The sequence below is a fragment of the Callithrix jacchus genome, chromosome 18 (assembly GCF_049354715.1).
Source record: "Callithrix jacchus isolate 240 chromosome 18, calJac240_pri, whole genome shotgun sequence".
NCBI classification, from domain to species: Eukaryota; Metazoa; Chordata; class Mammalia; order Primates; family Cebidae; genus Callithrix; species Callithrix jacchus.
The window spans coordinates 12,219,688-12,362,897 of record NC_133519.1 but is presented as its reverse complement, the minus strand read 5'-3'; the positions used below and the strand labels follow the sequence as shown (position 1 = coordinate 12,362,897).

General features: G+C 45.3%; 2 protein-coding genes, 3 non-coding genes and 3 pseudogenes across 27 annotated transcripts; 3 read left to right on the top strand and 5 right to left on the bottom strand.

Annotated features, from left to right (window-relative positions):
* Positions 1-19,623: 19,623 nt before the first annotated feature.
* LOC100412840 (uncharacterized) lies at positions 19,624-21,235 on the bottom strand (annotated as a pseudogene).
* A 28,940-nt stretch (positions 21,236-50,175) lies between these two features.
* On the top strand, positions 50,176-119,891 carry LOC103790920 (uncharacterized). Of its 20 annotated transcripts, none has more exons than XM_078355725.1 (38): positions 51,149-51,175; positions 70,597-70,678; positions 76,158-76,239; positions 78,771-78,876; positions 81,539-81,648; positions 83,864-83,933; positions 86,189-86,397; positions 87,576-87,680; positions 88,224-88,433; positions 89,606-89,707; positions 90,266-90,472; positions 91,660-91,761; positions 92,328-92,537; positions 93,732-93,836; positions 94,404-94,613; positions 95,809-95,913; positions 96,481-96,690; positions 97,886-97,990; positions 98,558-98,767; positions 99,963-100,067; positions 100,635-100,844; positions 102,040-102,144; positions 102,712-102,921; positions 104,117-104,221; positions 104,789-104,998; positions 106,194-106,295; positions 106,844-107,053; positions 108,226-108,330; positions 108,889-109,098; positions 110,286-110,387; positions 110,941-111,147; positions 112,321-112,425; positions 112,983-113,192; positions 113,615-113,719; positions 115,592-115,643; positions 116,425-116,588; positions 117,255-117,306; positions 117,817-119,891. In XM_078355725.1, the coding sequence occupies exons 7-38, from the start codon at positions 86,223-86,225 to the stop codon at positions 118,010-118,012; spliced, it is 4,821 nt and encodes a 1,606-aa protein (XP_078211851.1). In that variant the 5' UTR covers positions 51,149-51,175; positions 70,597-70,678; positions 76,158-76,239; positions 78,771-78,876; positions 81,539-81,648; positions 83,864-83,933; positions 86,189-86,222; the 3' UTR covers positions 118,013-119,891. The 20 variants fall into 20 exon arrangements, with proteins under 20 accessions (XP_078211850.1, XP_078211839.1, XP_078211854.1 ...); XM_078355717.1 differs by lacking the exons at positions 51,149-51,175; positions 76,158-76,239; positions 81,539-81,648 and adding exons at positions 51,806-51,854; positions 53,361-53,394; positions 57,260-57,353; XM_078355724.1 differs by lacking the exons at positions 51,149-51,175; positions 76,158-76,239 and adding an exon at positions 50,176-50,460.
* Positions 61,607-64,048, top strand: LOC100391340 (putative RNA-binding protein 15B; annotated as a pseudogene).
* On the bottom strand, positions 115,022-115,161 carry LOC118149398 (U4 spliceosomal RNA). Its single transcript, XR_004736768.1, has one exon. It is a non-coding gene; the product is annotated as a U4 spliceosomal RNA (small nuclear RNA).
* Positions 119,892-129,031: 9,140 nt separating the features above from the next.
* On the bottom strand, positions 129,032-129,105 carry TRNAN-GUU (transfer RNA asparagine (anticodon GUU)). The gene has a single exon. It is a non-coding gene; the product is annotated as a tRNA-Asn (tRNA).
* Positions 129,106-130,508: 1,403 nt separating this feature from the next.
* Positions 130,509-136,237, top strand: LOC144580220 (uncharacterized). Of its 4 annotated transcripts, XM_078355709.1 has the most exons (3): positions 130,509-133,165; positions 134,535-134,589; positions 134,919-136,237. In XM_078355709.1, the coding sequence occupies exon 1, from the start codon at positions 131,775-131,777 to the stop codon at positions 132,669-132,671; it is 897 nt and encodes a 298-aa protein (XP_078211835.1). In that variant the 5' UTR covers positions 130,509-131,774; the 3' UTR covers positions 132,672-133,165; positions 134,535-134,589; positions 134,919-136,237. The 4 variants fall into 4 exon arrangements, with proteins under 4 accessions (XP_078211835.1, XP_078211836.1, XP_078211837.1 ...); XM_078355710.1 differs by lacking the exon at positions 134,535-134,589; XM_078355711.1 differs by having other exon boundaries at positions 134,535-136,237.
* TRNAN-GUU (transfer RNA asparagine (anticodon GUU)) lies at positions 134,780-134,853 on the bottom strand. Its single transcript has one exon. It is a non-coding gene; the product is annotated as a tRNA-Asn (tRNA).
* A 1,754-nt stretch (positions 136,238-137,991) lies between the features above and the next one.
* Positions 137,992-139,458, bottom strand: LOC144580219 (splicing factor 3A subunit 2 pseudogene; annotated as a pseudogene).
* Positions 139,459-143,210: the final 3,752 nt, after the last annotated feature.

Below are 143,210 nucleotides of genomic sequence, written 5' to 3'. Positions count from 1 at the left end.
AAATTTCTAAAATGGAGAATGACAGAACCTGAGTCACACCTCTGGTGAAGCCACAGACTTTGGGGGAGAAATCTAATCTGCCAGGGTCTGAAGTTAAACACATGAATTTTTTGTGCCTCCATTTCTATGTCAAATGCACTAAACCAGAATACTCAGGTTGTCCAATGTTTAAATGAGCTGTGCAGGAAAAGCGTGGAGCCCAATGCCTCTCACATAGTAATTGTTCAATACACATGAGCTCCTATCAGTGCCATTGCCTCCAGCATTTCCATCAGGCTTTGATCTTTTAAACATCCTTCTTGATACAAGTGGATCATTCTTCAAACCTTCTCTAACTGATGGCTGTGAAATTGCTCCAATGTGTATTATTACAAACACAGCTGCAGGGATCAGACTGACACATACATGTGTCGTGCATCCCCTGTCTACTTCTGCGCAGACACCTGGAAATGGAATGGCCAGATCAAGGTATTGATACATTTAGGATTTTGCTAATTTCTGCCCAAATTACTGTGGAAAGACGATATAACAAGTCACATTGTTAACATTTTGTGAGAATACTTTCTATCTCCTTCTTCTGGCCAAAACTCGGTAGTATTGCCTACCATTTCCTCTGAGCCTCCTTTGCCAACATTTCTGTAGTCGTTCGGTGGGGACACGTGCTATGCATGACATCAAACTCAAATCCTTAAAGAAAAAGAGGGATTAACATGACTGTACAAATTTATATTCAAAATACGATGAATAGAAATATATATGTGGATGTAAATATAAACACAAAATATATGGCAAAATGTTTTTTATTTAGGATACATCATCAAAGTTACGTATACTTCAAAATTTGTTTAGTAAAACAGCAGGCCCCATGTGTACATAATTATTTAGCTCCTTATCTCTAAATAGCTATTATTAGTCTTTGCTTTCTGAGGTTAGGCCCTATCTCTCCTTCACATACTCGCTCATCACCACCACCCCCAAACATGCCTCTCAACACCTCACCCTCTAACATGTTCGTGTCCTGGTTTGCTGAGTCAATTACTACATTATTATAACTTGTACATTTTATTCAGAGCTCAGTCACATTGGATATACACAGCAGGAATGAAGGACCAGTATCTTCCGGGTCTCTTTCTCAAGTGGATGAGCTTCAGAGATTCATGTAGTCTTTGGCCACCCTGCCTGTCTTCTATTCCAGGTAAGTACTGGATAGGATGGCCCAGCTCAGATCAGGCACTCTCTCCATGAGCAGGGGAGGGCGGGACATCTTCATGTGCAGTAGCAAAAAGACACTGTCCACAGAGGGACAGGCAGTTCTACAAAAGAAAGGTCAGTCTGGGGCATGGGCAGGCAAACCGAGGATGTGAAGAAAACAGTATCTGCTCTGTGAGGGGAACATGCAGTAGAGGATGGATTCAGAGTGGGAGGAAGAGAGGTTTTGGAAATATGGGCCGTGGATATTCCTGTGTGAGCTGGAGCCACACGAGACTGTTAGGTACTTACAGGGAGCTTTGGAGAATCTGCACTCCTTAACCTGGGAGACAGGTGAGGGGACTGTCCTGGTCACCAGACAGAGATAGGGTCTGGTCCAAGCAGTTCTGATGGGAAAGAAATGACAGGACGTCTTCTCCTTAAGGTAAGGTCCTGAGTTCAGGTCTTTGTAGGAAGGGAGGCTGCCTTGGGCATTGGCAGCTGCAGATAGTTGGCCAGATGAGGGCACTGAAATCTAGGCGCTATCACCTTGTGGTTCTAGTAAAAGAATCGCTGGTCGCGGTGGCTCACACCTGTAATCCCAGCACTTTGGGAGGCCGAGGCGGGTGGATCATGAGGTCAAGAGATCAAGACCCTCCTGGTCAACATGGTGAAACCCCGTCTCTACTAAAAATACAAAAAATTAGCTGAGCATTGTGGCGTGTGCCTGTAGTCCCAGCTACTCGGGTGGCTGAGGCAGGAGAATTGCCTGAACCCAGAAGGCGGACGTTGCGGTGAGCCGAGATCGCGCCATGGCACTCCAGCCTGGGTAACAGGAGTTAAACTCCATCTCAAAAAAAAAAAAGAATCGCTGTATGAAGGGTTCTTAGGAAGAGGAGGTGGATGGCCTGACTTGGGGTGGGGGCTCCAAGTAGAGTGTCTGCAGTGCTGTACAGAAGCCTGCTGCACAACCTCCCTGGTTCTCTTGCTCAGTCTTCTAGCCAGACCCCAGGAGTCTCTGCCCTGTGTGCCCTGGAAGCTCAGTCAGATGAGCCAAGGCATCTCCAGCTGGGACTCATCCCTGGGCATTTTTGTGGCTTTGGGCGCCCTGGGCTTCTCCAGGCCTTGTCCTGCAAGCAACTGTCTTGCAGGGGGAGTCAGGAGAAGGAGGCTACTTGTCACTTAACTGTGGGGGACCACAAGGTCCTGACTTGGGTCCTAGTCACTTGCTAACCTATGCATCCCCATCCTATCCCCCAAATGATGAAAAGAAACTTTGCCAGGAGTCACACCAGACAAATAGGATGGGGCCTTTCTATAGAGTCTAGTTCTTAGGCCACCAATAAGAGATGGAAACCACCTGCAGGAAGGTGCCACGGTGGGAACCTGGGTGGCAGGTAGCAGTCACTCAACTGTCAGGGTGAATCCTGGTCCTCACACACCCTTTCTCCTCCCCCGCTCATTGTCTTTTTTCTCCTGTCTGCTCTTTCCCCTCCTTTCCCAAACTCAAAACACTTCGTAAGCTTGGACAGTTTCAGAACTGGAGAGATTTGGCCACAACATTTGTCAGGCTAGGAAGGTCCCCCAGAACTATTGCCTAAATTTTTGTGTTGATTAGAAGAGAACAAAAGAGTTTCCATCTGATCTGGTCCTAAGTCTCTTTGAGTCTGGGCAGGAAGCAGAGCAGAGTCTGGGCAGCAAGGAGGAGGATGCCCAGGGTCCTGGACTTTCCCCTCCCAGCTGCTCAGCTCCTCTCCATTCACTGTGAGAGAGCTGGCCTGGAATGGGGGAACCCATGGTCTCCACAGAGGCTTGGATCCCAGGCTCAAATCTAAATACTGGCTGATACAGGAGGCTAAGGAAGGCAATTCCCTGGAGAGAGGTGTCAGGATTTGGGACAAAAGCAGCATCTAGTCGCTGTCCACAGAGACCTCAAGGACAGGAATCCACTGGTTCCCAATTGGAGGGGATCCCATGAAAATGAAATGAAACCCGCACATTAGTACTAGACTGAAGACAGGAGATTAAAAACTGCAGCATCTGAAGGGATGAAGGAATTAGGAAATCTGGAAGTGAAGTTTCTTATATAGGTTGTTTCTTCCAAAGAGACACAGGGCAACAGTTCAATGACATGAGTAAAAGGAATCTCAGGGCTTGGGATTGAGGGGTGGCAGCCTCTTTAGCAGAGGAGACCTCTCACCTGAAGGCCCAGGGTTGCCCTGAGAGGGGAGGGGTCTTCAGTAGCATGTGGCTGGCAGCCTGGAGAGTCTGTGAAATTGCAGCAATTTTCCTGTAGCCCAGACCACTGTAAGAACCCAGTTTGTGTGACCCTCAACACCAAGGAGGGTATTGGAGACCTGCGGCGCTGAGCCTCTGAATTTCAGTGGAATCCACATTCCATTTAGGGAGCAATAGAGAGCAACATCATCGTAATTATACAGAAAGGTCCCCTGAGACTTAGAAGTCTGATTGCTGTGTTCAGAGTCCAAAGAGCTCACCATTACACCATGGAGGCTCACATTAGTGCGGAACCTCACACTAGCTCATTACTGGAGGTCACATTTAGCAGCCATAGTTCCCACGCACCTATGTTAAGGCGTTTCTTCTGATCCCTCAAGCAACACTCAAGGAAGGTGGACCTGCGAGGGAGGAGTCGTCCCTCTTCTTTATCTCTGCCCTCTCCTTCGTTCAACTTTTATCATTTCATTTGCACGTCAGAAAATGAGGCAAAATCCACTCTATTCTTAGGGCCAGAGAAGAGCCATTGAGGCCTCCCTCACGGCACACACACTCTCTCAGTTTACCCGAGTTTCTTGTACCGAGAGGACATTTCTGCAAACAGCTAGGACTTGTCAAATGAATGCGTCGTCGCCTTTTGCTTTTAGTCCTTTGAAGAACCCTGAAAATAGAAATCACGAACTGTTTTCCCATCAGGAAGTTTTTTTTTTTTTTTTTTTTTTTTTTTAACAGTTTAGCCCACATCTGTTTAATCTTCCAGTTTAGCATATTTAAAAAATTAGTCTGTACTCAACAGCATAGTTTAAAAAATGAAGCGAGATGGCAGAGTTCGTGCAGTACTATCTGCCCTTCAAAGTTCATGCAACCAACTAATGCAACTTTTCCTTTCACTCGTAAATCTGAATGCAGTTCAGTCATTTGAAACCATCTGCAAAATGCACAAAATTGAGAAGTTTGCCAAGATTAATATCTAACAGTTGAGCACTGAAGAAAGTGAGGGGAAGGAGTAAAAACGACGAAAAAGACCAAGTTAGCTAGATATTTCAATTACATAAGGGAGGTGAATGTCAAGGCTGCAAAACGAAAGAAAAACGGGAAAAAAGTGGCAGCAATTTTTTTAAACCAATTTGTACAAGTTTATAGTTGACTTTATTTCCAAGTTTTCAAACCTTTCAAGGTCTGAAAAGTGAGATACTGTGTCTGAGGGAATGTTTCTTTTAATTCACACCAAAGAAGTTGGGGGTTTGATTGCTTTCGCCGGGGTTTCCATGAGTCAACAGCTCACTCTGCCGGGCTGCTGTTTGCACACGAAGTCCTTCATAAAATCAAAGTCATTTTGCCCGAACCAGAGTTCGGGCAGCTCCTTAATGCGGTCCAAACCCATTTTTTTTTTTTTTTTTTTTTTTGAGACAGAGTTTAGCTCTTGTTACCCAGGCTGGAGTGCAATGGCCCGATCTCGGCTCACTGCAACCTCCGCCTCCTGGGTTCAGGCAATTCTCCTGCCTCAGCCTCCCGAGTAGCTGGGATTACAGGCGCGCGCCACCATGCCCAGCTAATTTTTTGTATTTTTAGTAGAGACGGGGTTTCACCATGTTGACCAGGATGGTCTCGATCTCTTGACCTTGTGATCCACCCGCCTCGGCCTCCCAAAGTGCTGGGATTCCAAACCCATTTCTATCACCAAGGACATAAGAACTCCCTCGTCGATGAAATCAGTGTCTATGACATTGGGTTGCAGCATTGCAGCAGGGACGTGGGCCACCGAGGCGGGCATGTTGCTGCTGCAGCTGCTGCACGTGCCCCAGACGCTGTTGCTGCTGCCCAAGCCGCTGGGGCGCTGCTGCCGCCACTGTTGCTGCTGCCTGAGCCGCCGCCCGATCCGCGGGGTGCTGCTGCAGCCTAAGCCACTGCCCAAGCCGCCGCCCGAGCCGCTGCCTGAGCCACCAAGGGTGCTGCTGCCAGCCGAGCCGCCGCCTGAGTCGCGGGTGCGCTGCTGCCGCTGCTGTTGCTTTTGCCCGCGCTGCCGCCGGGGCACTGCTGCGGCCACTGTTGCTGCTGCCCGCACCACTGCCCGCGCCGCCTCCTGAGCCACCGGGGGTGTGATGCTGCCAGAGCCGCCGCGGGAGCCGCCGCCCAAGCCGCCAGGAGCTGCTGCCGACTGAGCCGCCGCCCGATTTGCCGGGATGCTGCTGCCGCCCAAGCCGCCGCCCAAGCCGCCGGGGGTGCTGCTGCCGCCGGAGACACCGCCTGAGCCGCCGAGGGTGCTGCTGCCGCCCAAGCCGCCGCCAGAGCCGCCGCCTGAGTCGCCGGGGCGCTGCTGCTGCCTGAGCCGCTGCCTGAGCCACTGCCCGAGCCGCCCGGGATGCTGCTGCCGTCCAAGCCGCCGCCTGAGCCACCGAGGGTGCTGCTGTCTAGGGTGGGATCGTCGGGTCCAGGATCGGCTCAGCAGCACATAGAGGGGGCCTTCCTGGCGTGCAGGGCGCTTCGGTGTCCCGATGTCCACACCGAGGTCTGGCAGTGGCTGCTGGGGCAGATTCGGAGCTATTCCCTTTTATTTCCCCTCCGCTGCTCTCACAGCCCGGCAGAATTTTTGTTGTTTTGTTTTGTTGACAGAGTCTCACTCCGTGGCCCAGGCTGGAGTGCAGTGGTGCAAACTCGGCTCACCGCAGCCTCCATCAGCCTCCACCTCCCGGGGCCAAGTGATCTTCTTGCCTCAGTCCCCGGATAGCTGGGACAACAGGAGCGCCACCATGCCCGGCTAATTTTGTATTTTTTGTACTGGACAGGATTTCGCCATGTCGCCCAGACTGGTCGCGAAGGGGAAGAAAATTCTTTTTAAAAAGCATTGAGGGCCGGGCGCGGTGGCTCAAGCCTGTAATCCTAGCACATTGGGAGGCCGAGGCGGGTGGATCAGGAGGTCAAGAGATTGAGACTGTCCTGCTCAACATGGTGAAACCCCGTCTCTACTAAAAATACAAAAAATGAGTTGGGCATGGTGGCCTGTGCCTGTAATCCCAGCTACTCAGGAGGCTGAGGCAGGAGAATTGCCTGAACCCAGGAGGTGGAGGTTGTGGTGAGCCGAGATCGCGCCATTGTACTCCAGCCTGGGTAACGACAGCGAAACTCCATCTCAAATAACAAACAAAAAACAACAACAAAAAACAAAACTAGTCATCAGAAAGATTTAACTAGCATTATAATTTAAGTTTGAAAACATAAATATTTCCAGCTTGGTCTTCTGTTGACAGTGATTGCCAGAGCACTCTCACACCGTTACAACGTTTCAAGTGGGCTAGGGATGGCCTTTGGCTGCTTTCAGAGGGTGAAATGCAACCAACCTACCTAGACTCCCTGTCCATCCACAAATTTATTTCCCAAGGTTTTACAACAGAGGTTCTAAGTTAACACACTTGTGGATAATTAACATGGTTAAAAGTATGGTTTTACAACTGGTAAAACCTTTAGGTTCTGGGCCCAGAGTAAACACTATTAACAGGTAATTACCCTGTGATCTCCCCTGAGAGGGCTCTCCAGCACAAAGGTAACATGAGTAAACAGTTAAAGCAGAGACAAAGGGATGTGGGGTCAACAGACTTCATTGGGAAAAGCCTCTTCCCTATCTTCTCCCTACCTTAATGAACTGGCCAGCTGCCTTCGGCCTCCCCCAGTAAAAACTTTTGGCCTTCCAAAAGGTTTGAGATTAATCTAAAACTTTTCCTAAAAGTCGTATCTATATTTTCTGTAATATTTTGCCAACCACCTGGAGTGAATCTCAACCATACAAGCATCAGCAAGGGAGAAAACAATTCTCCCTTACCTTTTCCATACCTTTCAGTAAGGAAACCAAAGGATTGTGGTATAGTGGAGAGAAAACTAAACTAGAAATAAGTTTTTACGTTTTGGCCTGACTTTACAGGTTACATGCTGTACAACAAGTTCCTCACCTGTTTGGGGATAATTCTTTTTTATATGTTGTGTGACAGCTGGGTTCTGCCAGATACACTGTCTATTCCTTTTGCTGTTTATTCTTCTGTGGTCCCTGGATGCCTTGCCTGTTCTATAAGGAAGTTCTTTGTGAAAATATTCATCTGTAGTAGCTGTTCTGCAATGAGAATTATTATTAAAAATAGATTATTCTTTTCCTCTTAGTGTGTAAACAGATACTGGTTTTCATCCTTTGAAGTAGGAGGTGTGAAACTTTAACCCGTCTTTCCATTAGTTTCAGGAGATAGTTGGCCTTTTATTTTAGGAAGCAACCTCATTACTTCACTGCCAGCTGTGGAGGCTTTTCTGTTCTCCAGCCTTACATTTTGTTTGACATGTATCAGCTTGGTTTTCTAAGACATATGATAGAGAGTAATTATTTCTTCTTTTGTAATTGAAATGCCTCCCCATTCATTTCATCAGACAATTTACCTAATATATAATGGGTCTCTACTGAGGCTAGGGACAATGTCAGTTAATTAAAATGAAACCATCAGGCAATAACAGATAAACAGATGTCAACTAACAAACGTGTGTAAGACTCCAAATCACCACCTTGCACAGGGTATCACCAACATGCCGTTGGCTCACTATTTGTTTACTATGAAATTCCCCAGATCTCATTTTCAGTAGTGTAACTTAAGTAGGATTTCCCTGGGGTAAGAAAAGAAGGGAAAAAAAATGCCCAGGTATATGCCACTGGTCAGTTCAACAACACGCAGAAATGGTCGAGTTCTGCGTCACCTCACCACCGCCTCCTCCCTTGCCATACCCAGAAACAGCTGAGAGGAAGATGTGAAAAACAGCTGTTTCTTAGAAAGGATAGCAATGGGAGCAGGAGGCTAAGACGTAATCTTTCTAACAAACGTCTCTTATGCTTATGTGATTGACAAACGGAAGATTGTTAGAAAAAAACTGTCTAATCTATTTTTGTGTTTTTCAGAGTAATCTCTCTTTAGAGATGTAAAACCTGTAGAAACGGAATCTCGGGCAAGGTGAAGTGAGTTGCTCAATGTACACACTACAAAAGTGACAGAGTTACGGTTTATAACTCAAACTTCCTGATTCTACTCCAGGGTTTCTCAGTAGACATCGCTCAGGTATTGATAATGTTTTGTTTTCTACGTGCTAAAGCCCAGGAAGCATTACTCTGTAACTCTCAGCTGCTATCATCTGCCTACAAGCCACCGTAACTTGCCTAAAGCCCAGGTAGACAGAGCTGCTAAACAATATATTTTAAGCATGTTTAAGAACCTACTCCCAAAATATATAGTTTGCCTATGAAAAGAAAAAAGTATCTGGTCCCCATCTTCAGTGAAGCAGGAAAATTATTTAAACAAACCTTAGCATATGTATAAAAATTTGACTCCACTGTTAAAAAGATCAAGATCATGGGTGAATCATGAGGTCAAGAGATCAAGATCATCCTGGTCAACAAGGTGAAACCCCGTTTCTACCAAAAATACAAAAATTAGCTGGGCATGGTGGTGCGTGCCTGTAGTCCCAGCTACTTGGGAGGCTCAGGCAGGAGAATTGCTTGAACCCAGGAGGCGGATGTTGCAGTGAGCCGAGATCGTGCATTGCACTCCACTCTGGGTAACGAGAGCGAAACTCCGTATCAAAAGAATAGATCAAGATCGGAAGCCTAACTCTGCCACTTGCTGTCAAATTTTCAGCAGATCACTTTGCCTCTATAAACATCTGTTTACTCATCTGTAAAATAGGAATGACTAACATGGCCTTCAGATAGTTATTATCAGGACTGAAAAAATAATGGATATTAAGCATCATTTAGCAAGTATATGGCATATAGTGTTTAAGACATGCTAACCACTATTTTATCAACACCCTTCACTCCTCATTCAAGTCTCTTTAAACATATGTATGTGAACATATACACACATACACAAACACACTTGCATGTGCACAAATACATGTTTGTGTGTATAAATGTGTCTGTTTATATATGTGCACGTATGCATATACACATGCATACACATGTTTCTTTTGTGTCTCCATTGCTATAAGGTAGGCTTCATAAGAACAGGATTGTGGCTATATTGTTCATTGTTGTATTTCCGGCTTGTTCTTCAGTGTATTCTCACAGGGTAAGCATAGAGCACATGTTTATTCAATGAAGGAGTCAAGTGGTCCTTAAATGTGGAGAGCCTTTGTGCCAGAAGAAGCAGAAGCTTAAGAAAGCTAATTATACCGAGATTCACCTCTGGACTGTGGATGTCTCATGATACTGCTGCTCTGCTCCAGTGTTTGACATCCCTATTCCATAAAAACCATCTTCGGTAACAGAAGGCAATTTATCCTGCTCCGCAGTGCTTTCAAAAATTCCGCTCTCCTTAATGCATTCCCTTCATGACATTTTTTTTTGCCATATGTTAAAATGTTTTTAAATTAAACTGAATGATGCTATCCAGCTTCAGTATGATGAGTTGTTATTTGCCTTTTCAATCATACTGTTATTAATAGTGATGATGGTAATGACGACGACGATGAAACTGATAGTAATGTGGGGTAATAACTCGTGTGTTTCAAGGATTGTAAGCAAAGAATTAATATGGACAGTATGAGAGGCTCATGTCAAATGTCTGTATTTTCAATGTCAGTCTAGGTGAAGAATGTTTGTTTGCCTGATGCTTAGCAGCCTAGCCACCTTCCTTCATCAGCCTGGCCGCCTCTGCCACACATAAGCACACACACATAGAAACACGTGATACATCCTGCCTCCACAGAACGTCCTGCCGTGCGAGGTTCCAGGCCTCTGGAAAGACAGTAAACAAGAGATGCAGAAAGAGCACAAAATCTAGGGAAAACTTCACTACATCGTAGAGTTAAGCAACTACTGACACACTATACAAGACAAGCCTGCTATTAAAATCACTTTTCCGCATTTGTACATATAGGAGTTGTTTCCTTGATCGTCCGATCTCTTTATGGCTGTCCTTACTTTATTCGAATAGCTCTGTTTCACAGTGGTCACACATCGGGGACTTTAGAGAAATCTTATTTACAAATAGTGTTTTTGGGTTTAGGGGTGGGTAGAAAGCTGAGCCTAAGTCAGAAATCCAGCGGTCTCTACTCCACTGCAGGAAGTTTGCATAAACTAAAACATATTAAAAAGTTAAAGCTACTACTTACCCACAAATGAAGTAAGAAATTCCCAAAACGATGTTATAGTATAAGGTTTAGCTCTCATTTTTTAAATATTGCAAGTGCTGTTAAACACATCAATTGATCCACTCTTTAAAGATTTACTGTACACTAGTATCAACGTTCACCTCTCCCAGCTCAACAACTTAAAAGAGCAATTCTCTAATTGTGAGTCAGCTTGTAGCTCAGACTACCATACAATGAGAAGCTGCATGATAGACTAACGTAAGCTGATAGCTGGATCTCAAGCAGCCTAGGTGTTAGCCCTATTTCCACTGCTGGCTTCTGCCACATTAGACCACGTGGTTCTTCCTATGTGGAGGTTGCAGAATCTGTGGATGTTGGCAATAGCCTTCAGTACCTCATTTATCATCAATGTTCTGATTCTCTGAGAGTAGCTGGCGACTTAGAAAAGAGCGCTAGTCTGTTTTGCTTTGCCTAATTCTATTCCACAACAACCTCATTACAAGGCTCATAAATTCGTTTGATTTGAACCTTGTGACACCGTACCTAGCAAGGAAGTACTTGCATCCAAGTTTGAAACGTCAAGGCTTTAAAGCAATGCTTTAGTAATTTGACAATCATTCAATATCTTAGATTTTTTGGCAAATGTGTACAGAATTATTACTTAAGTTAATCTTATCAACTAAATTAAATAGGGGCACATACACACACCGAAGCTTCAAACGTTTATGCCATTGATTATTTCAAAAGATAATTGCGAACTAACATATTTACAATTTATCTCAAATAACATTTTCCATTCAATACTTTAAAAAAGAGAAGGTTTAAAATCACGATATTTTGCCTATCCAGGAATAAGTGGTCTCAGATGCTTGGTATTAAAGACATGCATGTTTTTAGTCCAATTCTCTTCTTAAAAGGACATAGAAGACCCTTGACATTTTCATTTACATACACCCACCTGAATTTAAAGAATGACCAAGAAACTGCCAGGAAGACCTCTGCGTGACAATATACTTTCCTTCTGCTTGTCTAGTACACAAGATTGTTCCATAGCATATTAAGACGTTTCCTCCAAACTAGCAATTAGGATCTAGAGCTAATCTTCGCCTATTCGATACATACGCTACACAAGCATAGAGGTAAACAGAGTCCTGGGACCTGCAATGTCATTTCTTCCACCTATTACCTTAATGAAGGTAGCCAGTTTGCTTCCTTCACTTCTGCTCTTGGATACTGACAACTGGCTGTCTTCTTCATCAGGTAGTCAGCTGCTAGTTGTTACCCAGTGAACCCCCAGTTCTCTAGGGTTCTCTGAGAGATAGCCGAGACTTGTTTTCAGTCACCAATGCCTCCAATCAAACTCCCTTAAATAGCAACCCAGTTTTTACCACCTGCTAACATCTATCCCTGACAGAAATCTTAATGTTTCATCTGACCCACATTCCCTCAAAACTGTGCTAAATGCCGTTTTCCTGTGATTACTTCCAATTAATTTTTCTCCAGAGCTTTCGTCGCCTTATGACCTATACTAAAGTGTACAAATTATGTTTGTTTTCTCTTTTCCTACACAAGTACATGAGCTCTAGGAGGGTAGAGGGTTTTGCCTGCATGCTTCACTGATATATTCCCAGAACAAAGACCACCAGGTATAGAGAAAGTGTCCATAAAAATGTGTTGAATTAATTAATCTAGCCCAATTGATCTTATATCACACCGTTTACAAGCTGACAGTTATCTGAATTAAATAAATATTTATACCTCCTTGTATTTCTGATGTCGAGTTTTAGTGACCAGTCCTGCGTCTCACAGATGAGGCCATGTCCCTTCATGTTCGTGGTCTTCACGCTTTAGTAGCAGAGGTTTATCTTGGTTCTCCTAGTCTTTCCCCAGAATTCCTCACATATCACTCTAGTGGAGAAGAATCCAGGAACGGGCACGTTAGCAATACACATATTTTATGTCTCACAAAACCTGTCAATAAACTCACTATTTTTATAAAGCTCCGTGAAATTTGTTTCACTCAACTTTTGACTTTTCTCTGTATCATATTTTTTCTCTCTTTATTTGCACACACACACACTCGTACCCACAGGTGCATGAGGCCTCTTTTTTTTTGTTTGTTTATAAATACACTTTCTCATCTTGAGAGCAGATGGCAAGTTTTCTTAAGGAGATTACTAACTTATTAGACAGGACTCTCCCACTTCTATCTTACATTCTCAAATGGATTTAGTTCTTCTCGAGCTATACAAAGTCACCTAATTAAATGAAAGCCATTGTATTTCTAAAGAAATATTATAGACCATGTGTTTCTGAAAGAAAAATGATCTGGAAGGCTATAAAATTTGGCATTCAAAGATTAGGGTCAGAAGATGGATTCTTCAGGATGTTGGAGGAATGTGAACACGAGTCTCATTTCTCCTCGTGCTTTTGTTGGAAGCTGGATGGGGATTTTGGCTACATCTGTGCTGACTGTGTAAGCACATGCAAGAACAATGTGGACTTTCTCAGCTGAGCGGCTTTTTAATGTGCAGTTTCCCGCAGCAATTCTGCTTAAGCAAGGCCTTAGAAAAGATGAGGAAGAGCCATAAAACAAAACACATCCCAGGTTACTCTGCGACCTCATCAAAGGTGTCTCAGTTTAGAAGATAAATTACAAGCAAAAAAATCCGTGATTTGTACTCTTTCAAAGAATGTAACAGAAAATTCAAGCAACTTTTTATGTATGTATGTATATATATATATATATATATATATATATATTTTTTTTTTTTTTTTTTTCCAATACACTCAATGCAAAAACCAAGACATTCTGGAAAAGGGCCCATTTACTGCTGCAAGCCTTCCTCCCTTCAGTGGTTTATCAAAGAATGAAGGGGTCTGTGCCTCCTCACCTCCATGGTGTTCTTTAGACATTGGTACACCAGATAAATTTGTGTTAGCCTCTAGGTGTTAGTTTAATAAATATTACCTAAAATTTCTATATAGAAAAAATCTAGGCCAGGCGCGGTGGCTCACGCTTATAATCCCAGCACTTTGGGAGGCCGAGGCGGGTGGATCACGAGGTCAAGAGATCGAGACCATCCTGGTCAACATGGTGAAACCCCGTCTCTACTAAAAATACAAAAATTAACTGGTTATGGTGGCGCACACCTGTAGTCCCAGCTACTCGGGAGGCTGAGGCAGGAGAATTGCTTGAACCCAAGAGGTGGAGGTGGCGGTGAGCTGAGATTGCATAATTGCACTCCAGCCTGGGTAACAAGAGCAAAATTTCATCTCAAAAAAAAAAGAAATCTATTTTTCTTAAAACTTTCCCAGTTTTTCAGAATTCCTGATACCAGATCAATACATACTGTGCACAGAATCAGTATATCATGTACTACTCCAATGGTGCAGCCCTGGTGCGGAATCTCATGAATTTGACTGTATTACCCCCACTTTTCTGTCTTCTTTGGGGCTAATTCAAACATCGAAGCATTGGTAGCTTTGAGTCTCTAAAAAGAGTGGCTACAATACTATCGCTTTTCCTTCAGAGACTCCACGCTTCTATCTAAATCATGCTGGCACTTTTCCTACGTCTTCCATGGTCTGGGGTGAATGCATTCAAAATGTCTGATAACATGCTCTCCTGAAAGCCATGTGTGCCTAGGTGTCAGTGTATCACTAGCAAATAAAGTGTAGGTAGATAGATAGATGACAAGTAAGAAATATTCCTTTCTCTTTTCCTTGTGTATATGTGTATGTGTCTGCATTTGACAATAGATTTATATCATTATATAAAGAACTCCTATAAATGAAAAAAATTCAAATAAAAACTGAGCAAATACTTGGACAGACACTTGAAAAATGTAGAAGTAGAAGTGGCCAATAAAAATAAGAAAGATGTAAAATTATCATTGATAATTATAAAAATTTAAGTTAAATACACAATGATATAGCACTACATAAACTAGAATGGCTAAAATTTAAAAGAATAGCAACATTAAATTTTAGAGAGATAGAGAGTTGGTAGATTTCTTGTCCATTTTTGGTGGAAGTGCAAAATGGCACAACTTTGTGACTAAACATATAATTACTATGGGATACAGCAATTTCTCTATCTTCTCAATAAATATGAAAACATGTGCCTATACAAACATTTCTACAAAGATGTTTATAGCCATTCAGTCATAACAGAAATATGTTGAAAATTACCCACTTATCCATCAGCAAAAGAATAAATAAGAAGCTTTACAATCTCCATACATAAACTCTTATTCAACATCCAAAAAAGAGACTACTGAGAACCGCAGGGACATGAATGAATGTAACAAATATTACAGGCAGTTAAAGAAGCCAACTTGAAACAGTCACCACCATATGATTCCATCTTTTGAAATTCTATCTATGAAAATATAATCAGTAAAGTGACTGCCTCTGTGAGGCACAGGGGACACGAGGAAACTGACTACAATGACTGCAATGTCCTACATCTTGATTGGGGTGTTCGGTGTCAGGTGTAGTTGTCAAAACTAATCAAAGGGTGCATTTAAGATCTGTGCCTTTTGCTGAATATAATCATGACTTAAATAAAAAATTTTTAAAAATGTTATTCTGGATGATAAAAGTGACAATGGGTAAATGAGTAAAGAGTAAATTTAAAAAGAGGAATAAAGACAAAAACTGGACAGAAGTTTTCCATTATTTTGGCTTATTTCTCTCTTCTCTCTTCTTGTTATTTCCATCTCAAGTTTCTGAGACAGAGTTTCACTCTTGTTGCCTAGGCTAGAGTATAATGGCATGATCTCAGCTCACCGCAACCTCAGCCTCCCAGGTTCAAGTAATTCTCCTGCCTTAGCATCCCCAGTAGCTGGGATTACAGGCGCCTGCCACCACACCCATCTAATTTTTGTATTTTCAGTAGAGATGAGGTTTCACTATGCTGGCCAGGCTTGTCTTGAACTCCTGACCTCAGGTGATCTACCAGCCTTGGCCTCTCAAAGTGCTGAGATTACCAGCATGAGACAGGGAGCCCAGCCAATCTTACTTTTAATATTATTAACTGAATGCACATTTGTAAAAATCTTGGCTATTAGTTTCTGGGAAGCTATAAATTGAGTCCTTTCACATTCTCGTATCAAAATATGTAGGCAGCTGTATCATGTAACCAGGTAAAAGGTTGGTCTTCATGGAAACTAGAAAACAAAAAAATATTTCCAAAAAATAATTTGGAAAATGCTGAGATTCCTCAAAGTGAGTTTTTCTGAAGCATAATGACCCTGTAGCTAAAGTAACAATCATGCACTCAGCAAACCTGACTTAAACATACTCTAACATAATGGATACTGTCCTAGGAACTATGTACACTGTAGACTGTACGGTGCCTCTGAAGAGCTCACGATTTTCATAGAGGATACATAGAAATGTGTCTAAGTAATGAGAAGAGAACACATTCAAATCAACTTGGGGAACAGGTGGAGGCTTTTTGGGGAAGCTGGCATTCGAGCTGTTCCTAGAAGAATGAATAATACAGTTCAACAGACAAAGAAAAACAAGGTTATTGCAAATTTATGGGGGTCGGGAGATTGAGGTAGTATCTCTTTTTAAGTCTTTATTGTAGCTCAAAGCAACATATATAATCTTTTTTTTTTTTTTTTAGATGGAGTTTCACTTTTGTTACCCAGGCTGGAGTGCAATGGCGCGATCTCGGCTCACCGCAACCTCCGCCTTCTGGGTTCAGGAAATTCTCCTGCCTCAGCTTCCCGAGTAGCTGGGATTACAGGCACGTGCCGCCATGCCCAGCTAATTTTTTTATTTTTAGTAGAGACTGGATTTCACCAGGATGGTCTCGATCTCTTGACCTTGTGATCCACCCGCCTCAGCCTCCCAAAGTGCAGGGATTACAGGCGTGAGCCACCACGCCCAGCCCACAACATATAATCTTTTAAGTTATTCAACATCAAGATGGCATAAGCAATAGTGATTGTTTCTTTTGAATATGCATGTAGACCTATCTGGCTGTGAGTGGATTTCTTCCATGACATTTGACATAATTTTCCAGGCAACTATTAGGTATTGCACATTATCCATGCTTTTTAGGGGAGGATTTTCCAACTTCTTTAAATCCTCTTTTGTAAATCATCACAGCTGGAATGTGAGGACGTGTTAACCCTAATGGAGGGCCCCAGTGTGAATGTGATACTAAATTTCTGGTGAAATATTAAACAAAATAAGTTGCAGAATATTATTTCCTAGAAAGCTGGTCCATCCTGGTAGTGAATTGATGAATTCATAAGAACAGAATGTCAGGTGAGTGATGACAGTATCTGGTTTTAACTTCATATTGCTGAAAGGGGCACCCATGCTGGATATAGAGAGAGTTTGTGTGTTTAGGGAGGAAGAGCACAGCAACTGTGGAAGTTCGCATTGGAACACTGTGATGCCAACACTAGGCAGAACTCAATGATGTCTGTGGGGGAGCAATGAACAAACCCTAGTCAGAGGGCAAAGATCCATGGCCATGATCACAACTTGAGTTTTAACAAACCACATGAGTGTGGGCTAAAGTGCTCTGGGATCCTAAAGAACAGTCAGGGCCGGGAGCGGTGGCTCAAGCCTGTGGTCCCAGCACTTTGGGAGGCCGAGGCGGGTGGATCATGAGGTCAAGAGATCGAGACCATATCCTGGTCAACATGGTGAAACCTCTTCTCTACTAAAAATACAAAAAATTAGCCGGGCATGGTGGCGCGTGCCTGTAATCCCAGCTACTCGGGAGGCTGAGGCAGGAGAACTGCCTGAACCCAGGAGGCGGAGGTTGCGGTGAGCCGAGATGGCGCCATTGCACTCCAGCCTGGGTAACAAGAGCGAAACTCCGTCCCAAAAAAAATGTAACAGTCAGACCTGAAGCCAGCACAGCCTGTCTCACTGATATGTGGTCTGACTGATATCAATCCAAGTGGTGATGACAACAGGGGTGCTTTTGTCAACCCTCCCCCAACTACAGTTAGCTCAGCACAAAGAGAGACTTCATCTGCTTCAGAGAAAGTAAAAGAAGAGAAAAAGGGTCTCTGCTTGGTAATCCAAATAATTCTCTGAGTTTTACCCAAGACAACCAAGGTTGTAATTCTATGAGTCTACAAATGCATGGCATTCCTAGGCATGGAGTATCCCCCAGTGCAGACATGGCTGTAGTGACCAGAAACTTAGATAACCACACTCAAGTCACTTACAGTACATGAAAAGCTTTTCCAAGACAGCTGGGTAAAAATAAGCCCAAACTGTAAAGACTGCAATAAACGTCTAATTCTTGAATGTCCATATACCAATGGACATACCCAAGCATCAGGACCATCCAGGAAAACATAACCTCACCAAAGGAACTAAATAAAGCACAAGGGATCAATCCAGAAGAGACAGAGACATAAAAATTTCAGACAGAAAATTTTAAAAAGCTGTTGTCAGGAAACTTAATAAAATTCAAGATAACACAGAGAATGTGGGAGGGGCCAGTCATAGAATAATATGATTTTGCTGTGTCTCCACCCACATCCAAAAACTAGAAGAAACTGGGGTCATATAGTCAGCCTCATTAAAAAATAACACAATTATCAGCCAATAATTTTCTATCCAGCAAAACTAAGCTTCATAAATGAAGAGGCGATATGGTCTATTTTCATACAAAAAAATGCTGAGAGACTTCGGTGCTACCATGCGGAACAACAAGAACTACTAAAAAGAGCTCTCAATCTTGAATCAAAGCCTCAAAATACACCAAGATAGAACGTCCCTAAAGCACAAATTTCCTAGGACATGTAAAACTATAACACAATAAAAAGTAGTCTTCAGGTAACAGTTAGAAGAATAAATAGGATAGTACCCCACGTCTCAATGCTATCGTTGAATGTAAATGACCTAAATGCTTTACTTAGAAATACAGAATTTCAGAACGGATAAGAATTCACCAACCAAATATCTGCTGTCTTCAATAGACTCACCTAACGCATAAGGATTCATATAAACTTAAGGTAAAGGGGTGGAAAAAGTATTTCATGCAAATGGACATCAAAAGCAAGCACAAGTAGCTATGTTTATATCAGTCAAAACAAAATTGAAAGTAACAAAAGTTTAAAAATGCAAAGGGGGACATTACATAATAACAGGAGGCTCCCTTGTGTGCGATTTGTTTCTTTTCCTTAATTCTTCTAGGATCCTTTTTGTATCTTTGACCATCGGAGTATGATTATTAAATACCTTGAGGTAGTGTTATTTGGGTTAAATCTGCTTGGTGTGCTCTAACCTTCTTGTACTTAGATATTGACACATTTCTATAGGTTTGGAAAATTCTCTGTTATTATTTATTTAAATGAAGTTTCTACTCTTCTCTCTACCTCCTCTTTAATTTCAATAACTCTTAGATTTTCTTCACTTTTGAGACTATTTCATAGGTCTTACAGGACTGCTTCATGTTTTTATTGTTTTTTCGTTTGTCTCCTCTGACTGTATTTTCACCTATCTGGTCTTCAATATCATTAATTCTTTCTTTTCCTTGATCAATTCTATTTTTTTTTTTTTCTTGTCAAGCAAAAATAGCCTTCATTCAAATTTAGGGAAACAGGGGTCACTATACTTTGCAAGATGGGGAAAAATAAAATTAAAAAAATTCTTTTCTTTTCTTTCTTAATATAAGACAACATAATCACAATACCAGAATACGGAACTCTACAGTTTATTTCCTGTGGGTTACTGCAGGTATCAATTTTCCTCGACTGTGCTACTCACAACTTTGTTAAGTCCAAAAATATGAAACCAAAGTGGTAGGAAACTTAAGACTTAGCACTTTCACTAAATGGCACACATCGAAGGGCATCAATTCAAGAGCAAAAATGGTTGAACTCACCATACTTACCTATGTGGTCATTCCAGCCTTAGAGCCGTCCAGGCTACTGAGCTCCCTGTAGGAGAGGCCAGGCCTGAAAGCCAAGGCGTTTTGGATATTCTACTTGGGCCATGAGTAAAAGGGAATTGCAAAAGAGACATTGTTTTTTTTTTTCAGTCGAGCAGGAAGACTTGGCGCCAGGAGGCTTTACTGAGAGGAAGCACTTAGATTGAACAATTATAGACACACCATTAGGGGAGTTAAAAATGTACAGCAGCGATATGTTCTACTCCAATCACTTGTGCTACGGCTACCAAACATGTACAAAAGACTCCTCGTGTAGTTCCAGCTGTGGTCGTAGCCAGTTAGGACCTTGAGTGGCGCCTAGATCTAGACCGGGAGGGTGAGCTGGAAGCAGACCTGGATCAGACTTGGACCGAGATCGGGTTTTTGAAGCTGACTTTGATCTGGAGCGTGATTCGGATGGAAGGTTTGGCTTCCAGTTGGAATTGGATCTCGACCTAGACCGGGTCTCCTGATTGGTGTCAGCATTCTCACTCTCCCCTCGGCCTTCCCTCTGGCTGGATTCAGACTTGACATGGTCCCGTTCCTTTGAAACAGAGCGGGACGGCGATCTGGACTGCGAGCGCTCAGTCTTCCTTCTCCTTCTTGCTGCTGCCCGGCTTGCTGTCTCGCTTGCTGCCTCGCTTTCTGCTCCTCCCATCTTGCTGCGGCTGCGGCTGCGGCTCTCCTCCCTGCTTCTCTTCCTGCCCTTCCTCTTGTCCTTGCTCTTGCTGTGGCTCCTCCTCCGGCTCCTGCTACCCGCTTTGCTCCGGCTCCGGCTCCGACTCTGGCAGAGGCTATTCTCCTGGCCCCTGCCCGCCTCCTGGCTCCTGCCCCTGCTCATACTCCCTCGCTTCTCCTCCTCCTGACTCCTGCTCTTACTTTTATGCCTGCTAGGACTCCAGCTCTTAGGTTTCCCAGCATTGTCATTGTTTTGGATCTTCTCTTCTGCTTGGTCTTTGCTTTTGCTTCGGCTCTTGCCTTCGCTGCGACTGCGGCTGCGGTTCTTGTCCTTGCTGCGGCTCCTGCTTTTCTCCTTCTTGCTCCGGCGCCGACTCTGGCTTCGGCTCCGGCTCTTGCTCCGGGAGTGGGGCCCGACCTGGACCGGGATCTACTCTTGGAATGACTGATTTTGCTGCTTCCACTTCGGCTTCTGCGCTTACGGAAATGTCTGCTTCGAGAGCGAGACCTTGAATGGCTCCGGCTCCTGGAATAGGACCGGCGTCGTCTAGAACCTGGCTTGTCTTCAACTAATCGGATTTTTCTGCCATTGAGTTCAGTTCCATCCAACTTTTCCAAAGCTCTTTTCATATCAGAATAAGATACAAATTCAGTCACTCCTTCACTTTTGCGTCCCTTGTGAGCGTCTGCATAAGTCACTTCTCCTGCCTGACGCATATAATCCTTTAGGTCTTGCCAGCTGCACCGACTTGACAAATTCCCCACAATAAGCCTGTACTCTGTGCGAGTAGGAGGGCCATATTTATCTCGGCCACTTCTTCTTTAACCATATCCACTGCGTCCAGAACCGTAACTGCCATCTCGCCGTGGGCCGCGGGCATGCTCAACAACCGCTCGCTCACCACAAAGGTCTTTGCCATTCAGTTCATAAACAGCATCATCTGCATCACGCAGATCATGGAACTCCACAAAACCATATCCGTTCTTCAGATCCATCTCCAGGATCTTCCCGTAGCCTTTAAAGAAGTGCTCCACATCGCGCTCCCGGGTCTGGTAGCTCAGGCGGCCGATATACACCCGCGGCATCCCGGCAAGGGCGGTGGTGGCTGGTCCCGGCCCCAGCCCCACTTAGGTGGCTGTGGGCAAAGCGAGAGGGCTGCGGCAGCGACGGAGGCGGCGGCAATGGGCGGGCGGCCGGCCGGACGCAGCCGAATCCCAGCCGATCAATTCTATTAAAAGACTGATGGATTTTTCAGTATGTCAACTGCAGTATCAAACCCCAGATTCCTCGCTGATTTATCTTAATTTCAATCTCTTTGTTCAATATATCTGGTAGACTTCTGAATTTCTTATTTTATTCTTACTTTTTTATTCTTTTCTAATTTTCTCTTTCTTTGAATTCCAGTGGACCATACCGTTTTACTCACTATTTTTTTATTTGATTTTTATTCCAATAGGTTTTTTGGGAAACTAATATTTGGTTATATTAGTAAGTGCTTTATTGGTGATTTGTGACATTTTGAGAATTAAAGAGCTATACATCCTTTCAATTAAATTTCTACCAACATGAAATTCTGTAATTTTGACAATGAATGTGTAAACACGCTCAACAGGGAGACCTTGTCTGACAAGGTCTATATGAAGCTACTTTCAGTGGCAATGAGTATTATTACTATGATAAAGAGCTACAATTCACTCGAAATGCACTATTACTTTTTACTGAGAACAAAACCTTTTCAGGGTACCTTAACTTTTTCTTAATGTGAGTTACAGGGTTAATAGACTCTTGTTCATCACATTGGACTTTGAGCCTACCATTCTGAAAATATTGGAAATTTTTCCATCTTTCTTTTCAAGCAATAACCCCCTCGCCACACACATACACACAAATAAAGTACTACTAATGTGATTCCACATGCTTCACAGTATTACCCTAGGAATAATAAAGATATGATACATAAATTTATTTTCTTAATTTTCTTTGAAACCCCGATTTGTGCTGGGAGAAGTCTGTGTTATACAAATAATATATCTGTGTAATGTATAAAAATGAGGCGCACTCACACTAAGGCTTTGGTCAAGCCACCTGCAGGGGAACAAATCAAGCCTAATGTTCTGCCTGTTTTGGACATATCTTCCTGCTTTAGAACCTCAGAGGATCAGGGCTATTTCTTGTATTTTTCATCAGTGTGAGATAAAAGTTATAGTTACACTCAGACACACAAATAAGGTCTTTCCAGGGTTGAACAATGTATAATAAAAGTATCACAGATCTTTTTAATTAATCAGTGACTAAACATTTAGCTGGACTTACTTAATTGACCCCTTTCATTCTCCTGCACAGGCATTGTCTCTATAAAACATAACCATACTACAAAGATCAAAAGACACAAAGAAGGGCATTACATAATGGTAAAAGGATCAATGCAACATGAAGCGCTAACTATCCTAAATATATATGCACCCAACACAGGCGCACCTAGATATATAAAGCAAGTTCTTAATGCCCTACAGAGAGACTTAGACTCCCATCTAATAACACCCCACTGTGGGGAAATTTTAACACCCCACTGTCGATATTAGACAGATCAACAAGACAGAAAATTAATAACGATATCGAAGACTCGAACTCAGATCTGGACCAAGCAGACCTAATAGATAGACACCTACAGAACTCTCCACCCCAAATCCACAGAATATACAGTCTTCTCATCACCACATCACACTTATTCTAAAATTGACCACATAATTGGAAGTAAAACACTCCTCAGCAAATGCAAAAGAATGGAAATCATAACAAACAGTCTCTAAAACCACAATTCAATCAAAGTAGAGCTCAGGATTAAGAAAAACACTCAAAACCGTACAACTGCTCCTGAATGACTGCTGGATAAATAATGAAATAAAGGCAGAAATAAAGACCTTCTTCAAAACCAATGAGAATGAAGATGCAAGGTACCAGAATCTCCGGGACACATTTAAAGCAGTGTCTAGAGGGAAATTTAAGCACTAAATGCCCACCTGAGAGGTGAGGAAAGATATAAAATCAACAACTTAATATCACATTTAAAAGAACTAGAGGAGCAAGATCAAACAAATTTAAAAGTCAGCATGAGGCAAGAAACAACTAAGACTAAACCAGAACTGAAGAAAACAGAGACACACACACAAAAAAAACCTTCAAAAAAAAAAAAAATCAATGAATTGAGGAGCCGGTTTTTTGAAAAGATCAACCAAATAGACCACTAGCCAGACTAATAAAAAAGAAAAGAGAGAAGAATCGAATAGATGCAAGAAAAATGATAAAGGAGATATCACCACTGATTCCACAGAAATAAAAACTACCATCCGAGATTACTACAAACACCTCTATGCACGTAAACCAGTAAACCTAGAAATATATGCATTCCTGGACATATACACCCTCCCAAGACTAAACCAGGACGAAGCTGAATCCCTGAATAGACAAATAACAAGGTCTGAAGTTGACGCTGCAATTAATAGCCTACCAACCAAAAAAGGTCCAGGACCAGACAGGTTCACAGCCAAATTCTACCAGACATAAAATGGGGAGCTGGTACCATTCCTTCTGAAACTATTGCAAACAATACAAAAAGAGGGAATCCTCCCTAACTCATTTTATGAGACCAACATTATCCTGATACCAAAACCTGGCAGAGATACAACTAAAAAGAAAAAAATTTCAGGCCAATATCCATGATGAACATTGATGCCAAAATCTTCAATAAAATACTAGCAAACCAAATTCAACAGCACATCGAAAAGCTTATCCATCACGATCAAGTTGGCTTAATCCCTGGGATGCAAGGCTGGTTCAACATATGCAAACCTAAAAATGTAATCTGTCACATAAACTGAGCCAAAGACAAAAACCACATGATCATCTCAACAGATGCAGAGAAGGCCTTTGACAAAATTCAGATGTGCTTTATGCTAAAAACTCTCAATGAACTATGTATTGATGGAATATATCTCAAAATAATAAGAGCTATTTATGACAAACCCACAGCCAGTATCATACTAAATAAAGAAAAACTGGAAGCATTCCCTTAAAAAACTGGCAGAAGGAAAGGATGCCCTCTATTACCGCTCATATTCAACGCAGTATTGGAAGTTCTGCCCAGAGCGATCAGCCAAGAAAAAGAAATAAAGGGTATTCAGTTAGGAAAAGTAGAAGTCAAATTGTCTCTATTTGCAGATGACATGAGTGTATATTTAGAAGACCTCATCGTCTCAGCCCAAAATCTCCTTAAATGGATAAGCAACTTCAGCAAAGACTCAGGATACAATATCAATGTGCAAAAATCAGAAGCATTCCTATACAGCAATAACAGACAAAGAGAGCCAAATCATGAACAAACTGCCATTCACAATTGCTACAAACAGAATAAAATATCTAGAAATACAACTAACAAGGGATATGAAGGACCTCTTCAAGGAGAACTACAAACCACTGCTCAAGGAAATAAGAGATGACACAAACAGATGGAAAAATATTCTATGCTCATGGTTAGGAAGAATCTATATTGTGAAAATGGCCATACTGCCCAAACTAATTTACAGATTTAATGCTATCCCCATCAAGCTACCACTGATGTTCTTCATGGAACTGGAAAAAAACCATCTTAAACTTCATATGAAACCAAAAAAGGAGCCCACACAGTCAAGACAATCCTAAGCAAAAAAACAAACAAACAAACAAAAAAACCAAAGCTGGAGGAATCATGCTTTCTGAATTCAAACTATACTACAAGGCTACAGTAATCAAAACAGCATAGTATTGGTACCAAAAGAGAGATATAGACCAATGGAACAGAACAGAGGCCTTGGAAGTAACACCACACATCTACAAGCATCTGATCTTTGACAAATCTGACAAATCAAGCAATGAGGAAAGGACTCCCTGTCTAATAAACGGTGTTTGGAAAACTGGTTAGCCACATGCAGAAAGCTGAAACTGGACCCCTTCCTTACACCTTATAAAAAAATTAACTCCAGATGGAGTAAAGATTTAAACATAGGACATAACACCATAAAAATCCCAGCAGAAAACCTAGGCAATAGCATTAAGAACATAGGCATAGGCAAGGAAGGACTTCATGGCCAAAACACCAAAAGCAATGGCAACAAAAGCCAAAATGAACAAATAGGATGTAATTAAACTCGAGAGCTTCTTCACAGCAAAAGAAACAATCATTAGAGTGAACCAGCAACCAATAGAATGGGAAAAAGAATTTTGCAAGCTACCCATGTGACAAAAGGGCTAATATCCAGGATCTATAAAGAACTAAAACAAATTTACAAGAAAAAAAACAACCCCATCAAAAAGAGGGCAAAGGATGTGAACAGACACTTTTCAAAAGAAGGCATTTATGCAGCCAACAAACATGAACAAAAGCTCATCATCGCTGGTCATTAGAGATGCAAACCAAAGCCACATTGAGACACAATCTCACGCCAGTTACAATGGTGGTCATTAAAAAATATGGAGACAACAGATGTTGGAGAGGACGTGGAGAAATAGGAACACTTTTATACTGTTAGTGGGAGTGTAAATTAGTTCAACCATTGTGGAAGACCGCGTGGTGAGTCCTCAAGGATCTAGAAATAGAAATACCATTTGACCCAGCAATCCCATTACTGGGTATATGCCCAAAGGATTATAAATTGTTCTATTATAAAGACACATGCACACGTATGTTCACTGTGGCAGTGTTTATGATAGAAAAGACTTGGAACCAACTGAAATGCCCATAAATGATAGACTGGCTAAAGAAAATGTGGCACATACACACCATGGGATACATGCAGCCATAAAAAAGGAAGAGTTCATGTCCTTTGCAGGAACATGGATGAAGCTGGAAACCATCATTCTCAGAAAACTGACACAAGAACAGAAAACCAAACACCACATGTTCTGACTCATAAGTGAGTGTTGAACAATGAGAACACACGGGCACATGGAGGAGAACATCACACACCGGTGCCTGTTGGGGGGTGTTGGAGCTAGGGGAGGGATAGCTGGAGGACAGGGGATTGGGGAAGGGTAACACTAGGAGAAACACCTAATGTAGATGAAAGTGGGGATGGACGCAGTAAACCACAATGGCATGTGTATACCTATGTAACAATCTTGCATGATCTGTACATGTACCCTAGAACTCAAAGTATAATAAAAAGAAATAGCCATATCAAGCGTCACACTAATAATAATGCAGAGTGTTTTCAGAATACTAGTGTTGTTGTATGCATTTTAAAAACATATAATTGTTCTGGACATAGTCTCAGAGTTAACATTTGACCATCTAACTTATACTTAAAAGGAGGAGAATGACCCAGGAAGCAGTGAGAATGCATGCATTTAGTCTATGTATAAAGGGAACTTTCTCATTTCTATGCTTGTTACATACTAAAACACAGATGCCTTTTTCACATCTAGTGTCTCTCTAGCTCCAATTCAAGAAGAGTCCATGCCAGTGGGCAGAACATGTGAACTAACTCACTTAATGTTAGACACAGAAAAATAATGATCTTATTGTGAAAACAAGACCTTATCTTAAAAATTCTCTAATGTATTTTATCAGAATCTATTATTGACAAAATCCATTGTTTTTACCTATGTTGATATAATGTATTATTTCTACTAGTATTATAAACATTAATAATCATTCCATTTGATATGTATTTATATCAATATCATAAGCAATATAAATATAACTGCATAATATACAAAGATATCCAATACTCTTGTATATTCTTTTATATCCATAGTATACAAGAGTATACAGATAAATATAAATAGCAATGGCAATATACATAATATATTTATTTAAATTGTTGTTATTTATATTTATTTTGTAAATCCATCGAGTACTTTGTTTTTTATCTTAGTTTTTAATTGACATAATAATTTTACATATTTATGGGTTATATAATGATGATTTCATACAATGTATAGTGATAACATCAGTGCACTACTTAGCATATTCATTATCTCAAATATTCATTATTTATTTGTGTTCGGAATACTCAATATGCTCCTTCAGGTTATTTGAAAGAATTTATTATTACTAACTACAGTTATTTTATAGGGTTATAGAGCACTAGAAATTATTCTTCTTATCTAGCTGTGATGTCATCTCCTTCTATGGCCTCTTTCACTTACCCTTTTCAGTTTCTTATATCCTTCGTTCTACAGTTTTTCTTTAATGAGAGCAACATGTTTTTACCTTCTGTATATTCATAAGAACACGCAGTGCTTAAGTTTCTGTTTCTGACTCATTTCACTTAACATCCTCCATTTCCGTTCATGTTGCTGTTAATGGCAGGATTTCACTCATTTTTATGGTGGAATAGTATTCTTTTGGGTATATATACCATACTGTCCTTATCCATCTACCCGTTGATGAGAAAGACTAAGTTGATTCTATATCTTGACTATTGTTAATAGTGCTGAAATAAACAGAAGATCTTTAGTGAAGTGATGTCTCTTCAATGTACTGATTTCCTTTCTTTTGGATAATGCTTGGCAGTGAGATTGCTGGATTAATGGCAGGTTTATTGGCGTTGTTTTGAGGAGCCTTCATCCTGTTTACCATAGTGGCCATGTTAGTTTACATGCCCAACCACAGTATGTACGGGCTTTCTTTCCTCTGCATCCTTAACAGCGCGTTATTTTTTGTCTTTTTTATCCTCGCCATCCTAACTGGGGTGAGATATATCTCACTGTGGCTTTAATTTGCATGCCCCTGGTGATTAATGGTGGTAAGCAGTTTTTCATCTATTTGTTGGCCATTTGTTTGTCTTCCTTTGAGAAATGTCTGTTCAGATCATTTTCCCATTTTTAAATCAGATTATGTCTTCTGCTCTTCAGATGTTTGAATTCCTTGTATATTTTGGATACGAATCCCCTGTATGATTAATAGTTTTTGATCATCTGTTGTGACATGGCAGATGAAGGATATAAGAGTCAGAGGTCAGCATTCTTTACTTTCCCTGAGGACATTTTCTAGACACAAGTATAAAACTCCCTCACAGAAACTAGGAAGCAAGAAATAGATAATAAATAACTGAATAGGGTGTATTATACAATATAGCAATTTGCCAGCAAGACACTATATTTCACTGCCCACTGTGGGACTGTCTGGCTATTCAACAGGAATTCAGAGAAGGTGAAATAAGTAAGAGCCTAGAGGTTGCAGAGGGAGATTTAATTTAGCAATTAGCTGTGGCTCTTTAATAAATGGTAAGCTTTTTTCAGACGTATAAGAGAAGGAATTTTGTGGTGGAAGTTTGGAAGTTGTGCTATAATCACCTTAGATAAACCCTATCCATGTTCTAAAGTTATTAAAATCAACAAATACTTGTTGAATAGCTACTACATTCCAAGTACTACTCAAATCAAGTGAAAATGAAATTACACCAATGCAAGCAGAAATCATGGATAAAGGAAAATAACATATGTGTACATGTCGCTTGTATGGATATTGATTTAAAGAGCCTTTAGGATTTATTTTTGGATGGCAAGAACCAGTATGCTATGTTTAAAGGAAAATGTAAGTTAATAATGTCCCACCCAATCTCATTCGTAATTTTCTGTCTATGGAAGCAGCCACTTTTAGCTCCTTAATTCCTTTTTTTTTTTTTTTTTTTTGAGACGGAGTTTCGCTCTTGTTACCCAGGCTGGAGTGCAATGGCGCGATCTCGGCTCACCGCCACCTCCGCCTCCTGGGTTCAGGCAATTCTCCTGCCTCAGCCTCCCGAGTAGCTGGGACTACAGGCACGCGCCATCATGCCCAGCTAATTTTTTGTATTTTCAGTAGAGACGGGGTTTCACCTTGTTGACCAGGATGGTCTCGATCTCTTGACCTCGTGATCCACCCGCCTCGGCCTCCCAAAGTGCCGGGACTACAGGCGTGAGCCACCGCGCCCGGCCCGCTCCTTAATTCTGGTAATACATTTTTCTCAAAAACTTGATAACACTGCTATTTTTTGATTTATAATTTTAAACGTTAGCTGATGATTTCTATCTTACCCCAGTCTCATCACCCACTTCGAGAAAAAAAAAAAAAAGCTGCACATGAAGATTTACAGTGAAAGCTGTGTCAGTCAACAGGAGCAGAGAACCGAGGAGACTCAGACACGAAAGTGCTGAAAACCGGTCCAAGCACATCTTCCCATCCTGGTCGCTGAGGACAACAAAGACTCGGTTTCACTGAAACTCTCTGGGAAGATAGTAGAATACACCTTAGAGCTTTCTGCCTAGGGCAAAGAAAGGGGAGCAAGTATTCATTATCCTCTATTCCCCATTAGTTAAGAGGTACCCCGGCCGGGCGCAGGTGGCTCAAGCCTGTAATCCCGGCACTTTGGGAGGCGGAGGCGGGTGGATCACGAGGCCAAGAAATCGAGACCATACCCTGGTCAACATGGTGAAACCCCGTCTCTACTGAAGATACAAAAAATTAGCTGGGCATGATGGTGCGTGCCTGTAATCCCAGCTACTCAGGAGGCTGAGGCAGGAGAATTGCCTGAACCCAGGAGGCGGAGGTTGCGGTGAGCCGAGATCGCGCCATTGCACTCCAGCCTGGGTAACAGGAGCGAAACTCCGTCTCAAAAAAAAAAAAAGAGGTACTCCATGACAAGTTAAGTCTTGGCATTTCTTGATTTGTACACGCACCTGTGAAACTGAGTCCCAGGGAAGAAAGAGACACACTGTACAGTTGTGCCTGAGGCAAGTCTCTGTCAAGCGACACAACATTAGCTTGATTGCCACATGACTGGCTAACATAACAATTGTGTCAAGACTGAGACAAGACAAAAGAGGGATCTGATACAGTCCATCCTTTACAGTCCTCAGATCTGCTCATGCCCTCAATTAAATCCAATCCATCGTAAAGCTTCCATGAAGGTGAACGGCTAAGATAGCTTCAAAAGACTTATAATAGGGAGTTACTAGAACAATATAAAATTCTCACTGTTCTAAATTTCCCAAGGCCATAACTGATACATATCTTCCTCCTCAAACACCCAATATATATTTCCATCATCTTATGCCAGAACTGCAAGAGCTCTAGATTGACTGTTAAGTGTGTTAACCCAGACCTTCATCCCCCAGTTCTTAGTAAAGAGTTGCTTAATCCTGTTAGGCATGGTTGCTACAATTTCCACTTGGTGTTATCACCAGGTGTACAAGCACTGAAGATATTTCCATAACTGTCCTTTGTTGCTAACATATTTCTTCTTGCCCATTTTTTTTGCAACAAAACGAGTATATTAATACAGTATGTTTCATGCATAAATCTGATCACATTTGCTCTAGCAATCATCTTGTGTGCCTCAAGATACCTGCAGCAGAAGAAATCATGTTTCTATTCATTCTCAAAACTTCCATTTTTTGTGGCATAATTTGATGTGAATTTCCAATACAAAATTAATTCACACCTCATTATCAGTGCCACAACATTTTTACATGCAAGTGTTCAATATCTAGCTCTTTCTTTACTCATTTACAAAATTATCTTTGGATTGTTTTTGTTTGATACATTGTAGGCAAGTAAATGCTGTTATTCTTTTATATTAAAAAGTTTATTATTGAAGTGTTGGCTTGAATTGCCTCTGAGAAAATTAATCAGAAACATTATTTGTAGTTTCATTTTCTATATTTTATACCATATAAACTCATACATAAATAACCTGTGACATGCTATTTATCTTTGTTTAATAATATTTCTAAATGTCACAAAGGGGCTCAACATAGCCATAATAATAGAACATTTAATAAAATAGAAAATAAAACTATGGAAACATCAAAGTAAATCTCACAAGTTGGAAATATATTGATTGCCCATTCTCAGATATTAAATATAGTGTTCTTTTAGCAAAGCATTACAAAGCATTCCAATGTCATGGGGTTATCAGAAATTATATATGACATACTAGAGTCATTTTAATTTCTCTATTATTTATAGATAGGCCCACATTGTTTGGTGGAAAGTAAGCCAGGAAAAAATAATGTCCCACAAAAATAGTTTTAGTCATTTAAATTTAGTTGATCACAAAGGATGCCAGCAACACTCTTAAGTTTATCTTGATTAGACACAAATGTGCATAAATTAAACTAAATGTATAACTGGTAGAATTTTACTTTTTATAATAACATGAAATATCCATTCAACCACATGACTGATGCTAATCAGCCAGCTCATACATCTTTCATATATAACTGTTTCCATCACATCAAAGACAAAAGAGAAAGAAAACAACATGCTCAGTACTTTTCAGTAGAATCTTCTTCAATGGCAGAAATGTTCAATGGATGCAAATATTCTATGCATGTGCTGTCCAATGTACTAGCTTTTAGCCACATGTGGCTATTGGTCATTTTAAAAGTGCCTAGTCTCACTAAGGACTGCATTTTACAAGTTAATTAGAATAAACATAAATTTAAACAGCTACATGTGACTAGAGGCTGCTGCATTGGACAGAAGATGGCCTGAATAATTGTCGCTAGACCTATTCCTTTAATTTTTTACACTAACATTTGCATTGAGAAACAAGACAATTGTATCAAACATATTCATGATAATCTGCTTCAAGCTGCAGAATACAACTCTTCTGAGTCTCTTTAGTTATACTCATAAGGGACTAAAGATCACAGGGGATAGACTTGCTATTATGAGCGCCAACGCCTGACTCACCCAAACTTTATACTTTGTTTTATGTATTTTTTCATTTATCCTCATTCGTAGTGTAGTGATTTAACTAAGACATTATATATTTAAAAAAATCTTACTTTGCAATACTGCCTCACGTTTTTGTGAATAACTTTTAAAATGGCTTAAAAATTATTTCCATAGGTTTTTAGGAAAACAGCTGGTATTTGGTTACATAAGTTCCTTAGTGCTGATGTGAGATTTTGGTGCACCCAATCACTGGAGCAGTACGCACTGAACCCAGTTTATAGTCTTTTATTTCTCACTCCCCTCCCACACTCTCCCTGAGCCTCTAAAGTCCATTGTATCATTCTTATGCCTCTGCATCCTCGTAGCTTAACTCCCACTTATGAATGAGAACATACGATGTTTGGTTTCCCATTGCTGAGTTACTTCACTTAGAATAACAGTCTCCAGTTTCATCCAGATTGCTGCTCTTTTTCATGGCTGAATAATATTCCTTACACACACATATATATATACACACACACACACACACACACACACACCACAGTTTCTTTATCAACTTGATTGATGGGCATTTGGGCTGGTTACATATCTTTTGCAATTACAGATTGTGTTGCTATAAACATGCATGTGCAAGTATCTTTTTCATATAATGACTTCTTTTCCTCTGGGTAGGTACCCAGTAGTAGGATTGCTGGATCAAATGGTAGTTCTACATTTAGGTAGTTAAGAAATCTCCACATTGTTTTCCATAGAGGTTGCACTAGTTAACATTCTCACTAGCAGTACAGAAGTGTTCCCTTCTCACTGCATCCATGTCAACATTGTTTTTTATTTCTGATTATGGCCATTCTTGCAGGAGTAAGGTGATATCTTATTGCGGTTTTCATTTGCATTTTCCTGATCATTAGTGATGTTGAATTGAGCTCCTTTTCACATGTTTGTTGGCCATTTGTACTTCTTTTCAGAACTGTCTATTTATGTTCCTAGCCAAGTTTCTGATGGGATTTCTTTTTGAATTCCTTGTAGATTCTGAATATTAGTCCTTTGCTGGATGTACAGATTGCAAAGATTTTTCTCCCACTCTGTGGGTTGTCTGTTTACTCTGCTGACTGTTCCTTTTGTCGTACAGAAGCTCTTTAGTTTAATTAAGTCCCACCTGCTCATCTTCGTTATTGTTGTAATTGCTTTTGGGTTTTTGCTCCTGAAGTCTTCACCTAAGCTAATGTCTAGTAGGATTTCTCCAATGCTGTGTTCCGGAACATTTCTAGTTTCAGGTCTTATATTTAAGCCTTTGATTCATCTTGAGTTGGTTTTTGTATAAGGTGAGAGATGAGGATCCAGTCTCATTCCCCTGCATGTGGCTTACCAATTGTCATAGCACTATTTGTCAGATAGGGTGTCCTTTCCCCACTTGATGCTTTTGTTTGCTTTGCCAAAGATCACTTGGCTGTAAGTATTTGGGTTTATTTCCGGGGCATCTATTCTGTTCCATTGGTCTATGTGCCTACGTTTACACCAGTAACAAGCTGTTTCATTTACTATGGCCTTCTATGATAGTTTGAAGTCAAGTAATGCGATGCCTCCAGAATTGTTCTTTTTGCTCAGTATTGCTTTGGCTATGCAGGCTCTTTATAGGAATTTTGGGATGGATTTTTCTAGTTCTGTCAAGAATGATGGTGGTATTTTGACGGGAATTGCACTGAATTTGTAGATTGCTTTTGGCAGTATGTTGATTTTCACAATATTGATTCCACCCATCCAGGAGCATGAGATATGTTTACATTTGTTTGTGTCATCTGTGGTTTCTTTCAGCAGTGTATTGTAGCTTTTCCTTCAGAGGTTTTACCTCATTTATCAAATATATTTTTTAGTGGTTTTTTGTTTGTTTTTGCAGCTATTGTAAATGGGGTTGAGTTCTTGATTTCTCAATTTGGTTGCTGCTGGTGTACAGCAGAGGTACCAGTTTGTGTGCATTAATTGTGTATCCTTAGAATTGATGAATTCATGTATCAGTTCTAGGAGATTTTCGGATGAGTCTTTATGGTTTTCCAGGTATACAATCATATTCTCAGCAAACAGTGACAGCTTTCCTTCTTCTTTATGGATTTGGATGCCCTTTGTGTATTTCTCTTGTTTGATTGCTCTGAGACTTCCACTATTATGTTGAGTAGAAGTGGTGAGAGTGGGCATCCTTGTTTTAGGTCTCAGAGGGAAAGCTTTCAGCTTTTCCCTTTACAGTATTATGTTGGCTGTGAGTTTGTCACAGGTGGCTTTTTTACATTGAGATATGTCCCTGGTATGCTGTTTTTGCTGAGAGTTTTAATCATAAAGGGATGCTGGATTTTATCAAATGCTTTCTCTGCATCTAAGATGATCATGTGATTTTTGTTTTTAATTCTGTTTATGTGGTGTCTCACATTTATTGACTTCCATAAGTTAAACCATCCCTCCATCCCTGGGATGATACCAATTTGATTGTGGTGGATTATCTTTTTGATATGCTTTTGCATTCAATTAGCTAGTATTTTGTTAAGGATTTCTCTATCTGTGTTCATTAGGGATATTGGTCAGTCATTTCCATTTTTTTGTTATGCCCTTTCCTGGTTTTAGTATTAGGGTGATACTGGCTCAATAATTTAGAGAGGATTCCCTCTTTCTCTGTCTTGTACAATAGTGCCAATAGGATTTCAACGTCTTACAGAATTCAGCTGTGAACCCGTCTTGTCCTGGACATTTTTCTGTTGGTAATTTATTATCATCTCAATCTCACTGCTTGTTATTGGACTGCTCAGGGTTTCTACTTCCTCCTGATTTGAGCTAGGAGGGTGGGGTATATCCAAAAATGTATCCATCTCCTCTAGGTTTTCTAGTTCATGCACATAAAGGTGTTCACAGTAGCCTTGAATGATCTTTGTGGTTCTGTGGGGTCAGTTGTAATATCCCCGATTTCATTTCTAGTTCACCATATTTGGATCTTTTTTTCTTAGTTAACTTTCTAATGATCTATTAATTTTATTTACCCTTTTGGAAAAAAAACAGCTTTATGTTTCATTTATCTTTCGTATTTTCTGTTTTACATTCACGTTATTCTCCTCTGATCTTGGTTCTTTCTTTTCTCCTGCTGGGTTTGGATTTGGCTTGTTCTTGTCTCTCTAATTCCTTGTGGTATGAACCTAAATTGTTCATTTGTGCTCTTCCAGACTCTTCGATGTAGGCATTTAAGCCTATGAACTTTCCTCTTAGCACTGTCATTGCTGTATCTCAGACGTTTTGAAAGGTTGTGTCACTATTACCAATTAGAATTTCTTAATTTCCATCTTGATTTCATTGTTTACTCAATAATTATTCAGGAGCAGTTTATTTAATTTCCATGTATTTTCACAGCTTTTATGGTTTCTTTTAGACTTCATTTCCAATTTTATTCCACCACGGTCTGAGAGAGTATTTGATATAATTTCAATTTTCTTAGATTTACTGAGTCTCGTTTTGTGGCCTATCATATGGTATACCTTGGAGAAAGTGCATGTGTTGTTGAATGGAATGTATATTATGCGGTTTAGTTTTGTGAATATCTGCTAAGTTCACCTGCTCTAGGGCATAGTTTAAATCCACTGTTTCTTTGTTGACTTTGTCTTGATAACCTGTCTAGTGCTGGCGGGCGAGTCCTGGAGTCCCCACTATTACTGTGTTGCTGTCTATCTCATTTCTTTAATCTAGTAGTAATTGTTTTATAAATTTAGGAGCGCCAGTGTTAGGTGCATATATGTTTAGGATTCTGATATTTTCCTGTTGAATCAGGAAATCCTATTTATCATTATAAAATATCCCTCTTGGTGTTTTTAAATTGCTGTTGCTTTAAAGTCTACTTTGTCTGATATAAGAATAGCTGCCCCTGCTGTCTTTTGGGGTCCATTGACATGAAATGTCTTTTTCTCCCACTTTGCCTTTAGTTTATGTGAGTCCTTACATATGAGATGAGTCTCTTGATGGCAGCAGATACTTGATTTGTAAATTTTTATCCATTCTGCAAGTTTTGTCTTTTAAGTGTACCATTTAGGTTACATGCATTTAATGTCACTATCGAGATGTGGGGTCCCATTCCATTCATCATGCTATGCGTTGCCTGAATATCTTGTTTAAAACATTTACTTACTGTATTTTGGTTTTAGAGGTCCTGTGAGATTCATGATTTAAAGAGGTTGTATTTTAATGTGTTACTAGGATTTGTTTCAAATTTAGAGCTCCTTTTAGCAGTTCCTGTAGGGCTGGCTTGGTGGTGGCAAATTCTGTCAGCATTTGTTTTTCTGAAAAAGACTGTAGCTTTTCTTTATTTATGAAGCTTAGTTTCACTGAATACCAAATTCTTTGATGATAACTGTTTCCTTTAAGAAGGCTAGAGACAGGGTCCCAAATCCCTTCTAGCTTGTAGTATTACTGCTGAGAAATCTGCTTTAATCTGACAGGTTTTCCTTGACAGGTTTTCCGGTGCATTTGCCTCGCAGCTCTGAAGGTTCTCCTTCAACTTGGTTTGAATAACCTGGTGACTACGTGCCTAGGTGATGATCTTTTGGCAATGATTTTCCCAGGTGATCTTTGAGCTGCTTGTATTTGGATGTCTAGGTCTCTAGCAAAGCCAGAAAAGTTTTCTTTGATTACCCTCCTATTTTTTAAACATTTAAATTTATCTTCTTCTTCAGAAATGCCAGTTATTCTTATGTTAAATCAGGACATTTAACATAATTCCAAACTTCTTGGAGACTTCGTTAATATTTTAAAAATTCTTTTCTCTTTGTCTTTGTTGCTTTGAGTTGTTTCAAAAACCTTGTCTGAAGTTCTTCCTTCTGCTTGTTCAATTCTATTGCTGAGACTTTCCAGGACATTTTGCATTTTTTTAAGTGAGTCCTTTATTTCCTGAAGTTGTGATTTTGTATTTGTGCTGTCTATTTCACTGAAGATTCATCTCATTTCTTGTGTCCTATTTTTGGTTTCCTTAAGTTGGACTTCACCTTTCTCTGGTGCCTCCTTGATCTGATTAATAATCAACCTTCTGAATTTTTGTGGCAATTCAGCAATTTCTTCTTTGTTTGGATCCGTCGCTGGTGAGCTACTGTGAACTTTGGGTGTGGTAAAGAACTGTTTTGTCATATTACCTGGATTGTTTTTCTGGTTTCTTCTCATTTGGGAAGCCGATGTCAGAGGGAAGATCTGGGGCTCAGGTTCTGATTCTTTTGTCACACGGGTTGCTCCCTTTATATAGTTAGTATTCTCTTCTTTTTCCCTAGGCATGTGCTGTTCTGATTCTTTTGTCACACGGGTTGCTCCCTTGATATAGTTAGTATTCTCCTCTTTTTCCCTAGGCATGTGGCTTCCTTACAGCCAACATCTGGTGATTGTTATTTCTCTTCTGGATCTAGTCACCCAGCAGGGCTATCAGGCTCTGTGCCGGTACTGAGTGCCGTCTGCACAGAGTCCTGTGATGTGAACCATCTGTGGGTCTCTTAGCTATGAGTCCCAGCATCTGCTCCACTGGAGCTGGCAGGGGAGTACAGTGGACTAGGTGAGAGGCCTTAGATGTAGTTGTTTAATGCACTGGTTTTTTGCTCATTAGCCTCTTGCCAGCAGATGGTTCTTTCAGGAGAGCTTCCACTGTGGTAGTAGATGGGCGAATCAGATGGTGGGTGGGGCCCTAGAACTCCCGACAGAATATTACCTTTGTCTTCAGCTACCAGGGTAGGTAAGGAAGGACCATCAGGTGGGGGAAGGGTTAGACATGTCCAAGCTCAGACTTTCCTTTAGCAGGGCTTGCTGCTGCTGCTGTGGGAAATGGGGGTGTGGTTCGCAGGTTAATGGAGTTATGTTCCCAGGAGCATTAGGGCTACCTCTTCTGTTTTATGCAGGTTATCAGGGAAGTGGGGCAGTTACAGGCTTCACCCAGCTCCCTTGCAACCCAAAAGGCCAGTCTCCCCAAAAAACCCATTGAGTTTGTTTTCAGGCAATGGGCAAGCAGGCTGAGAACTTGTCCCAGGCTACCAGCCTCCTGGATGAGAAAGTAAACAGGACTTTTGTGTCATCCTACCTGTTGAGTCTGAACACCAGATTGACATCCTCCCCTGAGTTTTGGCCAAGAAACTTTGCATTCAGTTGCAATTGTGACAAAGTGCAGCTGGAGGTTTCCTTCTCCCTGTGATCCTTTCCCTGTTCCTCTAGCAGCCATTCCCAAGGACCCCTGTGAGATGAGTCAGAAATGGCTTCCCTGGGGACCCAGAGATCCCACAGGGCTTTTCTCACTGCTTCCTCTTCCCCTGCATTTTGCTTGGCTCTCAAAATTGTCTCAGCTCCAAGTAAGGTCTAATCCTCCTGTGATCTGGACCTGCAGGTTCCCTAATGAGGGTATGTGTTTGGGGATGGGTGATCCCCCTTTCCCACTTTCACAGTTTGGGCACTCACAGTATTTGTGCTATCTCCCAGGTCCTGCAAAAGCAATCTGCTCCCTTCAAAGGATCTGTGGATGTTCTTGGCTTTCCAAGTAGATTTCTGCAGCAGTTCTTGGAGAAACAGTTTATGATGCAAGTCTCCACACGTCGCTCTGTCTGTCTGAGTGAGAGCTGCACTTTAGTCCTGCCTCCGACCTGCTTTTCGTCTTGATCCCTGACACCTTCTTCTTGCCTCTGTTGCATAGCAAGATCTTTAAGTCTTTTTGTAATCAGATCCAACAAACGATGCCAATATAGTATATATATTGTTCTCTTCCTAATTGTCTGCATGTACGATGAGACCAAAATATCTAGAAGCTATGGCTTCATGGTTAGTTAAAACCTGACTGCATTCCCTGCTTATAAAATTCTTCCTAAGTCTGACATGGACAGAAATCAGAAAGTTCCTCACTGAATCATTGGGTTTGCTAGTGAGAAAATCCAGTCCTACTTTCACTCTTTGTTGCCCTGTGTTTCTGCTACCGGGGATGCATAAGCATGTATTCCCTATTGCTTCAGTAGAAACACTGGATTCTGGAGGAGAATGCCCAACACTGTAAAACATTCTCTCAGAGACGTACCTTTAGAATGTCCCTTTTTGTTCAGTGAGTCCAGCTGCTTCCATGTGGTAAGGTCTATGGTAATTTCCACAGATTCTGCAGTGAGACAACCCTTGCCATAACTCTGTCACTGTAATATGGATCCCTTGGTCTAATATACTATTGTGAAGCGTATTACACTGGTAAATGGGGCATTCTATAAACCTTTAAACATTAGGCCTTGCAAAGGTATTCAGGCAGAGAAGGTAAAGCCACATAGAGAATGAATGCAAAATTCAAGAAGAATTATAGCTCTCTCTCTGCTACACCAAAAAGTGATGTAACAGACATGCCAGCATTTGGCAGGCCAGTCTCCTTAATAGATAATAACACATTAAGATTTCAGTGTTGCCCTTTAATGCTTGCATACTGGAATAGCACTAGCTAGGTTATCCTTGGTAAGACAGATAGCCTTCATGCCTACCACCCTAACTACCCCATTCATGGGTCTATCAAGCAAGCACCAAGGTGTCTGAGGAGAGGACCTGGCTGACTTATAAAGAGAAATTTTGTATACATGGTTGTTATGTGACTCTTCTATTTGATTTGATAACACTAGAGTGGATTAATTTGACAATCTATATATAAATATATATGTTTTATTAACTGTTTACCAAGTGTTTCTTTTTTCCCTCCATTCTAGATAACACTAGAGTGGATTAATTTGAAAATGTATATAAAAGTATGTATGTTTTATTAACTATTTGCCAAGTGTTTCTTTTTCCCTCCATTCTAAATCTGATTTTCCCTCTGGCCTTTATTTTTCTCCTGTATCTAATAGATTTATCTCCACTCAAGACATTTTATTCAACAAAGACATTCTCCACAGTTGGCTACATAAGCAGTATGAGCTTGGCATATGTAGTATAGACTTACTGAGTTCCTCTGTTTTCAAAGTGGCATCCTTGCCTCCATTAATTTCTAATATCCCTGAGTCCAGATAAAATATTCTTGAGTTCAGAGTTCCTCTGAAACAAGGTCTTCAATATGTAACTTCTAGTCTCCGGGCTGTGTTTGTTGGAGAAAAGAATCTGTAGGACTAACTGTTAAATATATTCACTTTCACCTGACCTTCTTTTTTACCAGCCTTTACACGCACTGCCAGTTTCCAGATATCATGTCTCTCAAACTCCTGAAACTTTTGAAGGCTCTATAGATCTATAGATCGGACGGCTTTATTTATTGTTGCTATCTCTCTCTCTCTCTCTCTCTCTCTCTCCTGTTTTTAAGTTAATGTCTAAATGCCTTGTTTCTTTATTGCCATTTTAGTCAGGTTTCAGGAGACAGTGAGCAGAGATAAATATTTGTATTATAGTAACACATTTATCTAGAAGAATTCAAACACATTGTATCTATCTATCAGGTAAGTTTCATTTTAGTTTAGAGTTAGACCTGCATATAATTTTGTAATCTCACCAGTGACTCACTGGGCTAAATGAATATAAAGACGATCTGTGACATCTATCACCTCATTCATATTTAGGGTTGATTAATAAATATAATGAGCTATGTTGTTATCCACATTTTTCATAACAGCAACAAGTGAGTCCATTTATGCTCTAAACAAAAAATATTCGCAGACAGAGGAGGGTCCTTCTTCAGGCGAGTGTTCACAAACACACGTTTGCTTAAGCTTTCAACCACCTCAGTGTCTCACACGCAAATTGTTTTTTCTTGGCCAGTACACTTTCAATCTTGATCTGTACTTACAATTAAATTTTAAAGTAACCACTCAAAAAAAATCTAGGGGCTTACATTTAAATACTGTATCTATAGCTATCAATTTTCTTTACAAAAATCTACCCTGTGGGATTTTACAAAATTTTCAAACCGTTTATGTCACTAGTCAAAAGTATAACAGTCAGAGGAACGTAGATCAGATAGAAACCGTCAAACTCTCCTGAATGTTTTCACAAGACTGACGATTCTGTTTTTAGAGGAAATGTTCTGAACTTCTTTCTTCACCCTTTGACATCATCCTTACTTTCAAATCTTATCTCCTCACTGTTGCTTCTCGAGAATGCTGCACTCCAGCGAATATTATCGATATATTTTTTCTTTCTGTATTTTCCCATCCTGATTTCATATTTTCCTCCCATTATTGTGAGGATATTCATCTACCAACATCTTCACAAAATTAAAACCTTTTTCTTCTCTAAGGTCCAATTAAATTGCCACCAAATGGCCTCATGTCATTCATCCATCCTGAAATGATCCCAACTCATTCTGAAATCCCAAGATACCGTTTCTATATTATTTGCACTGCTCCTACCTTGTATTACATCTATTTATAGGATTCTTAAAATATTTTTAGTGTAAATAACTCAAGCAGGTTGTCAAAAACTTGGACTTTGCAGTCAGATAAATCCAGGTTTCAATTAAAGCTCTGCCACTCACTAACTGTATGGCTTTGGGTAAATCAATGATTTCATTAGGAGCACCAAATTCAAGATTTGTAAAAAAGAAATAATAATAACTGGCTTGTAGAATTCCTTTAATGGTTAAGTTCGATTGTATAATTTTCCTAATAAATACTACAACGTTATGAATAATAAATGGTGGTTGTAAATTTGTTATTGTTTCTTCTAGATTCTAAAAGGCTACATGTGGAACCATGTCTGTTTTAATTTCTCCACATCTCCTAGGAAAAAAAGGTATACATATAGTTTGCCTAAGGACTGAATCAATCCCCTTAGAAGTATTTTTATTCTGTATATCTGATTGAGAACTTTTAGGATATGCTTAGGATATTTTAAACATGATAGCCACTGGCCCATAAATAACAATCATAAATGAAGAACTCCATGACTTAACATTTACTTCCAGGATTTTTTTCCATCTTACAATATTATGGCAGATATTTCTAGGGCAACTCAAAAGATATACTTTCATGTGCTCAAGTTATTTGTGAGAGACAGATACACACACACACACACACACACACACACACACACACAAAATCAAGTGAACGGGGCCCTACCAAAATGAGGGGAGAAATAAAAACTTGTACTTTCCCTTTAAAAAGTAAATTTGTTCTATACTTTAGCCATAGATACAAAAAATAATTTTCACTGAAGGAAAAGGGAGATATGGAGCATATTAATACTCTCAGACACTATCAGCAGGTGGCCAGAACATGTGCTCTGATTCCGTAGGTTGGAAGTTTGCACTTTATAGCCCTGAGGAGAACAACCACGCACTGATTAATATTCAACCATAGAAGGTATTTCGCCATTTCTGTTCATGAAACCCAGCAACTGCCAAAACTCCTTATTTAATGCCTCTGACTCATTTCCATCTTTCCTAATATCTGACCACACCTGGGCATTTAAGCCTACTTGGCATGAAATGAGTGTTACCAACTTGACAAACTTTTATTCTGGTCTTGATACTGAGACCCTTAGGTTAGGAAACTCTTGAAAGCAGAGACTTGTTTGTCACAGATGGAAATACTTGACTTGTTAATAAGAAGGTATTTGTGTAAGCTTGCCAAGGAGCACATTCGACTGTCTCTGAATAAATGAGCAGTGTCGTCACTGTCCTTCAGGGAGAGCACCTCCTATGGTGCCGTCACCAATTAGCTCTTCCCTTCCTTCCCTTCTCCATCTCCGGTAGACATACGCTTCAGTTGTTTGTGTTCTAAAGCTTCACAGGGTTGGTTTCTGTGGGGAGTTAGGAGAATTATAACACTATATGACCTTTTTATAATGTGGCTCCTTAGTTACAGAGAGTACACATTTTATGGTCCTCTGTGCCACACTCTTTGCAAGCAAAAGCATGTATGTTTCCCCCAAGGTTTACTGACCCATATTTGATAAGAAGAAAATGTTCATATTTACGATTCATAACTTGATATTTTGATATTTTATTAATCACCACAATCATAATTAATATATTCATCACCATTTTCCTTCTTTTTCAATGGTGAGAACATTAAAGAGCTACCCTTTTAGCAAATTTCAAGGATGCAACATTATTGTTAACTGTAGTGATCATGGTGTACATTAGATCTCCAGAACTTATTCAGCTTGTGTAACTGAAACTGTACCTTTATACCACTATCTCCTCATTTATTCATTCCCCTATCCCAGCCACTGACAACCAACATTCTACTCTCTACTTTTACAAGTATAACCATTTTAAACTCCACATAGATGTGCAATCATGTAGTATTTGTTTTTCTGTGTCTGGCTTATTTCGCATAGCACGATGTCCTAAAGCTTCACCCATATTCACAATGGCCAAAATATGGAAGCAGCCTAAATGTCTACTGACAGATTAATGGAAAAGAAAATGTGAAACACACACATGATCACACAGACAATGAAATAGTATGCAACCTAATAAAAGAAGGAAATCAAACATGGTTTTAAAAAGAGGTTTACCCAAGGAGATTACAAGTTAATTGTTAAAATAGTAAAACTCTGGGACAGACTAGATCATTTTTGTAACTGGACATTGAAATTCATCTCCCACTCCTTACCCTACTGAAAAAAAATGGACAAATCGACTTGAAAGTGGCTTCTAAGTAATTAGTAAAAGCAGACCTTGGCTGAGCATTGTGATGCTTTCCTGATACAGAGACTGCAAGGGAGCCACAGCATAAGCAAAGCGAGCAGCTGGTTGTGAATGTGATTTGCTTGATCCACACTGTGATGAGCTCTACAATGTTTCAATTTTTATTTAGTTACATATTTAAAATTAGGGAATTTCACATCATCGACATAATTGGCTTCTTTTAAACAAAGAAGCTGTAGCACATGGCATCATTGGAACTATATTCCTACATGACAACATTGGCTAGGACTGGGTAATTGCCTTCAAGAGAGGCACACACTCTATCTACTCTTTCAGTCTTCATTATTTCCCATACTTTTCCTATCTCTTATGCTTAGTATTGATTGCTATGTATAAGATGAAATACGGCCTTTAAGTGTGCAAGCCTTGGTAAACTGTCTATGAGGTGCTTTTGTTCTGTCTTATAATTAAGTTTCAACCAATAAATTTCTAGAGTATGAGTCATCGTATGGGAAAATAAAAGTCATCAGTGTAGCCACATGTATTAGTTTTCTATTGCTACTATAACAAATTTGTATAAACTTAGTAATTTTAAAAAGCACACATTTATTCTCTTATAGTTCTGAAAGTCAGATGTCTGGAATTTGAGTCTTACAGGCCAAAATCATGGTATGGACAGGAATAGTTCTTTTTAGAGTCTCTGAAGGGAGAATCCATCTCCTTGCCGTTTGCATCTTCTAAAGGGTGCTAATGGCTAGTGCTTTGTTCATTTTATAACTTCAACCCCCAGTCTAGTTACATCTATTCTGACTTTGAATCTCTTACCTCTCTTTAGTAAAGACCAGTGTGATGACATTAAACCCATCAGGATAATCACCTCCTCTCAAGAATTTCAATTTAGGCTGGGAGTGGTGGCTCATGCCTATAATCCCAACACTTTGGGAGGCTGGGTTGGGAGGTAGGGGAATCGTCGGATGTCAGGAGTTCCAGGCCAGCCTGGCCAACATAGCAAAAACCCATCTCTACTGAAAATACAAAAATCAGCCAGGCATGGTGGCAGGAGCCTGTAATCCCAGCTACTTGGGAGGCGGTGGCAGGAGAATTGCTTGAACCAGGAGGCAGAGGTTGCAGTGAGCCAAGATGGTACCGCTGCATACCAGCCTGGGGGATAAGGTGAGACACTATGTCCAAAAAAAAAAAGTGATGGTATGTGTAAAGTATCTTTTCTGTAAGATATTTGTGTAAGACAAATTATTCAGAGATTCTGGGAATGAGGATGTAGACACACTTGGGGAACCATTATCCAGCCTACCACATCATGTCACTGCTCAGACCAACAATTCATGAAGACAAATTCATTGGTGTAAAAGGTTTATTTTAATAAAGCCCTTTAAGCTTATAAACAAAGATCTCATGATGAAGTAGCACAGAAATAGGAAGAGACAGGAAGCCATCTTTGGACTTTCAACCAAAAAGTGCTTTTAATTGTATAAAAGATTTTTGTAATTTAAAAATGACTCGAAATGATACGTTTATGAAAAGCTGTACTTTATACATCACCAGAAAAGTGTAGCTTTTGTCAGAATTTTAATTACCAACATATTTCCATTTAGAAACTTTCATTCAATAAAACATTCTCAGTTTACTCCTCAACTTCTTTTTTCATTTGTAAATGCTTACAAACAATCTAACCATTGCTATGGATCAGAAATTGAAAAAAAGCAAAATGTTAAGCTAAGGTTGACATTATACTGGACTGAGCTTAAGGGCTGGAAGGAGGGAGAAGCGGCCTAGAGTTAGATTACTGTAGAGGCCAGAAACACTTCTTGGGAGACTAAAGAAAAGTTCACTGAGTGGAATCAGGGGCTCAATGTGGTGTTCTCCCCACCATGAACATCTTCTGTTACTGTTGTCCTGGAAATTTGTTTTATATAATTTATTAACTGGAATGGTGGGTAGAAGCAGAGAAAGTTATTGAAAAAAAAAATGACCTGTGGTAGCCAAACTGAAAGCTTAGTGACTACGTCTTAGTCTGGATCTTCCAGGAAATAGAGCCCGAGGCAAAATGTTATTTTTCTTTATTACTACACGGTGTGAGTTTAGGAATGAGAGTAAAAGAAAAAGACCTAGGCATACAGAAAGATTCAGTATCAGGGGGAGATGCCAGACTTGTCACCACTTGGTACTAAATACAACTAGTTTCCTCTAGAATCTTTCTGCAGAAAGCAAAATAATTACTTCAGAGAAAAGTTCACCTTGGGGACACAGAGAAATATTTATATGCCATCTTCTATCTCTCATTGGTAAAAGTGTTCCCCCTGAGATATTAATTCTAACACTTTGATAGTACATACACTCATCCATGTGTTCGTTTCAAGAAGGCTTAGAAAAGGAAATGAAAGGTGTAGTGCATAAATGCTATGAAGTACATTCAGATAGTTCTTGTTTGAAGTTAGTTACGGCAGATAACTGGGTTAAGGCCAGTTACTTAGGCAGGTGAGGCTAAAAGAATCTGAAATGGCATAAAAATGCTCTTGGACACATCTTGGAATTATTCTATCTTGTATGCTACCATGAAATCATGATCCCCAACTCATTAATAGATGTCACTCTGATGGAGAAATAAAAAAGAATTCCATTCAGGATGAGCGAGTTAAACAAACTATCAAAACAGAGAAGGAAAGATAACACTGACAAGGAAATCCAAGGAGACGTCATCAGTGTATCTGACTAAAGGTCCCCAGTATTCTCCTCCTTCACAAAGAAGGATGGAAATAACAAGTAGATAACTTCACATTGAATGGAGTGTCTAGCAGAGAACACTTGAAGTAAGCAAGGAAGTGACAAATGCCCTCTGAGACATGGAAATTCTGGATAGCAGCATAAAGAGGAAAGCAAAGCACCCAGCCAAGATTGCCTCAGAGGCAACAGGAACTTTTCATTGCAGGAAAAAGGTAAGCGCAAATATATAATGCCAATACTGTTAGAGCTGAATATGATTATCAAACTGAAAAGCTTCTGCACATTAAAGAAAACAATTAGGAGAGGGAAAAGACAACCTGCAGGATGGGAGAAAGTATTTGCCAACAATTAATATGACAAAAGGATAATGCCTACAATGTATGAGAACTCAAAGTATGCAACAACAAGAAACCCAATTTAAAAATGAGCAAATGGTCTGAATAGATGCTGTTCCAAAGAAGACATACAAATCCCAATAGCTGTCTGAATAAATGCTCAACATCACTAATTATAATGGAAGTGCAAACCAAAACCACAATGAAATATCTCAGCTCTGCTGGAATGGCCATGATAACGATAAAAGTAACATACGCTGGTGTGAATGGAGAGAAGATGGAACTCTTATAAACTAATAGTGAGAATGCGTATTGGTACAACTATTTTAAAAGACAGCATGGGGGTTCCTTAGAAAACTAAAAATAGAACTGCCATATAATCCATCAATCCTACCATTAGGTATTCCCTCCCTAAAAAAATTAGTATATTAGAGAAATATCTGTACCCCTTATTCATTATGGCAGTATTCACAATAGCTGAGGTATGGTATGTAATCAACCTAAATGCCCATCAGCAGATTAATGGATTTTAAAATGTGGTATATATGTGCAGTGGAATACTTCTGAGACACACAAAATAATTCAATCCTGTCATTCTTGACAACGCAGATGAGACTGGATGGCATTATAGTAAGTGAAAGATGTCATGCCCAGAAAGATAAATACCATCTGTTCTCACTTATATGTGGGAGCTAAAATATTAAGCTGTTAGAAGTGGAGACTAGACAGACATAAAAAATGAAATCATGTATTTTGCAGCAACTTGGATGGATCTGGAGGCCAGCGTTCTAAGTGAAATACTTCGAGAATGGGAACAAAATACTCCATGTTCTCATGTGCAAGTGGGAGCTAAGCTATGGGTACGGAAAGACCTATAGAGTGGTATAATGTACATAAGAGACTCGGAAATGGAGAAGTAGGGAGGAAGGTAAGGAATAAAAAACTACATATTGGGTAGAATGTATAGTACTCAGGTGATAGGTGCACTAAAACCTCAGACTTCACCACTATAAAATTAATCCATGTAACCAAAAACCACTTGCGCCCCCAAAAAAACTGAAGTAAAGAAACATACATATCTTAAATAAAAATAAATAGCAGAATCGTAGTGAGTAGAGGCTGGAAAGTGCAGGCGGCAGGGTGGATCGGGAGGGAAAATTGGTAGAGGCTGCTCAACGAATACAGAATTACAGCCAGAAGTGAGTCCTTATTTCCGGGGTTCTATCGCACTGGGAGGTGACCACAGTCAACAAGGATGAACTGTGTATTTTGAAGTAGCTGGAAGAGAGAATTCTGATGTGCCCAACACACACACAAAAGGTGTTTTTCAGGTGATAGATCTGCTAATTACACTGACTTGATTATTACACATTGAATGCATGTCAAAATATCACTCTGTACCACATACACACACTTTTTATGTATCGATTAAAAAAACAAAAATTCAACTCAAAAGAAATAAATTTACCCAGAACAAAGTATAAATAATGAAGCAATTTTAAATTTGTACAAATTATATGTTTCGTATTATCTAAGATTTCTCGAACTTGAACTCCCCACCTCAGGTGATCCGCCCGCCTTGGCCTCCAAAGTGCTTGGATTACAGGCGTGAGCAACCGTGCCTGGCTATGTTAGCTAAGATTTCTTAAGCTGCAACGTGCCACATGCTTTTGTATAGCCAGGAAGCTAAAAATGATTTATATATTTTTAAATTAAAATCATAGTAATATTTTGTAACAATAAACATTTTATGAAATTCAAATATCCGATATCCATGTCTGTTAATAAAATTTTATAGAGGCACAGTCATGATGTCTTACATAGTATATGTGATTTCATCCCTATTACAAAGGTGGAGTTGAATAGTTGCAACAGAGACCACACAGTGTGCAAAGCCTAGTATATTTATTATCTGTCCCTTTACCTAAAATAAAAATGTTGACCTCTGATCTAAGACATAAAATAGGGAATTCATAAACAAACACAATTAAGTAAAACATATATCTATGAATCAAACACGTATACATAATAACTGGAAACTCAAGAAAGAAAATATATAGTAAATTGATTTTAAAACACCCAAAAAATGAGATCAACTCTATACTTGACACAGGTAGAAAATAATTAATGTATTGGAAGATAGTACTGAAGAATTATTCAGAACACATGGCAGAGTAAAAGCAGAAAATGTGAAAAAGAAAATAATCGTGAAAAATCAAAAAATAAGTGACAGAAGCAACACAAAATAGAAGCCATAAATATATACAAAGCAAGTCACTAAGATTTAATTTGAATGAAATGCTCAGAATACGCAAAAGTAAAGAGACAGAAATTAGATTAATGGTTGCCAGAGACTGTGAGGAGAGAACAGAGAGTAACTGCTAATGGCTCAGGAGTTTCCTTCTGTGGTGATGAAAATATTCCAAAATGAAACAGTGGTGTTGATTAAACAACTCTGAAAATACTAAGAACACTGAATTGGGTACTTTAATTGGCCGAATTAGGTAATATGTGAATTTATGTTTCAATGAAGCTGTTATTTAGAAAATGATCAAAATGATAGACTGAAAGTGAGCGACATCAGCAAGAGAGGCCACGTGGGAAACAGCAAGGGCTCTTTCTTTCAGACATAAACACCTGAAAATCTAGCCCCAAATGTCCAGGACTAACTCGATTAGAACTCCAAAAAATAGTCAAAGCTTTACCACAACAAAATCCCTTCCTTAGCTTGGTGGCAATCTTGAAGAGGGTAGCCCATGCTCCTAATGTGGGTTCCTTGTTCCAGAGAAAGAAGAGCAAATCTTCTTCTCAAATAACTATGTTTGTGTGTTCTGACCTATCTGAGGGCTCCCCAAAGAACTAATGCAAAGGTTTTGTCTTTATTTTGCCTAGCAGTGAAGTCTCTCACGGCAGAGAAGTGGCTGCAAAGAGGGCATTGATAGAAAATAATGGGGCCGGGCGCGGTGGCTCACGCCTGTAATCCCAGCACTTTGGGAGGCCGAGGCGGGTGGATCACGAGGTCAAGAGATCGAGACCATCCTCGTCAACGTGGTGAAACCCCGTCTCTACTAAAAAGACAAAAAATGAGCTGGGCACGGTGGCGTGTGCCTGTAATCCCAGCTACTCAGGAGGCTGAGGCAGGAGAATTGCCTGAACCCAGGAGGCGGAGGTTGCGGTGAGCCGAGATCGCTCCATTGCACTCCAGCCTGGGTAAAAGTTCTTTACTTAAATAAGGCCACAGCCACAAGGCTACTTTGCCGAGCTCTCGTGAGGAAGAGTGAGTGCCATTTCATTCTTTGTTCCAGTGAGTCATTGGTGCCACTGGGCCTCACCACCTGGCCTGTGTCATGAAGTCCCCCTCTTGACTGGGTCTAAGCCTTGAGTGGCAAGTGGGGAGCCTCCCAACACTTCCCTGGAAAGTGTAGGCAAGTAAATTGGAGATTATTTTCTTGGAGAGTCTCATTTTTCTCACCAAAAGTGAGGTAGAGCTTCTGAAGCGAATGGTTCTTTTTTAATTATAAAAAATGTTTTTATTTATTTATTTGCAGGCCCAGCCAAACTTGACTAGAAAAGAAGCCCGGGCAGGGGTTTGGACGAGCCCGTGTCCTGTAGCGCGCTCCAACCAACTGGGAGGCCGTGAAAGGGGGAGGGCGGAAGTGACCAGCCGTATCCCTCCGCGGGGCGAGAGGGTCCGTGGGGAGAGTCGGCGTCTCTCTTCTCCGCGCCAGCTCCCGAACGCGGAGCCGCATTCCTTGGCCCCCCACGCCCGCCTGGGGGGGATCCACCCCAATCACTCGAACCCGTGGAAGGCTTCCTTTCACCCTTGGGGAGACGAGCTTTCAACGGTCCCCTCCCTTGCTCCCAGCGCCTTCTCCCGGCGCCGGGTGCAAGGTCCCTTTAAGGCGACTGGGTCTTCCTCGGGTCAGACCGCTGCGGCGACGACCACGGGAGGTGAGTGAGCAAGCGCGCCTTCTCTCTCCGCACCCCCTGCTCCCGGGGTTCCGTTATGTTTTCTCTGGGCGAAGCTTTCCGAGGCCAGACAACGAGAGGGGGATGGGCCGGTACGAGCGCGGTGGTGGTGGCGGCGGGGTCCCGGTGATGCGCTCCCCCGAACACCGCCAGCGCCGCAGGCAGCAGGACCGGCCGTGGGGTGCGACGCGCGAGCGTGTGCGCGTGCGACCGGGGCCGCGGGAGCCACGCGAAGGGCCGGCGGCGGAGGTCCCACGCCCACGGCGCCCGCTGTGGTGCACACCCGGGCGCACTCGCGCCCCACGGCCCCTCACGGCCCGACGTTCACACGCACGCCCGGCGCGAGGCGTCTCGGGGGAGTGGGTGGTGCGAGCGCAGCTAGCTGGCCCGCGGCCAGCTGGGAAGGGGCTGGGGGGGGAGTGCTGCGCGGGCGCGGGTGGCGGGGAGAAGGCGTCTCTTCTCTGCGCCAGCTCCCGAACACGAAGTCGCATTCCTTGGCCCCCCGAGCCCGCCTCGGGGAAAGAAATCCACCCCAATCACTCGAACCCGTGGAAGGCTTCCTTTCACCCTTGGGGAGACGAGCTTTCAACGGTCCCCTCCCTTGCTCCCAGCACTTTCTCCCGGCGCCGGGTGCAAGGTCCCTTTAAGGCGACCGGGTCTTCCTCGGGTCAGACCGCTGCGGCGACGACCACGGGAGGTGAGTGAGCAAGCGAGCCTTCTCTCTCCGCACCCCCTGCTCCCGGGGGTTCCGTTATGTTTTCGCTCGGGGAAGCATTCCGAGGCCAGAAAACGAGAGGGGGATGGGCCGGTTCGCGTGGGGGTAGCGGCGGCGGGGGGGGCCGGCGATGCGCGCCCCCGACAACCCCCAGCGGCGGCGCGGCCCGTGGCAGGAGAGGCCGTGGGGTGCGACGCGCGAGCGCGAGTGTGAGTGCGTGCGACCTAGGCCGCGGGAGCCACGCGAAGGGCCTGCGGCGGAGGTCCCTGCCTGCCGGCTGGCAGGCCACCCGCCCCGCCCCCGGCGCACGCTGTGATGCGCACCCAGGCGCACTCGCGCCCCACGGCCCCTCACAGCCCGACGTTCACACGCACGCCCGGCGCGAGGCATTTCGGTGGAGTGGGCCGCGCGGGCGCAGCTAGCGGCCCACGGCCCGCTAGGGAAGGGGCGGGGGCGCGGGTGTTGGCGAGACGGCGGGGCGCTGCGGGAGGGTCTGGCGAGGGGACTCGGCGGCACGGCAGAGGGGGCGGGCGGCGGAGCGGCCCCTGGCTATGGGGGTGCGCGCCCCGTCCCGCCCAGGCCCAGCTTCAAGAGGGGTGGGAAGTTCATTTTGAGCCGGAGGAGGAAAATGAGTGATTGCTGAGCGGATCCCTTGTGTTAGGTAATCTCTGCTTGGTCTAATAGTACATCCTAAGCCTTAGTGCACTGTACCTAGTTTATGAAGTCTCCTCCCCGGGCCCCCAAATTTCTTTAGGGGATGGCGCGGTGATTTATAAAATGGGATGGGGCGGGGAATCTTTATTTTCTGGTGATTATGTCCTGCCGCGGTGGGCGCCGTGTTTATCCCGGGGACTGTTTTCTCTAGATTCTTGGCACCTTTTGCAGAGGAGTACTGTCATTGATCCACTTACTTTTTCTGCGTGTTGTTCTGATTTCCTTCCTCTCCAGAGGTGGGATTCCCTCAAACTGCTAGTAGTCCTGAACGTTTCTCGGCTTACTTTCTTAGACGTTCTTAGCTCAGAAAAAGGTAGTGCTGAACAGTCCTCAGAGTCATTTGGTGGCCAGTCTCATTTTCCAAATGGAGATTAAGACACAGTTGTATCATCTCAGAGCAGCTGCTGTTTTGGTGCAGGGGGTAGCCGGTCCCTCCATGCTCGTAGACAGATATCACCAGAGCTCAAAGCTCCACAAAAATGGGGTTTTGCCTTTTTTTTTTTTCTTTAAACAGGGTTTCACTCTTGTCGCCCAGGCTGGAGTGCAGTAGCTGGATCTCTGCCCACTGCAATCTCCGTCTCCCGGGTTCAAGTGATTCTCCTGCCTGAGCCTCCCAAGTATCTGGAATTACAGGCATGTGCCACCACGCCCGGCTAGTTTTTAGTAGAGACAGGTTTCACCAGGTAGGCCGGGCTGGTCTCGAACTTCTGACCTCAGGTCAGAAGTAAAACCCACTGCGCCTGGCTGGGGTTTTAATTCTATAGTAGTTTACCCTACTAGATAAAAGGGAAACAGCGGGGGAGGGATGAATTTCGAGACCTCATTGCTCATGGTCTGAGAGCTTGAACTCTGAATTCGAACTGTGAGCACAATTGTTTTCAAGTTCGGGGTGCATAAAAAGTACCTTGAAGAGGCCGGGTGTGGTGGCTCAAGCCTGTAATCCCAGCACTTTGGGAGGCGGAGGCGGGTGGATCACGAGGTCCAGAGATCGAGACCATTCTGGTTAACATGGCGAAACCCCGTCTCTACTAAAAAGACAAAAAATTAGCTGGGCATGGTGGCGCGTGCCTGGAATCCCAGCTACTCAGGAGGCTGAGGCGGGAGAATTGCCTGAACCCAGGAGGCGGAGGTTGTGGTGAGCCGAGATCGCGCCATTGCACTCCAGCCTGGGTAACAAGAGCGAAACTCCGTCTCAAAAAAAAAAAAAAAAAAAAAAAAGCAAGTACCTTGAAGATTGTTAAATGTACAGTTTGGAGGGGCCTCATCCCCCAAGTTTATTTGATATTTGAATGGGGCAGAGGGGGGAATGTCATTTCTGTATTTTAAAATGAGTAGTCGTACAGTGGAGGCTGATTAACCGCTACTTTGAGAATTACTGGTCTAACATAAAAGTGTTCAAAATGTTGAAACAATTAAAAGACACCTGTGCCCTTGATTTCCTTTCCTTTTCCAGAGCTACGTTGGTGGAGTATGTCAAACTAAAGGAGGTAACAGAATAGACTCGGGACGAATGTGATTTCGTTAGCGTTTCCACTCCCATCTTGAACTAGTGGTATAATCTAGGAAAGCAGTTCCCAAAATGTGGACAGACGACCCGTGGTGATCTCCTCGTACGCTTTCAGGGGAGCCTCAAGGTCATAACTATTTTTAAAATGATAGTAAGATGATTTTTTTTCAGACACACTGATGGTTCAAAAGCAATGCTGGATAAAACTCTTGGTAGTACCTTAGCACAAAGCAAGTCAGTGGCACCAAACTACGTAGTTGAGAATGCCCTTGAAGCAGTAAAGATTATTTTTATTTTATTTTATTCTGTTTTTGAGTTTTTGAGACGGAGTTTTGCTCTATCGCCCGGTGTGGAATACAGTGGCACAATCTCCACTCACTGCAACCTCTGCCTACCAGGTTGTATTTTTTGTTTTTGTTTTTTTATTTAAGAGGGGGTTTCACCATATTGGTCAGGCTGGTCTCAAACTCCTGACCTCGTGATCCGCTGGCCTCGGCCTCCCAATGTGCTGGGATTACAGGCGTGAGCCACCGCACCCGGCCCGGGTTGTGTTTTTAGTAGAGATGGCGTTTCCTCATGTTGGCCAGGCTGGTCTCTAACTCTTGGCTTCAGGTGATCTACCCACCTCGGCCTCCCAAAGTGCTGGGATTACAAGTATGAGCTACCGTGCCTGGCCTACTATTATTAAATCTTAGTTTGTGACTGCATGTCTTTTCAATCTTTAAGAATTTGTGATGAAATAAGAAACATGGATAAAGCATTTGTGCTGCCTATGAAGGTGTGATTGTTGTCACGAGAGAGGCATTTGTGAGATTGGGTTGTGAGTGGCTTATTTCATGGAGTAGCATTTTTAGTTGAAAGAATGGCACACTGGTTTTTCACACTTGGCATTTGGCAGATATTTCTTGAAAATGAAGTGAGCTTGTCACTTTTAAGAAAGCAATTGACAGTATTTGTTACCAGTGATCAAATTTGGGTGAAAATTAGAATGTTTAAAAAGTTCACAGCTGGAGTTTGACAGCTTTCTAGTACTTAAAAGACTTTTCTTATGCTTTCAGTGGTTAAGGACTGTAATTTTTTAAAATCTTGTATAATGAAATGTGTCATTTGGAAGATGGGCATAACTCTGTAACCCTGTATTTTGCAAATGATTAATGCATGATGTTGCAAAATTATGCGAAGGTAAAAGATCCTTTAAAATTACCAGATACAGCAATGGATTTTAACAGTAAACAAGTAGATTGATATGGTTTCCGATTACGAAATGCTACTATCCTTTAAGAAACTACTATTTGACCCAGCGTGGGTGGCTCCCTACTGTAATCCCAGCACTCTGGAAGGCGGAGGTAGAAGGATCATTTGAGCCCAGGAGTTTGAGTCAAACCTGGTAAACATAGTGAGACCCTGTCTGTATTTATTAAAATAAAAAAAAAAAGAAAGAGACTACCATTTATTGAGTTTTAGTATTTACTACTATCCACAGTTATCTGAAAAGGTTATTAAAATGCCTCTCCCTTTTTTGACTAGATTTTCATTATATTCTTTAGGAAAACAACATATAGTAACAGACTGAATGCGGAAGTAGCAGTGAGAATCTAACCATCTTCTATTAAGTTAGACATAAAAGAGATCTGCAAAGATTCAAAACAATGTTACTTTTCTCACTTTTTGGAGGGGAAGTATTTTTTGTTGAAAATGTTTATATTAACTTGTAGTGGGGCTTGTATTAAAATACATTGATAAGTATTAAAATTTAAAAATTTTGAATGGTGAATGTGGAAAGATAAAATTCACGTAAACAAAAGATCTTTGGCGTCTTCAATAACTTTTAAGAGTCCAAAAAATGAGAATCATTCTGTCAGCCCTATGTTTCTACTCTTTAGATCATTCAAATCTAACTCTTTTTGGAAATTTTGCGGAAATTTATAAGTAGTCAAAGTTGATGGAAGAGGCAGTGACTTGGGGAAGAGTTCTAGAGCAAAAAAAGCTTACTTTCAGGCCGGGCGCTGTGGCTCACGCCTGTAATCCTAGCACTTTGGGAGGCCAAGGTGGGTGGATCACCTGAGGTCAGGAGTTTAAGACCAGCCTGGCCATCATGGTGAAACTCCATCCTAAAACGAAACAATACAAAACAAAAAAGCTTAATTTCAATCCTAACTGGTATATTTACTAACTGTAGCCTTGAGGAAGTTCTCTCTAAACCGGTGTTTTGACCGTATCTGTAAATCACAAATTTTAGAGCTGGTTGTTTACAAACCCTAGAGCTGGTGGATGCCTTTGTCGTGATATAAATATGGTAACACTTTGATAGATTCTTTGGTATTCTTTATATAATATTAAGCTATATCCATACATATATATATATATATATATATTTTTTTTTTTTTTGGGTGGAGTCTCACTGTCATCCAGGCTGGAGTACAGTGATGTGATCTCAGCTCACTGCAACCTCTGCCTCTCAGGTTCAAGCAATTCTCCTGCCTCAGCCTCTCAGTTAGCTGAGATTACAGGCGTGTGCCACCATGCCTGGCTAATTTTTGTATTTTTAATAGAGACGGGGTTTTACCATGTTGGTCGGTCTCATCTTGAACTCCAGACCTCAGGTAATCCACGTGCCTTGGCCCCCCAAAGTGCTGGGATTACAGGTGTCAGCCACTGCTCTTGGCTGAAAACATATGTATATTAATATATATATATACACACACATATATATTTATACACATACACACACACATATATTTTGTGTGTGTGTGTGTGTGTGTGTGTGTGTGATATAGTCTTGCTCTGTTGCCCAGGCTGGAGTACAGTGGTGGCAATCTTGGCTCACTGCACCCTCCGCCTCCCAGGTTCAAGGGATTCTCCTGCTTCAGCCTCCTGAGTAGCTGAGATTATGCCACCACACCTAGATAATTTTTGTATTTTTTTAGAGACAGGGTTTCACCATGTTGGTCAGGCTGGTCTTGAACTTCTAACCTCTTGATCCACCCACCTCGGCCTCCCAAAGTGTTGGGATTGCAGGCGTGAGACACTGTGTCTGGCTGAAAAACATTTTTATATGTAACCAAGGAAAGGAGAGCAGAAGGGAGACACTAACCTATTGCTAGGTTTTAGCAGAGTTAAAAGAAATTGAGAGCATAGAATTGGAATTTAGACAACACACAACTGTCATTGAAGAAAAGCTTTCCATCACAGTAGATACTTTTGTTGGGAAAGGGCCACCTGAATATTGAACCCTTTTAAAAGAGAGAACTTTTGGGAGGCCGAGGCGGGTGGATCACGAGGTCAAGAGATCGAGACCATCCTGGTCAACAAGGTGAAACCTCGTCTCTACTAAACATACAAAAATTAGCTGGGCATGGTGGTGCGCGCCTGTAGTTCCAGCTACTCGGGAGGCTGAGGCAGGAGAATTGCTTGAACCCAGAAGACGGAGGTTGCAGTGAGCTGAGATCGTGCCATTGCACTCCAGTCTGGGTAACAACAGTGAAACTCCATCACAAAAAAAAAAAAGAGAGAGAACTTTTTGCTGCTTGTTTTAGTAAAGAGCACGCAACTAATATTTGGGTGCTTCCTGATAACAGGGTTTGCTGCCAAACAAGAGGAAAAAATTTTGAGTTTGGAAATGGTAGGTTATTAAGAATATTTAAAATCCATATATATACATATATATATATTTTTTTTTTTTGAGACAGAGTCTCGCTCCGTCGCCAGGCTGGAGTGCAGTGGCGCGACCTCGGCTCACTGCAACCTCTGCCTCCTGGGTTTAAGCAATTCTTTTGCCTCAACCTCCCTGGTAGCTGGGACTACAGGCATGCGCCACCATGCCCAGATAATTTTTGTATTTTTAGGAGAGACAGCGTTTCCCTATGTTGGCCAGGATGGTCTCGATCTCTTGACCTCATGATCTGCCTGCCTCGTCCTCCCAAAGTGCTGGGATTACAGGTGAGAGCCATTGTGCCTGGCCCATATGATTCTAATATATGTGTTACTACAACCGTTAAATGCTATGAGGGACAAAATGGGCTGTGTAAAAATTGAATAACTAAAGCTTATTACATGTTTAACTGTAATTAGTTTTATACACAGACGAAGTATTCAGCCCTGTAGGTTTTCTGGTATTCCTTTTTTGGAGCCAAAAATTGAGGTAACTTGAAAACATAATTACCAGTTATTTTGAGGATTATCATTGTTTATTTTTTACCCTGGAACAAGAAAGTGGTATTCTTAAAATGTTTGTTTTTCTATAATACATTTTTCCTGTTCCAAATGTTCTTTTTATGTTGATTTTTGGGTAGGTATGTACCCACAGTAAATTGAAAACATGAGATACTAAATTCTTCATTTCTGGAGTTTACAGCTGTGAAAGAACAAGCCAGAGGAATTCAGAGCTTCAAGAACCAAGTATGTCAGGAGAGTTGTAGAAAACAGATCTTTTTGTAATTTTCTTTGAGATGAAGATAGGCAACATTTGCTTGTCCCCTAAATAAAATACCTTAAAAGTAGACAGGTGTATCTGCAGGATTCTTTTTGCTGCTTTTAAATAGTACATTGTTTTAAAAGGTCTGTGTCTTGCTTTTACAAGATTTTTATTGACTAGTTGATCATATAGGGCCTTAGTATAAAGTACACTACCGTATTTGCTAGCATTTAAGAAATAATCTCCTTCCCCCCAGATAGGTATTTATCTGGTACTCCCATATTATGGATGGCAGGACGAGACAAGAGACCGGGTATTGCTAATAGTTCTGTATGAGCCTGCAGTGTTAAGTAAAACCTATTGAGTGTACAAAAATCATGTTACCAACACAATTACTACGAAGTAGAGAAACCACCTGTTACCAGGATGTCAAATAATGCATTAATGGAAGAAGGTGATGTGCCTCCTTGGTAGCCTAGATAATCCACCTTAGAGGAAGTTGTTATTTAACTGCTGTGCAACATCTTAAGTGAAAATGGCTGCATAAAAATGAAAATAAAAAAAGCAATGTGTATGTCCAAGCTACGTGAAAATTGCTCCTGGGAACACATCAGTAAGAAACTCAGCCAACAAGGTTACCAGTTATTTAGTAAATGCCAAAGAGATATGGCAGAATGTAGCAGTCCTAATATCAGAGCTAAGATATGAGTAGGTAGTTCCACCCCTCACCGCCCTCAGTGTTGTGTTGTTGTGTTTTGTTTTGTTTGAGATGGAGTGTTGCTCTGTTGCCCAGGCTGGAGTGAAGTGGTGCGGTCTTGGCTCACTGCACCCTCTGCCTCTCAGGTTCAAGAGATTCTCCTGCCTCAGCCTCCTGAGTAGCTGGGACTATAGGTGTGCACCACCACGCCTGGCTAATTTTTGTATTTATAGTAGAAATGGGGTTTCATCATATTGGCCAGGCTGGTCTCTTAACTTTGACCTCATGATCGGCCCACCTCAGCCTCCCAAAGTGCTGGGATTACAGAGGTGAGCCACTGCACTTGGCCTCAGTTTTTATTAAGAAAAGTTCATGCATGTGAAAAGGGGGAAAGAGGCCGGGTGTGGTGGCTCATACTGGTAATCCTAGCAGTTTGGGAGGCTGAGACGGGCAGATCATGAGGTCAGGAATTCGAGACCAGCCCGACTAGAATGGCTTGAACCTGGGAGGCAGCAGTTGCAGTGAGGCTCTACTGCACTCCAGCCTGGGTAACAGTGAGACTCTATCTCAAAAGAGAAAAGAAAAGGGGGAAAGAATTTTACAAAGAACACTTGCAATGAACCCACCACCTAGACAGAATGATTTTTAATGTTTTGGCACTTGCCACATATTTTTAGTTTTATATTTATTTTTTTGAGATTGAGTCTTGCTCTGTCGCCCAGGCTGGAGTGCAGTGGTGCAATCTCAGCTCACCGCAACCTTCGCCTCCTGGGTGCAAACAATTCTCTGCCTCCCCCTTTTGAGTTGCTGGGATTCTAGGTGCCTGCCACCATACCCTGCAAATTTTTTTGTATTTTTAGTAGAGACGGGCTTTTCACCATCTTGGTCAGGCTGGTCGTGAACTCCTGACCTCATGCACCTTGGCCTCTCAAAGTGCTGGGATTACAGGCGTGAGCCACTGCACCTGGCCAACACATGCCAAATTATTTTTTAAAAGTTGGCACACTGGTATCTATAAGAAACAAAAATAGCCTGCCTGTAGTCGCAATTACTTGGGAGCCTGAGGCAGGACAATCGCCTGAGCTCAGGAGGTTGAGAATGCAGTAAGCTGTGATTGTGCCACTGCACTCCATCCTGGGGCATACAGTGAGACCCTGGCTCAAAATAAAAACAGAAAAGAAGCAAGTATCTGTGTATTTGCCTAACACCTTGAAAGTCACACTCAGGAAATTTCTAGTAAATCTTTTGTGTATTTCCTAAGAATAAATACATCTTCCTACATGAATATAATACGATTACTATTTCTTTTCTATTATTAAAAAAATTTTTTTAGAGAGATTAGTTCTTACTGTTTCCCAGACTGTTCTCGAACTCCTGACCTTTTAAGCAGTTTTATCACGTTGGTCTGCCAAAGAGCTGGGATTACAGGTGTGAGCCACCACACCTGGCCAACATTGACATTTTAAAATCGACTGTATTTGTTGTTTTCTAGAACGTTCCATATTCTACATTTGATTATTACCTTCTAGACAGTCTCATTTTCTCATTATTTATTTGTGGTGATACTTAATTTGTTGATTTATTGCTGTATTTCTTGTAAACACAGAGTTAACTTTAAATAATGGATTTTGGCCAGGCGCAGTGGCTCACACCCGTAATCCCAGCACTTTGGGAGGCCAAAGCGGCTGGATCATCTGAGGTCAGGAGTTCGAGAGCAGCCTGACCACCATAATGAAAACCGGTTTCTACTAAAAATATAAAATTAGCTGGGTATGTTGATGCGTGCCTGTAATCCCAGGTCCTCAGGTGGCTGAAGCAAGACAATCGCTTGAAACCAGGAGGTGGAGGTTGCAGTGAGCCGAGATCGTGTTATGTCACTCTGGCCTGGTCTACAAGAGTGAAACTCCGTCTGAAAAAATAAGTAATTAAAATAAAAATTAAAAAAATTGATTTGATTCAGGTTAAATATTATTGTCAGTAGTACCTCATATATAGTTTTTGGCTTTTCTTGTTTACAAAAAAACAAGCCATAGACAAAACAGCTGATAAATAAATAATGTGAATTGTTAGTAGTTTAGGTTTTTTTGTTTGTTTTTGGTGTTTTATTTGAGACAGAGTCTCGCTCTGTCGCCCAGGCGATCTTGGCTCCTTCCACCTCCAGGGTTCAAGCGATTCTTTCGCCTCAGCCTCCTGAGTAGCGGGGATGACAGAGGTGTTCCCCCCCAACCTGGTTAATTTTTATGTATTTTTTAGTAGAGACGGGGTTTCACCCTCTTAGGCAGACTGGTCTCAAACTTCTAACCTCAAGTGATGCACCCACCTCGGCCTTTTAAAGTGCTGAGGTTACAGGCATGAGCTGTTGCACCCAGCCTGGCTAATGTTTTTTGTTTAAAAGTATTACAATCATAACCTTTGGCTTTTGAGATATAGAGGTACTACTGTAAGTTTTAAGTTCAAGCATAAATAAGATTTTGAGGAAGAATATAGAAATAGGTTTGCATTTTGTCATTATGATTCACTGCCCTCTGCAAAAATGATTTTGAAGTTGAAGAAGGAAGAAGAGTTTATGTAGCAAAGGTAACCTGTAGGGGAATTGTAAAGGGGCCACAACTAGAAAAAATTTAGAACTGGGGAGGCTGGGCACAGTTGCCCACTCCTGTAAAACCCAGCACTTTGGGAGGCGAAGGCAAGCAGATCGCTTGAGTCTGGGAGTTTAAGACCAGCCCGGGAAGTATGGCAAAACTTTATTATCTCTGTAGAAAATACAAAAATTAACCAGGTGTGGTCGCATATGCCTGCGACCCACCTACTACTTGGGAGACTGTGGCAGGAGGATTGCTTGAGCCCAGGAGGTTGAGGCTGCAGTGAGCTGAGATCATGCCACTGCACTCCAGCCCAGGTGACAGAGAAAGACCCTGTTAGGGGGGGAAAAAAATTTTTTTTTTTTTAGAACTGGGGATTAGACAATTATTTTCACAAAAATTATTCACCAGCCAATACAGATACTGGTAAACAACCATAAAACCATAATTTTATGGAGTAAACATCATGATGCTCTTGTTTTATGTACTTGGGTAAGAACAAGAGCCCACAGGTCCCAGCTCTTTTTCGGCTGGGCCTGAGTACAAGACGCTCCTCAGCAGCCTGAGCCCAGCGCTGCCCGCCAAGCACCTCGAGGACCGGCTCTTCCACCAGTTCACGCGCTTTGGCGAGATCAGTTTTTGCCTGTGGCACACGCCTGAGCTGGGCTGTGTGGCCTACGTGGACTTTCAGCATCCACAGGACCCACGCGGCCCGCCAGCATGCCCTGGCCCGCCAGCTGCTGCTCTAGGATCGCCCGCTTAAGTTAGAGCCCGTGTACTTGCGTGGCGGCGGCGGCGGCGGGGGCAGCCGGCCAAGCAGCAGCAGCAGCGCTGCCGCTTGCACGCCTCCCCCAGGACCGCCCGCACCCGCCGACCGGCTCGGCTACCTGCCGCTGCACGGAGGCTACCGGTACACGCAGCGCTGGCTGTCCTGTGTGGCTGCCCCGCCCCTGCGAGAGCCTCGTGCCCACTGCGCCGCCGCCGCTGCCGCCGCCGCCGCCGTGGGACTGTCTCGCGAGCGGGCTCTGGACTACGGGCTGTACGGCGATCGTGGGCACCCCGTGGCTACCCGGGTGTGTGCGAGGAGGACCTGATGCCCCAGGACGACCAGCGGGCCACGCGAAACCTCTTCATCGGGAACCTGGACCACAGCATATCTGAGGTGGAGCTGCGACGGGCCTTGGAGAAATACGGCATCATCGAGTTGGTGGTTATCAAGAGGCCTGCCCGTGGCTAGGTCGGTGCCTATGCCTTTCTCAAGTTCCAGAACCTGGACGCGGCCCACAGGGCTAAGGTGACCATGTCAGGCTGAGTGATTGGTCGCAACCCCATTAAGATAGGCTATAGGCCAACCCTACCACTCGTCTCTGGGTGGACGGCCTGGGACCTAACATCTCACTGGCGGCTCTGACCCGGGAGTTTGACCGCTTTGGGGGCACTCGGACCATTGATCACGTCAAAGGAGATAGCTTTGCCCATATCCAGTACGAGAGCTTGGACGCAGCCCAGGCCGCCTGTGCTAAAATGAGGGGCTTTCCCTTGGGTGGACCAGACCGCAGGCTCCATGTGGATTTTGCCAAAGCAGAGGAGACACGGTACCCCTAGCAGTACCAGCCCTCACCACTCCCTGTGCATTATGAGCTGCTAACAGATGGATATACCCGGCATCGAAACCTGGACGCCAACCTGGTGCGGGACAGGACCCCCCCCCCCCCCCCACACACACACCTCTTGTACTCAGACCGAGACCGGACCTTTTTGGAAGGGGACTGGACCAGCCCCAGTAAAAGCTCCGACCACTGAAACAGCCTTGAGGGCTACAGTGGCTCAGTGCGCAGCCGGAGTGGTGAGCGTTGTGGCGGGAGATGGGGACCGTGGTTTGCCCAAGCCGTGGGAAGAGAGGCTGAAACGGAGGAGCCTTTCCAGTGACCGTGGGAGGACAACTTACTCCCCGTATGAGGAACGGAGCAGGACCAAGGGCAGTAGGCAGCAGTCAGAGCGGGGCTCCCACGGCACCCCTGAGCGCAGCCGCAAGGAGAACTACTCCAGTGAAAGGACCAAGGAGTCCAGCAGCAACTCCCTCAGCAACAGCAGACATGGGGCTGAGGAATGGGGCCACCATCACCACCACCACGAGGCTTTAGACTCTTCCCACGGGAAGAAGGCAAGAGAGCGAGCCCAATCACCGGACCACGGAGGCCGAGCGCAGGCCTCTCCAAGAGCCAAATCATGTGACCAACAAGCTGAAGAATCTTTCAGATTACACTCAGATGCTGCAGCTGTGTCGGAATGGGCTTTTGGTGTTGAAAAACAGCTGCTTCCCCACATCTATGCACATCCTAGAGGGGATCAGAGGGTGATCAGCAGTCTCCTCAAAGACCACACTTCCGGCAGCAAGCTGGGACCCGGCTGAAGATCACCCAGCACCTTCGACTGGACCAGCCCAAGCTCGATGAGGTCAGGTGACGCATCAAGCCGGGGAGCCCCCACGGCTATGCAGTCCTTTTAGCCACCCAGGCAACCCCCAGTGGGCTTGGCACTGAGGAGATGCCCAGAGTGGAGCCAGGTCTGCAGAGGTGGCTTCTCAGGAACCTGGTCTCCTACTTGAAACAGAAGCAGGCTGCAGGGGTGATCAGCCTGCCGGTGGGGGGTCCAAGGGCAGAGATGGCACAGGCATGCTCTATGCCTTTCCGCCCTGCGAGTTTTCCCAGCAGTACCTCCAGTCAGCACTAAGGACATTGGGAAGCTAGAAGAACACATGGTGAGAGTCGTTGTCAGAGACACTGCCTAGCCCAAGCCTGTTTTTCCCAGTGTCATGTTTGTGTCACAAAAGCAGTTATTTAAAATCTGATCCCCTCTCTACCCTACCAGTTTGGTTTGAATTCTCTCCTGGGTTATTTTGGTTCATTTGGGTAGGGCTCAAAGTCCTTTCCACCACCAAAACTAAGTTCTTAGGTTTTGGGGTTTTTCTTTTTTTTTTTTTTTTTAAACAATGAGAAGGGACTCTGGTTATGTTGATTTGTAGTGTACAAGATACTGTCTGCTGTGGTTCTGTATTTATTTTTTGACCAACTGTATGGAAAGTTGTCAGTAAAGCCTTTGTCAGAGAATAGATTTAAAACAAAAGTGGCCTAAAAGTTGTCGGATGAATAAGAAGATAAAACCAAGTTTCTGTCTGGGTGAGATGGCTCACACGTATAATCCTAGCACTTTGGGAGGCCGAGGGAGATGGATTACCTGAGGTCAGGAGTTCAAGATCAGCCTGACCAATATGGTGAAACCCCTTCTCAACTAAAAATGCAAAAATTAGCTGAGTGTGGTAGCATGTGCCTGTAATCCCAGCTACTTGGAAGCCTGAGGCAGGAGAATGGATTGAACTCGGGAGGCTGAGATTGCAGTGAGCTGAGATAGTGCCATTGCACTCTAGCCGGGGTGACAGAGCGGAGAGCAAGACTCTGTCTCAAAAAAAAAAAAAAAAAAAAAAGGCTGGGCATGGTGGCTCATGCCTGTAATCCAAGCACTTTGGAGGCCAAGGTGGGCAGATCACCTGAGGTCGGGAGTTCAAGACCAGCCTGACCAACATGATGAAACCCCGTTTAAAAAACATATACAAAATTAGCTGGTTGTAGTGCGCATGTCTGTTATCCCAGCTATTTGGGAAGCTGAGGCAGGAGAATTACTTGAACCGAAGAGGCAGAGGTTTCAGTGAGCCGAGGTTGTCTCATTGCACTCCAGCCCGGGCAACAAGAGCAAAACTCTGTCTCAAAAAAAAAAAAACAACAACAATATAACCATTTGAGTAATTCATAAGAGCCTTGTTCTGTTCTGTTGCAGAGAAGACAAATTTTTAAAAAAGAAATTATAGTTTTTTTTCTTCTTTTTTTTTTTTTTTTGAGTTGGAGTTTTGCTCTTGTTGCCCAGCCAGGCTGGAGTGCAGTGGCGCGATCTCGGTTCACCGTAGCCTCCACCTCCTGGGTTCAAGCAATTCTCCTGCCTCAGCCTCCTGAGTAGCTGGGATTACAGGCACGCGCCACCATGCCCCGCTAATTTTTTGTATTTTTAGTAAAGGCAACGTCCACAGCTAGGGGCAGCGCCATTCCTTCGGCCAAAGTGAGGTGGTGAACCAAGTACCAACGGCAAGTCTGTCTGTCTCACTGCACCAGGCCAAAGGAATCTAGGATTGGAAGATCCTTCATCATAGCCTGCTCTTCCTCCGTCTCTTTCTGGTTCTACTTAATGAGGTTAGCTAGGGAATCTTTCAGTAGAGAAACCGCTTCACACGGCTCCCCGCCCCAGTTTCTCGAGCCAAACTGCTTTAGAAAGAAAACAAGTGGACCTCCCTCCGTCAGCAGGAAGACCCCCGTCGAGCTGACAACAGGAAGCCCTAACATGAAAAGTCCCTTTGGCCGAGGGACTTAGGGGTACTCTTTTAGGGAGGGACGCCCCCAGCTCCCTACTCGTCCTACCCGCGCCTGCTCGGACTGTCCAGCCAGGTGGAGGCTACGAATATGTAAACCAAGCTTGGCCGGCGGGCGGAACCCACCAAGAAACACGCCAGCCAGGGCAGGGGCGAGCAGGAGGGATTCGGTAACCCGAGAGACGAGTGGGAAAGCAGGAAAGGTGGGAATAAAGCAAGGGAAACGAAGTAGGGAAGAGGTCCAGGGGCACCAACACCACAGTCCCCAGGTAAAGGACAAGTGTTCCCTCCTCTGGTCCGCCTGGGTCTAGGGGCGGTCGCGCTCGGGCCCGGGAGGGGCCCTGCTGGCCTCGTCTGGGTGCTGCCCGGAGCACCGAGCAGCGGATTCCCCACCGGCTGCTCCCTGTTCAGGCCTTGCGGTGCCCGGGACGTTCTGCGAAGCCAAGTGCGAGGGTTACCCCGGCCAGCAGATCGGGGGCTGGGGACTATCCGGGAAGGGCACGTGGGCTGGGCGGAGCTCACCTTGGCCGAGGCGCGGCGGACGCTGGGCTAGCTAGACTCAGGGCGGCGAAGTGAGCGCAGAGGGCTGTGAGCCTTCCCTAGTACGTGCGGTGGGTGGGGAGAGGGAGGCGGTGCGGGAGCCGGAGGAGCCTGGCTGGCGCTCGGCCGGGCGCTCCCCAGCCCTGTCTCCTCCCTCTCTTCCTGCCCCCGACTCCCCGACCCGGGCGCGCGGCCCCTGCCCTGCTCTGGCTCCCGGACCCGCCTCGCTGAGGCCTTGCCCGCCCCAGACAGAGCGTTCTTGTAAACTTCTTTTCAGTAGGAACGGTCCCGCTCTCGACTATTTCAGGGCATCCCCACCCTGGGCCTGCCCTTCCTCTTGGGTTTCGTTTGGTTTTAGAAAGCGGGTGACTGTAGAAATCAAAGTACCTGGCCGTCCCGCGGGTGGGGCACGCTGTCGCAGAACCAGAGGTACCTGCTCTGTGGGCACCTACGGGTCTAGGTATTATTTTCTAGTTGACCTTGCAGGGAGTGGCACGTGGAGTCCTATCGACGTCAGAGGCACTAGGACTTGGTTGTTCTCAGATGAGCCCTAGGAGGTCCATCCGGGGTCTCGGCCGCCTGTGCCCGGCCGGGGCTTGGGGGGGGGTCGCACCTAGCACCTCCCCAACAGCCAGGCTCCCCGCCCTGCCGGGCCCTCGAGGTGCCAGAGAGAGGGGGTGTGGTTTGTCTTGTCAGCACCCAGGGGCATCACAAACCCTCCGTTGAACAGGGGATTTACTGCTCTTTGTGTGGCTTCACTTGACCAATAGTTGAGTTTCAGTGTGGCTAATGTTAAAAACTGGCTGGGCGTGGTGGCTCACACCTGTAATCCCAACACTTTGGGAGGCCAAGGGCGGGCAGATCACTTGAGGTCAGGAGTTCAAGACCAGCCCGGCCAAAATAGTGAAACCTCCTCTCTACTGATAGAAAAAGGAGTCGGGAAAGGTGGTGTGCTCCTGATGTCCCAGGAGACTGAGACATGAGAATCCCTTGAACCTGGGAGACGGCGGAGGCGAGATCATGCCACTTAACTCCAGCCTGGGTGTCAGAATGAGACTCTGTCTCGAAAAAAAAAAAAAAAAGTTTAAAACTAAGTTTCCAAGGCATTATGCTGTGTGGTCCTTAAAAGTCCTTTAGAAGAATTTTCTGGAATAAATTCAAAGAAAATCTAAGTGTTTCCTAGGGGATGCTGACCTACTCCTCGGCCCTCCCCCATCTCCTTTTATTTGAATTGAGATTTGGGGTTAAATACAAACTACTCGAAGCTGTTGGTGGAAAAGAGCCCAGTCCCAAACTCTGGGGTTTTCCTTTGTTCCCAGGGGAGGCCTTGGAAGGAATGAGCGATCCCAAAGGAATGAGCAGACTTGGGGAATCCTCCAAGTGCTACTTCTGACTAATCTTGGCTGTCGCCAGGAAAACCTAACTTGGATTTCAGCTATTGCTTTTCCTGCAGCCTGGTGCTGACTATTCAAGTGGACAGCTTGTCTTCTAGGATCTTGCTGTATACAGTACTTCCCAGTCCCCAGGTCACAGGCATCAGTGGAGGAAATCTCGGATCCCTTTTGTCCCAGGGATTGGAATGCTACTGGGTTTGGAATAGGAATGCCTGGGTTTGCCATACCCCTACTCATCTGATTTCTTCATCTAGTCCACAGACCTTAAAAGTGCTTTAGTGTGTGTGCATACGCCTGGGAATTCAGGGATTAAGGAAGCAGTCTCTTCCCTCCAAGGGCTTGGGAGTTAGATAAGCAAACAATGTAAATCCAGTGTGTTTAGTGAATGGTAGAGGATACTATCAGATAGTAGGAGAACACTGAGGAGGGGCTTTCAAGTTTCCTTGGAGTGGTCAGAATAATTCTTACAGGATGCAACATTGGTAGAAATTAAAAAATAATAACACTTATTAGAACTTTTAAATCTGTACCAAGATTCTATCCTTAGAAGGCTTGGAAAAATCTGAATGTATAAAATGTGATTTATAAATACATGAACCAAAGGTCAATATTTTCCTATTTCTTTCTAGTCTTTTTATGTATATATGACAAATATTTACATAATTCTGATCATGCTGGTTATAAAATTGAGTACAGTCATTCACTGCATAACAATGTTTGAGCCAAGAGTGGATCGTGTGTACAGCAGTGGTCCCTCAGATTATAATAGAGCCAAAAAATTCCTTTTGCCTAGTGAGCTCGTAGCCGTGTAACGCGGTGCTCATGTGCTTGTGGTGATGCTGGTGTGAACAGACTGCGCGCCGGTTGTGTAAAAACACAGCACATACCGCTACGTGTAGTAAACAGTCCTTGAGAAAGGTAATAAGTGACTTACTGCTTTATGGATTTGCTATACTTGTCATCATTATTTTAGAGTGTACTCCTTCTTATTAAAAAAGACAGTAAAATTTTTAAAAAAGTTTTTGAAACAGCCTCAGGCAGCTCTTTGAGGAGGTTTTCCAGAAGAAGGCACTGTTACCATAGGAGCTGTGCGTCATTGCCCTGAAGGGCCTTCCAGTGGGGCGAGATGTAGAAGTGAAAGCAGACCTAGGCTGCTATGTGCGTCGGTGTCTTAGTTTTTTGTGTTTGTGTCTTAGTTTTAAACAGAAAAGTTAAAAAGTAGAATGAATAAGTAAATAATTTGAAAAATAGAAAATATAAAGAAAATACTTTCTACAGCTGTACACTGCGTGCTTTAGGCTAGGTGTCATTACAAAAGAGTCAAACATTTAAAGAATTTACAAGTTTGTAACATACATTTACAGTAATCTAAGGTTAATTTATTATTATTATTCTGGTTTTCTTTGAGACAGGGTCTCTCTGTGTCACCCAGGCTAGGGCATAGTGGTGTGATCTCGGGCTCACTGTAACCTCTACCTCCCTGGTTCAAGCGCTTCCTGTCCCTCAGTCACTCGAGTAGCTGGGATTACAAGCACGTGCCACAATGCCTGGATAATTTTGTATGTTTAGTAGAGATGGGGTTTCACCATTTTGGTCTGGCTGGTGTTGAACTCTTGGCCTCAGGTGATCCACCCATCCTGGCTTCCCAAAGTGCTGGGATTGCAGGCATGAGCCACTGTATCCGACCAGCTTAATTTATTATTGATAAAGAAAAACTGTTTTAAATATAGTATAGTCTTAAGTGTACAGTGTTTCTAAATTCCACAGTAGTGTCCTAGGCCCTGACATTCCCTCCTGACTCACTCACTGACTGACCCAGAACAACTTCCAGCCCTGCAAGCTCCATTGATGGTAAGTGTCCTGTGTAGGTGTAGCATTTTTAATCTTTTATGCCATATTTTTACCACTTTTTTTATGTTTAGGTACACGAATACTTAGCATTGTGTTACATTTGTCTACAGTATGCTATTCAGGGTTGTAGTCCCCACGTGCTCGACTATACCATACAGCCTAGTTGTGTAGTAGGCTCCACCACCTAGGTTTTCACAAGTACGTTCTATGATGATTGCAGGATCGCCTAAGGACACATTTCTCAGAATGTAACGTCATCATTAAGTGACACATGACTGTTTGTATTTGTGTCCCAGATTATTTCCTTTTGTTCTTACTCTTTTCTATGTTATTAAACATTTATCAAGAACACGAGTATTTATTCATTTACTCATTCTTTTCAACTTTTTATTTAACAAGTAGCTATTCAACTGTAGCGTACTGTGGCTTCTCTTTTCTCTCTTCTCCAGTGTACCTGCGGCACTCGGAGGCCCTAGTGGGTGCATCTCCAGGAGGATGCTGCAGGGTTTCTAAAACACTGTGCGAAGCACTGAGGATACAGTGGTGAAAATGGTCAACACATCTTATGATTCCTGTCCTCATGTGGCTTCTTAATGATTCTATGTACTGGCAGGTCCATAACGCCTCAAGTATCAGCCATGCTTACAGTCTCTCTCTTGGAAAAGGGGTCCCATACACTTGTTTTTCCTGGAAGTAGTTATACCTTCTCAACCACATGCATACAATGAAGCCCGCTCGGCTTCCCTAGTGAGAACTGACTGCACCAGGGACCAGTGCCTGAGCCTGAGCTGCCCAGCAAGGACACTGTCCTAGCAGGAGAGTAGCCAACTGAAAGGCCATTGGAGGAATGAGAGCAGAGGCTCCGTCCATGTGGTCTCTGAAATGATGAGAAGGCATTGTTCAACTCCTCCACCAGGCCTGAGATACGTTCCAATGTACAAAATGCTGGGAGCTGGAGAGAGCGATCCACTATTGAGGCAGTATTGGGTATTTTACCACTTCTCCATGTGGCACAGCCACAAAATCCTGTTATTCTGTGGTTCTCAACTTTTTTGGGTTTGTGGCCATGACACAGAAGTTGGGCTATATACTAAAAATGTGCTCCTTTTTTCACACTGTAGAGTTTTGGGTGCTCAGCTAGGGACTGCATTCCTACCACTTCATGCCCCTAGGTAGGAATATGTGACTAGTCACCAACAGAATGGGACTGGAAGTGATATGTTTCACTTGCAGGACAAAGCAGTAAAGAGGTGTGACTTTTCCATATTCTTTCTCTCCACCTGCCAGGACTTCAAGACTCTAAGGATGGAAGAATTACAGTTGGAAAGAGCCTGGAGAACTGAATCCCTGTGTGGAGGAAAATCACTTGGTGAGCAGGAACATCCTCATCGGGCTAGTTATGTGGTTGAGGAAGAACCCTGGAATTGGGTGTTTATGTGTTACGGCACAGCCTTAACAAAGTGCTAGTATTTTTAGCAGCACATTTGAAAGGATTGATTTGCATGTATAGTAATTACACTGTGATACTGTTGACACCTCAGCATGGTGTCATTGTTTGAATAGAACTATTTACTGCCCTGTGCTCTCTTAGATACTCATGAAGCAAAGTTCTCACAGGTCTTAGCAAATGCATAGTCTTGTTTCTTGGTGTGTATTAAGCTATGGCCTGTATCACATGGAAACCTGTGAAAACCCAGCTCAGCATTCCTGTCTCAGCAAAAAGTTTTTGCTGGCAATCTAAAAAGGAAAACAAACCAACCCATGTATGGCTGTGTTAGTAGCCCCTGAATAGGGAAGTACTATAATTTGTTAAACATTTCCCATGTTTTTCAAGCATTTAAGTTGTTTCTAATTTTGTACTGTCTAACTGTATATCAAAGACTATTTTTGAAAAAATATTTCTGCCCACACGTTTGTTTGCTTAGGCTCTATTTCTATCAGGAGCTATGTTTTTTCATGTATTTATGTGGATTTTAAGGGACTAGTAGGAATAAGCCCCATTCTGTGGGGGCAGACAGGAGGGGAAGGCATGTGTCGGATGGAACTGTGAGATAGTGTGTCTGTGCCAGGAACTGCCTGCAGTTCTGCATGAGGAGAGTGCAGCGTCTTTCAGAACCTTGAATGGGGATGAGTCTGAAAGGAGGTGCCTTAGATATTCTGCTAAGGAATTTCCTATTTCCTCTGGTACTAGGAGCCACTGAAGAATGTGAAAAAGGGCATTATTAACTACATGGCTCTGGGCAATTCATTTCACCAGTATGAACCTGGGTCTCCACCTATCTTCTGGGGTAAGGGAAGAGACTGAATGAATCATCTAGTGAACATGAAGGCAGATCCCCACCTCCTCTGTGTGATTTCCCACTCTGTGAAGGGGCCATTTTAAGCAAGCCAAGCGGTGCTCTTCTGTGGCCCAGGGTTTCTAGTGTGTGTGATTTGTGAAGGCCTTTGAGCAGACTTCTCTTTAGGGGACTGGGAGGACTCCACCGGGGCTGTGCTTGCTGTGCTGACATACCTCTTAGGGCTGCAAAAGCTGAAGGACTGCACGTTTTTTATTTTTATTTTTAGACATAGGAGAGCTCTTAGACTAGAGTTGAAAACAACCTGTCTTCTATAGGTGAGCTGCAAATTCTAACACTTAGAATCTATCAAATATTTACTGAGTACCTACTCATTCCCTGCATGTTATAGGTCCAGGAGATATGTGAATGACTGAGACAGACAAATATATGCACTCACAGACCTTACATTATAGGGAAAAATGATGCAGGGAAGCCCCAAAATGGAGCTTAGCCACTGGGTTCTTGGCTTTTCCCAGGAAATTCAAGGGCAAGCCGAAGGTAGAAGGAAACAGCTTTAGCGAAGAGGCGGTGTTACGGCTCCATGACTGTTCCTGCAGAGCAGCGCTACCCCGTAGGCAGAGAGCAGGAGCTCAGGGGAGTTTTGCAGTCATATTTCTATAACCCACTTTTAATTGCATACAGATTAAGGGGTGGTTTATGCAGAAATTTCTAGGGGAAGCAGTAGTAACTTTCAGGTCATTGGGTCATTGCCGTGGAAAGGAGTGATAACTGCCTGGGTGTTGCCATGGCAATGGTAAATTGACATTCCACACTAATGGGCATGTCTGATTGAAAGTCGCTTTTGCCCAAGCCTTGTTTTAGCTAGTCCTCAATTTGGTCTGGTGTCTGAGCTCCGCCTTTAGTGTCAGGTTCCACCCCCTACCTCAGGAAGGGAAATAAAATAGAAATAGGGGGGAAATGAAACTAACAGAAAAAATCGGTACGTTTGTGATGAGTGCCATCATGGGAAATGAGGAATCTGAGTAAGAGAAGTGAAGGACCCGTTCTAGGAAGGAAACCAGGAAAGGCTGTTCTGAGAAGGGAATAGTTAAACCCAGACTTAGAGGAAGAAGAGAAACTATGGTTGCAAATAAAGGAGGCGTGGGCGGAAATATTCCAAGGGGAGGGAAGAGCCCATGTAAAGACCCAGAGATGGGGAGAAGCTGGGTTTGATAGAGGAATTGAAAAACGGCCAGTGTGTCTGTAGCAAGGCGGGTGTGGCGTGGGATGAGGGTGAGAGGAAGTACAACTTAGCTTCAGGGATCTGGGCAACACTTTTTGTTAGCAATGGAAAAAATAAAACAACTATGGAGTTTCAGACAGGCTTGGGAGCAAATTACATTTTGTCTGCCACTCATTGGCTGTGTGATCTTGGACATGTCCTTTCCCAAGGAGGAAGCAACTTACTCTGCACCTTCAGTGAAGTCAGCAGGCAGAATGGAACAGCAGCATGTCTGAATCCCAGTGTTTGGCACCAGGGCAGAATTCTGCAAGACATGACCTGCCCATCATGGGCTGTGGTCTGCCAGTCTGATAAGCTGCATTTCCCCTTTCTGTGTTGAAACTTGAGAGCAAGTGGTGTTCCAGGCAAAAATTCAGATGCTGTGTCAAAGGGAAACAGTTACTGAAGCCACAGATACTCTTTGTTCATTGATGATACTAGAATCTGGCTGGGGAGGGCTCAGACCCACAGAAATTGGACTCTGGGACCCCAGTGACTCAAACCCCTTGTGAAATGCTGGCTGCTTGGTAGGAACTGATGGCTCAACAGTATTAGCAGCAGCTAGCTGTGGAGTTTCTGGGCAGTTCTGTTGGCTGGAAGCTGGGGAGGCTGCTGTAAGGCTGTCTGGATAATATTTAAAATGGTCAATTTACTGGGAAAGGGTGTGTCCTTGCTTTGTAGCTAATGCTGTGGGGACCCTCTGGTGGCCACAGTGGGAGTAGCTCAGCAGTGGGGTTTGCTTTCTCTTGAGTGCCCCAGGCAGGAAGCCTTGGCTGGAAAGCAGAGGACCGAATGTGGGGCCTGAAAGATGACCCCGTTGGCTTGAGATGGAGGCTGTGATTTAGGTTGACACCCCACCCCATTTTCTCTTGCTTTCGATAGCATTTGTCTGGGCTTGAGCAGTGAGAAAAGTAATGCTCTGTGTGCAAGATGTCAAAAATAAAAAAGATGAAAACAGATTTTAAGTTGAATTAGTGTCTGGTACCATATGGAGCAAAACCTCCGTTTGGGCATAGGATTCCACCAGTCTTATTGGCTGATTTTAAGTAAATTCATTCTAACAGTTCTGAGCACAGATATTCTGAAAGCCAAAGTGGTTAGCTGTTGGAGGATGTACTGGCTGGTGATTAGTGGGGCATCTGCGAGGTCTATGTTGGTCATATGATATAGAACACAAATGTACTCCAAGTCTTCTTATTAAAAATTAACACAATAATGTTATATTCTACAAAGTTCTGTCTCATGTTATCTGTTTCTTGTGATGACCCCAAGAAATATTTTAGGTTGATTGGTGCTATGATGATAGTAATAATTTATGGTGGTTGACATATATTTTCTGTAATTCTGACAAAAGCTTTGTAAAATAGATACCCAGACTGTTTTCAGATGTGGAAAGGAAGCTCCGAGAGGCTACATAACTTCTCTAAGGGCACTGAGCTAGCCCTATTGGAACCCAGATGAGCTTAGTCTCAAAGCCTCCTTTCTTGCCACCAGTTTAATTAGTTGACTTTTAAGTAAATTCATTCTACTCTCCCTTACCCTTGGTAGAGCCACAGCGATGACAGCTGCTTGGGAACATAACCGCAATCTGGGAAGGGACATGAGAAGTGTTCACAACTAGCGCTGCGGCGAGGTAGCGTGTATGGCCCGTGCTGCACAGGAGACTTCAGAGCAGCAGGCTTCCTCTTCGCTGGATCCTTAAGAATAACTTCATAGGTGACATGGGATTTGAAGTGAACTTTGCAGGTTGGGTCAGTTTTGATAGGCATTGACTGAGCGTGTGGGACAGGGCTGAGAGAAGAGCAGCGCAGTGGGGAGGAGTGACATGAGGGCAGATGCTGAGGGGAGCGTGCACAGGACACATTGGAGGAACAGCAAGAGTGGCTAGAAAGAGGTACTGGGTGAGGGATGAGGGCTAGATTATAGATGCTCTTGCATTCTAGGCTAAAATCTTCAATGGTAGCCACAGTGAGATCACAGAGGGAGGAAACACGGCCAGCTGTGGAGTAGGGAGCAGCTGTGATGAGAGAATGGGGTGGAGCTGGGAGCAAATAGGGGCAGGAGATGAGGGAGGTCCACACTGGAATGATGTTGGTGAGGGTGGGTGGGAAGGTATGCATTTGAGAAAGAACAGGAAGAATCTGCGGGCTGCTGCTGCTGAGCTCTCGGCCATAGGGAGAGGAAGGAGCAGAATTGCCTAGAAGTTTCCAGACCTGCACACCTTGTACTCTGGTGCCTGCCAAATGCAGGGAGGAGCACTGTTTTCGGAGGGAAGGTGCTGACTGAGCTGCTGAGCTGCTGTTGGGGTTTCTTAGGTGAAAAACAACCTGCTTTGCCATTATTCTTGAATCATTTGTCTCACCTCTGACATGGTGACCTGCAAGGAAGGGTGTGTAGACCCCGGTTCTCTCAGTTGTGAGTTCATAGATAACTCTTTCCTGGGGAGCACACTATGGCTCCCTGCACAGCTCACAGTCAGGCTGAACTCTGGCGGGATACCTGGCAACAGCACAGTCTTCCCCAGCCAGGCTCAGCCATCTAGTGGTGAGGGCGTTAGACTGGGAGTCTTGTCATTTGGCTGTAGCTGCTTGGCTTGTGAAAGTACAGGGAATTCCCCTATTCTCCCTTGTCCCGTAGCACACAATTTCCTCTATCATGAGTATCTTGTATTAGTGTGATACATATTTACAATTGATTAATCAATATTGAAACATTGTTATCAACTCAACTCCATAGTTTACATTGCGGTTCATTGTTTTGAGTTTTATAGTTATAAGTTTTGACAATTACCTAATGTCCTGCATCCCCAGTACAGTATCACACAGAAGAGATTTACTGCTGAAAACCACAGTGAAAACCAGAGATCATTTCACTGTCTCTACCATTTTGACTTTCCTGGAATGTCCTAGTGTTGGAATCATACAGTGTGTAGAGTCTTTAGACTAGTTTCTTCCTAGCATTGTGCATTTAAAGTTCCTCCATGTCTTCTCATGGCCTGATAGCTCATTTCATGTATCACTGAATCACATTCTCTTGTACAGATATACCACAGTTTGTTTAGCCATTCACTCAGTGAAGGACATTTTGGTTACTTCCAGTGTTTGACAAGTATGAGTAAAACTGTCGTAAATACTTGGATGCAAGTTTCTGAGTGAACGTAGTTTAACTTGACTTTGGTAAATATCTAAAACTGCTATTTGTTGGATTATATGGGAAGACTGTTTAGCTTTGTAAGAAAGCCTGCCGAACTGTTTTCCAAAGTAACTAGCATTTTGCATTTCCACTAGGAACAAATGAGAGTTCATGTTGCTCTGCATCTTTGCCAGCCTGTGGTATTGTCACTTCTTTGGATTTGAGCCTTCCTATTAGGTATATATTATCGTATAGTGGTATTTCATTGTTTTAATATGCAATTTCCTAGTGACACATGACTTTGAGCATCTGTTTCATATGCTTAGTTGCCATCCATATGTCTTTTCTGGTGAAGTATCCAGATCTTCTGCCCATTTTTAAATTGGGTTGTTTGCTTTTTTATTATTGTGTTTTAGTAGTCCTTTATAGCCGGGCGCGGTGGCACATGCCTGTAGTCCCAGCTACTTGGGAGGCTGAGGTGGGAGGATCGCTTGAGCCCAGGAGTTCTGGGCTGTAGTGCGCTGTGCTGATCGGGTGTCTGCACTAAGTTCGGCATCAATATGGTGACCTCCTGGGAGTGGGGGACCACCAGGTTGTCTAAGGAGGGGTGAACCAGCCCAGGTCAGAAATGGAGCAGGTCCAAACTCCCCTGCTGATCAGTAGTGGAATCGCACCTGTCAATAGCCCCTGCACTCCAGCCTGGGCAACATAGCGAGACCCCGTTTCTTTAAAAAGAAAAAGGAAAGAAAAACGGTAAAATAAGAGTTCTTTATATATTTTGGACACCAGTCTTTCATGAGATCTGTATTTTGCCAATATTTTTCCCCCAGTCTGTCACTTGTTTATTCATTTCCTTAACAATGTCTTTCACAGAGAAGACGTTTTTATTTTAATAAAGTTGAAGCTTTCAATTTTTTCTTTCCTGGATTGTGCTTTTGGCATCGTATCTGAGAAGTCATCACCAAACCCAACGTCGCCCAGATTTTCCCCTGTGTGATCATCCAGGAGTCTTAGAGTTTTGCACCTCACATTCAGGTGTAAGATCTGTTTTGTGGAAGGTGTAAAATCTGTGCCTAGATTTATTTATTTTTCACATGTGGATGTCTAGTCATTCTAGTGTCATTTGTGGAAAAGTCTGTCCTTTCCCTGTTAAATTGCCTTTGTGCCTTCCTCAAAGATCAGTTGAGTGTTTGTGTAGGTCTATTCCTGAGCTCTGTATTGTTTCCTAGTGACCTGTTTGTGTTTTCTTTCTTCACCATTTCCACAGTTTGGTTACTGTAGCTTTATAATTAGTACTGAAGTTGGCAGTGTCAGTTCTCTGGGGATTTTTCTGATCTTTACTATGAGAACCTGGTTGGGCTCTGTGGTAACACTTAGAAAAGTGTGAGATCCCCACTAAATCTGAGCCCCAAGGAGTTTTTAATGCTCAAGCCAGGCCTCCGTCAGCTTCTAGGAATCTGTGAGTACCATTGAAGAGCTCCTTCCAGTTGCTGGCTTCAGCAGCTTCTGTTCCCTGTGTTTGCCTGTCTGTCTGGTTTTCAGCATGGCAATTTGCCCTGTGATTTCTCCTCTAGTCCCTCTAATAAGGGTTGAAATTTTTCAGTTTTTTCAGCTTTTTTCTAGTTGTAAGGACACAAGTGGTGACCTCCTGGCTCCTTACAAGTTGGAGTAGAAACCAGAAATATCATTTAAGAAGTTACTCACAATAAAAGTCACTAATCGTAAATGTAGAATTTAATAATTTAAGTAGACATAGAATTTTGCAGCCGTCACCTCATTCCCCTCTTTAGAATCCATTTCTTCCCTCCCCAGGTTCCCCAGAGCCTCTTTGCAGTCATTTTCCAATTTCTGTTCACGATGGCGGAGCCTGAACAAAATTAAAATTTGGAAGACAGACAGACAACATTACATTTAAGGTTTTATTATATTGGAATTTCATATAATGGACCATCGTCTTACTCTTATGGCAACTAGAGGATTTTTTTATTCTAAGGACTTTATTCGGGGAAACTTAGTGGTATCCTGTTCATTGCTCTCCTTGAATTGCTTCATCTTTGCTGGTGTCAGACAGTTGCTATCAAACCTTGTCTGGTGAGCATGAGTGAAAGATCTAAAAGAAAATCTTCGATTAGAAATGTAGATGATGAATTTGCAGATAATATTATGCCGAGTTAAGTTTTGTTTTTTGATTTTTTTTTTTGAGCCAGAGTTTCGCTCTTGTTGCTCAGGCTGGAGTGCAATGGTGCGACCTTGGCTCGCTGCAACCTCTGCCTCCCAGATTTAAGCAATTCTCCTGCTTCAGCCTCCCGAGTAGCTGGGATTACAGGCATGCACCCACCACCACGCCAAGCTAATTTTGTATTTTTAGTAGAGACGGGGTTTCTCCATCTTGGTCAGGCTCTTCTTGAACTCCCGACCTCAGGGGATCTGCTCGCTTTGGCCTCCCAAAGCGGTGGGATTACAGGCATGAGCCACCATGCTGGAGTGCTATGTGCAATCTCAGCTCACTGCAACTTCTACCTCTAGGGTTCAATTGATTCTTGTGCCTCAGCCTTTCAGTTGCTAAGGATTTCTGGCATGCACCACCATGCCCAGCTAATTTTGTATTTTGAGTAGAGACAGAGTTTGTCCATGTTGGTCAGACTGGTCTTGAACTCCCAACCTCAGGTGATCTACCCACCTTAGCGTCCCGAAGTACTGGGATTACGTGTGTGAGCCACCACACCAGGCTGTCAGTTAAGTATTTTACCATCTTTTTTCTTTCAGAGATTGGGTTGGTAACATTGAAGAGACGCTTCTCACCTGCCTGAAATGGCCTACGTTATCTTCAAGTTGCAAGGGCTCCGGTACAGCCCTTGCAGTGCTCCCGTAAAGGTAAGCATCACATTTTACTGTAGTTTTTTGCTTCTTTTTCTTTTTTGTGCCTATAGGGATTTGCATACATGTATGTGAAAATATAAAAAGAGTACAGTTAGGCACCTGTAACTAGTTTTTGTTGCTACCTATTAACACAGTATAACAAGTTAGTTGTTTGAAACCACAGTAATCAGGAATGACTGGGTTCTCTGATGGGGGTCTTAGGCTGAAATCCAGTTATGTGCTGCCTGTGTTTTTCATCTAGAGCTCAGGCTACTCTTCCAAGTTCACTAGAGATGTATTGGCAGAATCCTCTTCTTGTGGGTGGAGGACTGACATCCTTTTGCAGTCCTCCTGCTGGCTCTCAGCCTGAAGACATTCTGATTCCAGAGGCCACCTGCATTCTTTCTCGCTTTCCTTATCTTCCAACCAACAACAGCTCATGGAATTCTCCAGCTCCCATCGTCTCTCTGACTTTGTCTTCTACCCACTAGAGAAATCTGTGACTCTTAGGGAGGGGTGTGATTAGATCCGGCCCACTCAGGAAAGCTCAGGCTTGGTATTAGTCTGTTCTTGTAATGCTATAATGACCTGAGGCTGAGATTTATAAAGAGATTTAATTAGGTCATGGTTCTGTGGGCTGGCAGGAGAGAGAGAGAGAGAGAGAGACAGAGAGAGAGAGAGAAAGGGGAAGTGCTACATAGTTTTGAAGAGCCAGATCTCATGGAAACTTATCATGCACCAGCACTTGGGGGATGGTGCTACGCCATTAGAAACCATCCCCAGGATCCAGTAACCTCCTGCCAGGCCCCACTCTAACACTCAGGATTATAATTCAACATGAGATTTGGGTGGGGACAGAGAGCCAAACCATATCACTCTTTAAAGTCATATGACTGCCATGTAACAAAGTAATCACAGGAATATCTCATCACTTTAACAGGTTCCACAGATAAGGGTACAACATGTTTGGAGACCATTTTAGAAATTCCACCTATCACAGTTCAACTTCAGGTCCCCAGACATTCACATTCTCACAGATGCAAAATACACTGACCCTCTCACCTGAGGTTTCCAAGTTTCATGTCATTAATTCATTAGGGGAAAGTGAACAATGTCATGTAGCTTTAATGTGATCAGAAGTTTAAAATCTCATTTAAATCATCTGCACCAAGTGTGAATGAGGCTTCTGAGGGTGTCCATTAAGTACAGATTCCTTTTATTTGAGAGCGAGTCCTGGTCTGTCACCCATGCTGGAGTGCAGTGGTGCGATCTTGGCTTACTGCGACTTCTGCCCCCTGGGTTCAAGCGATTCTCCTGACTCAGCCTCTGGGGTAGCTGGGGATACAGACATGCAGCACTGCATTCAGCTAATTTTTTTGTATTTTTAGTAGAGATGGGGTTTTTCCCTGTTGTCCAGGCTAGTCTGAAACTCCTGACCTTAGGGGCCATCCCCACTCAGCCTCCCAAGGTGCTAGGATTTCAGGTAGCCACCATGCCCAGCCCAAGTACAGATCCTTGATATAATTCCCTTACCCCTGTTGACCTGTGAAACGGATCAAACAGCTTATCTGTCCTCAGTGTGCAATGGTGGGACAGTCACAGAATAACACTGCTAGTGATTCTTGTTTAAAAAGAGGGAAAGTGGAGGGAACAAAGTCACTGATCCAAAACCATTTTGACCTGGAGCTGAGCAAAGTCCAGCCAGAAATTCTTCATTAGGCTCCACAGCCTGGAACTAACCGTCTGTGACAGGGGGCTTTGCCTCCGGGCTCTGCATGTTTTACTATCATTATGGAAAACATTTTATTTTCCTTCTCCCCCTGCTCTTTTGGTTCTTCCTTTTTCTCCTCATAGCAGCATTTTCCACTTAATTATTGTTGCATCTTCCCCCTCAGAATTGGTCAGACATTTCCTGTGTCACGGTCCCGACCATCTTCACGAGAGGATGTCCTTGTGAGCCCGTGCTCCTCTTCACTCACCTGACCGCTCTCAGTCATGATTGCTTTCAGCTGCCCTGGCTGACTTAGGAGAAAACCTAAGACTATGGAGTCCCAGAACCAATCTCTGCCCTTTCTATCTTTAAGAGAGGAAGAAAATAACAGGGATCTTCATGGAGAAATGACCCACAGGAGGGCCTGGACTCTCCAGCAGATACAGCAGCAGAAAGTTTCTGAAGAAGAGTGGAGCCCAGGCCGGGAAAGCAGGGTTGTGTGAAACACTATTTAATCCTATGTGCTCCCTGCCCCAGTCTAGCAGCCAGTGAATGACAACTGACCAAGTATAAAGGCCAGGATTGTAGAACTGTGATAGAGGGTTTGTCCAAGGAAAGGGGCTTTTTCCGTTTTTTTTTTTTTTTGACAGTGGAAATTCCTCTTTTTGATCTAAAGTTTTTCGAATGGCAGCAGTGAGCTTCTGGAGGGTGAGTTACCTGCTCTGCACAGGGAGGCTGAGGCCAAGACTTGTGTGGTGGATCTGCTGCCAAGTGGTGAGGGAGGGAGCCTGGGAGAGTCTCCGTGTTTCCGGGCTTCAGTGTGTCCTCATCAGTAAGGTAGAGGCTTATTGTACCTCTCTGAGGTCCCTTCCTGCTCTGTTTTCTCTGAGCTTCTGAGGAATTGAGATGCTTTTCAATACTGCCTGGGAGCTTCAGCTGAGACCTGACTCTGTGTGTCTCCTGCAGGAGCCTGAGCTGAGCCTACACGCTGGAATCCCAGAGCTGGGGGAACAGGTGGAAGAAAGAAAGTCAGCAGGTTTAGGGGATGAGAATAATCCACAAAGGAGAAGCCATTGGTAAATAAAAACGAAAGAAGGGGAGAATAAGGACAGAGCAGGACAGAAGCCTGAGGGGAAATGGGCAATGGCTATGATGATTTAAACCCTCAAGGAGCAGCGTGAGCTGAGCAGTGGGGACTGAGAGAAACTTATTTGACAGGAATCTCCTGCCTCTGGCCAGGGAGAGCCACAGGTTAGATCAGAGCTGGTTTATAATGAGGGGCAGCTTGAACTCCAAGAAAGGTTCAGAGGTTTGTAATCAGTTTTATTCAGTCATGGATGAACACTCCCCAGACCCAGGAGCATCAGGATCGGTGCTGCTGTAGCAGTGGATGCTCTTCAGGTCAGTGTGAGTTAGAGGGAATAACCATGCGTGGAGAAGGGTTGGAGATGTCCATTCTTACATCAAACAGCTCTGCCCTAGGTCAGGTGCCAGTGTAAGTATCCCTTGCTTGTATATGAAGCAGTGATACTAATAATATTCCTCAGCGCATTCAGTTGAGGGAAGTTTCTCAAATATTTATTGAGTATTTAATTTTCTTTGTACTGTGCTAAGCACTTGGGATTCAGGTATTTAATGTCTCTCTAAAGAAACTCAAGCCAGTGAGTGGAAGAACACAAACAGATCATTTCAACAAGACACGGTAGTGCTACCCAACTGAGGTGTTGTGGCAGCCCGGAGGACGGGAGTGTATGTCAAAGGACATTACTCCTAATGACGGGGGAGGCATAAGAGAACATTTTCAGGACAGACTAGTCTTCCCTGAAGCTCCCACAGGAGAGGATCCTGCGGCAGGGATGGTGTAGGGCAGGCACCTCTCTAGGGAAGGGGATTTGCAGCATTCTGAGAGAAAGAGCATCCCTTACAAGACATTGGGGACAGAAATGTAGGTGAAAGGGTTGGAGGTTTGTAATTTATTTTATTCAGTCATGGATGAACACTGCTGAGAGGCCCCTCTGTGCTGGGCCCTTAGCTAAGGATCATGACCACAGAGGTGAGTAAAATAGGATCCCAGGTTTCACAGAGTTCTCAGTCTAGTGACTGGTGATTCATGAGACGTGTAGTGATGGTGGAAGCCGTGGCCCAGTTCTCATGAGATGACCTCAGTGGATGTCCTGGGCCAGTGACCCTGGACTTCAGCCATATTTCAGCATCTTGACATACAGTACACCAACACCTCAGCTCCATGGTGAGTCAAAGCAGTTAACACAGCCAAGGTATTCAGAGGACACTGATGATATCAGTAGCTATGGACTGTTTCCAGCTGGGAAAATAAGTAAATTTAATACCTCTTCTAAATTTGTTTTTGCCGGGCCGGGCACGGTGGCTCAAGCCTGTAATTTCAACACCTTGGGAGGCCAAGGTGGGTGGATCACGAGGTCAAGAGATCGAGACCATCCTGGTCAACATGGTGAAACCCCGTATCTGCTAAAAATACAAAAAATTAGCTGGGCATGGTGGCGCGTGCCTGTAATTTTAGCTACTCAGGAGGCTGAGGCAGGAGAAGTGCCTGAACCCAGGAGGCGGAAGTTGCGGTGAGCCGAGATAGCACCATTGCACTTTAGCCTGGTTAACAAGAGCGAAACTCCGTCTCAAAAAAAAACACAAAATTTGTCCTTGCCATAATGATAAATACCTTTATCTTTATAATGACTTATTTTGTGGCAAGTTAATATAACTTATCATAATGAAAAGTAACTTTATGCTGAGTACCGCAGACACACTAGCTTTTGAGGACACATGCCTGAGGATTCTGATGAAGATATGATGTCCAAATATGTGACAGTTGGACCTACAGGCCAGCTTTGAAACAGTGGAAGGTCTAGTTTCAAATTTAAGTTTGCTTTGAGTAGAAATTCACTTTACCTCTCTTTGCATGGCAATGGGGCCAATCTTCCCTAAACTACTTCTTACAAGAAAAGGAATCATTCTGGTAAGAATTCAGACTTCAGCAAACATGGGGAAGTAAGGAAGTCGTACAAATGTACTCTGGCCACCTAGCAAGAAACCAGGAATTTAGCAAGTTCATTCACATTCAGGACAGTTGTGTTCACTAGATCAGAGGCCCTGAGACATGAAGAAGAGACCCCTTAACAAGAGAAAGCGTTTCTTCCTGTCCTAGGACATCACTGCCAACTACAGGGAAGCGGGAACACAGCCGCCCGCTTTACAGTGTGGGCTGCTTTTGTGCCTGGAATGTGTGTGATGTCCTGAGACCTGTACCTATTTCAGGGAGCCTTGGGAGGAGCCTGAATCCCTGATGGAATTGGACGGTGCATGGAGATGGTTGGGCAGGATGAGGGTAAGTGCAGGGGCATGGCCAGGTCATACTGGGAGAACTGAGTGGCACTGATGGGGACAGACAAAGATATTACAGACCTTCTCTTGTATATTCCAAAGGTCCAGGGAAATTCCAGGTCTTATTCCATGAAAAATAGAGGTGATTTTCCATGCTGTTAAAGCAAGGTTGCAGACACTTGTGAATTTTGGTCCCAATATACTTGGAGGACACATCTGTGTCCTGGAAAATGATACAGGGATGAATATTCTTCCGGTGACTCATTCTGGTCATTTGTCCAGCATCACAGAAACCAGAAAATGGAAATATGGCCAAATTCATGATTTGCTAGCCCTCCTGTTCAGGTTTCTTACCTGATTCTTAGGATAACAGCGTTACCTTGAGGATTCTGAAGAACATATACTGTCCAAATATGTGCACAGTTTTGAGCAAAATGCCTGGTAGAGATTGGTCAACAAATAATTAGTGAATAATTATATGAATATTTACCAAATGACATGGATCCTATGAATCATGGAATAATTCTTGTGATTGCTTTTATTGGCACTGCTCAAAACTCATCCCTGTGTGACCTGAAGCAAGCCACATAACTTTGTGAACCTGCAGCTTCATCATTTTTATAATGAAGAAACCTGACACATTTTGCTTCTGCCAGAGAATGTCAGGCCTCCCAGACACCAGAACATGTATATACATAAAGCCTTTGATGTATCTCTAAGCGGTGTGCTCACAGTGTTGCTGGAGGATGATGGGGGCTGTAGAGAGGCACGCTTTGCAATGGGATCGATCCAGTCCTCCTTGCTTCACTTCCACATGAATGCTGGGCAGCCCAGGGTCACACCCATTGCACCCACGACTCAGCAAGCCCAGGAAGCAGCCAAACATAGGAGACCTGGGCTACAGAACAGCCTCCCAAGTCCCAGGCTCCAAAACCTGGGTGGCGATGAAAGCTGAGAAAGTGAGGAGGAGGCTCAGGGATCACTCTTCCTACTCGGTCCTGTCATCTCCAATTCACCTTCTACTGCACAGCAACACGGAGGACCCCTGACCATCACCTTGATCTTACCATGTTTGGTTAGTGGGGTGCAACCACACATCAATGGCATTAGACCAACTCAGAACAATATGTGTCAAACAGTATTCCATAAGGACCGCTCATGGCCCTGTTGTTTTCAATATGTGGACAACATGAAATGAAAACAACAAAATCATACCAGGTTTCCCAGACTTCCCAAGATAGATGGTCACATACGCTTTCAGGAGATCTCTATAGAAATGATTTTGATGACTTGACACCTTGAAAAGAGCTCTTCTGGGACTAAATTGCCATTTATAAGTGACAAAAATGAGATGCAGTGTTCAGTCACCTTAGAAAACCAATCATCCCACACAGAGGAAGCTTTGGATATAGGGTCATGGAACTGGTCTTAAGTGTAATGAAAAGTCTCTTCTGCCTTAAATATCAGTGTAGTGATATCTGATGGTAAGAAAATACAAATCAGCATAACCATGGGATGCAGCAAGAGGAATACTGAGCCAGGAAAGAAAGCATTTTAATTCATTAAAAAAATGAATTCCTCATTCAGTCTCTAGTGGATACAGAAAAAATGCAGAAAAGTCAGAGGATTTCATGGCAGTGTAATAGGATGATATGTTAAACTCGTGGAAAAGCCTCCAATTCTGTTTTAACATATGAGAAGGAGTGATGACTGACTTCATTTCTAGCATTAAGAAAATATCATATGTTGGGAAACTGTTTCTGCCTTGATTTTATACACAGAAGAGATGAAAAAATGAGGCACATGCTTAGATATATTGGGAATGAGATGGGACTGTGGCATCATCACAAGGGTACACAAATACTGAGAGTGACAGTTAGAGGAACGGTTCCCCATTGGTTGTGAGCTCAGGTGAGACCAGGAGGCCTGTGTTTTAGCAAACCTTGGGCAGTTGGAATGAAGATTCCATGACACGCCCAGCTTATAATTCTATTATTGCAACAGCAGCCCGTTACCTGGGACATCGGCCCTGTCTCCCACACTCTTGTGAGAGTCTGAGCTAGAGGCAGCACCTTCAGCTCTGAGCTCAAGCGTTTCCTACATTGTTTTGGCAGTTAAGGACCCTAACATTCTGTGAGGAGGGATCGTTTTTCTAAACAGTAAGTTAGGAATTTGAGTTATTGAAATTCCTCAGTCCTGATTAAACCTATTTGATTTCCAGTTTTTAACCCATCCTGTGTTTGGGTTTCTTCTCCCTAGTCCCTGGCTGTGCCTGGGTGCCCCAAATGTCACCATGGCGGCACCTGGCAGGGCGTGTTCCAGGCAAACCACAGAGGTGAACTTTCCTGATATCGTTGAGAATTCCTTCACCCAGCAGGAAGAGACCAAACCGAGTTTCAGAGACAGCAAAAATAGACTTCTTCTGAGCCAGGTGGCCTACTTCCAGAATTACCAGCTGAAGACAGACAGTAAGTTGTATAGGTTCACCACCATGAAACTGTTGAGTGACGTCCTGTCTTGTCTCTAGAAACTAACGGTTCGCTTCATCAAAATTAATTTCATGCTTCCCATACTTGTAGAAAATAGCAATGGGTATTTTAACATTGAGTTAAAGTTGGAAGACAGAGGCCAAAGTATTTATCAACTGTTCCACGTCTGTATTAAGGTGGGTGAGGGACTGGGGTTACAAACCCAGCTCTTGATTTCTGACCCAGGCACAGAACCACCTGTTTTTCTCAGCAAAAGGCTAAATCCTGTTTACGGGAATCCTCTCTGTACCGTATAAGATTCTGCAGACAAGTAGCATCCAGTCTGTTGGTCTAAATGTCTGAGGCTACTGAACTTCCATTAGGTTCCGGAGACTGCTGAGGCCCAGGAGGCAAAGGTGTGTTCTGGGGACACTGGGGGAAACACAGTGACAGCAGACAGTACCCACTGTGAGGAGTTTGAAGGGGACGCTGCTGCTAATAGAACCTGTGGTATGTTTAAGTGGCATCATCAAGAGCAGGGAGTACCCTGGTACTGGTGTCTCAACCTCCCAATCAGCTGGGATTTCCGGTGGGCACCAGCACACCTGGCTTACTATTGTATTTTTAGTAGAGGTGGGGTTTCATGATGTTGGCCAGGCTGGTCTTGAACTCCTGAGATTAAGGGATCTGCCCTGCTGTGCCTCCTAAATTGCTCGGATTCCCGGCAAGAGCCACCATGGTGGTTCCACAGATTCTGTTTTCAGGAAAGGTTGTTACAATTCATCAGTTGGTCTAGTCTTTTATATAAATTTCTGTATCCATTAACTGACCATAATATATGATGAGATAAATCAGTATTGCAGCAATGCTTCTGGAAAGTATTTAGGGCAATTTTTGGAAGATTTTGGGTGAAACGTTTTAATTTTTGCACTGGCTTAGGTCAGATGATAAGTGATTAAGATCTACCAGATTAGGGAAATTTTGTCCCATGCATTTGAAAAGCAGGCTCATCCACTTCTAGGGCAACTTAGTCTAGGGCCCATTAAAACATTACGGTCAGAGTAACACATTCTTAAACTGAGAGTATTTTAAGTCCTTGTGCTATGACTGGGCACTGATTTGGTCTTGTGTGAAGTTTGATTTGCTTAATGTGACCTGCTTTTCTGATTTTTTTATAGAAGATGGAAAAGATGACGATGAAGAACAGAAATACAGAGACCGCAAAAATAAACTTTTTTTGAGTCAAGTGGCCTACTACCTGGGCTGCCGGCATAAGACGGAAGGTAAGTTCCATGGGTTCACCATCACGGAAGTGTTGAACAATCTCCTGTCTTATCTCTGAGAAATTACACACTCTCGTCTGCAAAGAATTTAATCCTTCCCATACTACTAGGAAAATAGCAATGGGTATTTTAACATTATGGTAAAGATGGAAGTCAGAGGCCAAGGCATTTAGCAATGCTGCCACATCTGCAGTAAGGTGGGTGTCGGACTAGGGTTAATAACGCAGCTAACGATTCCTGACACAGGCACAGAACCACCTGTTTTTCTCAGGAAGAGACTAAATCACATTGTCAGGAATTCTTTCTAACACATAGGATCCTTCAGAATTTATAAGCAAGATAAAGGCAGAAGCGTTTATATCCTGGTTTCAGGGTGACTGATTAGCTAAGACAAGTTGACTCTAAGGAGATCAAGAGTGGAGATAAGAAGAGTAAAAGCAGGGAAACACCATGTGCAATAGGCAAGGCTGTCAGTGAGATCCCTCAGTCCTGATTAAACCACCAGTTTGTAACCCATTATGTGTCTGGGTTTCTTCTCCCCAGTCCCTGGCTTTCTGTGTTGTGCCCAAAAAGTCAACATGGTGGCATCTGGCAGGCCTCCTTTTAGAATAAACCGAGAGGTGAACGTTCCAGAAGGCATTGAGAAATCCGGCTCACAACAGGAAGAAAACAAACCAAATGTCGGAGCCAGCAAAAACAGACTTCTTCTGAGCCAGGTGGCCTACTTCCAGAACTACCGGATGAAGACAGACGGTAGGTTCTGTAGGTTGACCACCACGAAAGTGATCAATGATGTCCTGTGTTGTTTGAGAAACTCACAGTTCTCTTCATCAAAATTAATTTCATTCTTCCCATACCTGTAGAAATTAGCAATGGGTATTTTAACATTTTGTTAAAGATGGAAGACAGAAGCCAAAGTAGTTAGCAACTTTTCCACGTCTGCAGTAAGGTGGGTGTACAACTGGGGTCACAATCCCAGCTATCAATTTCTGAGGCAGGCACAGAACAACCTGTTTTTCTCAGCAAGAGACCAAATCCATGTTTAATGGAATCCTCTCTGTACAGTATAAATCCTGCCGACAAGTAGCATCTAGTCTGTTGGTCAAAATGTCTAAGGCTACTGCACTTCCATTTGCTTCTGGTTTACTGAGGCCCAGTAGGCAAAGCTCTGTTCTGGGGACACTGGGGGAAATGTGGTGATAGCACGCAATACCTCCTGTGGAGAGCTAGAAGGGGAATCCGCTCCAATAACATCTGTGGTATGTGTATGTGGCACCATCAAGAGCAGGGAGTACCCTGGTACTGGTGCCTCAGCCTTCCAATTAGCTGGGATTTCTGGTGGGCACCACCATAAATGGCTAATTTTTGTATTGTTAGTAGAGGCAGGGTTTCACCATGTTGTCCAGGCTGGTCTTCAACTCCTGAAGTCATGTGATCTGCCTCCCTGGGCCTACTAAAGTGCTGGAATTCCAGGTGTGAGACACTGGGCTGCCTCCATGGATTCTTTAAGTAAAGGTTGTTAGGATTCATCCATCAGTCCAGTCTCCTATATAAATTTCTCTAACCATTCATTGACCATGATATATGATGAGATAACTCGGTATTGCAGCAATGCTTCTGGAAAGCAGTTAGGGCAATTTTTGAAGATTTGGGAAAAAAGGTTTAATTATTTGCACTGATTTAGGTAAGAGGATACATGATTTAAGATCTACCAGATAAGGGAGACTTTGTCCCATGGATCTGAAAAGCAGGCTCATATACTACTGAGGCAACCTAACCACGGGCCTGTTAGAACGTTCCTGTCAGAATATCACATCCTTACACTGAGAATATTTTACGTCCTTGTGCTACGAAAGGACTCTGATTTGGTCTTGTGTGAAGTACGATTTCCTTAATGTGACCTGCTCTTCTTAATTTGTTTACAGATGATCGAGAAGATCACGATGAACAAAAATACAGAGACAGCAAAAATAAACTTCTTATGAGTCAAGTGGCCTACTACCTGGCCTGCCGGCTGAGGATGAAAGGTGAGTTCTGTAGGTTTACCATTACGGAAGTCCTGGACAGTGTTCTGTCTTGTCTCTGACAACTGCTCTACTCTCTTCTTCAGTTTAATTTTATCATTCCCAGACTTCTAGGAAGGTACCAATTGGTATGTTAACATTTTCTTAAAGACGTAACACAGAGGCAAAATTATTTAGCAACTTTCCACATCTGCAATAAGACAGGTGTGAGATTGGGTGAACATCCCAGATACTGATTTCCAACACAGGAACCAAAACACCTGCTTTTCTCTGCAGGAGGCTAAATCATGTTTACAGGAATCTTATCCATACCGTATAAGATCCTTTAGAATTTAAAAACAGGATCAAGGTAGAAATATTTATGTCCTGGCTTCAAGGTAAATGAGTAGCTAAGACAAGTTGACTCTAAGGTAAACGAGAGCACAGATGAGAAGATTAATTCGGGGAAAAAACTTCTTGAAATCAATAGGCAATGCTGTCAGTGACATTCCTCAGTCCCGATTAAACCAATTGGACGTCATCAGTTTCTAATTCACCATGTCTTGGGTTTCTTCTTTCCAGTCCCTGGCTTTCTGTATTGTTACCCAAACAGCAGGGTGGATTCCGGTAAACTTCCTTCCAGAAAAGACCCAGAGCTGAACGTTCCAGAAGCCATTGAGAAATCGTGCTCCCAGCGGGAAGATAACAAACCGGATGTTGGCGTCAAGAAAAATGGATGTCTTCTGAGTGAGGTGAACTACTCCCTGAACTACCGGCTGAGGACATACGGTGAGTTCCATAGGTTCACCTCCACAAAAGTGATGAATGATGTCCTGCCTCGTCTCGAGAAACTGACCGCTCTCTTCCTAAAAGTTAATCTCGTCTTTCCCGTACTCCTAGAAAATAGAAATGGGTGTTTTACCATTTGGTTAAAGATGGAAGACAGAGGCCAAACTGTTTAGCAACTTTTCCGTGTCTGCAGTAAGGTGGGTGTGGGACTGGGGTTGCAATCCCAGCTATGGATTTCTGACGCAGGCACGGAACCCCCTGTTTTTCTCAGCAAGAGGCTAAATCCATGTTGACAGGAATCCTCTCTGTACGGTACAAGATCCTGCAGAGAAGTAGCATCTACTCTGTTGGTCCAAATGTCTGAGGCTGCTGAAGTTGCATTTGGTTCCGGTTTCGGCTGAGGCCCAGCAGGCAAAGCTGTGTGTTGGGGACCCTGGGAGGAACACAGCGATAGCAGACAGTACCTCCTGTGAGGAACTGAAAGGGGATCCTGATCTTGATGGAACCGGTGGTGTGTGTAAGTGGATCCATCAAGGACAGGAAATACCCTGGTACCGGTGCTTCAGCCTCTTAATTAGCTGCGATCCCCAGTGGGCACCATCGTGCCTGGCTGCTGTTTGTGTTTGATGTAGAGGCAGGGTTTCTCCACGTTGGCCAGGCTGATCTCGAACTCCTGAGGTCAAGGGATCTGCCCTACCAGACCTTCTAAAGTGCGGGGATTCCAGGCATGATCCACCATGCTGGCTCCACAGATTCTTTTTTAAAGTAGAGCTTGTTAAAAAATACTTCCGCCCATCCAGTCTCCGGTATACATTTCTCTAACCCTTCATTGGCCGTGATACAGGATGAGCTAGATGAGTGTTGCAGCAACCCTTCTGGAAAGCAGTCATGGGAACTTGTGAAGATTTTGGGGTAAAAGTTTTAATCGTTTGCACTGACTTAAGTCAGAGGATATGGGATCGAGATCTACAAGATGAGACAGATTTTGTCAAATGGATCTGAAAAGCAGGCTCATCTGCTTCTGAGGCAACCGAATCTAGGGCCCCGTGAGAACATTCCCATCATAGTATCGCATTCTTTCATTGAGACTATTTTACATTCTTTTACTATGACAAGACACTGGCTTGTTCTAGTTTAAAGTGATTATTGCTGAATGTGTCCTGCTCTTCTCAATTTGTTTACAAAAGCTCGAGAAGATGACGATGAGGAGCGGAGATACGGAGACAGCAAAAAGAAACTGCTTGTGAGTCGAGTGGTCTACTCCCTGGCCTGTCAGCTGACGACGGAAGGTAAGTTCTGTAGGTTCACCGTCACGGAAGTGCCGAGCAGTGTCCCGTCTTGTCTCTGAGAAACCATACACTCGCTTTGTCAAAGTGAACTTCATCCTTCCCATACTTCTAGGAAAGTAGCAAAACGGGTATTTTTAACATTTCGTTAAGGACCTAACACAGAGAGGAAACGATGTAGCAACGTTTCCAGGTCTGCAGTAAGACAGGTGCGAGACTAGGGTTAACACCCCAGCTGTCGATTCCTAACACGGGCACCGAACCACCCGCTTTCCTCTGCAGGAGGCTAGATCACGTTTACAGGCACCTTCTCCGTACCATATAAGATCCTTCAGAACTTATAAGCAGGACCGCCGTAGAAATGTGGATGTCCTGGCTTCAAGGGCAATGAGTAGCTAAGAACAAGTTGACTTTAAGGTGATCGAGAGTGCAGATGAGGAGAGTAATTCGGGGAAATAACATCTTGAAATCAATGGGCAAGGCTGCCAGTGACATCCCTCAGTCCTGATTAAACCAATTTGACGTCACCAGTTTCTAACCCATCGTGCGTTTGGGTTTCTCCTTTCCAGTCCCTGGCTTTCCGTGTTCTGCCCCGAATGTCATCACGGTGGCATCTGGCAGGGCTGTTGCCGGAAGAATCCCAGGGGTGAACGTTCCAGAAGCCATTGAGAAATCCTGCTCCCGGCGGGAAGATAACAAACCGGATGTCGGAGTCCGCCGAAATAGATGTCTTCTGAGTGAGGTGGACTACTCCCTGAACTACGGGCTGAGGGCATACGGTGAGTTCCACAGGTTCACCTCCACAAAAGTGATGAACCGTGTCCTGCCCCGTCTCGAGAAACTGACCGCTCTCTTCCTCAAAGTTAATCTCGTCTTTCCCATACTCGTACAAAATAGAAATGGGTGTTTTACCATTTGGTTAAAGATGGAAGACAGAGGCCAGAGTGTTTAGCAACTTTTCCACGTCTGCAGTAAGGTGGGTGTGGGACTGGGGTCGCAATCCCAGCTATGGGATTCCTGACGCAGGCGCGGAACCACCTGTTTTTCTCAGCAAGAGGCTGAATCCATGTTGACAGGAGTCCTCTCTGTACGGTACAAGATCCTGCAGAGGAGTAGCATCTAGAGTCTGTTGGTCCAAATGTCTGAGGCTGCTGAACTTGCACGTGGTTCCGGTTTCGGCCGAGGCCCAGCAGGCAAAGCTGTGTGTTGGGGACCCTGGGGGGAACACAGCGATAGCAGAGAGGTACCTCCTGTGGGGAACTGAAAGGGGATCCTGCTCCTGAGAGTAGAACCTGTGGTATGCGTAAGTGGCCCCATCAAGAGCAGGAAGTACCCTGGTACCGGTGCCTCAGCCTCCCAATTAGCTGGGCCCCCCGGTGGGCACCACCACGCCTGGCTGCTGTTTGTGTTTGATGCAGAGGCGGGGCTTCTCCACGTTGGCCAGGCTGATCTCGAACTCCTGAGGTCAAGGGATCTGCCCTCCCAGACCTCCTAAAGTGCGGGGATTCCAGGCATGAGCCACCATGCCGGCTCCACAGATTCTTTTTTGAGGTAGAGAGCTTGTTAGAAAGTACGTCGGTCGGTCCAGTCTCCGGTATACATTTCTCTAACCCTTCGTTGGCCGTGATACAGGATGAGCTAGATGAGTATTGCAGCAACCCTTCTGGAAAGCAGTCAGGGCAAGTTGTGAAGATTTTGGGGTAAAAGTTTTAATCGTTTGCACCGACTTAAGTCAGAGGATATGGGATCGAGATCTGCAAGATGAGACAGATTTTTGTCCCATGGATCTGAAAAGCAGGCTCATCTGCTTCTGAGGCAACCGAATCTAGGGCCCCGTGAGACCATTCCCATCATAGTATCGCATTCTTCCATTGAGACTATTTTACGTCCTCGTGCCATGACTGGACACCGATTTGGTCTTGTGCGAAGTGCCATTTGCTTCCTGTGACCCGCTCTTCTGAATTTGTTTACAGACGCTCGAGAAGATGACGATGAGGAGCGGAGATACGGAGACAGCAAAAAGAAACTGCTCGTGAGTCGAGTGGTCTACTCCCTGGCCTGTCAGCTGACGACGGAAGGTAAGTTCTGTAGGTTCACCGTCACGGAAGTGCCGAGCAGTGTCCCGTCTTGTCTCTGAGAAACCATACACTCGCTTTGTCAAAGTGAACTTCATCCTTCCCATACTTCTAGGAAAGTAGCAAAACGGGTATTTTTAACATTTTGTTAAGGACCTAACACAGAGAGGAAACGATGTAGCAACGTTTCCAGGTCTGCTGTAAGACAGGTGCGAGACTAGGGTTAACACCCCAGCTGTCGATTCCTAACACGGGCACCGAACCTCCCGCTTTCCTTTAGCAGGAGGCGAGATCACGTTTACAGGAACCTTCTCCGTACCATATAAGATCCTTCAGAACTTATAAGCAGGACCGCCGTAGAAATGTGGATGTCCTGGCTTCAAGGGCAATGAGTAGCTAAGAACAAGTTGACTTTAAGGTGATCGAGAGTGCAGATGAGGAGAGTAATTCGGGGAAATAACATCTTGAAATCAATGGGCAAGGCTGCCAGTGACATCCCTCAGTCCTGATTAAACCAATTTGACGTCACCAGTTTCTAACCCATCGTGCGTTTGGGTTTCTCCTTTCCAGTCCCTGGCTTTCCGTGTTCTGCCCCGAATGTCATCACGGTGGCATCTGGCAGGGCTGTTGCCGGAAGAATCCCAGGGGTGAACGTTCCAGAAGCCATTGAGAAATCCTGCTCCCGGCGGGAAGATAACAAACCGGATGTCGGAGTCCGCCGAAATAGATGTCTTCTGAGTGAGGTGGACTACTCCCTGAACTACGGGCTGAGGGCATACGGTGAGTTCCACAGGTTCACCTCCACAAAAGTGATGAACCGTGTCCTGCCCCGTCTCGAGAAACTGACCGCTCTCTTCCTCAAAGTTAATCTCGTCTTTCCCATACTCCTACAAAATAGAAATGGGTGTTTTACCATTTGGTTAAAGATGGAAGACAGAGGCCAGAGTGTTTAGCAACTTTTCCACGTCTGCAGTAAGGTGGGTGTGGGACTGGGGTCGCAATCCCAGCTATGGGATTCCTGACGCAGGCGCGGAACCACCTGTTTTTCTCAGCAAGAGGCTGAATCCATGTTGACAGGAGTCCTCTCTGTACGGTACAAGATCCTGCAGAGGAGTAGCATCTAGAGTCTGTTGGTCCAAATGTCTGAGGCTGCTGAACTTGCACGTGGTTCCGGTTTCGGCCGAGGCCCAGCAGGCAAAGCTGTGTGTTGGGGACCCTGGGGGGGAACACAGCGATAGCAGAGAGGTACCTCCTGTGGGGAACTGAAAGGGGATCCTGCTCCTGAGAGTAGAACCTGTGGTATGCGTAAGTGGCCCCATCAAGAGCAGGAAGTACCCTGGTACCGGTGCCTCAGCCTCCCAATTAGCTGGGCCCCCCGGTGGGCACCACCACGCCTGGCTGCTGTTTGTGTTTGATGCAGAGGCGGGGCTTCTCCACGTTGGCCAGGCTGATCTCGAACTCCTGAGGTCAAGGGATCTGCCCTCCCAGACCTCCTAAAGTGCGGGGATTCCAGGCATGAGCCACCATGCCGGCTCCACAGATTCTTTTTTGAGGTAGAGAGCTTGTTAGAAAGTACGTCGGTCGGTCCAGTCTCCGGTATACATTTCTCTAACCCTTCGTTGGCCGTGATACAGGATGAGCTAGATGAGTATTGCAGCAACCCTTCTGGAAAGCAGTCAGGGCAAGTTGTGAAGATTTTGGGGTAAAAGTTTTAATCGTTTGCACCGACTTAAGTCAGAGGATATGGGATCGAGATCTGCAAGATGAGACAGATTTTTGTCCCATGGATCTGAAAAGCAGGCTCATCTGCTTCTGAGGCAACCGAATCTAGGGCCCCGTGAGACCATTCCCATCATAGTATCGCATTCTTCCATTGAGACTATTTTACGTCCTCGTGCCATGACTGGACACCGATTTGGTCTTGTGCGAAGTGCCATTTGCTTCCTGTGACCCGCTCTTCTGAATTTGTTTACAGACGCTCGAGAAGATGACGATGAGGAGCGGAGATACGGAGACAGCAAAAAGAAACTGCTCGTGAGTCGAGTGGTCTACTCCCTGGCCTGTCAGCTGACGACGGAAGGTAAGTTCTGTAGGTTCACCGTCACGGAAGTGCCGAGCAGTGTCCCGTCTTGTCTCTGAGAAACCATACACTCGCTTTGTCAAAGTGAACTTCATCCTTCCCATACTTCTAGGAAAGTAGCAAAACGGGTATTTTTAACATTTTGTTAAGGACCTAACACAGAGAGGAAACGATGTAGCAACGTTTCCAGGTCTGCTGTAAGACAGGTGCGAGACTAGGGTTAACACCCCAGCTGTCGATTCCTAACACGGGCACCGAACCTCCCGCTTTCCTTTAGCAGGAGGCGAGATCACGTTTACAGGAACCTTCTCCGTACCATATAAGATCCTTCAGAACTTATAAGCAGGACCGCCGTAGAAATGTGGATGTCCTGGCTTCAAGGGCAATGAGTAGCTAAGAACAAGTTGACTTTAAGGTGATCGAGAGTGCAGATGAGGAGAGTAATTCGGGGAAATAACATCTTGAAATCAATGGGCAAGGCTGCCAGTGACATCCCTCAGTCCTGATTAAACCAATTTGACGTCACCAGTTTCTAACCCATCGTGCGTTTGGGTTTCTCCTTTCCAGTCCCTGGCTTTCCGTGTTCTGCCCCGAATGTCATCACGGTGGCATCTGGCAGGGCTGTTGCCGGAAGAATCCCAGGGGTGAACGTTCCAGAAGCCATTGAGAAATCCTGCTCCCGGCGGGAAGATAACAAACCGGATGTCGGAGTCCGCCGAAATAGATGTCTTCTGAGTGAGGTGGACTACTCCCTGAACTACGGGCTGAGGGCATACGGTGAGTTCCACAGGTTCACCTCCACAAAAGTGATGAACCGTGTCCTGCCCCGTCTCGAGAAACTGACCGCTCTCTTCCTCAAAGTTAATCTCGTCTTTCCCATACTCCTACAAAATAGAAATGGGTGTTTTACCATTTGGTTAAAGATGGAAGACAGAGGCCAGAGTGTTTAGCAACTTTTCCACGTCTGCAGTAAGGTGGGTGTGGGACTGGGGTCGCAATCCCAGCTATGGGATTCCTGACGCAGGCGCGGAACCACCTGTTTTTCTCAGCAAGAGGCTGAATCCATGTTGACAGGAGTCCTCTCTGTACGGTACAAGATCCTGCAGAGGAGTAGCATCTAGAGTCTGTTGGTCCAAATGTCTGAGGCTGCTGAACTTGCACGTGGTTCCGGTTTCGGCCGAGGCCCAGCAGGCAAAGCTGTGTGTTGGGGACCCTGGGGGGGAACACAGCGATAGCAGAGAGGTACCTCCTGTGGGGAACTGAAAGGGGATCCTGCTCCTGAGAGTAGAACCTGTGGTATGCGTAAGTGGCCCCATCAAGAGCAGGAAGTACCCTGGTACCGGTGCCTCAGCCTCCCAATTAGCTGGGCCCCCCGGTGGGCACCACCACGCCTGGCTGCTGTTTGTGTTTGATGCAGAGGCGGGGCTTCTCCACGTTGGCCAGGCTGATCTCGAACTCCTGAGGTCAAGGGATCTGCCCTCCCAGACCTCCTAAAGTGCGGGGATTCCAGGCATGAGCCACCATGCCGGCTCCACAGATTCTTTTTTGAGGTAGAGAGCTTGTTAGAAAGTACGTCGGTCGGTCCAGTCTCCGGTATACATTTCTCTAACCCTTCGTTGGCCGTGATACAGGATGAGCTAGATGAGTATTGCAGCAACCCTTCTGGAAAGCAGTCAGGGCAAGTTGTGAAGATTTTGGGGTAAAAGTTTTAATCGTTTGCACCGACTTAAGTCAGAGGATATGGGATCGAGATCTGCAAGATGAGACAGATTTTTGTCCCATGGATCTGAAAAGCAGGCTCATCTGCTTCTGAGGCAACCGAATCTAGGGCCCCGTGAGACCATTCCCATCATAGTATCGCATTCTTCCATTGAGACTATTTTACGTCCTCGTGCCATGACTGGACACCGATTTGGTCTTGTGCGAAGTGCCATTTGCTTCCTGTGACCCGCTCTTCTGAATTTGTTTACAGACGCTCGAGAAGATGACGATGAGGAGCGGAGATACGGAGACAGCAAAAAGAAACTGCTCGTGAGTCGAGTGGTCTACTCCCTGGCCTGTCAGCTGACGACGGAAGGTAAGTTCTGTAGGTTCACCGTCACGGAAGTGCCGAGCAGTGTCCCGTCTTGTCTCTGAGAAACCATACACTCGCTTTGTCAAAGTGAACTTCATCCTTCCCATACTTCTAGGAAAGTAGCAAAACGGGTATTTTTAACATTTTGTTAAGGACCTAACACAGAGAGGAAACGATGTAGCAACGTTTCCAGGTCTGCTGTAAGACAGGTGCGAGACTAGGGTTAACACCCCAGCTGTCGATTCCTAACACGGGCACCGAACCTCCCGCTTTCCTTTAGCAGGAGGCGAGATCACGTTTACAGGAACCTTCTCCGTACCATATAAGATCCTTCAGAACTTATAAGCAGGACCGCCGTAGAAATGTGGATGTCCTGGCTTCAAGGGCAATGAGTAGCTAAGAACAAGTTGACTTTAAGGTGATCGAGAGTGCAGATGAGGAGAGTAATTCGGGGAAATAACATCTTGAAATCAATGGGCAAGGCTGCCAGTGACATCCCTCAGTCCTGATTAAACCAATTTGACGTCACCAGTTTCTAACCCATCGTGCGTTTGGGTTTCTCCTTTCCAGTCCCTGGCTTTCCGTGTTCTGCCCCGAATGTCATCACGGTGGCATCTGGCAGGGCTGTTGCCGGAAGAATCCCAGGGGTGAACGTTCCAGAAGCCATTGAGAAATCCTGCTCCCGGCGGGAAGATAACAAACCGGATGTCGGAGTCCGCCGAAATAGATGTCTTCTGAGTGAGGTGGACTACTCCCTGAACTACGGGCTGAGGGCATACGGTGAGTTCCACAGGTTCACCTCCACAAAAGTGATGAACCGTGTCCTGCCCCGTCTCGAGAAACTGACCGCTCTCTTCCTCAAAGTTAATCTCGTCTTTCCCATACTCCTACAAAATAGAAATGGGTGTTTTACCATTTGGTTAAAGATGGAAGACAGAGGCCAGAGTGTTTAGCAACTTTTCCACGTCTGCAGTAAGGTGGGTGTGGGACTGGGGTCGCAATCCCAGCTATGGGATTCCTGACGCAGGCGCGGAACCACCTGTTTTTCTCAGCAAGAGGCTGAATCCATGTTGACAGGAGTCCTCTCTGTACGGTACAAGATCCTGCAGAGGAGTAGCATCTAGAGTCTGTTGGTCCAAATGTCTGAGGCTGCTGAACTTGCACGTGGTTCCGGTTTCGGCCGAGGCCCAGCAGGCAAAGCTGTGTGTTGGGGACCCTGGGGGGGAACACAGCGATAGCAGAGAGGTACCTCCTGTGGGGAACTGAAAGGGGATCCTGCTCCTGAGAGTAGAACCTGTGGTATGCGTAAGTGGCCCCATCAAGAGCAGGAAGTACCCTGGTACCGGTGCCTCAGCCTCCCAATTAGCTGGGCCCCCCGGTGGGCACCACCACGCCTGGCTGCTGTTTGTGTTTGATGCAGAGGCGGGGCTTCTCCACGTTGGCCAGGCTGATCTCGAACTCCTGAGGTCAAGGGATCTGCCCTCCCAGACCTCCTAAAGTGCGGGGATTCCAGGCATGAGCCACCATGCCGGCTCCACAGATTCTTTTTTGAGGTAGAGAGCTTGTTAGAAAGTACGTCGGTCGGTCCAGTCTCCGGTATACATTTCTCTAACCCTTCGTTGGCCGTGATACAGGATGAGCTAGATGAGTATTGCAGCAACCCTTCTGGAAAGCAGTCAGGGCAAGTTGTGAAGATTTTGGGGTAAAAGTTTTAATCGTTTGCACCGACTTAAGTCAGAGGATATGGGATCGAGATCTGCAAGATGAGACAGATTTTTGTCCCATGGATCTGAAAAGCAGGCTCATCTGCTTCTGAGGCAACCGAATCTAGGGCCCCGTGAGACCATTCCCATCATAGTATCGCATTCTTCCATTGAGACTATTTTACGTCCTCGTGCCATGACTGGACACCGATTTGGTCTTGTGCGAAGTGCCATTTGCTTCCTGTGACCCGCTCTTCTGAATTTGTTTACAGACGCTCGAGAAGATGACGATGAGGAGCGGAGATACGGAGACAGCAAAAAGAAACTGCTCGTGAGTCGAGTGGTCTACTCCCTGGCCTGTCAGCTGACGACGGAAGGTAAGTTCTGTAGGTTCACCGTCACGGAAGTGCCGAGCAGTGTCCCGTCTTGTCTCTGAGAAACCATACACTCGCTTTGTCAAAGTGAACTTCATCCTTCCCATACTTCTAGGAAAGTAGCAAAACGGGTATTTTTAACATTTTGTTAAGGACCTAACACAGAGAGGAAACGATGTAGCAACGTTTCCAGGTCTGCTGTAAGACAGGTGCGAGACTAGGGTTAACACCCCAGCTGTCGATTCCTAACACGGGCACCGAACCTCCCGCTTTCCTTTAGCAGGAGGCGAGATCACGTTTACAGGAACCTTCTCCGTACCATATAAGATCCTTCAGAACTTATAAGCAGGACCGCCGTAGAAATGTGGATGTCCTGGCTTCAAGGGCAATGAGTAGCTAAGAACAAGTTGACTTTAAGGTGATCGAGAGTGCAGATGAGGAGAGTAATTCGGGGAAATAACATCTTGAAATCAATGGGCAAGGCTGCCAGTGACATCCCTCAGTCCTGATTAAACCAATTTGACGTCACCAGTTTCTAACCCATCGTGCATTTGGGTTTCTCCTTTCCAGTCCCTGGCTTTCCGTGTTCTGCCCCGAATGTCATCACGGTGGCATCTGGCAGGGCTGTTGCCGGAAGAATCCCAGGGGTGAACGTTCCAGAAGCCATTGAGAAATCCTGCTCCCGGCGGGAAGATAACAAACCGGATGTCGGAGTCCGCCGAAATAGATGTCTTCTGAGTGAGGTGGACTACTCCCTGAACTACGGGCTGAGGGCATACGGTGAGTTCCACAGGTTCACCTCCACAAAAGTGATGAACCGTGTCCTGCCCCGTCTCGAGAAACTGACCGCTCTCTTCCTCAAAGTTAATCTCGTCTTTCCCATACTCCTACAAAATAGAAATGGGTGTTTTACCATTTGGTTAAAGATGGAAGACAGAGGCCAGAGTGTTTAGCAACTTTTCCACGTCTGCAGTAAGGTGGGTGTGGGACTGGGGTCGCAATCCCAGCTATGGGATTCCTGACGCAGGCGCGGAACCACCTGTTTTTCTCAGCAAGAGGCTGAATCCATGTTGACAGGAGTCCTCTCTGTACGGTACAAGATCCTGCAGAGGAGTAGCATCTAGAGTCTGTTGGTCCAAATGTCTGAGGCTGCTGAACTTGCACGTGGTTCCGGTTTCGGCCGAGGCCCAGCAGGCAAAGCTGTGTGTTGGGGACCCTGGGGGGGAACACAGCGATAGCAGAGAGGTACCTCCTGTGGGGAACTGAAAGGGGATCCTGCTCCTGAGAGTAGAACCTGTGGTATGCGTAAGTGGCCCCATCAAGAGCAGGAAGTACCCTGGTACCGGTGCCTCAGCCTCCCAATTAGCTGGGCCCCCCGGTGGGCACCACCACGCCTGGCTGCTGTTTGTGTTTGATGCAGAGGCGGGGCTTCTCCACGTTGGCCAGGCTGATCTCGAACTCCTGAGGTCAAGGGATCTGCCCTCCCAGACCTCCTAAAGTGCGGGGATTCCAGGCATGAGCCACCATGCCGGCTCCACAGATTCTTTTTTGAGGTAGAGAGCTTGTTAGAAAGTACGTCGGTCGGTCCAGTCTCCGGTATACATTTCTCTAACCCTTCGTTGGCCGTGATACAGGATGAGCTAGATGAGTATTGCAGCAACCCTTCTGGAAAGCAGTCAGGGCAAGTTGTGAAGATTTTGGGGTAAAAGTTTTAATCGTTTGCACCGACTTAAGTCAGAGGATATGGGATCGAGATCTGCAAGATGAGACAGATTTTTGTCCCATGGATCTGAAAAGCAGGCTCATCTGCTTCTGAGGCAACCGAATCTAGGGCCCCGTGAGACCATTCCCATCATAGTATCGCATTCTTCCATTGAGACTATTTTACGTCCTCGTGCCATGACTGGACACCGATTTGGTCTTGTGCGAAGTGCCATTTGCTTCCTGTGACCCGCTCTTCTGAATTTGTTTACAGACGCTCGAGAAGATGACGATGAGGAGCGGAGATACGGAGACAGCAAAAAGAAACTGCTCGTGAGTCGAGTGGTCTACTCCCTGGCCTGTCAGCTGACGACGGAAGGTAAGTTCTGTAGGTTCACCGTCACGGAAGTGCCGAGCAGTGTCCCGTCTTGTCTCTGAGAAACCATACACTCGCTTTGTCAAAGTGAACTTCATCCTTCCCATACTTCTAGGAAAGTAGCAAAACGGGTATTTTTAACATTTTGTTAAGGACCTAACACAGAGAGGAAACGATGTAGCAACGTTTCCAGGTCTGCTGTAAGACAGGTGCGAGACTAGGGTTAACACCCCAGCTGTCGATTCCTAACACGGGCACCGAACCTCCCGCTTTCCTTTAGCAGGAGGCGAGATCACGTTTACAGGAACCTTCTCCGTACCATATAAGATCCTTCAGAACTTATAAGCAGGACCGCCGTAGAAATGTGGATGTCCTGGCTTCAAGGGCAATGAGTAGCTAAGAACAAGTTGACTTTAAGGTGATCGAGAGTGCAGATGAGGAGAGTAATTCGGGGAAATAACATCTTGAAATCAATGGGCAAGGCTGCCAGTGACATCCCTCAGTCCTGATTAAACCAATTTGACGTCACCAGTTTCTAACCCATCGTGCGTTTGGGTTTCTCCTTTCCAGTCCCTGGCTTTCCGTGTTCTGCCCCGAATGTCATCACGGTGGCATCTGGCAGGGCTGTTGCCGGAAGAATCCCAGGGGTGAACGTTCCAGAAGCCATTGAGAAATCCTGCTCCCGGCGGGAAGATAACAAACCGGATGTCGGAGTCCGCCGAAATAGATGTCTTCTGAGTGAGGTGGACTACTCCCTGAACTACGGGCTGAGGGCATACGGTGAGTTCCACAGGTTCACCTCCACAAAAGTGATGAACCGTGTCCTGCCCCGTCTCGAGAAACTGACCGCTCTCTTCCTCAAAGTTAATCTCGTCTTTCCCATACTCCTACAAAATAGAAATGGGTGTCTTACCATTTGGTTAAAGATGGAAGACAGAGGCCAGAGTGTTTAGCAACTTTTCCACGTCTGCAGTAAGGTGGGTGTGGGACTGGGGTCGCAATCCCAGCTATGGGATTCCTGACGCAGGCGCGGAACCACCTGTTTTTCTCAGCAAGAGGCTGAATCCATGTTGACAGGAGTCCTCTCTGTACGGTACAAGATCCTGCAGAGGAGTAGCATCTAGAGTCTGTTGGTCCAAATGTCTGAGGCTGCTGAACTTGCACGTGGTTCCGGTTTCGGCCGAGGCCCAGCAGGCAAAGCTGTGTGTTGGGGACCCTGGGGGGGAACACAGCGATAGCAGAGAGGTACCTCCTGTGGGGAACTGAAAGGGGATCCTGCTCCTGAGAGTAGAACCTGTGGTATGCGTAAGTGGCCCCATCAAGAGCAGGAAGTACCCTGGTACCGGTGCCTCAGCCTCCCAATTAGCTGGGCCCCCCGGTGGGCACCACCACGCCTGGCTGCTGTTTGTGTTTGATGCAGAGGCGGGGCTTCTCCACGTTGGCCAGGCTGATCTCGAACTCCTGAGGTCAAGGGATCTGCCCTCCCAGACCTCCTAAAGTGCGGGGATTCCAGGCATGAGCCACCATGCCGGCTCCACAGATTCTTTTTTGAGGTAGAGAGCTTGTTAGAAAGTACGTCGGTCGGTCCAGTCTCCGGTATACATTTCTCTAACCCTTCGTTGGCCGTGATACAGGATGAGCTAGATGAGTATTGCAGCAACCCTTCTGGAAAGCAGTCAGGGCAAGTTGTGAAGATTTTGGGGTAAAAGTTTTAATCGTTTGCACCGACTTAAGTCAGAGGATATGGGATCGAGATCTGCAAGATGAGACAGATTTTTGTCCCATGGATCTGAAAAGCAGGCTCATCTGCTTCTGAGGCAACCGAATCTAGGGCCCCGTGAGACCATTCCCATCATAGTATCGCATTCTTCCATTGAGACTATTTTACGTCCTCGTGCCATGACTGGACACCGATTTGGTCTTGTGCGAAGTGCCATTTGCTTCCTGTGACCCGCTCTTCTGAATTTGTTTACAGACGCTCGAGAAGATGACGATGAGGAGCGGAGATACGGAGACAGCAAAAAGAAACTGCTCGTGAGTCGAGTGGTCTACTCCCTGGCCTGTCAGCTGACGACGGAAGGTAAGTTCTGTAGGTTCACCGTCACGGAAGTGCCGAGCAGTGTCCCGTCTTGTCTCTGAGAAACCATACACTCGCTTTGTCAAAGTGAACTTCATCCTTCCCATACTTCTAGGAAAGTAGCAAAACGGGTATTTTTAACATTTTGTTAAGGACCTAACACAGAGAGGAAACGATGTAGCAACGTTTCCAGGTCTGCTGTAAGACAGGTGCGAGACTAGGGTTAACACCCCAGCTGTCGATTCCTAACACGGGCACCGAACCTCCCGCTTTCCTTTAGCAGGAGGCGAGATCACGTTTACAGGAACCTTCTCCGTACCATATAAGATCCTTCAGAACTTATAAGCAGGACCGCCGTAGAAATGTGGATGTCCTGGCTTCAAGGGCAATGAGTAGCTAAGAACAAGTTGACTTTAAGGTGATCGAGAGTGCAGATGAGGAGAGTAATTCGGGGAAATAACATCTTGAAATCAATGGGCAAGGCTGCCAGTGACATCCCTCAGTCCTGATTAAACCAATTTGACGTCACCAGTTTCTAACCCATCGTGCGTTTGGGTTTCTCCTTTCCAGTCCCTGGCTTTCCGTGTTCTGCCCCGAATGTCATCACGGTGGCATCTGGCAGGGCTGTTGCCGGAAGAATCCCAGGGGTGAACGTTCCAGAAGCCATTGAGAAATCCTGCTCCCGGCGGGAAGATAACAAACCGGATGTCGGAGTCCGCCGAAATAGATGTCTTCTGAGTGAGGTGGACTACTCCCTGAACTACGGGCTGAGGGCATACGGTGAGTTCCACAGGTTCACCTCCACAAAAGTGATGAACCGTGTCCTGCCCCGTCTCGAGAAACTGACCGCTCTCTTCCTCAAAGTTAATCTCGTCTTTCCCATACTCGTACAAAATAGAAATGGGTGTTTTACCATTTGGTTAAAGATGGAAGACAGAGGCCAGAGTGTTTAGCAACTTTTCCACGTCTGCAGTAAGGTGGGTGTGGGACTGGGGTCGCAATCCCAGCTATGGGATTCCTGACGCAGGCGCGGAACCACCTGTTTTTCTCAGCAAGAGGCTGAATCCATGTTGACAGGAGTCCTCTCTGTACGGTACAAGATCCTGCAGAGGAGTAGCATCTAGAGTCTGTTGGTCCAAATGTCTGAGGCTGCTGAACTTGCACGTGGTTCCGGTTTCGGCCGAGGCCCAGCAGGCAAAGCTGTGTGTTGGGGACCCTGGGGGGAACACAGCGATAGCAGAGAGGTACCTCCTGTGGGGAACTGAAAGGGGATCCTGCTCCTGAGAGTAGAACCTGTGGTATGCGTAAGTGGCCCCATCAAGAGCAGGAAGTACCCTGGTACCGGTGCCTCAGCCTCCCAATTAGCTGGGCCCCCCGGTGGGCACCACCACGCCTGGCTGCTGTTTGTGTTTGATGCAGAGGCGGGGCTTCTCCACGTTGGCCAGGCTGATCTCGAACTCCTGAGGTCAAGGGATCTGCCCTCCCAGACCTCCTAAAGTGCGGGGATTCCAGGCATGAGCCACCATGCCGGCTCCACAGATTCTTTTTTGAGGTAGAGAGCTTGTTAGAAAGTACGTCGGTCGGTCCAGTCTCCGGTATACATTTCTCTAACCCTTCGTTGGCCGTGATACAGGATGAGCTAGATGAGTATTGCAGCAACCCTTCTGGAAAGCAGTCAGGGCAAGTTGTGAAGATTTTGGGGTAAAAGTTTTAATCGTTTGCACCGACTTAGGTCAGAGGATATGGGATCGAGATCTACAAGATGAGACAGATTTTTGTCCCATGGATCTGAAAAGCAGGCTCATCTGCTTCTGAGGCAACCGAATCTAGGGCCTTGTGAGAACATTTTCATCATAGTATCGCATTCTTCCATTGAGACTATTTTACGTTCTTTTACTATGACAAGACACTGGCTTGTTCTAGTTAAAAGTGATTATTGCTGAATGTGACCTGCTCTTCTGAATTTTTTTTACAGGTGATCAAGGTTATAATGAAAAACGGAAATACAGAGACAGCAAAAATAAGCATTTAACAAGTCAAGCGGCCTTCTGCCTGGGCTCTCGGCTGAAGAGTAAAAGTAAGTTCTATAGTTTTAGTATAATGGAAGTGCTGCACAATGTTCTGTTTTGTCTCTTACAAATGATGCACTCTCTTTTTCAAAGTTAATTGTATCCTTTCCATGCTTCTAGGAAAATAGCAATGATTATTTTAATATTTTGTTAAATCTGGAAGTCAGGGCCAAGGTTTTTACCAACTCTTTTATGTCTGCAGTAAGGTGGGTTATGGACTAGGGTCAATATTACAGCTAATAATTTCTGACACAGAACCATGTGTGTTTCTCAGCAAGAAACTAAATCATGGTCACAGGAATTTTTCCTAATATGTAGGATGCTGAAGAACTTCTCAGGAAGATAAAGGTAGAAATGTGTATTTCCTGGGTTCAGGGTGAATGAATAGCTAAGACACATTAACCTAAACGAGATCAAGAGTGGAGATAAGAGTAAAAGCAGGGAAACACCATGTGCAATATAGGCAAGGCTGTCAGTGAGATCCCTCAGTCCTGATTAAACCAACTTATCGTCACCAGTTTGTAACCCATTATGTGTCTGGGTTTCTTCTCCCCAGTCCCTGGCTTTCTGTGTTGTACCCAAAAAGTCAACATGGTGGCATCTGGCAGGACTCCTTTTAGAATAAACCGAGAGGTGAACGTTCCAGAAGGCATTGAGAAATCCGGCTCACAACAGGAAGAAAACAAACCAAATGTCGGAGCCAGCAAAAACAGACTTCTTCTGAGCCAGGTGGCCTACTTCCAGAACTACCGGATGAAGACAGACGGTAGGTTCTGTAGGTTGTCCACCTCGAAAGTCATCAATGATGTCCTGTGTTGTTTTGAGAAACTAACAGTTCATCAAAATTAATTTCATTCTTCCCATACCTGTAGAAATTAGCAATGGGTATTTTAACATTTTGTTAAAGATGGAAGACAGAAGCCAAAGTAGTTAGCAACTTCTCCACGTCTGCAGTAAGGTGGGTGTACAACTGGGGTCACAATCCCAGCTATCAGTTTCTGAGGCAGGCACAGAACAACCTGTTTTTCTCAGCAAGAGACCAAAGCCATGTTTAAAGGAATCCTCTCTGTACAGTATAAGATCCTGCCGACAAGTAGCATCTAGTCTGTTGGTCAAAATGTCTAAGGCTACTGCACTTCCATTTGCTTCTGGTTTTCTGAGGCCCAGTAGGCAAAGCTCTGTTCTGGGGACACTGGGGGAAATGTGGTGATAGCACGCAATACCTCCTGTGGAGAGCTAGAAGGGGAATCCGCTCCAATAACATCTGTGGTATGTGTATGTGGCACCATCAAGAGCAGGGAGTACCCTGGTACTGGTGCCTCAGCCTTCCAATTAGCTGGGATTTCTGGTGGGCACCACCGCAAATGGCTAATTTTTGTATTGTTAGTAGAGGCGGGGTTTCACCATGTTGGCCAGGCTGGTCTTCAACTCCTGAAGTCATGTGATCTGCCTCCCTGGGCCTGCTAAAGTGCTGGAATTCCAGGTGTGAGACACTGGGCTGCCTCCATGGATTCTTTTTTAAGTAAAGGTTGTTAGGATTCATCCATCAGTCCAGTCTCCTATATAAATTTCTCTAACCATTCATTGACCATGATATATGATGAGATAACTCGGTATTGCAGCAATGCTTCTGGAAAGCAGTTACGGCAATTTTTGAAGATTTGGGAAAAAAAGGTTAATTATTTGCACTGATTTAGGTAAGAGGATACATGGTTTAAGATCTAACAGATGAGGGAGACTTTGTACCATGGATCTGAAAAGCAGTCTCATATACTACTGAGGCAACCTAATCAAGGGCCTGTTAAAACATTCCTGTCAGAATATCACATCCTTACACTGAGAATATTTTACGTCCTTGTGCTATGACAGGACTCTGATTTGGTCTTGTGTGAAGTGCGATTTCCTTAATGTGACCTGCTCTTCTTAATTTGTTTACAGATGATCAAGAAGATCACGATGAAGAACAAAAATACAGAGACAGCAAAAACAAACTTGTTATCAGTCAAGTGGCCTGCTACCTGGCCTGCCGGCTGAGGATGAAAGGTGAGTTCTGTAGGTTCACCATTACGGAAGTCCTGGACAGTGTTCTGTCTTGTCTCTGACAACTGCTCTACTCTCTTCTTCATTTTAATTTTATCACTCACAGACTTCTAGGAAGGTAGCAATTGGTATGTTAACATTTTCTTAAAGACTTAACACACAGGCAAAATTACTTAGCAACTTTCCACATCTGCAATTAGACAGGTGTGAGATTGGGTGAACATCCCAGATGCTGATTTCCAACACAGGAACCAAAACACCTGCTTTTCTCTGCAGGAGGCTAAATCATGTTTACAGGAATCTTACCCATACCATATAAGATCCTTTAGAACTGAAAAACAGGATCAAGGTAGAAATGTTTATGTCCTGGCTTCAAGGTAAATGAGTAGCTAAGACAAGTTGACTCTAAGGTAAACGAGAGCACAGATGAGAAGATTAATTTGGGGAAATAACATCTTGAAATCAATAGGCAAGGCTGTCAGTGACATTCCTCAGTCCCGATTACACCAATTTGACGTCACCACTTTCTAATTCACCATGTCTTGGGTTTCTTCTTTCCAGTTGCTGGCTTTCTGTATTGTTACCCAAACATCAGCAGGGTGGATTCCGGTAAACTTCCTTCCAGAAAAGACCCAGAGGTGAACGTTCCAGAAGCCATTGAGAAATCCTGCTCCCAGCGGGAAGATAACAAACCGGATGTTGGAGTTCGCCAAAATAGATGTCTTCTGAGTGAGGTGAACTACTCCCTGAACTACCAGCTGAGGGCATACGGTGAGTTCCATAGGTTCACCTCCACGAAAGTGATGAATGATATCCTGCCTCATCTTGAGAAACTGACCACTCTCTTCCTCAAAGTTAATCTCGTCTTTCCCATACTCCTAGAAAATAGAAATGTGTGTTTTACCATTTGGTTAAAGGTGGGAGACAGAGGCCAGAGTGTTTAGCAACTGTTCCACGTCTGCAGTAAGGTGGGTGTGGGACTGGGGTTGCAATCCCAGCTATGGATTTCTGACGCAGGCACGGAACCACCTGTTTTTCTCAGCAAGAGGCTGATTCCATGTTTACAGGAATCCTCTGTGCACAGTACAAGATCCTGCAGAGAAGTAGGATCTAGTCTGTTGGTCCAAATGTCTGAGGCTGCTGAACTTGCACGTGGTTTCGGTTTCGGCCGAGGCCCAGCAGGCAAAGCTGTGTGTTGGGGACCCTGGGGGAAACACGGCGATAGTAGACAGTACCTCCTTTGAGGAACTGAAAGGGGATCCTGCTCCTGAGAGTAGAACCTGTCGAATGTGTAAGTGGCCCCATCAAGAGCAGGAAGTACCCTGGTACCGGTGCCTCAGCCTCCCAATTAGCTGGGCCCCCCGGTGGGCACCACCACGCCTGGCTGCTGTTTGTGTTTGATGCAGAGGCGGGGTTTCTCCACGTTGGCCAGGCTGATCTCGAACTCCTGAGGTCAAGGGATCTGCCCTCCCAGACCTCCTAAAGTGCGGGGATTCCAGGCATGAGCCACCATGCTGGCTTTACAGATTCTTTTTTTAAGCAGAGCTTGTCAAAAAATATATTCGTTGGTCCAGTCTTGTGTATACATTTCTCTAACCCTTCGTTGGCTGTGATACAGGATGAGCTAGATGAGTATTGCAGCAACCCTTCTGGAAAGCAGTCAGGGGAAGTTGTGAAGATTTTGGGATAAAAGTTTTAATCGTTTGCACTGACTTAAGTCAGAGGATATGGGATCGAGATCTACAAGATGAGACAGATTTTGTCCCATGGATCTGAAAAGCAGGCTCATCTGCTTCTGAGGCAACCGAATGTAGGGCCCCATGAGAACATTACCATCATAGTATCGCATTCTTCCATTGAGACTATTTTACTTTCTTTTGCTTTGACAGGACACTGGCTTGTTCTAGTTTAAATTGAGAATTGCTGAATGTGACCTGCTCTTCTGAATTTTTTTACAGGTGATCAAGATTATAATGAAAAACGGAAATACAGAGAAAAGAAAAATAAGCATTTTACAAGTCAAGCGGCCTTCTGCCTGGGCTCTCGGCTGAAGACGAAAGGTAAGTTCTATAGTTTCACCATAATGGAAGTGCTGCACAATGTCCTGTTTTGTCTCTTACAAATGATGCACTCTCTTCTTCAATTTAATTTTATCCTTACCATGGTTCTAGGAAAATAGCAATGATTATTTTTACATTTTGGTAAATTTGGAAGTCAGGGCCAAGGTATTTAGCAACTCTTCCATGTCTGCAGTAAGGTGGGTTTGGGACTAGGGTCAATATCACAGCTAATGATTTCTGACACAGGCACAGAACCACCTGTGTGTCTCAGCAAGAAACTAAATCATGTGTACAGGAATCCTTTCTAATATGTAGGATCCTGAAGAACTTATTAGCAAGATAAAGGTAGACATGTGTATTTCCTGGTTTTATGGTGATTGAATAGCTAAGAACGTTAACCTAAAGGAGATCAAGAGTGGAGATGAGAAGAGTCAAGGCAGGGAAACAACATGTCCAATAGGCAAGGCTGTCAGTGACATCACTCAGTCCTGATTAAACCAATTTAACGTCACAGGTTTCTAACCCATCATGTGTTTGGGTTTGTTCTTTTTAGTCCCTGGCTTTCTGTGTTCTGCCCCAAACGTCCACATGGTGGCGTCTGGCAGGTCTTCCAGAATAAACCCAGAGGTGAATGTTCCAGAAGGCACTGAGAAGTTCTGCTCACAACAGGAAGAAAACAAACCAAATGCTGGAACCACCGAAAATAGACTTCTTCTGAGTCAGGTGGCCTACTTCCAGAACTACCGGCTGAAGTCATACAGTAAGTTCTAGAAGATGACCACCATGAAAATGATCAATGATGTCCTGTGTTGTTGTGAGAAACTCACAGTTCTCTTCATCAAAATTTATTTCATCCTTCCCATACTTGTAAAAAATAGAAATGGGTATTTTAACATTGTTGTTAAAGATGGAAGACGGAAACCGAAGTACTTAGCTACTTTTCCACAGCTGCAGTAAGATGGGTGTGGGACTGGGGTCACAATCCAGGCTATCAGTGTCTGACACAGGTACAGAACCGCCTGTTTATTCTCAGCAAGAGACCGAATTCATGTTTACAGGAATCCTCTCTGTACAGTATAAGATCCTGCAGACAAGTAGCATTTAGCTTGTTGATCAAAATGTCTGAAGCTACTGAACTTTTACTTGGTTCTGGTTTTTTGAGGCTTAGTAGGCAAAGCTGTGCCTTTCGGACCCTGCGGGAAACGTGGTGATAGCACACAGTTCCTCCTGTGAAGAGGTCGAAGGGGCTCTGCTTCTAATAGAACCTGTGTTATGTGTAGGTGGCACCAGCAAGAGCAGGAAGTACCCTTATAATGGTTCCTCAGCCTCCCAGTTAGCTGGGATCCCTGGTGGGCACCACCGAAAATGGCTAAGTTTTGTATTGTTAGTAGAGGTGGGGTTTCACCATGTTAGCCAGGCTGGTCTTGAACTCCTCAGGTCAAGTGATCTGCGTTCCTGGGCCTCCTAAAATGCTGGGATTCCAGGTGTGAGACACCAGGCTGGCTCCATGGATTTTTCTTTAAGGTTGTTAGAATTTGTCCATCGGTCCAGTCTTTTATATAAATTTCTCTAACCATTCATTGGCCACAATATATGTGGAGCTAGATTAGTATTGCCGCAATGCTTCTGGAAAGCAGTAAGGGCAAATTTGGAAGATTTGGGAGAAAAGTTTTAATCATTTGCACTGACTTAGGTCAGAGGATACATGATTAAGATGTACCTGATGAGGGAGATTTTGTCTTATGCATCTGAAAAGCAGGCTCATATACTACTGAGGCAACCTAATCTAGGGCCTGTTAGAACATTCCTGTCAGAATATCACGTTCTTACGCTGAGAATATTTTACATCCTTGTGCTATGACAGGACACTGATTTGGTCTTGTGTGAAGTGCAATTTCCTTAATGTGACCTTCTCTTCTGAATTTATTTACAGAAGATCGAAAAGGTCACGACGAAGAACAGAAATACAGAGACAGGAAAAAGAAACTTGTTATGAGTCAAGTTGCCTACTACCTGTGCTGCCGGCATAAGACGGAAGGTAAGTTCCATAGGTTCAGCATCACGGAAGTGGTCAACAATGTTTTTTCTTTTCTCTGAGGAATTATACACTCTCTTCTTCAAAGTTAATTTCATCCTCATATTTCTAGAAAAATAGCAATGAGTATTTTAACATTTTGTTAAAGACGTAACACAGAGGCGAAACTATTTAGCAACTTTTGCACATCTGTAGTAAGACATATGTGAGACTGGGGTTAACATCCAGCTATTGATTCCTAACACAGGCACCAAACCACCTGCTTTTCTCTGCAAGAGGCTAAATCATGTTTATAGGAATTTTCTGCGTACCATATAAGATTTTTCAGAACTCATAAGAAGAAAGAGGTAGAAATGTTTATGTACTGGCTTCAATTTGAATGAGTAGCTAAGACAACTTGACTTTAAGGAGATCAAGAGTGGAGATGAGAAGAGTAATTTGGGGAAATAACATCTTCAAATCAGTAGGCAAGGCTGTCAGTGTCATCCCTCAGTCCTGATTGAACTAATTTGATGTCACCAGATTCTAACCCACCATGTGTTTGTGTTTCTTCTCCCCAGTCCCTGGCTTTCTGTTATCTGCTTCAAACATCAGCAAGGTGGCATCTGGCCGGCCTCCTTACAGAAAATACACAGAGGTGAACGTTCCAGAAGGCATTGAGAAATCCTGCTCCCAGCAAGAAAATAACAAACCGAATGTCCCAGTCAGCAAAAATAGATGTCTTCTGAGTGAGGCGAACTACTCCCTGAACTGCCGGCTGAAGACCTACAGTAAGTTCTATTGTATGGATGAGTAAGTACTGACCCATTGGTTCAGTCTCCTATATAAATTTCTCTAACCATTCCTTGACCATGATATAATGAGATAGATCAGTATTGCAGCAACCCTTCTGGAAAGTAGGGCAAGTTTTGAAGATTTTGGGAAAAAAGTTTTAATTGTTTGCACTGACTTAAGTCTTAGGATATGGGATTGATTTCTACAAGATGAGACAGATTTTGTCCCGTGGATCTGAAAAGCAGGCTCATCTGCTTCTGAGGCAACTTAATCTCGGGCCCCTTAGAACATTCCCATCATAATATCTCAATCTTCCATTGAGAATATTTTATGTTCTTCTGCTATGACAGGACACTGATTTGGTCTTGTGTGAAGTGAGATTTGCTGAATGTGACCTGCTTTCTGAATTTGTTTACAGATGATCAAAAAGATCATGATGAAGAACAGAAATGCAGAGACAGCAAAAATAAACATCTTAGGAGTCAAGCGGCCTACTACCTGGACTGCTGGCTGAAGACGGAAGGTAAGTTCTCTTCATTCACTATCACGGAAGTGCTGAACGATATCCTGTCATTTCTCTGAAAAACTGAACACTCTCTTCGGCAGAATTTATTTCTTTGTTTTCATACTTCTAAGCAAATGTAAATTTGTATCTTAACATATTGTTACAAGCGGATGAGAGAGGCCAAAGTATGTAGCCACTTTTCTACATCTGCAGTAAGGTGGGTGTGGGACTCCGTAACATCTCAGCTATGATTCCTGGCACAAGCACAGAACCACCTGTTTTTCTCAGCAGTAGGCTTAATCATGTTGACAGGAATTCTCTCTGTACCACATGAGATCCTGCAGACAAGTAGCATCCAGTCTGTTGGTCTAAATGTCTGAGGCTCGTGAACTGCCATTCAGTGCAGGTTTCTGCTGAGGTCCAGTAGGCAAAGGTCTGTTCTCGGGTCCTGGGGGCAATGCGGTAATAATACACAGAACCCGCTGTGGGGAGCTTAAAGAGGACTCTGCTCCTTCCATAATCTGATGAAAGGCGGTCTTTGGAACAAGAGGCAGCATCTTTCCAGGTGTAAAGGACAGGAAGGAAGCTGTGACAGGAGAGGGGTTGTTGGAGTGGAAAGATCTCTGGATTGAGAATGAAGGTTCCCAGGCTGTATCTTCAGCAGTGTCTTTAGTAACTGTCACTGAGCACTTGATTTCTCTCCTTCCTTCCTTTCTGTCTCTCCATCTTCAAAGTCAGGCAAATTTCTCTCTCCATCTGCAAAGGCAGACATCTTGCAGTGCGAACACTTATGACCGCTTATCCAAATGAGGTAAAGCCCCTCGCTTTGTGATGTTGGGACTGCAGGTGCCCATCACCACACCAAGTGAACTTTTTATTTTTGGTAGAGATGAGGTTTCACCATATCGGCCAGGCTAGTCTTGAACTCCTGACCTTAAATTTTTCACCTACTTTGTCCTTTCAAATCATAGGTTTTGTTTTGTTTTGTTTTGGAGGTGGAGTCTCTCAATCAGGCTGGGGTTCAGTTGCATGATCTCAGGTCACTACAAACTCTGCCTCCTGGGTTCAGACGATTCTGCTGCCTCAGCCTCTTGAGTAGCTAAGAGTGTAGGCGCGTGCCACCACGCCCAGCTAATTTCTTTGTATTTTTAGTAGAGACAGGCTTTCACCGTATTAGCCAGGATGGTCCCGATCTCCTGAGCTCGTGAAGTGCTCACCTCGGCCTTTCAGAGTGCTGGGATTACAGGCGTGAGCCACTATGCCCAGCCCAGAGATTGTTTTTTGTTTGTTTTATCTTTTGTTTTGTCTTTTTTCATTCCTTCTCCCTAGAGACTGTCAAAAGTTGTCAATGCCGACTCTATTACATGTCATCTCGGCGAGGTATTGGGATTGTTTTCAATTAGCGATAATCTCATCTCAGATAAACCCCATTGGCTATGATACTGCCACTGCGCAAAGCTTACAGATTCTATTTGCAGCAAGTGTTGTTAGAATTTACATATCCATCTCGTTTCATGTATAGATGCTTCTGACCATTCAATGACCTTGCTCCCTGGTGAGATAAGTCAGTATTGCAGCAACACTCCCGGGAAAGAGTTTGACTTATTTTTGGAGATTTTCTGGGAAAAAATTTGATTTAAATTTGCATAGACTCAGGGAGAGAATATGGCATTATGGCCTACCCATACAGGGAGCTTTTGGCCTGTGCATCTGGAAAGCAGGCTCATCTACTCACCAGGCTTCATCTGGGGCACCCTAGAATCTTCCTGTCAGAATTTGTATTCTTGCCGTGAGATCATTTCTGTGCCTGTGCTATGACTAAACACTGATTTGGTCATATGTGAAGTGTGATTTGCTTAATGTGACCTGCTTTTCTGAATTTATTTACAGGAAGTCAAGGTGATGTTGAGGAAGAGGAGGAGAAAGGGCCAGTGCCCCCCAGGTAATGCTGTGGAGCTGTGGGCTGTTAGTTCCATAGTGACACCTGGAGACTGCAGATCCAGGAAAAGGAGAAAATGATGACTAGAACTCTGCCTTCCATTCACCAGCTACAGATTGTCCTCATTGACAGTGCTGTGGGTGATGTGTGGCACTTGTATAGGTTTTAATTTCTTAGTCCTCCCAAGATAGGGACCTGCAATCTGCTGAGCCAGGTGAACTCAGCAAACAGGGATTTTTTGGTTTCCCCTGTTCTCTCCCATGGGTTTAATTCCAGGGAGAGATGTGGATATGCTTTCTACCCATTTGTTGTTAGCATGTTTGCTAGGATTTGTGAAGAGAAGAAATTCAAAAAATATACATATGCTATCAAAATACTGGAAAAGGGAGGCCCTTAGTACAGAAGATCTGGGTGTCTGAAATGCCTCAGGAGCTCTGTTCACTTGAATGCTGCATGTAAAATTCAACACAACTTACGCGAGGTAGTTGAATCCCCATGTTAGTGCTCGTGTTGCAGTTCATGATGGTAGTTTCCAGGGAGTCTGGGTGGCCTGCAGTGGCTCATCTGTGGCAAATGCACTGAGCACCTGCTGCTCATTTGTGCTGTGTCCCCAGGGTAGTCACCCTTCACCCTGCATTTAGAAGGATAGTTTTTTTTTCTCTTGAAGGAAAAATGCCTTTGCTTTCTGTGACCACTCCATTGTGACTTCCATCAGATCAGCTGGGGGACTTTGTTGTCTAATCTGTTGGTTTAATCTGCCGTCCTGTCCTGCCTGGCTCATCAGGAATCTGCAGGAGTCTGTGGAGGAGGAAGCCCCGCAGGAGTCCTGGGATGAAGGTGATTCGACTCTCTCAGTTCCTCCTGGCCCATCTGCCTTCAATGAGACTTTGAGGAGCAACTTCCACTCATTAGAGGACCAGCAAGTCATCTCGGCTGTTGACATAGACAGTGAGTGACTCCATTGTGAAGGCGCTAAAGCTCCATTTTGTGTCCCAGATAGACCCCTTAGTCTTTGGGCACTGCTCCCCTGGCTGGGCTGAGAGTTGTCATCACTGTGGGCTGAGCCTGTACGTGAGTGTAGATTTCAATCACTCTGGATTCCAGTCTGAAGCACCGGCATGGGGTGGGACAGTGAGCTTTGCCCTGTCTCTAGTCTCAGGCCATGCCCGTCGCACCCTGGACCGACTGTCAGGACATTGAAACTTAAGGCAGGTGTTGCACACTCACGCCAAGCTCTGCAGCACATGCCCACAAGTTATCTGTCAATCTGAATTAAATGTCTCTTGCCAGCTACCAAGTTCCTCATGAGTTTTGTTCCCCAAGCATGTCTGTGAGGTTCTTCCCTGTTTGTACAAACTTGGTGTAACTGTCTGTAGAAACTTGGGATAAAAGGATAATGGTCTACCAGAATAGGGACATTTCATCATTGGTCTGAGACAGGAACCAAGAAATCTCTCTCATGATTGGCCTTCAGACCTCCTGAAGTCTGTCTCTCACATTATCCTGCTCTCATGTTGAGGAGCCTGAGGTCCCTGTGCAGGGATTAGACAGTGGACGGTTATGGGTGTAGGAGAATTGGCTTATTTTGTCTGTCCCTGTCTGCATTTATTGCAGAGATTAAAAATGACCAAGCAGCAGAAGAAGACCAAGGCCCACCATGCCCCAGGTAACTTTGAGCAATTGTCAACAGCTAATTTTGTGTTGACACCTGGAGACACCAGGTCCAGGGAAAAGAGTGGGCTGACAATATCGATACCATGTTTCCAATGAAGCCTGAATGATTTCTACTAACATTGCTGTTGGTATTCATTGCGGTAGATACTTAGGTTTCCATTTCTCCCTCCCCTTATCATTTACTAACTACCGTAGGTTGACGATACTTGGTTTTATGATCAGTGTACGCTGTGTGTCCTGAGGGTACTCACTCAGAGTGTCCTTTTACTCCCTCATCAGTGTGTCACCTGGACGGATCACTTAGCTTACTTTCCCTCTCTCTTTGATTCTTTTTTACCCTACTCCTGCCCATCCCGACATAAAGCAATAATTTGTTATGTCATTAATGGATCTATGTTTTTTCTTTATTAACCACTTTCTTGTGCTCCCCATGAAATCTAGCTGGAGCTCTGCGGTGTCTTATTTTCCCTGACTTATTCTTTGGTTTTTCTTCCTTTTCTAGGCTCAGCATGGAGCTGGTGGAAGCAGAAGAACCTGAAGTCTTCCGGTACTCACTGGATGTATTGTATTCAACTTATGCAGCTTATCCTGAGTTTTATTTCACATGCCAGGCTTACACATATGTTATTTTTTATTTGTGGAAGAGTGTGTTCGCTTGTCTTTGGACATGGACAGTAGGTTTCTTACTACGACGGTGACAAGACTCCTCCCCCTGGTCTCCCGGGTAGGGGTCATATTTCCACACTAAGACAACGTATCACGTGGGACTCTGCCGGTGCAGAGTATGAACACCACCATGTTCTTGCTGAAACACTTAGCCTGAGTTTCATAGCCTGAGGTAATCTCCAGACAACTTCAGAATGTAGAGCAGTGAGCAGCACAAGTGACCTTTCTCCTTCAGAAAGCCCATGTCACCACAAATCACACAACCAAAAGGAGAAGAGACATTTTGGGTTGAAAAAGAGTAAAAAGATAATGTAGCTACATTTCTTTAGTTCTTTTGAACCCAAAGTGTCTCCTCACCTTTTGTTGTTGTCATTGATGGTGGTGACATGGGCTTGTTTGTAGAGGACAGGTCAGCTGTCTGACTCAAAGCTCTACCCTCTGAAGTTGTCTGAAAATGTCCTCATGATTAAATTCAGCCTAAGTGTTTTTCTGGGAACACTGCAGGGTCAATGCTACCTCACCCATCTGCAGGCAGAGAAGGTCCCGTGTGTCTCCCACCATGATTGTGATACCAGGACTGTTCCACCATTTGTCTACCATGATCCTGATACCAGGACTCTTCCACCATTTGTGTTCCACCATGATCGTGATACCAGGACTGTTCCACCATTTGTCTACCGCCATGATCGTGATATTAGGACTGTTCCACCATTTGTTTACCACCATGTTCGTGGTACCAGGACGGTTCCACCATTTGTCTACAACCATGATTGTGATACCAGGACTATTCCACCATTTGTCTACCACCATGCTCGTGGTACCAGGACTGTTCTACCATTTGTCTACCACCATGATTGTGATACCAGGACTGTTGCACCATTTGTCTACCACCATGATTGGGGTGCCAAGACTGTTACCTTTTATCTACCATTATGATTGTCATACCAGGACTCTTCCACCATTTGTCTATCACCATGATCGTGATACCAAAACTCTTCCACCATTTGTCTACCATCATGATCGTGATACCAGGACCGTTTCACTATTTGTCTATCACCATTATCGTGATGCCAGATCTGTACCTTTCAGAGACAGCTTATTTATACCAAAGTAATTGGAAAAATGGTTTTTAAAAGTATTAATATGCTGTGTTCAAATGACCATCCCCTAAACATTTTCTTCATTAATCATCCCTGGTGGTGTCCATTATTATATTTATATCTCTCTACTGGAAATTTTCAATTTTTCCTGTATCTTTGCTTTTCCTAGTTGTCTGTTGTTGGAAAAAAAATTTCCTGCCTGCATTTTAATTTTTGCCAAAGTTAATTTTAATCTATACTATTAAAATGTTTTCTCTTAAGACTGTCAGCACATAAGGCCACAGCAAAAGAGAGAATTCACTGATTTTGAAGCCTTTTTTGATTTGTTGCTGACAAGAGACGTAGTTTTCTTAGCTGCTAATAACTATTTGAGCAGCCAGGAAAGGTCTATCAGACTAAGGACATGAAAAGCCCAGGCCATTCTCTTTGAGTTTTTTAAACTATTTCAAAAGAGAAGAGAATAGGTAGATTCCACATATGTGGACAGGAAGGAGAATACACTAAAAGCAACAGACAATTATTTCCCAAAACAGAATAGAAAACTAGATTTAAATAAACATACACCATTAAAATTTATTAAACATTTTCTCATGTCTCTAAACTTACCTGTTATATGAAAGTCAGTTCTTAATATTCCACACTGCATTGACTGTTGACATTCATAAGAACATATTTCCAAGTTTATTATTTGAAAATGCAAATGGACTGTAATTTTTTTTTGCAGTAATCTTTTTAAGATTGAAGATTTTATTCAAAATAAAACCAGAGATTTTAAAGATTGAAAATGACATTAAAATGTATCTTCTCAAAATAATGATGTTTAACTGTGTATCTTTTGTTTATAGTGTAACTGTCAAGTGATCATTTAACCATTCTTTAAATATTTCAAATTACTGGGGACATGTACATACACATAATAAAGCAATGCCTACTCGGTGAGGGGCTGCCTTGTGAGCAACCCCAAGGGCCCTGGCTCATGAAGCCCTTGGCTAGAAAGGTGGAGGGATCAGCCAGGTGGGCACACAGCAGGTTTCTTGTTTGCTTCTGGCAAACACACACACAAATAGCACCTGCTCACTGGAATCTCTGGCAACCCTGACCAGGCTTCATGATGGGTGAGGTGGGCTAGAAATGGGAAAGTGGATGACCCCAGATCTAGAGACTGCCGCTGTCACCTGGGCACCTGGAATGTGCGTGGAGGAGTCTCCCACAGATTTGGGCCTGGATCAATGCCCAAACATGCACAAGGACAGGACTCTTGGCCTGGATGTTTGCAGAGCTCCCAGTCTTCTAAAGAGGCTGGTGGTGGGGAGGAAGTTTCAACAAAACAGCAGAGTTATGGGTACTCGAGCTTGGAACAGAGAATACCTCCCTGTACTACTAAATGACAGTATCTGACGATGATGAATGACACTTGAGCAGCAGCTTTCACTGTTTCACAAGCAGTGTCTCTGGACCACTAGGTTGGTGCTGTCAGATGTTGACTGAAACAGTGGTTCGAGCCCATCCAGTCACATGAATGTTTCTAGCGGACATGACCTTCCATCTGAAGAGTCTCTTCCTTGGACCAAATATATCTTAAAACTTCTCTTCAGGCCGGGTGCTGTGGCTCACGCCTGTAATCCTAGCACTTTGGGAGGCTGAGGTGGGTGGATCACCTGAGGTCAGGAGTTTGAAACCAGCCTGGCTATCATGGTTAAACCCCATCTTATATAAACACACACACACACACACACACAAACTTGTCTCTTGTCTATTTTCCAACCTGTCTCTTTGTTGCTTGGGCAAAAAAACTCCATTTTTAATCTCCCCCCAACAAACATCTTCCCTTATCTTGGTGTTTCAGGTTTTGAGTTTGTTTCCTCAGCTGCTCATATTTGGAACACTGGAAATTTCTAAAATGGAGAATGACAGAACCTGAGTCACACCTCTGGTGAAGCCACAGACTTTGGGGGAGAAATCTAATCTGCCAGGGTCTGAAGTTAAACACATGAATTTTTTGTGCCTCCATTTCTATGTCAAATGCACTAAACCAGAATACTCAGGTTGTCCAATGTTTAAATGAGCTGTGCAGGAAAAGCGTGGAGCCCAAGCCTCTCACATAGTAATTGTTCAATACACATGAGCTCCTATCAGTGCCATTGCCTCCAGCATTTCCATCAGGCTTTGATCTTTTAAACACCCTTCTTGATACAAGTGGATCATTCTTCAAACCTTCTCTAACTGATGGCTGTGAAATTGCTCCAGTGTGTATTATTACAAACACAGCTGCAGGGATCAGACTGACACATACATGTGTCGTGCATCCCCTGTCTACTTCTGCGCAGATACCTGGAAATGGAATGGCCAGATCAAGGTATTTATACCTTTCGATTTCACTAATTTCTGCCCAAATTACTGTGGAAAGACGATATAACAAGTCACATTGTTAACATTTTGTGAGAATACTTTCTATCTCCTTCTTCTGGCCAAAACTGGGTAGTATTGCCTACCATTTCCTCTGAGCCTCCTTTGCCAACATTTCTGTAGTCGTTCGGTGGGGACACGTGTTATGCATGACATCAAACTCAAATCCTTAAAGGAAAAGAGGGATTAACATGACTGTACAAATTTATATTCAAAATACAATGAATAGAAATATATATGTGGATGTAAATATAGACACAAAATATATGGCAAAATGTTTTTTATTTAGGATACTTCATCAGAGTTATGTATACATCAAAATTTGTTTAGTAAAACAGCAGGCCCCATGTGTACATAATTATTCAGCTCCTTATCTCTAAATAGCTATTATTAGTCTTTGCTTTCTGAGGTTAGGCCCTATCTCTTATTCAAATACTCGCTCATCACCACCACCCCCAAACATGCCTCTCAACACCTCACCCTCTAACATGTTCGTGTCCTGGTTTGCTGAGTCAATTACTACATTATTATAACTTGTACATTTTATTCAGAGCTCAGTCACATTGGATATACACAGCAGGAATGAAGGACCAGTATCTTCCGGGTCTCTCTCTCAAGTGGATGAGCTTCAGAGATTCATGTAGTCTTTGGCCACCCTGCCTGTCTTCTATTCCAGGTAAGTACTGGATATGATGGCCCAGCTCAGATCAGGCACTCTCTCCGTGAGCAGGGGAGGGCGGGACATCTTCATGTGCAGTAGCAGAAAGACACTGTCCAAAGAGGGAGAGGCAGTTCTACAAAAGAAAGGTCAGTCTGGGTCATGGGCAGGCAAACCGAGGATGTGAAGAAAACAGTGTCTGCTCTGTGAGGGGAACATGCAGTAGAGGATGGATTCAGAGTGGGAGGAAAGGAGTTTTTGGAAATATGGGCCGTGGATATTCCTGTGTGAGCTGGAGCCACACGAGACTGTTAGGTACTTACAGGGAGCTTAGGAGAATCTGCACTCCCCAGCCTAAGAGACAGGTGAGGGGACTGTCCTGGTCACCACACAGAGATCGCGTTTGGTCCAAGCAGCTCTGATGGGAAAGAAATGACAGGACATCTTCTCCTTAAGGTAAGGTCCTGAGTTCAGGTCTTGGTAGGAAGGGAGGCTGCCTTGGGCATTGGCAGCTGCAGATAGTTGGCCAGATGAGGGCACTGAAATCTAGGTGCTATCACCTTGTGGTTCTAGTAAAAGGATCGCTGGTCTCGGTGGCTCACACCTGTAATCCCAGCACTTTGGGAGGCCGAGGAGGGTGGAACATGAGGTCAAGAGATCAAGACTCTCCTGGTCAACATGGTGAAACCCCATCTCTCCTAAAAATACAAAAAATTAGCTGGGCATGGTGGCGTGTGCCTGTAGTTCCAGCTACTCGGGTGGCTGAGGCAGGAGAATTGCCTGAACCCAGAAGGCGGAGGTTGCGGTGAGCCGAGATCATGCCATTGCACTCTAGCCTGGGTAACAGGAGTTAAACTCCATCACAAAAAAAAAAAAAAAAAAAAGAATCGCTGTATGAAGGGTTCTTAGGAAGAGGAGGTGGATGGCCTGACTTGGGGTGGGGCTCCAAGAAGAGTGTCTGCGGTGCTGTACAGAAGCCTGCTGCACAACCTCCCTGGTTCTCTTGCTCAGTCTCCTGTCCAGATTCCCAGAGTCTCTGCCCTGTGTGCCCTGGAAGCTCAGTCAGATGAGCCAAGGCATCTCCAGCTGGGACTCATCCCTGGGCATTTTTGTGACTTTGGGCACCCAGGGCTCCTCCAGGCCTTGTCCTGCAAGCAACTGTCCTGCAGGGGGAGTCGGGGGAAGGAGGCTACTTGTCACTGAACTGTGAGGGACCACAAGGTCCTGACTTGGGTCCTAGTCACTTGCAAACCTATTCATCCCCATCCTATCCCCCAAATGATGAAAAGAAACTTTGCCAGGAGTCACACCAGACAAATAGGGTGGGGCCTTTGTATAGAGTCTAGTTCTTAGGCCACCAATAAGAGATGGAAACCACCTGCAGGAAGGTGCCATGGTGGGAACCTAGGTGGCAGGTAGCAGTCACTCCACTGTCAGGGTGAATCCCGGTCCTCACACACCCTTTCTCCTCCCCCGCTCATTGTCTTTTTTCTCCTGTCTGCTCTTTCCCCTCCTTTCCCAAACTCAAAACACTTGGTAAGCTTGGACAGTTTCAGAACTGGAGAGATTTGGCCACGACATTTGTCAGGCTAGGAAGGTCCCCCAGAACTATTGCCTAATTTTTTGTGTTGATTAGAAGAGAACAAAAGAGTTTCCATCTGATCTGGTCCTAAGTCTCCTTGAGTCTGGGCAGGAAGCAGAGCAGAGTCTGGGCAGCAAGGAGGAGGATGCCAGGGTCCTGGACTTGCCCCTCCCATCTGCTCAGCTCATCGCCTATTCACTGTGAGAGAGCTGGCCTGGAATGGGGAACCCATGGTCTCCACAGAGGCTTGGATCCCAGGCTCAAATCTAAATACTGGCTGATACAGGAGGCTAAGGAAGGCAATTCCCTGGAGAGAGGTGTCAGGATTTGGGACAAAAGCAGCATCTAGTCGCTGTCCACAGAGACCTCAAGGACAGGAATCCACTGGTTCCCAATTGGAGGGGATCCCATGAAAATGAAATGAAACCTGCACATTAGTACTAGACTGAAGACAGGAGATTAAAAACTGCAGCATCCGAAGGGATGAAGGAATTAGGAAATCTGGAAGTGAAGTTTCTTATATAGGTTGTTTCTTCCAAAGAGACACAGGGCAACAGTTCAATGACATGAGTAAAAGGAATCTCAGGGCTTGGGATTGAGGGGTGGCAGCCTCTTTAGCAGAGGAGACCTCTCACCTGAAGGCCCAGGGTTGCCCTGAGAGGGGAAGGGTCTTCAGTAGCACGTGGCTGGCAGCCTGGAGAATCTGTGAAATTGCAGCAATTTTCCTGTGGCCCAGACCACTGTAAGAACCCAGTTTGTGTGACCCTCAACACCAAGGAGAGTATTGGAGACCTGCAGCGCTGAGCCTCTGAATTTCAGTGGAATCCACATTCCATTTAGGGAGCAATAGAGAGCAACATCATTGTAATTATACAGAAAGGTCCCCTGAGACTTGAAATCTGATTGCTGTGTTCAGAGTCCAAAGAGCTCACCATTACACCATGGAGGCTCACATTAGTGCAGAACCTCACACTAGCTCATTACTGGAGGTCACATTTAGCAGCCATAGTTCCCACGCACCTATGTTAAGGCGTTTCTTCTGATCCCTCAAGCAACAATCAAGGAAGGTGGACCTGCGAGGGAGGAGTCATCCCTCTTCTTTGTCTCTGCCCTCTCCTTGGATCAACTTTTATCATTTCCTTTGCACATCAGAAAATGAGGCAAAATCCACTCTATTCTTAGGGCCTGAGAAGAGTCGTCGAGGCCTCCCTCACGGCACACACACTCTCTCAGTTTACCCGAGTTTCCTGTACCGAGAGGACATTTCTGCAAACAGTATTGTTATATGCTCTTTGCCTTCCCTCTTTTTCTTTTGCCCAAGGAGGCCAGATGGTTGTCAGAACAGGAATTGGGACTGCCTTGGCGCCTTTCCCTTTCTTCCGTGTAATATGTAATGGCTGGCACCAATCAAGTGGGATTGGGAAACGGAATCTCTCATTTTTTTCTTTGTTTACTCCTATGTTTGGTTGGTTTGGGCAACATTTTCTCACTAGAAATGGAGATTTGTTGGATTTAAAACACAAAGCAATCAGCCATGGTTGGCATTTTTTCTTTTTTTGAGACAGAGCTTCGCTGTTGTTACTCAGACTGGCGTGCAATCTCCGCTCACCAAAACCTCCACCTTCTGAGTTCAAGCAATTCTTCTGCGTCAGCCTGCCGAGTAGCTGGGACTACAGGCGTGCACCACCATGCCCAGCTAGTTTTTGTATTTTTAGTAGAGACGGGGTTTCATCTTGTTGACCAGGATGGTCTTGATCTCTTGACCTCGTGATCCACCCACCTCATCCTCCCAAAGTGCTGGGATTATAGGCGTGAGCCACTGCACCCGGCCTTGCATTTTTATAAAACACTCACACCAGGCCATATTCACCTGCTGTGACTCAACATCAACCAGAACTGTTGAGGTCAGGAGGCAGGGCCCTGACATTTAAGCACAGTGTGCTTCCAGAGAACTTGGCCAAGTTGATACTATTCCAATTTCTCAATATGCCATGACCCATTAATTGTGGTTTTTAAGCGTGTACATGAATAGCTTATGAAACCCAGGGGTTCCGTCTAGATCCTGCTTCTCGACACAAAGCCCATCATTGAGACATTGAGTACTGTGAGGAAGAAGGTTTAATCAGGTGCTACAGCTGAGGATATGGGAGATCAGTCTCAAATCGATCTCCCTGATCAACTAAAGTTAGGGGTTTATGTAGCAGGGAAGAAACATAACTGTGTGTGGGAAAGGAGGAACTAGGGAGGGGTGAGGAAGCACTCATGATGAATGAGGGGGCTGGCATCTCAATGGATGCTGTGCTGAGTTTCAGGTCTATGATGCTCTTTGAGAGGCCTGAGGGTCCTGTCCTGAGGAAGAAACTTTGTTAAAACAAATGTAAGTTTCTTTTATCAGATTGCTTGACCTCAGGAGTTCGAAACCAGCCTGGGCAATATGGTAAAACCCTGTCTCTCAAAAAAAAAAAAAAAGAAGAAGAAGAAGAAAAAGTAAAGGAGAGAAAAATCTCTGAACTAAACTTACCCCTTGAAATTCTCATGTGCCCACCTCTACTGCCTAGAGGAGTAGGGGCCATGAGGCAGAAGAGGGGGCATGTGGGATTGTTGGGCCTAAGTGAATTGAATGATTTTAATTTCTGGTTCTGTGATTCATGAAAGCAGTTCATTCTGATTGTCATCTTCTTTAAGTTCTGAAGACAAGGCACAGATTGGTGTGAATGTTGAAGGTTTAGCAGGAGCAGGTGCGTTGTTCAGACCAGGAGTCAGAGCTCTGTAAGCTAATAGCACAGGGACTAGTTAATAGATATTTGTACTGCAGAAAGTCCTGTTTCTCTCTAACATGCCACAAATGAAAACACTGTGATTTGGTGTTCATTAGCTACTGCCTGCAGGAAGTCAAACCATTGCATAAACGTGCTTAGGTGACTCCTTGCATGTCCCTAGTTTCCAGCATTCTAATGACAGAACCGTGAACCGTGCACCGCCTCTTCTAATATTCGGCAGTTCTTCATTGAGTTAAGCCTACCCTATAAGGAAGCAAATTTACTTGCATTGATTATACACGAAAAATGTATAATACAGCCAATAAACTTCTACAAAAAATGCTAGGCCGGGCACAGTGGCTCACGCCTGTACTTCCAGCATCTTAGGAGGCCAAGGCTGGTGAAGCGCCTTAGATCGGAAGTTCAAGAACCGCCTGGAAACATGGAGAAACCACATCTTTACTAAAAACACAAAAAATTAGCTGGGCATGGTGGCATATACATGTAATACAGGTTCTCAGAAGGCTGAGGTAGAAGAATCACTTGAACCCAGGAGGTGGAGGTTGTGGTGAGTTGAGATTGTGCCATTGCACTCCAGCCTGGGCAACAAGAGCAAAACTCCATCTCAGAAAAAAAAAAATGCTGTTGTGTAAACCTCATTTTTATACTAAGGAAAAACTAGGTACAACACAAACCTTCATCAACAAGAGTTTAAAACCTACCCTTATATAGTCATAAAACAATCCCAGAAGTTTACTCAATAATATCAAAACCAAAAACACACATTGATGAGACAGATAGCAGAAAATCATGATGTGAAAATGACAGAGATGTGTGAGAAAGAAAGAGAGAGAGAGAGGAGAGAGAGAGAGAGAGAGAGAGAGAGAGAGAGAGAGAGAGAAACTGCACTATAGCCATAGTAGTGGGTAAAAGCCAAATAGCTTAATTTCTATCATGACATTCAATAGAACTGAAGGAACATGAGGCAATAGCTCCAAGGGTCCAGGTCCGCACACGGTGCCTGCTGGGTGCAGGGTTCTGTCGGCTCCCACAATGCATCGCAGATGGGCTAATTGTTATGGCCACGGCTCCTGCAAAATCTATCAAAGAATAATACAGGGACAGTTCTCTGCATGCTAATTTACCATGGTATAGCAGGTATAGGAGGGCAAACTGGCATTAGATTAGTTTCCTCAAATAAAATCAAAACCAAGATTTATGAAGACAAGAGGAAAGGGGAGAAGAAAATCATCCCCTGGGACCTTGGTGATTTTGCTCCCCTTGGATAAGTGACTTGACGGAAAGCTTTCAAAGAGGTCACTGTGGCCCATCTTCTCCAGACCCACGTGACTTGGTCACAAGAGAAAACAATTACAGATGTCAGAGGACTTTAAAATATCTTAAAAGCTTAGCAGTTCACCGTATGCCACAGAGTATCTGTGTGTGATGTCCACCATGTCCTTCTGTTGTCCACCCCCTCGGTTAAGCCAGGAGGGCGCCTCTCCCCTCAGGGGAATACCATACATCGATGTGTAGAAAGTTTGCTGTGCCAGCAAGTAAGTGACAAAAGAGACCTTGATAGAATTGGGAAACAAATTGGAGTATGATTTGGTCCTACTCCCTCGGAAGATAAGTTTGTAGAAGGTATTCACATTAGAAGCCTTAAATAAAGACTGTAATGTAAAAATGGTACATCCGGTTCTCTACACTATAGGAACACCTGCACGAGTGACCAAAGAAATGTGTACAGTAACGGTGGGGACTGCAGCATCATTTGTCATCCTAACACCATGAAACATGCCTCATTTCAAAAACATTTATATTTTTGAGACCAAGTCTCGCTCTCGTCACCCAGGGTGTGATCTCGGCTCACTGCAACCTCCACCTCCCGGGTTTAAGCCATTCTCCTGCCTCAGCCTCCCAAGTAGCACGGATTACAGGTGCCTGCCACCATGCCCGGCTAATTTTTGTATTTTTAGTAGAGACAGGGTTTCACCATGTTGGCCAGGCTGGTCTCAAACTCCTGACCTCAGGTAATCCGCCTGCCTCGGCCTCTCAAAATGCTGGGATTACAGGTGTGAGCCACCAAGACTGGCCTTGAAAAACATTTGTAAAGGGTTAAATAAATGACACAAACTGAGGAAGAAATGCTGTTTTCATCAACCATGGCGAGGATCAGCATGAAGATGACTGACTGACTCCACTGGTCACATTATTGATAGAGCAATCAGTAAACCCAGGCACATTGTGGGGATAGGATGCTACTGTAATAGGTCTCCTATGATTATAAATAAAAAACTTGAGGCACCTCACTCACCCAAGTCTTCCATGGCAGCAAAGATTTTTATCCAGAAGTGAATTACTATCTAAGGTCTCTGGGATTCCTCAGTTTGACATGTATAAGGTGCAGTTGCTCCTTCTCACGGCTTCAGACATAAGGAGGTCGGGAAAAGGACATGTGTGTCTCAGGATTAATGTCCCGTGATTAACCCGGTTGATTGTATGTTAACCTGGTTGACTGAAATGGGTTAAAACACAACATGAGGCATCCCTGGGTGGGATCGAACCACCAACCTTTCGGTTAACAGCCGAACGCGCTAACCAATTGTGCCACAGAGACCGTGACTACCGCTTCTACAGGATGCTGTAGGCACGGTACACTCACCAAACTACCCCCAGACCTTCTGTCCTCAGGATAACTGAGGAGGCCTTGGAAAACCAGACAGATTAGAGACCGGTGAGTAGCTGGGGTCACCTGAACACCTGCGCGTTGGGAGATTCTGGAGCCAGGACAGTCAAATGGCCTTCACCCACCCTGCCCCTGGCCTGCTTCAGACGTTCCCGGAAACACCCCCCTCCAAAACCTGCCCAAGCCGCCTGGTGGCCCAAGCCAAGCTGAACGCCCGGCAGGCTCCCGGGATGGCTCTTCCCGTACTTTGCTCCATGTTCACCTAGTAAGGGAGCCTGTGCCCACGCTGCTCAGTGGCTTTTGGGGCGCTGCAGAGCTGCCGCTGCCGTCATCGGATCCTGTGCCCCGATCCCGGGCTCCACCAGGGCAGGGATGTGGTGAGGGTTGCTGGTGGGTCTTCTCTCGAGGAGCAGGGTCTGGCACTCACCAAGGCCCAGGGCTAGGACTTGTCAAACGAATGCGTCGTCGCCTTTTGCTTTCAGTCCTTTTAAGAACCCTGAAAATAGAAATCACGAACTGTTTTCCCATCAGGAAGTTGTTGTTTTTTTTTTTAACAGTTTAGCCCACATCTGTTTAATCTTCCAGTTTAGCATATTTAAAAAATTAGTCTGTACTCAAATGCATAGTTTAAAAAATGAAGTGAGATGGCAGAGTTAGTGCAGTACTATCTGCCCTTCAAAGTTCATGCAACCAACTAATGCAACTTTTCCTTTCACTGGTAAATCTGAATGCAGTTCAGTCATTTGAAACCATCTGCAAAATGCACAAGATTAAGAAGTTTGCCAAGATTAATATCTAACAGTTGAGCACTGAAGAAAGTGAGGGAAAGGAGTAAAAACGACGAAAAAGACCAAGTTAGCTAGATATTTCAATTACATAAGGGAGGTGAATGTCAAGGCTGCAAAACGAAAGAAAAACGGGAAAAAAGTGGCAATTTTTTTTAAACCAATTTGTACAAGTTTATAGTTGACTTTATTTCCAAGTTTTCAAACCTTTCAAGATCTGAAAAGTGAGATACCCTGTCTGAGGGAATGTTTCTTTTAATTCACACCAAAGAAGTTGGGGGTTTGATTGCTTTCGCCGGGGTTTCCATGGAGTCAACAGCTCACTCTGCCAGGCTGCTGTTTGCTCACGAAGTCCTTCATAAAATCAAACTCGTTTTGCCCTAGCTAGAGTTCGGGCAGCTCCTTGATGCGGTCCAAACCCATTTCTATCACCAAGGACATAAGAACTTCGGCGATGAAATCAGTGTCTATGACATTGGGTGGCAGCATTGCAGCAGGGACGTGGGCCACCGAGGCGGGCATGTTGCTGCTGCAGCTGCCGCCGCCGCTGTCGCTGCTGCCCGCACCGCCGCCCGAGCTGCAGCGATGCTGCCGCCAGAGCCGCCGTGGGTGTTGCTGCCGCCTACTGCGGCTGCCCGCGCCGCGGCTGTTGCTGCCCTCGCCGCCCCGGAGCCGCCGCCCGAGTCGCGGAGGTGCTGCTGCCACCGCTGTTGCTGCTGCCGTGCCGCCGCCTGAACCGCCGGGGGTCCTGCTGCCGCTGCTGTTGCTGCTGCCTGTGCCGCCGCCCGAGCCGCTGGGGGTGCTGCTGCCGCCTGAGCCTCCGGGGGTGCTGCTGCCACATGAGCCGCTGCCCTAGCCGCCGGGGTGCCGCTGCCGCCTGTGCCACCGCCCTAGCCGCCGAGGTGCTGCTGCCGCCTGAGCCTCCGGGGGTGCTGCTGCCACATGAGCCGCTGCCCTAGCCGCCGGGGTGCCGCTGCCGCCTGTGCCACCGCCCTAGCCGCCGAGGTGCTGCTGCCGCCTGAGCCTCCGGGGGTGCTGCTGCCACATGAGCCGCTGCCCTAGCCGCCGGGGTGCCGCTGCCGCCTGTGCCACCGCCCTAGCCGCCGAGGTGCTGCTGCCGCCTGAGCCTCCGGGGGTGCTGCTGCCACATGAGCCGCTGCCCTAGCCGCCGGGGTGCCGCTGCCGCCTGTGCCACCGCCCTAGCCGCCGAGGTGCTGCTGCCCGCGCCACGGTCTGAGACGCCTGGGGTGCTGCTGCCGCCCGTGCCGCTGGAGGTGCTGCTGCCGCCACTGTTGCTGCTGCCCGCGCCGCTCCCTGAGCCACCGAGGTGGTGCTGCTGCCCCATGCCGCCACCTGAGCCGCCGGGTTGCTACTGCCGCTGGAGCTGCTGCCTGAATCGCCGGGGTGCTGCTGCCGCCGCTGTTGCTGCTGCCAGCGCCGCCGCCCAAGCCACCGGGTGTGCTGCTACGTCCTGAGCCGCCGCCTAAGCCGCCGGGTGCTGCTGCCTCCGGAGCCTCCGGGGGTGCTGCTGCCACATGAGCCGCCGCTTGAGCCGCAGAGGGGTGCTGCTGTCGCCGCTGTTGCCACTGCCTGTGCGGCCGCGGTGCTGCTGCAACCCGCGCTGCCGCCCAAGCCGCAGGGGGTGCTGTTGCAGCCCGAGCACCCCCCTGGCGCTGCTGCCGTCGCTGTTGCTGCCCGTGCCACCGCGCGAGCTGCCGCCTGAGCCGCCGGGGTGCTGCTGCCGCCTGAGCCGCCGCCCGAGCAGCCCGGGTGCTGCTGCAGCCGCTGTTGCTGCTGCCCGCGCCACGGTCCGAGATGCCTGGGGTGCTGCTGCCGCCCGAGCCGCTGGGGGTGCTGCTGCCGCCACTGTTGCTACTGCCCGCGCCGCTGCCTGAGCCACCGAGGTGGTGCTGCTGCACGAGCCGCCCCCTGAATCACCGGGGGTGCTGCTGCTGCCCCATGCCGCCACCTGAGCCGCCGGGTTGCTACTGCCGCCGGAGCTGCTGCCTGAACCGCCGGGGGTGCTGCTGCCGCCGCTGTTGCCACTGCCTGTGCCGCTGGGGTGCTGCTGCCGCCGCTGTTGCCACTGCCTGTGCCGCTGGGGTGCTGCTGCCGCCGCTGTTGCTACTGCCCGCGCCGCAGCCCGAGCCACCGAGGGTGCTGCTGCCGCCTGAGCCGCCGGGTCGTTGCTGTTGCCTGAGCCGCCGCCCAAGCCGCCGGGGTGCTGTCACCACCCCAGCCGCCGCCCCAGCTGCCGGGGTGCTGCTGCCGCCTGAGCGGCACCATGAGCCGCCGGGGTGCTACTGCTGCCGGTGCCGCCGCCCGTGCCGCCGCTTGGGCCGCCGGGGTGCTGCTACCACCCAAGCCTCTGGGGTGCTGCTGCCGACCGAGCCGCCGACGTGCTCGGGGTTGCAATCTCGAGAGTGCTGGTTTGTCCCGTTCATCTGGTGGCCTGCAGCAGGGTGCAAATCCGGCATGCAGTGGCTGCGGGGATCAGGGGTGATGGTTGAAACACTGGCCATTGAGCCTCTGCAGCTGCATGCTGGCCGGCAGGGAGCCTCCCTGGCTGGCCACCGGGGAGACCATGAACTGGGAGTTGTTAAACCTGGCCACTGGGGCCAGTGCGCTCGGGGGCTGCCCTCCGTCCACAGTCCCCGGCCCCATGGCGTGCCTGATGCCGCTCTTGGCATTCATGTTGCCTGTGCAATGTGATCGCCCATTAGGGCGTTGAAGGCGCGCTGGGGCCGCTGCTGCTGCTGGTGATGGGGGCCTGGAAACTGCCCCATGCCCGTGCGGTGGGTAGGGTAGCGGTGCAGCCCATTGGTGTCGTTGGGGAAGCGCCCGTGGTTCATGGCCATCATATGGTCTGCCATTTGCAGTCCTTCTGTTTTTGCGATTTCTGCCCCCAAGACCAGGGGTGTGATCGTGGGGTCCAGGATTGGCTCAGCAGCACATAGAGGGGGCCTTCCTGGCCTGCCGGGTGCTTCGTTGTCGCGATGTCGGCACCGAGGTCTGGCAGTGGCTACTGGGGCAGATTCAGAGCTCTCACAGCTAGATAGGAGCTCCCAGCAGCTGCCAACAATGAGCTGTCTCTTGAGGATGATTTTCACTGGGCTTCTTGGCTGGCTTCACTCACTGCTGACACAATGAATGCTGAGGTGCTTCAAGGCTCTGGTCTGGTCTTCTTCCTTCTCCAAACTTCTCCTGTGAGTTACTTCACCTAGTCAACCCTTCAATCTTTGTGGAAATGCTGTTTCTAAGGGTCTTCACCTGCCTGTATTCTTTCCATCCTTCAGATCTTCCCCATTCTAAAGAGGCATGATATACACACACACACACACACACATCAATTATTCTCTGATGCAACACATTGCCTTATGATTTTTCACAGCAGTGACTCGAATCTGTAAGTATCTTGTTGTTTGTCCATAGCTTAATTTATATAATCCTGCAAGGTTATCCACCTCATACCATCTCTCTCTTTTTTTTTTTTTTTTGAGATGGAGTTTTGCTCGTTACTCAGGCTGGAGTGCAATGGCAGGATCTCGGCTCACCGCAACCTCCACCTCCTGGGTTCAGGCAGTTCTCCTGCCTCAGCCTCCCAAGTAGCTGGGATTACAGGCACGTGCCACCATGCCCAGCTAATTTTTTGTATTTTTAGTAGAGGCGCGTTTTCGCCATGTTGACCAGGATGGTCTCTATTCACCCGCCTCGGCCTCACAAAGTGCTGGGATTACAGGCTTGAACCACCACGCCCGGCCCCACCCTTCTGATTTCTATCTCTGTGATTTACTTTTCCTTCTTCTTGTAATCACATAAAGGTGCCTCTCCCACAGAAGATAAATTTGCTAAAAGTGCTGAAGTTTGAGGCATTATATAAGGCCGGATGCAGTGACTCATGCCTGTAAATCCTGACACTTTGAGAGGCCTCACAGCTGTTTGAGCCCAGGAGTTTGGAGACCAGCTTGTGCAACATGGTGAAATCCCTTCTCTACAAAACATACAAAAGTTAGCAGGGCATCATGGCCCATGCCTGTAATCCCAGCTGCTGGGAAGGCCGAGAGACACGAGGATCGCTTGAGCCTGGGAAGTCGAGGCTGCAGGGAGATGTGATTGGGTCACTGCGCTTCAGCCTGAGAGACAGAATGAGACCCTGTCACAAAAACTAAATGTAATATGGCAGTTCTCTACACTATAGAAATATCAGTGGCCACAGATCTGTGTAAAAGAATGACGATTTGGGGATTCTTTGTAATCCTCAAACTAAGAAGCCAACCTCATTTCGAACACATTTTGAAAAGGGTTAAATAAATCATGCACAAACTGAGGCCAAAAAATGCTGTTTTCAAAAATGATGGAGGCGATTAGCATGATGATGAATGATTCCACTGGTCACATTATTGATAGAGCAATCAGTAAATCCAGGCACATCCTGGGGATAGGACACCTCTCTAGGCCTCCTATTAAAAATGAAAACACTAAGCTGGTATATAATCCTTCCAAGCCTATAAGGGGCAGCATGAGGGTTTTATCGCATCAGAGGTGACTCCTTTGGTCTCTGTTTCTTGTTTACAGGCACAAGACAACCTGACTTTTTAGGAGGTGCTCTAGCAGAATTGGACCTGGCGAGGTGGGGGCCACACCTTGACAAGGATCCCTGTTAACTGTAACTAGAACCCTGGGAAGAGAAAACCCTCCCTGCCATGGGCATACCAGGCCGGCCTGGAACCGCCAATCTTTCGGACTTAGGACTATGGGAGCAAACGGGGAAGATTGTCTAGTGATCGATAATACAGGAGTGCTTTAAAAGCTAGAGCAGGCGTCCCTGGGTGGGCTCGAACCACCGACCTTTCGGTTAACAGCCCAACGCGCTAACCAATTGCGCCGCAGAGACGATTATGAGCAACTCCACTGGGTACTATAGGCAGGGCACACTCACCAAATTCTCATTCCTTTCAGCCTCAAGGCTTGCCCGACAGCACGGACGACTGTACAAGGTCTGGGGAAATCGGAGAGATTAGAGAGCGGTGAGTCGCGTTGGTCATGTAGGACACCCACGCTGGGAGATTCTGGAGCCTGAAGGACAGCCGAACGGCCTTTGCTCGCTCTGCCCCTGGCCTGCTTCAGCAGCCCCTGGAATCGCCCCCATCAGCGACCCGAGCCACCTGGGGACCCAAGGGAAGCTGAACGCCCGGTGGGCTCCAGGAATGACTCTTCGAGTTCTTTGCACCGCCTTCACCCAGTGAGGGAGCCTGTTCCCACCCTGCCCAGTCGCTTTCAGGGCCACTGCCATCTTCCGACCCTGTGTCTGGCTCCGGGCCTCCACCAGGGCAGGGATGAGGTGAGGGTCGCTCACGGGGAGCAGGGTCCAACACTCAGCAGGGCGCATGACTGGGGCTTGTTGAATGAATTCGTCGCCTTTAGCTTTTAGTCCTTTGAAGAGCCCTGAGAATGAAAATCAAGAGAGATTTTTCCAAGGGGAAGTTCTTTTCGCAAAGCGTTTATTCAGGTTGACTTCTCGGCACCCCGTGGGGAGGGAAGGAGCAGGGCACCCAGTGCACCTTCTGCGCGGTGGAGCCACCGGGGCTCAGCTGGGGTGGGAGGGCAGAGCGGGGAAAGAGAAAAGTGGGGAAAGAAGCTGGGGAGGGGTGGATCAGACATCTGCACCTCCTAAAAGGTTCGTGCAGAGGCACAAGCGGGAGAAGAATTGTTTTGTTTTGTTGGCTTTTGGTCTTTGTTTTTCGTTTTTGTTTTTGTTTTGAGAGGGAGTCTTGCACTGTCGGCCAGACTGGAGTGCAGTGGCATGATCTCACTGCAACCTCCGCCTCCTGGGTTCAAGGGATTCTCCTGCCTCAGCCTCCTGCGTAGCTGGGATTACAGGCGCCTGCCACCACGCCCAGCTAACTTTTGTATTTTTAGTAGAAATGGGGTTTCACCACATTGGCCAGGCTGGTCTCAAACTCCTGACTGCCCACCTCAGCCTCCCAAAGTGCTGGGATTACAGGTTGAGCCACCCCACCTGGCAGAGAATTGCTTTTTTATTGTAGCAGAATGAGGAGGAATTGAAGGAAAAACGGAAATAGAACCTGTAGCTCCCAAGAATAAGATCTTCCAGAAGAACTAGGCCCAAAACTAGGCGTCTGGGAAGCCTGAAACCCAGGCGGGAGTAGCATTACCCTGACCCTCTGCATTCCTTTAGGCAAAGGACATGCTTCCATTGTTTGATCAATTGCTTGTGTTTGTTAAATAAATAAAACCCTTTTCATGTATCTTTGAAATGACGTTGGTTCTACTAGCTTGTGATTACACACAATGCTGCAGTCATCGTTCTGTACACTTCTCATTGGCCACTGTGTATTTCTATAGGATAGAGGCCTGGAGAGCAGTTGTTCCAGCAGAGTGATTACCTGGGTTTTTGTTGTTGTTTGTCCATTTGTTTTATTTTGAAAAGGAGTCTCACTCTGTTGCTGAGGCTAGAGTGTGCAGTGGTGCGATCTCAGCTCACTGCAACCTCCGCCTCCCGGGTTCAAGCAATTCCCTGCCTCAGCCTCCCAAGTAGCTGGGATTACAGGCACCTGCCACCACACTTGGCTAATTGCTGTAGTTTTAGTACAGACGGGGTTACACCATCTTGGCTAGGCTGGTCTTGAACTCCTGACCTCGTGATCCACCTGCCTTGGCTTCCCAAAGTGCTGGAATTACAGGCATGAGCCACCATGCCCAGCCTGCATGGTTTTTGTATATTTATTTATTTATTTTTGAGACAGTCTCGCTCTGTGACCTGGAGTCACAGGCTGGAGTGCAGTGGCATGATCTCAACTCAGTGCAACCTCTGCCTCCCAGCTTCAAGTGATTCTCCTGCTTCCGCCTCCTGAGTAGCTGAGATGACAGGCTCAAGCCACCACACCCAGCTAATGGTTGTATTTTTAGTAGAGATGGGGTTTTACCATGTTGGCCAGGCTGGTCTCAGACTCTTGACCTCAAGTGATCTGCCCACCCTGGCCTCTCAAAGTGCTGGGATTACAGGCATGAGCCACAGTGCCCAGTAATTACATGGTTTTTATATCCTTCCATTTTCTGGAATTATTTTTGGCTCATTAGCTATAATTCTTTCTTTCGTTATGTCAGTGATGGCTTTAGGGTTTCTAGACTACATCTTGATCAGTCTGCCATCCAGTGACATTGTACCTCCCCTTCTGGCCTTTATGCTAGTGTTGTCATGTAATTTGATTTTAGACATGTCATAAACCCCAGAATTCCTTATTCTTGCTTTTATTTAATCTGTCAAATTTTTAAAAATATTTAAATAATAAGAAAATAATATATTTACATGTATAGTGACTTTCAGCCATCTCCATTGCCTTGTATGATCCAGGTTTCTGCCTGGTGTTCCTGTCTTTAGCGACTTTCAGTCATCTCCATTGCCGTGCAGGGGTCCAGGTTTCTGCCTGGTGTCCCTGTCTTTAGCGACTTTCAGCCATCTCCATTGCCTTGTATGATCCAGGTTTCTGCCTGGTGTCCCTGTCTTTAGCGACTTTCAGCCATCTCCATTGCCTTGTATGATCCAGGTTTCTGCCTGGTGTCCCTGTCTTTAGCGACTTTCAGCCATCTCCATTGCCTTGTATGATCCAGGTTTCTGCCTGGTGTCCCTGTCTTTAGCGACTTTCAGCCATCTCCACTGCCTTGCACAGGTCCAGATTTCTGCCTGGTGTCCCTGTCTTTAGCGACTTTCAGTCATCTCCATTGCCGTGCAGGGGTCCAGGTTTCTGCCTGGTGTCCTTGTCTTTAGCGACTTTCAGCCATCTCCATTGCCTTGTATGGTCCAGGTTTCTGCCTGGTGTCCCTGTCTTTAGGCCTGAGGACTCCTTTAACATCTTTTGTGGTGTGGTTTGGTGAATTCTGTTTTGTTTTTGTTTGTTTTCCAGGGCTGGGGGAGGCCATTTAATGAGCTAGGACAGTACTAAGTGCAGCCTTCCCTCCCTGGGAAAGGCAGAAGCACCTGGGCTTGGCTTGCTGGGAAGGGAGCAGCTTCTCAGTGGGCTGGGGAAGGGGGAGGTATGTTCCTTGGGCCTTCGGAGGAGAGCAGGGGGCCTCAGCATTGGGGGCATGGGAGTTGGGTATACCCCAGGATTTGAGGGGTGAACTTTAGGAGGTTGAGGGTGGACCCCAGGAGCTGATGGATGGACCCCAGGAGGTTGGGGTGGACCCCTGGGGCCTGAGTGTGCATCCCTGGGGCTGGTGGGTGCACCCCCAGGGCCTGAGGGTGAACGGCCAGGGCTGCTGGGTGCCACCCTGGGACCTGGGGGTGAACTGCTGCTAATGGGGGAGGGTGGACCCCCGGGGCTGGTGGGTAGACTCCAGGGGCTGGTGGGTGAACCTCAGGGGCTGGTGGGTGAACCCCAGGGGCTGCAGGGTGGACTCCAGGAGCTGGGGGATGGACCACAGAGGTTGGTGGGTGGACCACAGGGGCTGGGGGATTGATGCCAGGAGCTGGGGGGGTGAACCCCAGGAGCTGGGGGATGGACTCCAGATGTGGCGGGGTGCACCACTGGGGCCAGTGGGTGGACCCGTGGAGCTGGTGGGGACAGCTGGGGTGGTCCTGGGGGCCCTGAGGGCGCAGGCCCTGTGGGGGGGCATGGGAGGGCAGAAGCAGGCCTCCTGGCGGGGGCGGTGGCAAAGACTCGGGCAGCAGTGGCCGAGGGGGCAGACCGGTCATCAGCGGGGGTGGAGGCCGCTTCACTCCAGGGGGCCCGGCCGGGAGGCTGGGCGGAGCCGGGGGCTTCCGCATCTTAAAGTGGAACTGGAGAAAGAACTGCTTGGTCTCCTGGTTCCAGTGCGTCCAGAACTTGTCCTCCGCCTTGTCCATCTCTCTGCTCAGCACTTGAAGGCGATGGTCTCGTAGGGCTTGGCGGCCATCAGCAGGTAGTGCCAGAGCCAGTCCGAGGGCTGGATCCGCAGCTCGTAAGCAGACGTGAAGCGGTGGCGCAGCTTGATGCCCTCGCGATCTCAGGGTAGTCGATCTGGAAGAGGAGGCTCTGCTGGCCCATCTCCGAGTCCCTCTGCTTGGCCACTTTGTAGCCCGGGTGGCCGATCTTCACAAACTTCTTCACCTCCACCTTGACCTTCTCAGGCGCAGGCTGGGCAGGGGCCTCCTTGGCATCCTTGGCCGCTCGCCGGGCCAAGTTGGTCTTGTGCTTCTTCCCCTGGGTGTGTGCCAGGTAGCTCCCCTCGTCGTGAAACGTCAGGCAGAGATTGCATTCATAGGAGCCCAGGTGGTTTTTCATAAAATATGGGTCCTTGTTGATGTCGATGGTCTCCAGGGCCAGTTGCAGGAGGCGCTCCCTGCGGTCACTCACGGTTGCTCTGGGAGGAGGCCACGCCCCCCTCCCAGTCTTGCCCCCAGGGCGATGCTGGAAGTTCATGGTGATGGCCTCTGGGCTTCAGCAGACTGGGAGACACCAGAGCCCAAGGCCGCACTATCACCACCTTGATCCGCCACAGCCACGATTTCGCTCTGCGCTAAATTCTGTTGTTTTTTTTTTTTTTTGAGACAGAGGTTCACTCTTGTTACCCAGGCTGGAGTGTAATGGCGCAATCTCGGCTCACTGCAACCTCCGCCTCCTGGGTTCAAGCGATTCTTCCACCTCAGCCTCCTGAGTAGCTGGGATTACAGGCACACGCCACCATGCCCAGCTAATTTTTTGTATTTTTAGTAGAGACGGGGTTTCACCATGTTGACCAGGATGTCTCGATCTCTTGACCTCATGATCCACCTGCCTCGGCCTCCCAAAGTGCTGGGATTACAGGCTTGAGCCATCGCGCCTGGCCTTTTTTTTTTTTGAGACGGAGTTTTGCTCTTGTTACCCAGGCTGGAGTGCAATGGCGCAATCTCGGCTCACTGCAACCTCCGCCTCCTGGGTTCAAGCAATTCTTCCACCTCAGCCTCCCGAGTAGCTGGGACTACAGGCACGCACCACCACACATGGCTAATTTTTGTATTTTTAGTAGTGATGGTGTTTCACCATATTGGCCAGGATGGTCTGGATCTCTTGACCTTGTGATCTGCTCACGTCAGCCTCCCAAAGTGCTGGGAATACAGGCGTGAGCCACGCACCTGGCCTTTTTTGCCATGTCTTTAAATGTCCTTATTTCAGTCACATTTTGAAAGAGTTTCCAATTTGCCATAGAATTCCAGGGAAACTTTCCTTCACTGCTTTAGGATGTTGCCACTCTGACACTTTGTCATCGATATATCATCTTTCCTGCCTTTGTAAAACTGGCATAAAATGGGCTTCTTGTACTTTGGGCTTGTTGTATGATTTTTGGATTGTGTCTTTAAATTAAAAATATTAAATTAAAATACCAAAAGGCCCTGGGTGAGGTGGCTCATGCCTGTAATCCCAGCACTTTGGGAAGGGGAGGTGGAGGATCGCTTGAGGCCCAGAGTTGGAGACCAGCCTGGGCAAGATATCAAGACCCCGTCTCTACCCTAGGTATGTATATATAAGTCCTAGATTCATCTTAAGTTCTGTAACAATCGCTTAAAATAAAATGCGCCCACCCTGAGGGTCAGACCTACCTGCTGACTTGCGCTCTGTGTTTGTGAGACATTCTCAACAGCATCTGCTTTCCCTGGCCAAGGTAGGTTTTTGTGTTTTCCTCACACCTGAATGTCTTCAGTGTAAAACTTGTCAGAAATCATTTTCTTTGCTAAAAGATTTCAAAATACTCTTACTTCAATTAAGTGCATTAAAAATGAATTTCTCAGCCAGGCCTGGTATCCCAGCACTTTGGGAGGCCAAGCTGGGCAGATCACCTGAGGTCAGGAGTTCAACACTAGACTGACCAACATGAAGAAACCCTATCTCTAAAACAAAACAAAACAAAAAATAGCCAGGTATGGTGGCACATGCCTGTAGTCTCAGCTACTCGGGAGGCTGAGCAAGAGAATCACTTGAACCCAGGAGGCAGAGGTTGCAGTGAGCCGAAATCACACCATTGCACTCCAGCCTCCATCTCAAAAAAAGAAAAAATAAATAAAAATATTTCCCAGTTGCATCCCTGGAATCCATGGAAAATCCAGGAGAGACAATCAAGAGCTACAGAAGCAAGCACTAACCAGGGGAGGACCAAGCCTGGCTTCCTCACTAGGAGTCAGCGCAAAGTTATCTGCTTTGGTCTCCAGTGCAGAGTGGAACTCGGTTCACCTGTGATGGGAGAACCCAGCCCAGAGGAGGCGGACTTCCTTTTCAAGGTGCCTTCAGATAGGAAATCTCCTAGGATTTCTTTCTGTCTCTGATCTACTTCCAACTCTTTTCTCCAAGACCTTTTTCAGATCCCTCCTGCCCAGGACCTAAGGGGGCGGTGCCCTTCCCGACAGGTCCCTTCCTGCCTGGGTGTCTTCTGAGCCCAAGCTCAACTGGAACGTTACTGCCCACCACAGACAGCCAGCGGACCAAGGAGGGCTGAGGATGCGGTGGGGACCACAGAGCAACCGCGCACCTGCGCCTCCCGGGCTCTTCACAAATTGAAGCTTCCCCATGAAGCTTCTCTTCAAGTCACAGGGAAAGGAAAGGTGGCTGCCGACCCAGCGGGAGAAGCCCCTAGGGAGGACCTGGCCCTACCCCCTGGGCCCTGAAGACAGGCCTGGCCAAGGCTGATTTTGACTGGGAGACCCAAAGAAAAGGCTCAAGAGCAGCCCAAACTCCAACCCCGAGATTAAGGCTTTCAAATGTCTGATCTTTTCCAGGTTGATCAGTCGAATCTATCCCACCTTTATCAGGAGACTCCTTTGCCAAAATTCAAACACCTGGGATTCTTGCTGCTTGCAGCAAAGAAAGCCAGTCATTGAGATGATTACTGCCAAGAAAGGATTTTAATAGGGTGCTGCAGCGGGGAGATGAGAACTCAGTCTCAAATCCATCTCCCTGACCAGCCAAGATCAGACGTTTAGATCGCAGGGAAGAAATGTAACAACGTGTAAGAAAACGGGAACTAGGAGGGCAAAGAAGCAATCATCGTGAATGAGGGTCCAGCATCTCACTGTCTGGATGACTTTCAGTTCTTTGATAGCTTGAGAGGCCTGAAGGAACTCAAATAAAACAAACATTAAGTTTCAAGCTTTAAGATCAGAAGCTTTCTATGTTTACCAAAAAATCTACATTTTATTGGTTTCAGACCGAGAGAGATTGTACAGATCGCAGTCTGCAGTTAACCAAATAGAAAACCAAATGATTTTCTGAACAACAGAATGTATGGGGTCAAAGAACGACCACCCTACAGAACTGCTTTGTGGCCTGAGCACAGGGAATGATAAAGCTGCATCAACTAAAAGGGATGAAGCTGCAGGTGTGGGCTGGATGCGGCGGCTCACACCATAATCCCAGCACTTTGGGAGGCTGTGGGTGGATTACTTGAGATCAGGAGTTTGAGACCAGCCTGACCAACATGGTGAAACCCTGTCTCTAATAAAAACACAAAAATTAGCCAGACTTCTTGGTGGGCACCTGTAATCCCAGCTACTAGGGAGGCTGAAGCAGGACTATTGCTTGAACCTGGGAAATGGAGGTCGTAATGAGCCGAAATTGTGCCACTGCACTCCAGCCTGGGCAACAGACCGAGATACCTTCTCAAACAAAAACAAAAGGCTGAAGGTTTTAAAAAAAAAGATCTGGATTTTGGTTCAGAGCCCCTGGACCTTCCTGGAGAGTTTCCTCTTTCTTTGAAAAAGGAAGCCTGTCTCAGTTTCTGCCTCTCTCTGAGTCCTTCTGGAGATTGAGGATGGTGAGGTCTCAGTGCTCGGCCCCCCTCCGACTCTGGAGACCTCCCCTCCCGTGGGTCAACCTGGTCCAGTGCACAGGCCCCAGCTCTGGCGACCACCTCACCCGTTTGCTCCCAGCAAAGGTCGTTTCTAGGTCAGTTGCGCGGTGCAGCCAGGACAGGGCAAGGTGCAGCCAGGACAGTTGCTTGGTGCACCCAGGACAGGGCAAGGTGCAGCCAGGACAGTTGCTTGGTGCACCCAGGACAGGGCAAGGTGCAGCCAGGACAGTTGCTTGGTGCAGCCAGGACAGGGCAAGGTGCAGCCAGGACAGTTGCTTGGTGCAGCCAGGACAGGGCAAGGTGCAGCCAGGACAGTTGCTTGGTGCAGCCAGGACAGGGCAAGGTGCAGCCAGGACAGTTGCTTGGTGCAGCCAGGACAGGGCAAGGTGCAGCCAGGACAGTTGCTTGGTGCACCCAGGACAGGGCAAGGTG

What these genes read in the sequence shown, in the direction of transcription:
- LOC103790920 (XM_078355728.1), top strand. Translation starts at nt 86,223, where the DNA reads ATGGCGGCACCTGGCAGGGCGTGTTCCAGGCAAACCACAGAGGTGAAC. An exon ending in CTACGGGCTGAGGGCATACG is followed by an intron (nt 102,922 to 104,116) that starts GTGAGTTCCACA and finishes ATTTGTTTACAG; the next exon opens with ACGCTCGAGAAGATGACGAT. An exon ending in CTACCAGCTGAGGGCATACG is followed by an intron (nt 109,099 to 110,285) that starts GTGAGTTCCATA and finishes ATTTTTTTACAG; the next exon opens with GTGATCAAGATTATAATGAA.
- LOC144580220 (XM_078355710.1), top strand. Translation starts at nt 131,775, where the DNA reads ATGCCTGGGGTGCTGCTGCCGCCCGAGCCGCTGGGGGTGCTGCTGCCG.